At 41.7% G+C, this 144,179-nt stretch overlaps 1 protein-coding gene across 1 annotated transcript; it reads left to right on the top strand.

Moving 5' to 3' along the window:
* Positions 1 to 90,784: 90,784 nt before the first annotated feature.
* NOX3 (NADPH oxidase 3) lies at positions 90,785 to 139,363 on the top strand. The gene is made up of 13 exons (XM_068406513.1): positions 90,785 to 90,829; positions 91,501 to 91,596; positions 91,802 to 91,912; positions 93,744 to 93,828; positions 108,809 to 108,954; positions 112,859 to 113,040; positions 115,831 to 115,960; positions 119,069 to 119,161; positions 120,316 to 120,569; positions 125,954 to 126,116; positions 133,411 to 133,557; positions 137,516 to 137,640; positions 139,237 to 139,363. Exons 1-13 carry the CDS (start codon positions 90,785 to 90,787, stop codon positions 139,361 to 139,363), a joined length of 1,704 nt encoding a protein of 567 aa, XP_068262614.1.
* Positions 139,364 to 144,179: the final 4,816 nt, after the last annotated feature.

The following is a 144,179-nucleotide window of genomic DNA, read 5'->3' as shown; positions in this document are numbered from 1 at the left end:
TTCTGATGTGCCAAAGAGGACAGGCAAGGCTGAGTTATGATATTGTGTAGCCCTTTCTCACCTAGTCTCCTTTCTTGAATCTTCATTCTGCTTCCCCTTTTATGATTACCCTACCACACCCCCCTTTTTCTCATCGAGGGATGAAGTGAGATATCTACTCTACAATCGATGCAGCAAAATAAAAAGGGAACTGCTGCAGTTATAGAAGAAACAGATACTTTATTTTCAAGTACATGAAGCAAGAATATTGCCTTAAGACAGGAGATGTTATCAAAGCATAGTACACACCTGTTGTTATCTGTCTTTGAGCATACAAGGTGCTGGCTGTAAAGTACATCACTGCAATGCCAGAGAAGTCAAGGGGTGAAATTCTCTTCTAGCTTTAAACTAGATTCGAAGGGGGATGGGGTGGTAGCTGGGCTTGCACCACTGGGGCAATGCTCTAGTGTTGAGGTAGACCAGGAGGCCCCCCATCCCCCTGGGGTGAAATCAGGGGGTGAATCTGGGATGAAATCGGTGTGCCCAGCTCGCTCCCTGAAATGCCTGTACACCAATGCACGCAGCATGGGGAATAAGCAGGAGGAGTTAGAAATCCGTGTTCGGTTGGGGGGCTATGATCTAGTGGCAATTACAGAGACTTGGTGGGACGCCTTGCATGACTGGAATGTGGTCATGGATGGCTATGTCTTGTTCAGGAAAGACAGGCCGCTAAGGAGAGGTGGTGGAGTTGCTCTTTATGTGAGTGAGCAGCTAGAATGTATTGAGTTCTGTCCAGAGGCAGATCAGGAGCGAGTTGAGAGTTTGTGGGTGCGAATTAAGGGGCAGGCTGGCAGGGGTGATACTGTTGTGGGTGTCTATTACAGGCCACCGGATCAGGATGAGGAGGGTGATGAGGCCTTCTACAGGCAGCTGAGAGCAGTCTCGCAATTACAGGGTCTGGCTGTTGTGGGGGATTTCAACTACCCTGATATTTGCTGGGAGGCCTACTCAGCCAGCCATCCTCAGTCCAGGAGGTTCCTCCAGTGCATTGATGATAACTTTCTGATGCAAATGGTGGATGAGCCAACTAGGAGAGGAGCGCTGCTGGATCTTATCCTCACTAACAAGGAGGGTCTGGTTGAAGAGGTGAAGGTTGAGGGCAGCCTTGGTTGTAGTGACCATGAGATGGTAGAGTTCAGGATCTCATGTGGCAGGAACAGAATAGCTAGCAGAATCACAACCCTGAACTTCAGGAGGGCCAACTTTGGCCTTTTCAAGCAATTGCTAGGGGAAATCCCATGGGACAGGGTACTAGAAGGTAAGGGGGCCCAAGATAGTTGGTTAGCGTTCAAGGACTGCTTCTTCCGAGCTCAAGATCAGAGCATCCCAACAGGTAGGAAGTCAAGGAAGGGTACCAGGAGACCTGCATGGTTGAACAGGGAACTGCTGGGTAAACTCAAGTGGAAGAAGAAGGTGTACAGATCGTGGAAGGAGGGGCTGGCCACTTGGGAGGAATATAAGTCTGTTGTCAGAGGATGTAGGGAGGCAACTAGGAAAGCTAAGGCCTCCTTGGAATTAAACCTTGCAAGAGAGGTCAAGGACAGCAGGAAGGGCTTCTTCAAATACATTGCAGGTAAAGCCAACACTAGAGGCAATGTAAGCCCACTGATGAATGAGGTGGGGGTCCTGGAGACAGAGGATAAAAAGAAGGCGGAGTTACTGAATGCCTTATTTGCCTCTGTCTATACTGTTGGAGGCTGTCCTGAGGAGCCCTGGACCCCTGAGGCCTCAGAAGAAGTCAGGATAGAGGAGGAATCTGTCTTGGTTGATGAGGGCTGGGTCAGGGACCAATTAAGCAACCTGGACGTCCATAAATCCATGGGCCCTGATGGGATGCACCCGCGGGTGCTGAGGGAGCTGGCGGAAGTCATTGCTAGGCCACTCTCCATCATCTTTGCTAAGTCGTGGGCAACAGGAGAGGTGCCTGAGGACTGGAGGAAAGCGAACGTCACTCCAGTCTTCAAAAAGGGCAAGAAGGAGGACCCGGGTAACTATAGACCGGTCAGCCTCACCTCCATCCCCAGAAAGGTGATGGAGCAACTTGTTCTTGGTGCTGTCTCTAGGCACATCAAGGATAGGGGGATCATTAGGGGCACTCAGCATGGCTTCACCAACGGGAAGTCTTGCTCAACCAACTTGATAGCCTTTTATGAGGATGTTACCCGGTGGACAGATGATGGTAAAGCTGTGGATGTGGTCTATCTCGATTTCAGTAAAGCGTTTGACACGGTCTCCCACAGCATGCTCGCAGCTAAACTGGGGAAGTGTGGTCTGGATGATCGGGTAGTGAGGTGGATTGTGAACTGGCTGAAGGAAAGAAGCCAGAGAGTAGTGGTCAGCGGGACAGAGTCCAGTTGGAGGTCTGTGTCTAGCGGAGTTCCGCAAGGGTCGGTTCTGGGACCAGTTCTATTCAATATATTCATTAATGACTTGGATGAGGGATTAGAGTGCACTGTCAGCAAGTCCGCTGATGACACAAAACTGGGAGGAGTGGCTGACACACGGGAAGGCTGCGCAGCCATTCAGAGAGACCTGGACAGGCTGGAGAGTTGGGCGGGGAGAAATTTAATGAAATATAACAAGGGCAAGTGTAGAGTCCTGCATCTGGGCAAGAACAACCCCATGTACCAGTACAAGTTGGGGACAGAGCTGTTGGAGAGCAGTGTAGGGGAAAGGGACCTGGGGGTCCTAGTGGACAACAGGATGACCATGAGCCAGCAGTGTGCCCTTGTGACCAAGAAGGCCAATGGCATCCTGGGGTGTATTAGAAGGGGTGTGGTTAGCAGGTCGAGAGAGGTTCTCCTCCCCCTCTACTCTGCCCTGCTGAGGCCGCATCTGGAGTATTGTGTACAGTTCTGGGCCCCTCAGTTCAAGAAGGACAGGGAACTGCTAGAGAGAGTCCAGCGCAGAGCCACAAAGATGATTAAGGGGGTGGAACATCTCCCTTATGAGGAGAGGCTGAGGGAGCTGGGTCTCTTTAGCTTAGAGAAGAGGAGACTGAGGGGTGACCTCATTAATGTTTCTAAATATGTAAAGGGCAAGTGTCAAGAGGATGGAGCCAGGCTCTTCTCAGTGACATCCCTTGACAGGACAAGGGGCAATGGGTGCAAGCTGGAGCACAGGAGGTTCCACTTAAATTTGAGGAAAAACTTCTTTACTGTAAGGGTGACTGAACACTGGAACAGGCTGCCCAGAGAGGTTGTGGAGTCTCCTTCTCTGGAGACATTCAAAACCCACCTGGACGCGTTCCTGTGTGATATGGTCTAGGCAATCCTGCCCCGGCAGGGGGATTGGACTAGATGATCTTTCGAGGTCCCTTCCAATCCCTAACATTCTGTGTGATTCTGTAACACCTCTGAAATCCAGGAAGTCTTCAGTGCTGCTGCATGTACCTGGGGGGAAAAAGAATGATCCAAAATGTAAAGTATATTCTGGAAGATGGTTTGCATATGTTATGATCTCAATTTCATTTCTTAATTTTAACACAGATGGGAAACAGACATATCACATATATTTTTCTTTTGTTTTACTAAACAAACAATACATTGGAACTTGATCAACTGAACAATAAGATAGAAGGAATAATTAAAATTGAAACTCTAAATAGGAGCCTTTGAGGGCTAAAAGAATTATTGGATTATGCTAATGTTGGCAAGTACTATAGCACCAAAAATTTCCATATATGCAGGGCAGTGGTTAGGGTCTTTCAAATTACCTGTGTCAAAAAGATCATTTCTGAAACAAAAAAAATCTGTACATTCACAAAAACTCAATAACCTGATCAACCTTCTCAGGCAAGGCAGACAATCAGGAACCAATTCTCTTCCTTTACTTGGCAAACTATTTTAATTATGCTACCTGCAATATACATGTACTGCAAAAGCAAAATAAATACACTGAAGTTTTCTGTTACCTCCAGACATTTCTTTGCCATCTTGTCTTTTGTTATAGCAAATCGGAGAGCAAAATTAAACACCTAAAGATGGCAGCAATCTCTACTAAACAGGAGCTTTAAAAAAAAAAAAAGTTAAAGTTATCTGCTGCCTCATTTGTATCGCCTGGCTTCTTTATTTGCATTCCAGAAAGGCTGTGCCAAAGAGGTCCCAAAATTTGTCAGAGTTAACTATTTCACTAAACTTAAAGCTGCCACCTCTGGTGATTAATCAAATTTTGCTCTAAATAGGATTAATTCGGGTGTATCTGTGAAGAAGATTGTCAGAGTGCACGTCCCTCTTCTCATCTGTCCTCGGGTCTTTTTTTCTTGCTGAATTTAAAATGAAGCTTGAGCTATAATCTTGCATGGCAGATACGGGATCGTTCCTTTGATAAACATCTAAAATGCTAATGAATGTGGGCTGCAGTTCTGAAACAGCAAAGCAAATGATTTGACAAGAATCTGGAGGGTAAAAAAAATAGAAACTTTCTGACTTAAAAGAAAAAATCTTTTTGTTCACATAGAGTATTGTTTCCCCAAGAAAAATTTTTCTGCTCTGCAGAAAACAGAAAAAAATCCTACTACATCAAAATGCGGAAGCATGAAAAACTGATGAGCTTTCAGATTGTCCTCTTTTGCATGCAAATCATATCAGAAGTTCTCATTAGCATAAATGCATGAGCAACTCTAAATGCTTTTAATTTCCAATCTCAGCCAGCAGAGGAGTAATTTGTCACTGTCAGGGTGAAAATCTAAAAAGAAAAAAAAAGAGAGAAGGACTCCATGCTAAATTGGAATCATATAAATTTTTGATTTGCTAATTGACTGATGCTGCAGTTCAATCAGCTGCCTTGAAGGTGTAAATAATTCAGTGTACAGTCAGAAATAAAAGCATAATGTGCTTCTACTGAAGGCATATTAGCATTCACTGCACCAGGACGCACCTGACCATGTCTTTTTCATAGATACCCTTTAGTCATGTTCTGACTCTATGCTGTCAAGTGCACCACACTAACAAATAAAAATACCTCTGGAAATATTTAGGCTTTCATATTAAGAAACATGCTTCAAGAGACGATAGCTTAAAATATTTTCATTCCAAATGATCTAGTAAGTCAGTCTTAATACTTGCAGGAATGGTGGAATATATTTGTGTAACACTAAAGTAATTATAAAACATAGAAAGTGCATAAATGGAAATCCAACACTTCTATCAACTTTTAATTATCTCTTTCCCTTAATCAACTGCTTTAAATGTCATATGCAAAGTGTATTTATTGCAAAAACACTTCTCATCACTGTCCATACACTAAGGGTGTGTTAGAATCTGTATAGGTAGTTGCAATAGTTTGTGATTTACAACAGAAGAATGACATTCAGATGTTTTGTACCATTTGTGTTAATCAAAAAATTACTTCTTTCAGAGCCGTTCCTTAAGTAAAACATATTTTCAACTGACTAGCTATTTCCTCCTCACCTAAATGAAATAAGATTTATAGCCATCTTATATTTTTGTAATGTAATTATACTTCCAACAACATAAATGAATAATTAACAAAAAGTACCATGAATATACAAAAACTCTCCTATGGAACATGTACGAGTAAAAGATTCAGTTTACAGTTTACCAGATGCATTAAGTTAATTGTTAATATCTCATGGACTAGTGGATGTGGAAAACAAATATGGCTACACTGACCCATAAAATGAGTAGTTGCCTTAACTGTGAAAAATATTTTGCACAAATTCTGATTGTACTATTTTGTTGACATAGCACAAAAATGTAACAGATAGATCACAGAATCACAGAATCACAGAATGAATCAGGTTGGAAGAGACCTCAGGGATCATCGAGTCCAACCGTTGCCCTTACACCACCCTGTCAACTAGACCATGGCACTAAGTGCCATGTCCAGTCTTTTCTTAAACACATCCAGAGATGGTAACTCCACCATCTCCCTGGGCAGCTCATTCCAATGTCTAATAACCCTTTCTGAAAAGAAATTCTTCCTGATGTCCAACCTGAACCTCCCCTGGCGAAGCTTGAGTCTGTGTCCTCTTGTCCTATCGCTAGTTGCCCGGGAGAAGAGGCCAACTCCCATTTCACTACAACCTCCCTTCAGGTAGTTGTAGACTGCAAGAAGGTCACCTCTGAGCCTCCTCTTCTCCAGGCTAAACAACCCCAGCTCCCTCAGCCGTTCCTCGTAGGTCACACCCTCCAGACCCTTCACCAGCTTGGTCGCCCTCCTCTGGACTCGCTCCAACACCTCAACATCTTTCTTGAAGTGCGAGGCCCAAAACTGGACACAGTACTCAAGATGCGGCCTCACCAGTGCCGAGTACAGAGGGACGATCACTTCCCTAGACCAGCTGGCTACACTATTCCTAATAGAGGCCAGGATGCCATTGGCCTTCTTAGCCACCTGGGCACACTGCTGGCTCATGTTTAGCCGGCTGTCGATCAGCACCCCCAGGTCTCTTTCCACCAGGCCGCTTTCTAACCACTCTTCCCCCAGCCTGTAGAGCTGTATGGGGTTGTTGTGGCCGAAGTGTAAGACCCGGCACTTGTTCTTGTTGAACCTCATGCCGTTGGTCTCGGCCCATCTATCTAACCTGTCCAGATCCCTCTGAAGGGCCTTCCTACCCTCCAGCAGATCGACACTGCCACCCAGCTTGGTGTCATCTGCAAATTTACTGAGGGTGCACTCAATCCCTACATCTAGCTCATCTATAAAGATATTGAACAGCACCGGCCCCAGAACTGAGCCCTGGGGAACACCGCTAGTGACCGGCCACCAGCTGGACTTTGCCCCATTCACCACCACTCTCTGGGCTCGGCCATCCAGCCAGTTTTTAACCCATTGAAGAGTCCACCCATCCAAGCCCCGGGCAGCCAGTTTGTCGAGGAGGAGGATGCTGTGGGAGACAGTGTCGAATGCCTTACTGAAGTCTAGATAGACTACATCCACAGCCCTGCCCTCATCTACTAAGTGGGTCACTTGGTCATAGAAGGAGACCAGGTTGGTCGAGCAGGACCTGCCTTTCATGAATCCATGTTGGCTGGCCCCGATGCCCTGATTGTCCTGCATGTGCTGTGTAATGGCACTCAGGATGATCTGTTCCATCACCTTGCCTGGCACCGAGGTCAGGCTGACAGGCTTATAGTTCCCTGGATCGTCCTTCCAACCCTTCTTGTAGATGGGCGTTACGTTTGCTAATTTCCGGTCAGCTGGAACTTCTCCAGTTAACCAGGACTGCCGGTAGATAATCGAGAGTGGTTTGGCAAGTTCATTTGCCAGTTCTTTCATTACTCTGGGGTGAATCCCATCCGGGCCCATAGCCTTGTGGGTGTCCAATTGGCACAGCAGGTCACTAACCGTCTCCTCCTGGATTACGGGAGGTTCACACAGCCCCCCGTCCCTAACTTCAGGCTCTGGGGGCCGAGTCTCCTGAGGACAACTGGTCTTGACATTAAAGACCGAGGCAAAGAAGGCATTGAGCACCTCTGCCTTTTCCTCATCCCCTGACACTACACTACCCTCCTCATTCAGCAAGTGGTGGAGGCTCTCCTTGACCCTCCTTTTGCTGTTGATGTATTTGTAAAAGCTTTTTTTGTTGTCTTTGACTGTAGCAGCCAAATCGAGCTCTAATTGAGCTTTGGCCCTTCTAATCTTCTCCCTACACGACCTGGCCATGTCCCTATAGACCTCCCAAGTTACCCAACTCTTCTTCCAGAGCAAGCAGGCTCTCTTTTTTTCCTTAAGTTCTAGTCTAAGTTCCCTGTTTAACCAGGCCGGTCTTTTTCCCCGACGACTTGCCTTCCTGCAGACTGGGATAGCCTGTTCCTGAATATTTAGCAATTCCCTTTTGAAGCATGTCCAGCCTTCCTGGACTCCTTTGCCCTCCAGGACCGATTCCCAAGGGACTCGGTCCACCAGCCTCTTAAACAGGCTAAAGTCAGCCCGCCGGAAATCTAAGGCAGAAGTTCTACTCTTGCCCCTCCTTACTTCCCCCACTATCGAAAACTCTAACATTTCATGGTCGCTACTCCCAAGACGGCCACCAACCCTCACATCTCCCACTAGTCCTTCTCTGTTCACAAACAACAGGTCAAGCAGGGCCCCTCCTCTAGTGGGCTCATTTACCACTTGCATGAGGAAGTTGTCCTCCACACATTCTAGGAACCTCCTAGATTGCTTCGTCTCTGCCATGTTGTATTTCCAGCAGACATCCAGCAAGTTGAAGTCGCCCACGAGTACACGGGCCGGCGACCGGGCGGCTTCTGACAGCCGCTTGTAAAACGCCTCATCCGCCTGCTCATCCTGGTTGGGTGGTCTATAACAGACTCCCACCGTAATGTCCGCCCTGCCGACCTTCCCCCTGATCTTCACCCATAAACATTCAACCTTGTCATCCTCACCATCTTCCTCAATTTCAACACAGTCCAAGCACAAGATACTTCCTATCCGTTCTTTAGATGCATCATCAAACCTCTTTTCCCTGTCTTCATCCCTCCAAACACATATTTAAAACAGGTTCGGTTTAAACAATTTGTATTAAGACTTTATCCCAGGAAAAGAGCAGATTTAATTGCCAGTAGCAGTCTTGCAATGCTTTTTGCAATGAAAATCTAGGTTTCTGATAATGAAAGGCTTATGCCAAATTCCCCAGCGTTTTCAATGGGGATTTAATCTGAATAAAGTCTGCAGGATTAGGTTCCAAGGTGTTCCGTTTGATTGAGCATTTGATTCTGCTTTCAGTGAAATCAATGACAGCATTGATTCAATCATTCACACCTTTTACTTGTCATAAATGGCACATTTCCTTTTAAATTAGTGTTAAAATATGAACAAGAGCCAAGAAGTGGGAATACATGAAATGCAATGGGTTGAATACAAGCTGTAAGGATTCCGTTTTTAAACAACCGGTTCCTGCTTACTCTGATAGTTGACTAAGGAAGAAGAAGTAGTCCATTCAGTCTATACCAATTTAGAAAAAAAAAAAAGAAAATCTGTTTTATGAGTATATTTGTTTATATCCAGCATTGTGGAAAACCCAACTGGAAGGCAAATCTCCAAATTCCTTACTAGAGCAAGAGGAAAGCTAGGGTGAGAAAAACCTTGTGATAGCAGCCCAAGTATCCCCACCATGCTGAGTGTAGCCCAAACATCTGCAGATCACGCCCTGGCCCAGACACCTTGCAGTGCAAGCAGAAAAGTCAGATGAGAGCAGGCAGAGCAGGTACCCATAGAAGTAACTTCAGATTAAAAAAGGCAGATGGCAGAACTGGCAGTAAATCTGAAGACAGCCCATTCAGTCTCCACATCAGCTCATGCGGGGCTGCTGTGCTTGCCCTGGGCTCATGGTGGTCTGAGGCAGCGGTGAGGAGACTCACAGGTCCTCAGGAGCCAAGGGTCCCAGGAGGAGCTCGTAAGGCTGCTCTGCCCTCTCCTCCACGTCGATAAACCCAGGAAAAGCACACGAAGGTGTTTTGCTCAGACAAGAAATTATTTCTGCAGGTACTGCTTTTCTTTTCTACAGGCTCTTTCACGCTCTGGGATCCCAATAAAATGGGAACTTTGCGGGGAAAGCCTTACTAAAATATGGCCATCTCACCACTGCTTCGTTCACCATTCGGAAGACAAGCTGCTTTGTTCTGCTGGTCAGAGTGAGTTACAGCCCTAGTACCCAGTGGAAAGAGAAAGGGATCAGCAAGGGGAAAATGAGCTGGATCACGGGATTAAAGAGTGGGGAAATATCCTGGAGTCTCATTCAGACTGTAAGTAGGCAATTAAAATTTTGCTCTAAATGATGAAAGCACAAAGTATAGAAATTTCAAGGATTTTTTTTTAATAGCTTTTCAAATTCCCTTTAAATATTCGTGTTTTGGTCTTTTTAATCTCTTCTTATGTAGCTGCTTCTAGTTCTCTTGTGACTTGTGCATCATTCTGGCAATAATTGTGGCAGCCTTTTAGATGTAGCGGAAGGGAAGATTAATGAAATGAGTGAAATTCAGTCTTGCTCTACCTAATTGTTCATATCTATATTTTAGACATTCATATGGAGTACAACTATCATGTCTGAAAAAAAAATTGCAAATAATCATGATTATGGTATTACAATAGTTTAAGACCCATATTAATACATCCACTTATCTTTTTCACATAAACATAGTGAGGAATAGAAGAAAGAAGGGCAAATTTGGAAACACATTTTGTGAGCAGGATCTCTTTACTGTTTCAAGAGAAGGGAGGGTGCTCAGACTCTTCAGCCATAAAACTCTGGCCAAGTTACTGCTTGGCCAGTGGTATGGGCCCAAGGATTAAGCAGATTTTCAGCCCCAAAGCTCCTGTGCCAGGCACCCCTGGATGGGGATAGATGTGTGCTGGAGCAGACTGTGATGGCTGGTGGGTTCACCAATGTGCTTCACAAACCTCTACCTGGGCACTGACCAATACCAATAGAAAGACATACTGCATTTGCTCCTGTTTAAAAAAAAAAAAAAAAACAACGAAAGAAAAATGGATTTGCCTTCCCCTTTCTCCATTTCTCAAATGAGCAGACCAAAGTGGGTATCTTCATTTGCTTTTTAAAATGTGCTGCTACTGATAGATGTGAAATATTGTAACCTTCCTAAGGCTGCCAAGCCCATTGTTGTCCCTCCCTCCCTCTTTCCAGTGATTTTTACTCCGACTCATTGCACTAATCTTTAGATTAAAAATAAGTAAATAAATAGATAGATAAATAAATAAATAAATAGCAATCCTTTTGAGTCCAGGTTGTATCGTTCTGAATGTCCAGAAACAAAGGTATTGCTCTGACCCTGGTAGGAAATGGAGAGTACGGTGATCATGCTCACAGCTCACTGTTGTAATCCAGTCAGTACAGCATCAGAAGGGATCGCTGCTGCTGCTGCTGCCTCCCAAGGTTTGTGTGGTTTGGCTGCCAATGATGGGGTCTCATTAAGGTGCTGAACTCCAGGGCAAGGAGAGTGGCTGCTCCCAGCCCAGAGCTTGAAGACAGGGATATTTTCAGAAGAGAGGGATCTAAGTACTCTTCAATATTCACTGTTACATTGTTTATCTGGCCTCAGTAAATCCCAGAGTTAGGGTGTGCTGGACATGGAGCTTGGGGACCACGCTGGGGACACCACCAGCTGTGGGGAGCATGTGTTCAGAGCTCAGTACTGATCCTAGCTCACATATGTGGGTTTAGCCCCTAGACGACATAGTGATGACCAGACACACAAACCAGGACCGTGATTTACCATCAGAGGAATGAAAGACTCTTTTCAGCATGAAGGCTTGGGCCTGAAATGTGTTATATGATTTTATTTCACCTTTTCTTTCCTTTTTTTAACTTATGGTAAATTCTCTCTGTTTCAGATGATTCTTAGAGCTTTTTTCCCCCTAGTAGCATGGTTCACTCTTGCAGAAATGTATGCAAATTAACTTTTCATGAAAAATGGGGGCAGAAATAAAATATTATGCTGCTCTTGCAAAATAAAAAATCATTAGTGATTGCCAAAAGCAACAAAGTTGATCTCTTGGCAGCATATTGTATATAATCACAAATTTTCTATTCTATTTCAGTCCCATGAACAGTAGAATAGCCCTATCACAGGACACAAAGTAATTCTGACACCATGGTAACTCACTCGTCTACCTCATTCTGACCAACTTCACATGAGCATTGTTTCAGACAAGACACATTTTCAGTGGAGCCTTGAGAAGGAGGGAGAGAGCAAACACTTTTTCATTACTTGAAAAGCACCAAGGATGCTGTAAGCATACCTCAGGCAGATTTAATTGTATTATTAATTAACTGCTTCACTTACTCACTAATTAATCTACTGCCCCCTCCTTTTTAACAGTAATGTATTTCAGAAGCAGAATCAGAAGAAATGTTAGAAAAGTTTATTTTGACAATCTCTGAACTAAAATTTGCAGAAGTATGTGTACAAAAATTGCATTAGGATCAGAGTGTCAATGTTTAATCTGCTACCTTCATTTGATCTAGTCATTTAAAAGTGGGAAGAGGCAGCTACTTATTGACTGGATAGCATGACTAAAAGACAATCAAAACATATCTTAAGAAACAAATCCTTAGAATTGCTATGCAGTAATAAATACATATACTATTCATATCCATGTAACCAGTAATGCAGCCGTGTCTTCAACTACAAGCATTTCTCAACCACAGAGAAATAGACAACAGATATTAATATCCAATTAGTATTATAAAATACACAGAAAACTCCACATAGGCTGTATCCTGCACACTCTGCCTCATTATTCGTCTCCTCTTCAATTTTTTTCGGCTACTCCATGCAAATAACTGCTCCATGTCTATGAGAACCCCTGCAAGAAAAGCATTCCCCCATTAGTGGCATTCCCGTCTTGTTGATTTGGAAATAAGACATTTCTGTTATCAGAAAGAGGAGACAGCCTGCTGATGGGATGCATAGCACTGTTACTTGTTCAGTAAAGGCTGGTATCACTGGAGTTTAATCTAAGGTACTCGTATGCATAAGCCAGGATTAGAAGCATTTTCAGTATATTGGTTACAATTTCTCTTCCCTTTTGACAGAAAAGCTTTCCCAAGAGAGATTCAATTTATAAGCAAATGGACCAAAAAAATTATCTTTCTTGCTGCTTTGCTAGTGCAAAGATGGAGTTTCTAAATGCAGAGCATGTAGAGAAGAGCATATTTAAATCTCCTGCTTTAGGCTATGGTAAGTATACAACTCCAGTGCTAGCTAAAGGGCCAAGACAAGGTTTACACATGCCACAGCATGACAAAGGTGTCACGGATTGTGATTCTAAGCACTAAGTGTAAACATCTTTTATCACCTCTTGGGACTTAAGACCTGTTAAAAAGGAAGACCAAACCACAGAGCCTAAATGACTTTCCCAAGGTCAGACAGCAAACCTGGGCCAAAATAGGAAGCAAGTCAATGTCTTCAAGCACAGGGAGACACTTAGCACTGAGACACATTTTCTGCCTTTAAAATGATTTTAGAGGTAGGTAGAATAAGTAGCATACATAGAAGAAATGATGGCACAACATAACTTAATGGTTTATTGGCAATGTCTTGGGACAGGCTGCAGAGTTTTCTCACGGCTTCAGCACACTAAGGGTAAATTATTTCCCAAGCCATGATGTATTTCTTCCTCACTAGCATTACTTAGATAAAGAGACAAAATGCATCCTGCTAATAAGCATTGTTAAACTCTTTCACATGGATAGTCTGGTGTTTTCACTCAGCTCTTACTCTAAGGGTTCATTCAAGCTTACACCTCCAACAGTGGTGATGAAATCAGTATTCATTCTTCAAGTGAACTGCCTCTGAGACTGCAATAAAGTTAAAGCACTTAACACTATCTTTTTGTTGGAAAATTTTTCCCTATCAAAATTGAAGAAAGTTTATTTGTTTTACAGCTAAAGATGTTAACTTTATTAAACTTAGGGTACTAAGCATCTTTCAGTGGGCAATATGAAACAGCCAATGGTCTAATTTATACTTGTAAATATGAGAAATTACCAGAAAACAATACTTAAAACAGAATGAGTTCAAAATGGTCTAAAATACGTCAATGAATTAATGTTCAACACTTTTTGGCTGGATGACGACCTGATCCCACCGTATTCATACATTTTCACAAAAGTTGTGGCTGAGCAAGACAAGCAGTCACTATCACACATATCCTTACAACCACATGTTGATAAAAAGGAAAGTAATTCTTAAATCTAACAAATTATTGAACCAAAGAGACATAGGAAAAGCATTGCAACAGTAAGTTGCTCATAAGTTACATTTTCCCCAATTCTTTCTTTGTATACTGACTCAGAATTCTTGGTGCCATCAGCCTGCCAAAACTTATATACTTCCTCCAAATCTTGGCCAAGTAGAACATTTCACTTTCCAGCAAAATTCTGCCTGGGAACATTACGTATTTGCTATAAGAATTGCTAATATGCATTGCAAGTAAATGGTCCAGTTGTCAGAGCAGTAAAACAATGTACATTTTAAGGTAAAAACCTGTTTTTGAAAAAGGTACAAGTTGATAGTTGAAGCTTCATTTAAAATTAAATGCATTTACACCAGTTATTTTTGGAAGTCTTGTCCCCAAATTGTGGCTTAGTTTTTTGCAGACATTAACAAAGTAGCGGGAGGAGACTCTGCATCCTTTGTAGCAGCCTTTCAGGAAGGTCTGCAACAGTAAATGATGGTGGCAATTTGGTGTTCTGCTTTGTCTCAGCAGCTGAACCCTTTCTATAAAGCACATTTTTCATTGACTATAAAGTGACTTTTTTTCTAAGCAAAGTAGTAGGTTTCTATTTGTATCACTTTTGATCCCAGACCTTATTTACAGAAGGACAATTTTGTGTCAGTTTCTAAATCTAACAGACTGAGATTTTTCAGTAATTTGTGTAGACCTGGGCAATATTCAGCATCCTGCAATGACTTGTGTTCACTAGGAAAAACAAACAAGAAGGAAGTTAATCCACAGAACTGAGAATTAAAATAGTGTGCACCAGCATATCACTCTCTCTTTAGGATGTAGTCCTCAGTATAAAAAGAAATTTTTCAGAGCACACAAGCCTGAGAAAATATGATTATTTGAAAATGGCTGGAAATCTTCCTTGCTTTCTGGATTAAGAATTCACTCTGCATTTTTCCACTTAATAACTGCCTCATTTTAAAGACAGAAACACAGAATCTCAGAATCACAGAATGTTAGGGATTGGAAGGGACCTCGAAAGATCATCTAGTCCAGTCCCCCTGCCGGAGCAGGATTGCCTAGACCATATCACACAGGGACGCATCCAGGCAGGTTTTGAATGTCTCCAAAGAAGGAGACTCCACAGCCTCTCTGGGCAGCCTGTTCCAGTGTTCAGTTACCCTCACTGTGAAGAAGTTTTTCCTCATATTTATGTGGAACCTCCTGTGTTCCAGCTTGCAACTGTTGCCCCTTGTCCTGTCAAGGGATGTCACTGAGAAGAGCCTGGCTCCATCCTCTTGACACTTGCCCTTTACATATTTAGAAACATTAATGAGGTCACCCCTCAGTCTCCTCTTCTCCAAGCTAAAGACACCCAGCTCCCTCAGCCTCTCCTCATAAGGGAGATGTTCCACCTCCTTAATCATCTTTGTGGCTCTGCGCTGGACCCTCTCTAGCAGTTCCCTGTCCTTCTTGAACTGAGGGGCATAGAACTGTACACAATATTCCAGATGCGGCCTCAGCAGGGCAGAGTAGAGGGGGAGGAGAACCTCTCTTGACCTGCTAACCACACCCCTTCTAATACACCCCAGGATGCCATTGGCCTTCTTGGCCACAAGGGCACACTGCTGTCCACTAGGACCTCCAAGTCCCTTTCCCCTCTGCTGCTCTCCAACAGGTCTGTCCCCAACTTGTACTCATACATGGGGTTGTTCTTGCCCAGATGCAGGACTCTACACTTGCCCTTGTTATATTTCATTAAGTTTCTCCCCGCCCAACTCTCCAGCCTGTCTAGGTCTCTCTGAATGGCTGCGCAGCCTTCCCGTGTGTCAGCCACTCCTCCCAGTTTTGTGTCATTAGCGAACTTGCTGACAGTGCACTCTGTTCCCTCATCCAAGTCATTAATGAATATATTGAATGGTACTGGTCCCAGTACCGACCCTTGAGGGACTCCACTAGGTACAGGCCTCCAACTGGATTCTGTTCCATTGACCACCACTCTCTGGCTTCTTTCCTTCAGCCAGTTCACAATCCACCTCACTACCCAATCATCCAGACCACACTTCCCCAGTTTAGCTGCGAGCATGCTGTGGGAGACCGTGTCAAACGCTTTACTGAAATCGAGATAGACCACATCCACAGCTTTACCATCATCTATCCACCGGGTTACATCCTCATAAAAGGCTATCAAGTTGGTTGAGCATGACTTCCCGTTGGTGAAGCCATGCTGAGTGCCCCTAATGATCCTCCTATCCTTGATGTCCCTAAAGAAAGCACCAAGGACAAGTTGTTCCATCACCTTTCTGGGGATGGAGGTGAGGCTGACCGGTCTATAGTTACCCGGGTCCTCCTTCTTGCCCTTTTTGAAGACTGGAGTGACATTTGCTTTCCTCCAGTCCTCAGGCACCTCTCCCATTGCCCACGACTTAGCAAAGATGATGGAGAGTGGCCTAGCAATGACTTCCGCCAGCTCCCTCAGCACCCGCGGGTGCATCCCATCAGGGCCCATGGATTTATGGATGTCCAGAATGCTTAATTGGTCCCTGACCCAGCCCTCATCAACCAAGACAGATTCCTCCTCTATCCTGACTTCTTCTGAGGCCTCAGGGGTCCGGGACTCCTCAGGGCAGCCTCCAACAGTATAGACGGAGGCAAAGAAGGCATTCAGTAACTCCGCCTTCTTTTCATCCTCTGTCTCCAGGACCCCCACCTCATTCATCAGTGGGCCTACATTGCCTCTAGTGTTGGCTTTACCTGCAATGTATTTGAAGAAGCCCTTTCTGTTGTCCTCGACCTCTCTTGCAAGGCTTAATTCCAAGGAGGCCTTAGCTTTCCTAAGACATTCTGCTCTGTTTTTGCAACTTCAGAAAAGGTAGTGGCAGGTTTTCTTGTGATGCAGTAGCAACTCCCTTTCAAATTGCTAGTGAAAGTCTGCTTTAACTTGGTGAAATAAGGAATACAGTATGTGTGAGAGGCAGTTGTCATAAGAATCGTATCTGGCCAGGTACACGTTTGTATTGCTTTCTGGGTGGGAAAGTCTTGAAATGTTAAAAGAAAGCCCCTTGATTCAATCAGGGCATTTTCATCTCTTTTCAATCATACTATGATCACCTTTTGCTCACTGAAAAATGCATCCCGAGGCTTATGAAACAGATTAGCTATTGAAGTCTGAGTGAAGTGAGGTATTTGCCACCACCTCGTTGTGAACCCTATAGGGAAACTGTCAATGGGTCTCCTTTCTGTTTAAGTGGTAGCCATATTTGCACTGGTGTCCCAATTAGGAAAAAAAAAAGTTATTTAACTGAAGTTCACACATTTCCAAATTTTATGGCAGGCCCAGATGAGACAAAAAATCCAAAACAAAACAAAAACAACAAAAACTCCCTGATTATGTCAAAACTGTTTTTTTTTCAAATTGGCACAGAAGTGACCATATTTTACTCCACAAAATTCTGAACTATCCCGGATGGGATGGAGGGGGGAAGAAAAATATTTAATTATTTTTTGTTATATAAAGAGGGAAGAAAAAGCATGTGGACTCCAAAATGGCACCTTTCCAGGAACCTGATGAAAAATCTGTTATCTTTTGAGGAAGAAATTAAGTTTTGTAGGTTTCTAAAATGCACAATGGAAAGCTTATATACTGCTAGGGTTCTTAAGATTTTTCTTTTCTCTGCACTTTGGAGGAACTCCTGTTGTCCTAGTTTAAAAGACAGTCTATATTTGCTGGGCCTGAATGTATCACCTGCAGCGAAGGCATAACTCCTTCCTAATCTGATTCAGAGATCACTGACTGATTCCTTTCAATTCTTTTGCATATAAATACCTTTCTCTAAAGTAAGTAATGCACAGCTACTTATAACGCTTTCCCCCTGTACAGACCAGATACAATTCCATTTTAAATAACTGTAGTTTTAGACATTTTCCTACAAGAGTGTGCGTTACTGTAATTCTCATGAGCATTTGTTACATGGTTACTTGAAGCCTTAAGACTATAGAAAACTGTTAGGGCAGTATTATGGCTATGGGAATCAGTAATTAATGCATTTGTATAATTTTATTTTTAAAATATTCCATTTGTTTTAAGGTAAACCAAAAAAATAATCCTTATTCCCCAGTAACATTATAACTAGCAAAGGGATTAAAATCACAGAATCACAGAATCACAGAATCACCCAGGTTGGAAGAGACCTCAGGGATCATCGAGTCCAACCATTGCCCTGACACCACCCTGTCAACTAGACCATGGCACTAAGTGCCATGTCCAGTCTTTTCTTAAACACATCCAGAGATGGTGAATCTGAAATGCCATCAGATCTTCAGTTTGAGCTTCATTCCACCAGCACAAGATAATGTCCTTTGAACTCTGAAAATAATAATGAAATTTCAATTAATATATTTCATGTGTGTTGGATTGCCAGTAGCTAGAATGGCCCATTCTGTTTGCCCTCAAAACTGAAGCCACTTTTTTCCCACATATATCGGTGGTGAATCAGTAGCTCCTAAGTGTTAAAAGATGGACTGGCATCACCATATTTTTTGCTATAGATAGATGAGATTATATTGAAAACAACCAAGCATATTTCTGTTCCTCTCACCTGCATATTAATGTGGGAAATAATGGAAGATACTTTACATTCTACAGCAATGAACTATCAGATGCTGAAAAATGGGACCAAACTCCTTATTGCCTTGAATATAGCAAGTTAAGTAGTTGTTTTTCCCAAGGAAACATAAAAAATTTCTGGCACTGGGTTAGTAACAGCATTATATCTAAACCAACAAACGCAGAGCATGACATTGTTCAGCGGAAAAAATGAAACATTAAAGGGAAGTGTAAAGAATGTATTATATATTCTGAAATACTAAGTTACCACATAGATGTGTACGTATTATAGAAACATTCACATAATTTTACGTCTTTCAAGGATCTTTTCCTAGGAAAATGCGCAGCACTTCAGGCAAAAATAAAGCAGAATTCCCAAAGAAGTTGTTTTTTTTTTTGCCTAATGGCTTTATCTAAAGATATGTAGCAAACGCATGTTAAATAAGCATGGGGTGCAAACCCGCAATCAGACTCCTAGGGCTAGATCTATGGCAGTATGTGCCAGAGTCAATATATCTCTAAATGAATGCAAGATAGCAATGGGTGATGTTTTAAAATTTACCAATATTGATGTCATACCCTAGAAATATACCGGCATCCGTCTCCTGCGGCCAGGTGACTCATTACACTGTCATGTTACAGACTGCACCTTCCCAGACTCTGCTTAAACAAAAAGGCCAGAAGGCAAAGAGCCAGTGAAGTGACCAAGGGTTGCTATAAATGCACCCTTGCATTTATATGCCTTGCAATGGTATTACAATATATGAGGGATCCCCTGCAATGGGTAAGAGCTGTGGAATAGCTCTACTTCCCTCTCTGTACACCAGGCAACAGAGCTGAGACTGAAAGGAGATTAAGGAAGAAACTAGAGTGTAAGCATGGCTCTGAATTATAGCCTCTTTTCTGCTCGTGGGATGTTGTAGCTATGTGCTACTTACAAAAATTGGACCAAAAACTGTAGGCTATAGTCTAGATCACACATTTGCAATCTAACAGCCTAGTCCATAACCTCCATTTTTTTCATCCATTTTTGGATTTGTACATGTAGTATCTGTTAGCAATGTGTATTGGAATGTCAGGCGAAATCCATTAAAGTTTTATATCCATAACGTCAGTGTGAATTGCGGTAAACTGTCTCCTGTGCACATGAGCAAATGGCATGTGCAGTATTTGTATTCTTAGTGAGACTGATGAAAATATTTGAAATATCACAATGGGGTTTGGTAAAATTCAACAAGATACATTTTTTAAAGATCTGTATATTTGTTTAGGTAGAGGTGGTCTGTGAAGGAACTAACTGGAAAAGCAAGAAAAAATTGAAGATTCTCCAAACCTGCAATCAGTGTCTGCTTAGTGTTAGAAGTTCTCAATCCCAAGGAAGTAAATTTCTGGTGTTGATCCTCCTCAGTGCACTCAAAGACCAGAAGGTTTGACTGCAGGAGAGTTCTTCAACAAGGGCTGCCTACTTTACCTACTAGAAGGTGTGTGACAGATCAGCCCTTAAATGCAGCAAAGCAGAAGAGAGGAAGCCTGGGATCAGAGTGACCCAGATTTATTTATATCCTTCCCTATGTTGGTTTACAACATCTGCTCATAGGAGCACATTCTGACCACTGGCTTCTGATGTACTACGAAGTGATCACTCTCAAATTTTCTCAGAAAAGTTGTTTTACTGTGTGACACAAACATTTACTACAGCAGGATCTATAACTTGAGTCTCCCAAAAAAGCACACTATGTAGCAACCAAGTTATTTTTCCTTCTCTTTAGACAAAGGAAGAAGTCTTCTTGCAATGAGCCTGAGATGGAAGTAGAAGCTCCTGTTTTCCAGGAGGGCAGCATCCTCCTTCTTGACATTTCCTAGCAGCTGGCTTAGGTGGCCCCCTTATTGAAGGTCTGGCATCTTTGCACCTTGTGTTTAGGTAGACACCAGGGGCAGCAGGTACTGTAATACTAGGTACAGTATTATATTTGGATTTAGAGGGTGATAACAATTCGGTTCAATCCAGACAGTATACTGTTTGTCTGTCATGGCGGCTGCAGCCTCAGTAGACCATTGTAAAACAAAAATGTAACCTATACCCTACAAGTAACCTAAACCTCACCTTCACAGAAAAGTACGCAACTTGTGCCCGTAGCAAGAATGTCTGTAGCATTCACATGTAAACTAATCTCACCATTGTAAATGTTTTCTAAAAGTGAACTGTCTAGGAATATTATACATTTTAGATGCTACACTCTTTTCTTCATTAGGCTTAAATTCACGGATATTATTACTATGTTATGCAATTGCAGTGTTTGTCTCAGAAGAGTAAGGTAAATTCATGGCTCTACATTAAACAAACGGGTGTGGTCTATAGGATTTGGGCTTTGATACATTCTAAGAAATCATACATACAGACACAAGACATATATATATAAAGAGAGAGTTCAGAATGTGCATAAATTTAAATTAACTCTGAATGAGGTTTTGATGTTTTCCCAAACTAAAAGACTGCAGAAATTGAATTACTAAACAGATCAAAGTGTCTCATATTTGAACTTTATAGTTTTGGGTCATTGGTCATCAGTCTTTTGTGTCATATTTAAATTGTTCACATGTTGCTTGTTACAATATTTCTGTTAAAGCTGAGAAGTTTTCCTAAATAAAAATAAAAAAGTTAAGAAAACGGTTAACAAAAAACCTAACCCAAGCTAAAGTTTGCATGGGAAAAAACAGAGAATGTCTTATTGGCAGAAGCTTTTTCTGTCTAGGCTGGGCTTTCTGGTCAAGAGCAGAGAGAGATAAAAATCCCCTAAGAGTGAACAATATAGCAATGAACAATGTTATACTGAATACGGGGGTATGAGAACAGCAATTGAGGACTTATGTCTTGACTGTAAGCATCTCAATTGAGTGCCATAAGCAGAAGGCTACCTGCCACCTTATGGCTGATGTCTCCCCCTAAGTCTGAAAAAACCTTCTGTGTGTCTGAGGTCTGACAAGCACAGAGCAGGGGAAGCCTTGAAAAATCACAGTTCAATGCGACAAAGACATTGTTTCCTGCCCAGTTCTATTCATTAGCTGTTGGTCACTGAATACAGAAAAAGAAAATGAAATCTGATGCTCTGACATAGTTTCCTAAAAGATATTTGGCTAAACAATTTACAGAAATTAAATTAATTGTAAATAAATCATTCACTATTAAGTTTCTAATGAACTTCATGTGTAAAACACACAGACCACTCATCTGATTTAGGACAGCATTCTCTCTTTAATACTCTATATTATTTCTAACAGTGCTCAGAGGACCAGTTGCAGAGGCAGTTATGAAACTGGAAGACAAAGAAACAAAGAATCAAAACATAATTCCTGCAGATATGCGTATACCTGTAGCACTCTGTATCTAATATTATGTAACATAAAACCTATTTTTTAAAGTAGCACATTTTTCCCCATTGGAGTTTAAGCAGTATTTGCTTTAAACTTCACAGGCTCATACCTTATACATGAGTAATTTTTTCTCAAAAAAGAAAGGCGAGTCACGCAAAAGTTTTATTCTTGCAGAATGTGCTTTTATTTCAACACAGCAAAATATGTCTAGTGCTATTTCATTCAATAATGATCTGTACACTCTCAGCTCCCGACAGCTGGCCATGTGATTAGTCCTAGGCAAACAGAATTGTTTCTCCACTCCTGTAATTGATTCTGATGTGCAGGTCTGGACATTGTTTCTGTGTTGTGCCACTTTGATTCGCCTATTTAATTGAAAATGTGTTATGTTTACAGAACATCAGAAGGAGTATATAATCCTTTCATAAAAGTCTGTTGAAGCAACTTTAAGCCACAAGATGGCAATAGTGTTTACACTTTTTATTAGCACTTAGATTATGTTCTATAACCTACAGTTTGGTTTATGTTAAAAAATAATTGAGATTTCACTCCAGAGTGGCATCTTTAAATCTCTAACCATATATCTAAAACTTCAGCCATGGCCTTCACACCACCAGGGAACATGCAGTGAGTCACACTATGGAAGCCGTCCCACTACCTCTGTCGGTCACCTTTCCCGAGCCAAAGGAAAGCATGAGGACGCTGTGGTGCAGAGAGGCATCAGCTGGCTCATTGCAAGACAGCTTGAGTCCAAAGGCCATAATTCATTCACTTTGGACTACATCTGAGCTACCACAGATCTACTGGTCTGCTTGGCACTGTGCTTTCCCATGCAGATAGACTTTGTGTCACAGGTGCACCCACCAACCGTATCTATACCTCACTGCTTTATGTTGGATAGACATACACTGGATGCCTCACAGAAAGCAATGCCAAGAAAACCCTGGTAGAAATCCTGTGATGGTGTATAGCAAGCTTCCATGTGCCCAGAGCTGCTCCCTGGTCCTCTTTGCTGGGTCCATACCCCATTCCACTCCTCCTCCCAAACTTGGGCAAGGCAACACCAACTGCCTCACACACACCTATGGATCATAGTGCAGGCTGCTTCAGATCCAAACATTTTTTTCCCCAGAGATGCCCATTTACTAACATGGATTTAATTTCTTCAGTAGCATCCTAATATCCATACTTAACCACCTCAGAAAGTTTAATCCTCCATGTCCTTTACATTTGCTGGCAAACTGGCTGGCTTTGTTGGTTTGGACTCTCCAGTTGGACTTTCTGTCCCAAGGTGCTTGAATCACTCTCTTGAGACCTGATCTAAAGCCTACTGAAGGGAGCAGAATCACTACCTGATTTCAGCAGGATTTGAAACTCCTGGCATTAGTTTCCTCCCTGTGCCATCACTGCCAACCCATCCTTACTCCACCACGATTTATTTATATATATATATGCGTATTAAAACGCACAACAGAAAAAAAAAATGAAGCAGCAGAGCAAATACAGGATCATCAAAGCAGACTCCTAACCCTGCAATTGTAACTGCATTACATCCCTCAGCATGGAGCTTATGAGTTAGTTTATTTAATGATGTGCTTCAATTTGATGTATAAAATTTTAGGTCAAGGAATATTTGTTCTTTCTTTTTTGCCTTAGACACGTCTACAGTACAGCACTAGACAGAAATGAGTAATACAATACAGAAACACTAGAACATGGTAAACAGCCTTACAATAATCAACACTGATTAACATCATCTTGTCTGTTTTATTATAATCTCAAGTATAGTAAGTAATGATTTCAGTCTAAGAATGTACCCACAGGGTGACTTAGGAACACGAAAACACTTTGCAGAGGAAAGCAAAGGGGACAAAATGAGGTCTTAAGACCTAGTTCAATTTTGGCCATTAGAAGATTAAATCAACAATGGAACAAAGATGTATGAGTGAGTCCATCTCTGACGCTTGCATTGGACAGAGGGAAGCAGGATGGCAGTGGAGAGGGAGATTTCTTAAAGATGAAATAGTGAGAGGCATTGTGCAGAGCAATGGATTATTGATCCCAAAAGCAAGAATGGCAAAGAGGAACATCCAAACAGCTGCTTGGGCTCTGGGTCAGAAAGGCGTCTTTATTCAATACATTATGTAAGCATATGAGCGGATGATTCATTGTTGCCCTGAACAGAAATGCATTTAATCAGTTTTCTGAATAGAGACCTAAATAAATATTGAGAGGTAGGAGATGAGACAGTAGAGGACTGAGATGTGAAAAAAAAAGGGAAGGTAATATTTCAAGGCAGTTACCATAATGTTGAAATCCAAGGGGATGTCAAAGAGGATGAAGGTGGCATTTGACTACAAGGATGGCATTAGTTACTTAAGAATAACCAGTTTTAGCATTATGGAAAAGGTCTCAAGAAGGACTTTGAAGAAGCAAGAGAAGAACAAAGGGCAGCAACAGCTCAGGGAGAGGCGAGTGTTGAATTGGGAGTTGGGAACAACAGTGTCAGGGAATGTAGATGTGCGTTGTGAAGTGGTGGGCTGTGATGGGAACAAGAAGACAAGAAAGAGTGTGAGAGGAGACAGAGGACACTGGAAACGGAGCTGCAGGGGAAGGGGGACAGGGAGGTGGAAGGATACTGTGCAGCTCAGCTGGCAGCCAGTAATGTCAATCTGGCCCATGAAATATTTCAGTCTGGCTCATCAGTTTTCCCCAGAGGAAGAGGAGGAGGAAGGTGCCACCCTGTGCTGATGCTCCCACAAAAGGCAATGCTTTCTCCTGTGCCTGCTGCTGTCAAAAAGGGTGATGTCGAGGGACAGTGATCACAGGTGGAGACTGGGCTTTCAGACAGCTGTTGCCTCCTCTTGCTTCCTGAGGAGCAGCCTCACTCCATATGTGGGGCATCAGCTTCCTTCCCTGCTGCCCTCCTTCCTGCTCTCTAGTATGCTCCTGTGAGGCAAAAGATTCAGTCAGGTTTGGAATAAGTTGACATATAGCTTAAGCATGATTGTGCATTAAGACTATTTATCAGAAACCTTCTTGTGTCATCCAAAGATGGGAAGCGATGGATGTGCTCTACAGTGCCTGTCTGCGTACACTCAGTCACAGGCAGCTGGCATTTTGCCTCAATATAGATTGCAGAATCCATCTACATGAAAGAAAGATTTCAGTATATCACTCTAAGCCTGAAGAATCAAGACTGGATTTTCAATCCTATTTCTCACCCCAGCTAATTCAGTGACCTATGGTAGCACATTTTATACCACAGCTTTCAAAATGACTGGTAATTTTGGTGCCACACAGCCTGATCTTCAGACATGCTCAGCTCCAATTTCCAGCTTAAAAATTAAAGACTATATTTGAAAATGCTGCTATTGCCTCTGGCCCAATATCCCTGTTTGTAATAAGGAGTTAGCTTATTTCCCAAGAATGCTGAGAATTTAATTACATAATGTCTGTAAAGCAATTGGAAGAAAAGCACTATATAAGTGTTAAGCATTATAATTGTATTAAACGTGTATGCCCAGTATTGCAGGGAAGGGATGTGATTATCTAATAAGCAATGACCTCTCATCACCAGCAATAAAAGACTTTGTGAAGACCACAACGTTGTGCTGGCATAGGCTGAATTAAATGTCAAGAATATCAAGCAGTGCTTTTTAAGTTTTCATTGCACAGAAGGTTAAAAGAATTTCTGTTAAAATATGCATGGCCCAATCAGAATATTCTCAGTACTAATGGTCTTACAAATACTGGTACAGATATTAACTGGAAGAGCTAATTTGAGGCTATCTACTGTTATCAGTGCAGCTTTAGATGAATGAATCTTAATCTGACCCTCAAGAGTCAGTCTAGCCAAATAATAACAATGAAAAATGCATGAGAGCAGCAATTTCAACATGGCTATTTCACAGACAAGCTTATTTTATGCATCAATAGCAAAAAAATCAAGAAATTGGATGGACTTTCTGAATGTCTTTCACTGTTCTAACTAAATCCATCTAGCCAGCGTAACCATCAGTTCCATAGATCGGAGAGTAAACAGAGGAGGAATATTGATTGATTGCTTTATTTGGAATGGAATTCCTAACATCACCTTCGCCAGGAACTTAGCTTATAGGGGTGAAACTTACTATCTTGTTGCTATAAGCTGAACTGTAAGATATCCTAATTGCTAGCATTTGGATTTCACCTATTATCTAAACAGAAACTGCATCTTAAAAAAATACCTGTGCAAATTTTACATAAATACCATGGAATAACAACTGTTCGTTAACAACAAGTTGTTATACAGCTTTGGTAGAAAGGGCTAATGAAGTTTGTTTAAAAGACTTCCACAAAATGTACTATAAAGTATGTGTCCTAATTAGTAACAATGGAAATTACACGTTGTCACAGAAAAATAGACAAGTTAGTTCAAATTTAGGTGCCTAAAAAAATAATTAAGCCTATTCTGGCACAATGTTGTGGTCTATCACTTTTTGCTCTAAAACAGTTTCCCAGTGAGTACATAGAGTGTGTCACTATTAGGCAAACAAAAAAAAAAAATACTGATTTTGGTGTGTGTCCAGGTTTTGGCTGTAATAAATTTAATTTTCTTCCTAGTAGCTGGTATAGTGCTGTGTTTTGGATTTAGGATGAGAATAATGTTGATAACACACTGATGTTTTAGTTGTTGCTAAGCAGTGTTTATAACAATTCAATGACTTTTCTGCTTCTCATGCTGCCCTGCCAGCGAAGGCTGGGGCTGCACGAGAAGCTGGGAGGGGACACAGCCGGGACAGCTGACCCCAACTGACCAAAGAGGTATTCCATACCATATGATGTCATGTCCAGCATATAAACTGGGGGGAGTTGGTTGGGGGAGACCACGGCTCGAGGATTGGCTGGGCATCGGTCAGCGGTTGGTGAGCAATTGTATTGTGCATCACTTGTTTTGTATATTCTAGTAGTAGTACTAGTATTTCCCCTTCCTTTTCTGTCCTATTAAACTGTCTTTACCTCAGTCTACAAGTTTTACCTTTTCTTTTTCGATTCTCTCCCCCATCCCATTGGGGGAAGGGGGAGTGAGTGAGTGGCTGTGTTGTGCTTGGTTGCTGGCTGGGGTTAAACCAGAGCAGTGTGTCATTTATCTACTCCTAATATTAAATTGCAGCCCCAATTCCCAGGACATATTTAATTTGATTTGGAAGATGGCCCAGACCTTTGTATTAGCACAAAGCAAAAAAGTTTTTATATTAGTGCTTACCAGTGGATTCAAGTGGAGTTCAGACAGCCAAAGTTTCATTAAAACCATCAAGCCTTGAACAGTAGCTTATAAAAACAATAGATCATACTTTGTTTTTAAAAGGAAATTTCACATATTTTACTTGATGAGAGTTCAGTTTTGCTATATGAGAACCGATGGAGCCTCAGAATAATATTCTTTAATATAAATTGCTGTATATATTTCAGTATCTGAAAATCTATAAAATCAAGATACTGAAACCTTTCAGATTTTTTTAATACGATTTTCACTGAAATCCTCAAGTATGCACATATGCATTCAGCTTTGTGAAGATTCCTATTCTATTGACCAAAACGTTGTAACTGTTCTATTAAACACAGGCGGGTTAGATAATTAATGTATTATTACACATTAACAGATGCACAGGAAATGCCTCTTGGGTGTTACCACTTTGCATGAATGTGCACCTGCAAACATGCAACACTCAATGACTGAGACTGAAGATTGTGTTTGAGAAGTCTTAAACAAAAGGCTTGCTTCATTTACCCTGTCCTGTCCTGTGTGGATCTCTATTTGTGTGGGCAGTTTAAACACGGTATCAGAATTAGAAAGGAAACAATGTACTGCTCGTGGACTTATAGAATCATAGAATGGTTTGGGTTGCAAAGGACTTCAGATTGCATTGCTGAAAAAACTAAGCAAATGTTAATGGAACTGTTATTTTCCAAATCCTCAGCAGAAAGATGATATGAAGCCCTTCTGGGCTTTCATTTCCAATATCTCTCTCTCCTGGCATGATATTTGCAGATTGATATAGACGAGAAAAAAGTCCTCATGGGCTATTTGAGATAACTGAGCCCATTGTTTTCTAAGCAACTTCCTCTGTGAAATTGAAATTGTGCATGATAAACCAAGAATCCACCTGGAGAATGGATCTACCAGGAGAATGGCTGGAAGAAGGACCCAATGAGAGTTGACAGTAACCAAGCGTGATTTCAAAGACAAGAATAACATACATACAGAGAGGTATATCCTTAATGGGATAAAACTAAAACTACATATATAGTGTTTCTATTGCAATACAGACATTCAAGAAAGCCTTACTTCATAGGTTCAGAAGAAAACCAGAATAAATGTCTTGTTCATGCCATTAAGATGCATTTCAGAGAAAAGATATAGTTCTATGCCACATGTTCATACCACATCATTAACATAGCTTTCATCAGAGAGACTAGGAAGCAATATAAGACCTCCACTCCACAGAGTGGAGAAAAGAAACATTACATACGAGTGCAAAAATCCTCTATGAAAATCCCTGTCCCAGTGTATTAAGCAGAAATAATATAATGAATTAAAATAATACAATTTGTAGAAAATCTACTGTCATCTGTGTATGGCTGATACAATTCAGAAGCACACCTGGGTTTTGTCTAGGTTAACATCTCTTTTCAAACATAGTACCATGGCATGTGAGTCAGGATGACTGCCATCAACAGGAAGATAAACAGCATTGGAAAAGAACTTTTGGAAGGTCATGGAGAAGATGAATATAGAGATGCAACAAGGGATTCTGGTCCAATGTAGCCAAAGCTTGAGCCTCCCCACTTTCAGTGGTATCGTTGACAAGATTTTCACAGCAAGTATATTCAGTCCTACATCAGCATTTCAGCTGGAATGATTGCAATGGGTTATGCTTTCAATACTTTCAACGTTTGGAAAAGGTGTGCTGCAAGTATGTAACTATGTAAAAAGCATCTCGCTAAGAAATAGCAAGTTTCAAAACACACAAAAAAAAGTGTTCTCTAAGAGATATTTTCCTGCAAGTTTCATGGGAGGACAAGAGTTTTTGAAAAGTGGAAGAAGACTTTGGGAGGAAGAGGGTCACATGATACTACAAAATATTTGTGTAAATGTACATAAACCAGAAGCATAAATGATGGAATCAGAAAGAAAGAAATAAAATATTGAATCTCTTTGAAGAAAATAAAAAGGCTTGCACAACCATGTTTCTCTGCCGCAAAACAGGTTCTCTTGGCATTTAAAACATGTTCAAATGAAAAACAGATTTACTGTGTAAAAGGGACTATAATTTACGCACGATTAAACAGTGATCCCAAAGGAAATGCCTTTGAATCCCTGTGAATGCTACCAGGTAAGAGATGGACAAGACAAACATCTTACTGGCAGCATGAATGCACAGAAGAACTAGTCATAGACTATTTCATTTGTGCAGAATATCAAGACAAAGCTGCAAGGGACCTTAGTTTGTAATGAATCTAGCAGAGCCTGGCAATAACTGACCATAGATAGACCTATATGAACAAAGAGAAACTACTATTACTGTTAGTTAGTTATTGAAAATTCATTTTTGAAGTAATTCAGCTGTGTTATTCAGCACTGGGATTAATCATACCATGGCGATGTGCATCAGATTTTTCTCTCCATGATGAGCTTGTTTTGGCTAATGGCTCACCATATGTAATCAAGGAACTCTATCACATTGCAAAGAATTGGTATTTCATGCCTATGACTAGCAGTCTGGATTAGTACAAGCCAAACCGAATGACAATAGTTAGGAGGCTTATCTGAGCTTGCTAGCCTACAGAAAGATGTCTACAGAACCACAGGCTTCACCTACACAGACATATAAGCAGAAGACCTAAATCAGCAAACCCCATTAAACAGTGTTGCCTAACGCTCTAAGCTGTGCAAACCATGACAAAACAAATGAACAAAAAAACCTTAAATACATAGAAAAGGATAGAAATGCCACTAAATCATAAAAGCCTAAACACTGAAGTTCTTTACAAGACACTCCAACATGGTAATTAAGACTTGTAGCTTAACAAACTCTTCTATTACTAACAAGGCAGCAGATGACACAAGCTTTGGTTCAAAAATGGCATATGGTAGAACAACCGTGATCTCAACAGCCTTTGACAGCAACTCACCAAGAGCAAAGAGAAAGAGCTCTTTTAAAATCAGTAGAGGCACAACCCTTGATGCCACCAGGACTGTACCCAGGAAAGTGTAAAGAGCCCCAGTAACCCTATGTATGGGGAAAATATAAACGCCAAATGTGGCAGGACAAAGAGATATTCTAATGCTGGGGTAAGAAGAGCATTAGCATCAGCACTGTTCAATCTTAATTATGAGGGAACAGTGACATAAATTTAAGGGATGCCCAGGAAATGACAGCAAGACCCTTCTGCTTCCCTTGTATGTGTGTGCACACATACATATACACAAAGAGATGACCATGGGTCTGCACCACCACACTGTGCTGAGGTGAGAGCAAAAATGCAAATTTGAAAACTTATTAATAGATGGTTTGTTCAGTTTTTTGATGCTGAGTGGATCTTCGTTCCACTGAGTTGCTTAGACCAAGACACTGCAACTGACAAATCATGAAGTCCTCACTTCTTCCAAACTCTGTTTTAAATCAGTGGGATTTTTTACTAAGAAGGACTCAAATATTCAAGCTGGAATCTGTGCAATTCCTGGCAAGATGAACAACAAAAATATCTTGGTATTAAAATCCCCATCTTTCAAAGAATGACACTTTTTATTTTTTTTTTCATGTGCCTCTGACAAAGGTGAACTCTTGAAGAATAAGTAATTTGCTTTGGCTTAGGTTGAATATACTTGGTTTATGACTATCAGTTAAGAAGTTTCTTCTCTAATGCATATCCATCTGGACAGGGAAAAATAAGAATTTAAGGGGGGGGGGGGTAGAGAAAGGAAGGAAATATAAACCTTGATGGAAACAGTATCAACACTTTTCAGAACATTAAACATGTGGAAATGAGATTACAGAATACTTTTTCAAACTGCTCTTTGACTTCCATGACCTAGGGAGAAGATCCTCCTGCTAGCTGGGAAGAGACATAGAGCAGAATTGCTTGTAACTTTCCCTTGGTGAGCAGCTGGGCCCTCTGGCTAACTTTGTCTGAATTCCTGGTGGGACAAGTGCACTGTGCGGTTCATAGAAACACTAGCATGATACTTTGCAGGAATGCAAGGTGCTGCCTACACACATTCACCAGTAGAGTAATTTCTCCCGTTACTTTAGGGCACACAAAAGAAGCTGCCTTATTCAGTGCAGATGGTTTATTATACAGCAACATACTTTGTTAAACTGCAATGGTACTAGGGAAGTAATAAATATGGAACAGTTATTTCCCACTTATTACTGAATCTTTAAATTGAAGGCAAATTTATCTCACCAAATTTACAAGTCTACAGCATCATGAGCTAGTCACTATTCACTCCCTTCATAGCTGATGGAGAGAAAAAATTGTTGTAAAGTACAGTTCATTTGACCTAATTTGGAAGTCCACTTTAGAAGGGTCATATTTTAGAAGTGCCTTTTTGACTATAAAAGGATCTAGATGATCTGCTTAGAAGTAGACTTATCTTGCTGTATGTGTAAGAATTCACTACAGTTTTTAATTTTTTGTGATTATTGATACATGACCTAAACCTTGTTTCTGTCAAGACAGGATTGTGAGGAGAACCTGAGTGATTCATTGTTAGTATCTTGATTTTAGTGATAAAGATTTTTTAACTAATATTTCTATTTTTGCTGTGCAATTTCTGCACTTTACATGCTGTTTAAATGCATCTAAGAAATCTAGGATGGAGGTCAGGTATTAGCTTGCCAGCTTTGGAAATATTTCCAAAGAACTATTATTTTTATCTCCAAAACAGCTAAATGAGCTGTTCAGTAGTTAAATATATACCATATGCATGACTCCATAATAAACTGAGTTACAGTATTGTATTGGTAAAGTACAGCTTCATTTTGCACTTTCAGCACAGAATCATTAAAATCAGTGTTATCTTTACTGAGCATTGTACATATATATGAGACAGATTCAAAAGAATTTACATCATATTTTATCATTGTCAAAACAATATTTCTCTTTACTTAGTCCAAACACATTCCAGTCCTAACAAATCAACACATCATAAGGTGTACTACTCTAATTAACAAGAGAAGGTGGCTTCTATGTCAAGGGTAAATCGTCTGCATTCCATTTTATCCCACAGTCCTTAAAGATTTTAGTTCGGTAAAAAACAATTAAGTCTTTGTCTTCCTGAAGTCCAGTCTTCTCTTACTAACTTTCATAAAACAACTAAAAGCAAAACCTTTACATAGAAATAAATCCCACCCAAGAAGAAAGGCATCCTTCAGAAACAATAGCATGTGTTCATGCATATAAATAAGATAGTAGAGTTAAGACTGTGGAGTACCTTGACTTACATTTTCACACTCTTGATTGCTTTGATCTACTATCTTTTAATGTAGGTGTTTGCTAATATAATTAGGGGAAAGCCATAAACAATTTCCCCAAATATAGAAGCTCAGAGATTTCTATTCGGGATCCTACAACGAGCCTATCACTGTGATAGCTTATACAATGAAACGTGCAACAGAGATTTAACTCAGACATAGAAATTATTTGCTTGTCTGGATCTGATTTATCTTTGCAGTCCTGGGTCATTCTCATATAACTCTCTGCCAGCCCTTTCTCAGCATATGCTGTAGTGGAAATTTAAGAAAGGTCCTCTGAATGAATTAAAACAGGGTAAAGATGTTCAGCTTCAACCACACCAGTTGTAGCTTTGTTGTAAAGGGAAAACCGGGGGAGGCGCGCTCGCAGGTGCTGGGGAACGGTCTGGAGTAAGCTACGCGATCTCAATGTGAGTATGGAAGCTTCTCATTTATTAACAAAGAAAGCAGTGGTTACATAGACTATGCATATGTTAATCGCGCGCCCCAATCGCGCTTGTGATTGGTCCATAGGTTTACATATTCAGAGCCGTGACCGCCCCCTCCCCTCCCGGATGTAGTTTTGCTTCCCGCGAAGCAGGCACCATGGGGTTCTTTGTTCTGCACCGTGCAAGGGGAGTCCAAGGTCGCTAGCTCTGGGCTTAACCCTTGCTCAAAGCCTGGGTTGCTCAGACTGCTCAGTGACTGACACAGGATCGTGCCCCTTCTCACTCAACCAAACCTCTACAATTCCCCCTTCTTGTTTGTGAGCAAGCCAGGCCTGATTCACAAGTTTCATTAACGCTTTCTGCAAACAAGAAAATAAACATGGTAACATTAACAAGATAACTGCAATCACAAGAACTCCTGTAAGAACCATTTTTACCAGTTCCATCACCCATCCGATTTCTCGGGGAGGTGTGGTTTTACTGATCGGCTCGGCACCCAAAGTGGTCCCTGGTCAGTGGCCACGCACATATATCCCCGGCCACTAAGGATCACTGGCACCGGTCCTTTCCACTCCCCTGTAGCAGGTTCCCGATAAATCACCTGTAACTGAGGTATAATGGTGTTGTTATTAAATTTCAACTGCTGGTGATGTACAACAACCGGTGGTTCTTCTCGGTCCCCTGTTAAACACAGAAAATTCAAAGTAAACAACACTTTATGCAACCGCGATGTTGGATCAGTATCTACCTCCTTCTGTCTCTTTAAATATTCCTTTATGGTTCTATGGGTGCGTTCGATGATCCCTTGACCTGTCGGGGAGTGTGGTATACCAGTAACATGTTTCACTCCCCAGCGTGTTAAAAATACACGAAACTTTTGGCTGGTATATGCTGGCCCATTATCTGTTTTGATCTGTTCTGGCACCCCCATAATGGCAAAACACGCCAACAAATGTTTACAAACCTGTTGCACCTTTTCTCCGGACATTGCAGATGCCCAGATTAACCTCGAGAAAGTATCTACTGTGACATGTACATATTTTTGTCTCCCAAACTCTGGAATATGTGTTACATCCATCTGCCATAGCTCAAGTGCTGCCAAGCCCTTCGGGTTTACACCAATACCAATGCCTGGTCCCTGAGCCCCACACCTCGGACATGCTTGAACAATAGATTTTACCTCATTTTCTGTTATTCCAACACCCAAAAAGCTTCATCTTTATTGTGGCATTTGTAGTGGCATTGGTTATAGCCCTGGGGGAGTTCCCCCTTTTTGTTTTGCCACTGACAAATGACACCACAAACCACATTTTCACTGTTAATTACAAGCAGAGACACAGGTAGTTCACGAATGCGTCGCGACGACCATGCAGTTTGTAATTTGGCGATGATTGACCGCAACGCGCTTTGTTGAGTCTCAGACAGCTGTATGGTGTCAGCAGGGTGTGAGCGTCACAGCAGTTCGGTGAGGGGGGCAATCTCGGTGTTCGAGATACCGACACAGTTACGGACCCACTGAATATCTTCGAGAAGTGTTTGTACATCCTTCAGGTTCTTCAAATCTGTATGTAGCTCCACCTTTTGAGGTCGGATTTGAGCATCCGAAATTGTCCATCCTAAGTATTTCCAGGGATCAGTTCGTTGAATCTTTTCTGGTGCAATCACGAGACCTTTCTCCGCCAACGTTGTTGTTAGTTTGTGGAGACTTTCTTCTGAAAAAGGATCGGTCTGACATAACAAAATATCATCCATATAATGATAGATGATAGTCTGTGGCCATAGCTGGCGCAATGGTTTCAGTGCCCATGCCACATAAAGCTGACATAACATAGGTGAATTTTTCATGCCCTGCGGTAGAACTACCCACTCATACCTCTGAGCTGGTTCTGCTTTGTTGATAACAGGAACAGAAAAGGCAAACCTCATGGTGTCCTGAGGATGTAAAGATATGGTGAAAAAACAGTCCTTCAGGTCTACAATCAATATATGCCATCCTGCTGGTAACATGTTAGGTGACGGAATACCTGGTTGCAATGCTCCCATTGCTTGCCACTTTTCTTAGGGATGACAAAAATGGGTGTATTCCAAGGACTAACTGAGGGTTTGATATGTCCTGCTTTTAACTGTTCCTCTACCAGTCCCTTAGTAATCTGCATTCGCTCTTCAGTCATAGGCCACCTCAAAGCAGTTGTAACATTAGGTTGGTAAATTTAAATACTGTGTCTCCCTGTTGGATATACACACAATCTTTACACCCAAACATTAATGCATACAAAGCAACAAGGCATTGTTGAATAAATCAGCAACAAGTTAATTACTGCAACTTAGGCCCTATAACCAATTACACATGACTAAAATTACTTCCCACATTCACATCCACAGTACTCCTCCACCATTTAACATCTCAACCAAAACCTTACACATGTAAAACATTCACTAACAGGCAAAAAAAGTACTAAACCTGTGTATTTGGTATAGCTACAGCGTCTGATTTTACTCCATACTGGGTAACTGCAGCTTTTGTTTGTTAAAGAATTTTCCAATCACGTGATTCCCACACCGGGAATCGAACCTGGGCCGCCGGGGTGAAAACCGAGAAACCTAGCGGATAGACCACTTTCGCAATGGCGCTCGGCGATCTTGATTGACAGGGCCAAGGCGGGACGGGCGGGTACTCCGGCGGCGCGGAGGGGAGGGGCCGGCCCCCCCTCTCCGGACGCGGCTGAGCAGGGTGAGGGGCTGACCACCCCTCCCCCTCCTGTTTCCACTCCCTTTGCCATGCAGTCCTAGGAGCGCCACATGGTTCTTTGTTCTCAACCTCCTCCTCTAAATTCTTGCTGCGCCATTTCTCCCGGGAGTTCGCCGCTTCTACCACCGTACGGATCTCAGCCACGGATGGCTTTATGTTTGCCGACATGCCCTTAACTGCCGGTAACCCGAAGAAACGAGCCAGAACCCCAGGTTTTTCTGTTTTAGCGGGGGGGTTGGGCTCCAGCGGCGCCGGCCGCGTCTCAGCAGCCGCGCGGGCGACCTCTCTTTCTGCCCTCATAGTTTTTAAAGTCTCTATCACTTCTTGCCAGAGTCCACACACCTCCTTAATTTCTTTTTCCTCGGGGTCCCTCTCAACAGTCTTTTCCCACATAATGTCTCCCACTTCTCTCCATTCCTCCACAGAAAATACAAGCGCTGTGTCTTTAAAATGTCCCCAGCGCTGGCCCAACTTTATCAGCTTAACTAGCTGTTTCTCCACTGTCTTGCTCCCTCTCTTAGAGAGAATATCTGCAAGCAGCACGACTGCAGCTTCTATCTCCATGGCTGCCCTTTTTCCAGTGTCTGCTCTGCCCTTTTGACCCGAACAGCACCTGAACTCTGGGAGCTGAGTGGCCAACTCTTCCAGTGTCTGTTCTGCCCTTAATTGAACCTGAACATCACCACTCCCAGCCGTCTTTTTCCCAACACCTCCTTTTCGCTGCTGTCCTGGTTTGGCCCAAACCAGGCCAATTAGTCTTAGAGAAACCAAGGTCACTGCTAAATTCCTCACTGCTTACGAGTGAAGAGCCAAAGGGGGTCGCACCTGCAGGGAGGAGCAGACAGGGCAGGTGGCCCAGAATTGACCAACGAGATATTCCATCCCATACATGTCATTCTCACTTTCCTATTTATCACTAACCCACTGCCTCCTGGAGGTGGGGCCCAGGAGGGAGGGGCCCTCCTGTCTCCCACTGATTGGTACCAGCTTTGCCAATTTTCCAGTTAAAAGCCTGCAGGTGTGATGGCAGGGAGAGCTATTGCATTTTGCCCTCTGCCCGTGCTGGGTGGAGCTACTGCATTTTCCCCTCTGCCTGTGCTGGGTGGAGCTACTGCATTTTCCCCTCTGCCTGTGCTGGGAGGGAGCTACTGCATTTTCCCCTCTGCCCGTGCTGGGGGGAGCAACTCTGCCTGAGGAGGATTTCCAAGCTCTCAGTCTTGGTTTTGTATATATTTGTATATATTTGATTATTTCTATTATTATTGTTATTATACTCTTTTTCATTATTATAGTTTATTAAAACTGTTTTAACTTTCCAACCCATAAGTCTCTCTCCCTTTTCCCTTTCCCTTTCCCTTAGCGGGGGGGGAGAGGGTTAACAGAGAGCATCTGCCACCTGGTTAATAGCTGGCCCAGCTTTAAACCGTGACAGATTTATTGGTGCCCAACGTGGGGCACGAGAGAAGCTCCAACAGGTTGCTCTGATAAGTTGAATCCTGGCTCTGGTGGGAGGAGACCCAGAGAGCTCAGCTGAGAGAATATCACATTTCTTCCTTTGAGATTTACGAGGGGTTGGAAAGTTAAAACAGATAGTGAAGATGGTGATGTCATTTTTGAATGCTGTGTTATCTCATCTTTTTATGGAGTTTCTTTCACAGTTGAGTATTGCAATGATGCCTTACCTGCCGTGGGCACTGTGTTATTGCTTGCTTCTTATGAATGTTTACATGCACTTTAGCAGTGGGCGCTGGTCGAAATGTATTGTTTTGGTATGGGGGTTGATACTGATTTATGCTGTGATAAACTGGGCAGTTAATATTCCGATCTCTTATCTCTATGACACAATGATGGGCAGCTTTAATCGCGAATCAGTAGCAGCAACTTCATCTGCACGCTCCAAGCGTCCTTTAGCTGATTCTGTTAATGATTACACTTCCAGTTTTACTTCGGGAAATAGTACCTTCTCCTTTTCTGCCAAGCTGATTCCACTAGATTTTGCGAAATTAGGATGGTGCTGTCTAGGTGGCATGTTTTTATTTTTGGTTGTCCTGAATGTGTTTCTGATGTGGGATAAGATTAAATATCGGTGCAGGGACAGTTGTAGGTGTTATGCAGCCACCTCAGATCCTACAGTGTGTACTGCCGCTACAGCCTCAGATCCTACAGTGTGTACTGCTGCTACAGCCACTAAACCCACTGAAACCTCGGCAGCCTCTACCACAGCTGCTACACCCCCCAAGATGGCCACTGCAGCTACTCAGACTCTCAGCACTCCCACGACAGCCACTGCATCTACTCAGACCCCAGCATCTATCGAATCTGTACCAATTGCTCCTGTAACCAGGAAGAAATACCAAAAGAAATCAGCTCGTGAAGAGAAGGATGATGACTCGGAGCTTTCTAAGGCAGAGCCATCATATGACCCAGGTGAGGGCCCTTCTCAGGCAGAGTTAGGGCCTGACACAGATGGGGGTTTCCTCGATCGTCCTTTTAAAGCAGACCCATCACAGAAGAAAGGTCCTTCTAAAGCAGAACTATCACAAGAGGACTCAGACGTAGAGATAACCTACCACTCCTTATCCCTGAAGGACCTGAGAAATATAAGGAAAGACTTCAGCCGTTATGACGGTGAACCTATTATTACCTGGCTGCTCCGATGCTGGGATAATGGGGCAGACAGCATGCAATTGGATGGCAGAGAAGCCAGACAGTTGGGATCCCTGTCCAGAGATGGTGGTATTGATAAGGCGCTCGCAAGAAAGTCAAACACTATCAGTCTCTGGAGGCGACTCTTGTCAGCTGTAAAGAGCAGGTATCCCTATAAAGATGATGTTATGAGCCACCTAAGCAAATGGACCACTATAGAAAAAGGTATTAACTACCTTAGAGAACTGGCTGTGCAAGAGATTATTTATAGACACCCACGGGACATTGTAGATCCTGATGAAGTGGAATGCAACCGATCCATGTTCCGGAAGGTTGTGAAGAATGCTCCACCGACATATACCCATACATTGTCAATATTAGTATGGGGAGAAGATGATATGGCACGATCTAGTGTGGGCGAAATGGCTAACTGTATGCGACAGTATGAAGATAGTATTTCTTCCCCACTGCAGGCACGCATCTCGGCTGTGGAAAAAATGACTAAGGAAAACAAGGACTCGTTTAAACAACTGTCAGACAAACTGTCCATGATCGAGAATAAACTTGACTCTCTACCTACACAGGCGCGCGTTGCAGCTGTTAAGAGAAAACGTTCTCCTACAGGACCAGCTCAAAGGAAACGGAACACATCACGAGGTATCCTGTGGTTTGCCCTGCGTGGTTATGGGGAGGACATGAGCAGATGGCATGGACAACCTACCAGTACCCTACAGGCACGAGTACGTGAGTTGCAAGCTAAAAGAAATAGCAGAGAGAATTTTTCTAGGAGGATGGCTGCTCCAGTTACCAGTGAGCAGGACCCCAGTCAGGGGAGATGGGCCTCAAATCACTTTTTCCCAAGTGTGAATAGGAGAAATGAAGGTCCAGTCCCTGTGAGCAGCATGAATCCATTTCTTAATTAGGGGGGCCCTGCCTCCAGCCAGGTGGAGGAGAGGGACAACCGGATTTATTGGACTGTGTGGATTCGATGGCCTGGCACATTAAAACCACAAAGGTATCGAGCCCTGGTAGACACTGGTGCACAGTGCACCCTAATGCCATCAGATCATAAAGGGGCAGAACCTATCAGTATTTCAGGAGTAACAGGAGGATCTCAAGTGTTATCTGTATTGGAGGCCGAAGTGAGCCTAACTAAAAATGAATGGAAAAAGCACCCCATTGTGACTGGCCCAGATGCTCCGTGCATCCTTGGCATAGACTACCTCAAGAGAGGGTATTTTAAGGATCCAAAAGGGTATAGATGGGCCTTTGGTATAGCAGCTGTAGAGACTGAGGACATTAAACAACTGTCTACCTTGCCTGGCCTCTCAGAAGACCCTTCTGTTGTGGGGTTGCTGAAGGTTGAAGAACAACAGGTGCCAATTGCTACAACGACAGTGCACCGACGACAATATCGCACCAATCGAGACTCCCTGATCCCCATTCATAAACTGATTAGACAATTAGAAAATCAAGGAGTGATTGGCAAGACTCGCTCACCCTTTAATAGTCCTATATGGCCAGTGCGAAAGTCTGATGGAGAATGGAGATTAACTGTGGACTATCGTGGCCTAAATGAAGTTACGCCACCGCTGAGTGCTGCTGTGCCAGACATGCTAGAACTTCAATACGAACTGGAGTCAAAGGCAGCCAAGTGGTATGCCACCATAGACATTGCTAATGCATTTTTCTCTATTCCCTTGGCACCAAAGTGCAGGCCACAGTTTGCTTTTACCTGGAGAGGTATCCAGTACACCTGGAATCGACTGCCCCAGGGGTGGAAACACAGTCCTACGATTTGCCACGGACTGATCCAGACTGCACTAGAAGAGGGTGGAGCTCCAGAACATTTGCAATACATTGATGACATCATTGTGTGGGGAGATACAGCAGCAGAAGTTTTTGACAAAGGGGAGAAAATAATCCAAATTCTTCTGAAAGCTGGTTTTGCCATAAAAAGGGGCAAGGTCAAGGGACCTGCCCGGGAGATCCAGTTTTTAGGGATTAAATGGCAAGATGGACGTCGCCAGATCCCAATAGAGGTGATCAACAAAATAACAGCCATGTCCCCACCAACTAACAAAAAGGAAACACAAGCCTTCTTAGGCGTTGTGGGTTTCTGGAGAATGCATATTCCAGATTACAGCCAGATTGTACGCTCTCTTTATCAAGTGACCAGAAAGAAGAATGATTTTCAGTGGGGCCCTGAACAACGACAGGCTTTTGAACAGATTAAACAAGAGATTGTGCATGCAGTAGCCCTTGGACCAGTCCGTACGGGACAAGATGTTAAAAATGTGCTCTACACTGCAGCTGGGGACAATGGTCCTACCTGGAGCCTCTGGCAGAAAGTACCAGGGGAGACTCGAGGTCGACCCCTAGGATTTTGGAGTCGAGGATACAAGGGCTCCGAGGCCAATTACACCCCAACTGAAAAAGAGATACTGGCAGCATATGAAGGAGTTAGAGCTGCTTCAGAGGTAATTGGTACTGAAGCACAACTTCTCCTGGCACCTCGATTACCAGTACTAGGCTGGATGTTCAAGGGTAAGGTTCCTACTACCCATCATGCAACTGATGCGACGTGGAGTAAATGGATTGCATTAATTACACAGAGGGCTCGAATAGGAAACCCTAATCTCCCAGGAATCTTAGAAGTGATCATGGACTGGCCAGAAGGCAAAGACTTCGGAATGCCACCAGAAAAGGAGGTGACACGTGCTGAAGAAGCCCCACCATATAATGAACTACCAGAGGATGAGAAGCAGTATGCCCTGTTCACCGATGGATCCTGCCGTCTTGTAGGAAAGCATCGGAAGTGGAAAGCTGCTGTATGGAGTCCTATACGACGAGTCACAGAAGCCACAGAAGGACAAGGTGAATCAAGTCAATTTGCAGAGGTAAAAGCCATCCAGCTGGCTCTAGACATTGCTAAACGAGAAAAGTGGCCAAGGCTGTATCTTTATACTGACTCATGGATGGTAGCAAATGCCTTGTGGGGGTGGTTAAAGCAGTGGAAGCGAAGCAACTGGCAGCGCAAAGGTAAACCTATTTGGGCTGTTGAATTGTGGCAAGATATTGCTACTCGGCTAGAGAAACTAGTCGTGAAGGCACATCATGTAGATGCTCACGTACCTAAAAGTCGGGCAACTGAGGAACATCGAAACAACCAACAAGCGGATCAAGCTGCTAAAGTGTTCCAAATAGATTTGGACTGGGAACACAAAGGTGAACTATTTTTAGCTCGGTGGGCTCATGACACTTCAGGTCATCAAGGAAGAGATGCAACATACAGATGGGCTCGTGACCGAGGGGTGGACTTAACCATGGACTCTATTGCACAGGTTATCCATGATTGTGAAACATGCGCCGCAATTAAGCAAGCTAAACGGTTAAAACCTTTGTGGTATGGGGGGCGGTGGTTGAAATATAAATATGGGGAGGCCTGGCAAATTGACTATATCACACTCCCTCAAACCCGCCAGGGTAAACGCTATGTGCTTACCATGGTGGAGGCGACCACCGGATGGTTGGAAACATACTCTGTGCCCCATGCCACTGCCCGGAACACTATTCTGGGCCTCGAAAAGCAAATCTTGTGGCGACATGGCACACCAGAGAGAATTGAGTCGGACAATGGGACTCATTTCAAAAACAGTCTCATAGACAACTGGGCCAAAGAGCATGGCATCAAATGGGTATATCACATCCCCTATCATGCACCAGCCTCTGGGAAAATTGAACGGTATAATGGGCTGTTAAAAACTACCCTGAAAGCAATGGGGGGTGGAACCTTTAAAAACTGGGATAAACATCTGGCACAAGCTACCTGGTTAGTTAACACCAGGGGATCTATCAATCGAGCTGGCCCTGCTCAGTCAGACCTTCTACATACAGTAGAAGGAGATAAAGTCCCTGTGGTGCATGAAAGGAATCTATTGGGAAAAACTGTCTGGATTCTTCCTGTAACGGGCAAAGGTAAACCCATTCGTGGGATTGCTTTTGCTCAGGGACCTGGATGTACTTGGTGGGTGATGTTGCAAGATGGTGAAGTCCGATGTGTCCCTGAAGGTGATCTGATTCTGGGTGAGACTACTTAAGTCTGAACTGTATGTTGTTGCTGCATAAGTGTCTTTTAGGTTAAGACAGTGTTGATGAGACCGGAACTAGCTTCATCAAGTGGCGTCCAGTAACCTCCTCGAGTCTGACATCTTTAACCTGCAACCCGTGGGCACGAACCATGACGAAAGAGAGACTGCTAGCCAGAGAGACTGCTGAGAGACTGCTAGCCAGATGGAAACCCACAATCCTGAACCAAATGAACTTAATGAACTTTTTGTATAGAGAAGAATCATAAACTAGTGATACGTATATATATATTTGAAAATGAAAAGGTAGTGGTGATCTGAGTATGACGTGAATGGTATGGAATAAGGGGTGGAATGTCCTGGTTTGGCCCAAACCAGGCCAATTAGTCTTAGAGAAACCAAGGTCACTGCTAAATTCCTCACTGCTTACGAGTGAAGAGCCAAAGGGGGTCGCACCTGCAGGGAGGAGCAGACAGGGCAGGTGGCCCAGAATTGACCAACGAGATATTCCATCCCATACATGTCATTCTCACTTTCCTATTTATCACTAACCCACTGCCTCCTGGAGGTGGGGCCCAGGAGGGAGGGGCCCTCCTGTCTCCCACTGATTGGTACCAGCTTTGCCAATTTTCCAGTTAAAAGCCTGCAGGTGTGATGGCAGGGAGAGCTATTGCATTTTGCCCTCTGCCCGTGCTGGGTGGAGCTACTGCATTTTCCCCTCTGCCTGTGCTGGGAGGGAGCTACTGCATTTTCCCCTCTGCCCGTGCTGGGGGGAGCAACTCTGCCTGAGGAGGATTTCCAAGCTCTCAGTCTTGGTTTTGTATATATTTGTATATATTTGTATATATTTGATTATTTCTATTATTATTGTTATTATACTCTTTTTCATTATTATAGTTTATTAAAACTGTTTTAACTTTCCAACCCATAAGTCTCTCTCCCTTTTCCCTTTCCCTTTCCCTTAGCGGGGGGGGAGAGGGTTAACAGAGAGCATCTGCCACCTGGTTAATAGCCGGCCCAGCTTTAAACCGTGACAGCTGCTTACCGCAGTCTCGGAGAGAGCATGCCGAAGGGAACCATCCTCTGCTACCAGTTGTAGTAAGGGGAAAACCGGGGGAGGCGCGCTCGCAGGTGCTGGGGAACGGTCTGGAGTAAGCTACGCGATCTCAATGTGATTATGGAAGCTTCTCGTTTATTAACAAAGAAAGCAGTGGTTATACAGACTATGCATATGTTAATCGCGCGCCCCGATCGCACTTGTGATTGGTCCATAGGTTTACATATTCAGAGCCGTGACCGCCCCCTCCCCTCCCGGATGTAGTTTTGCTTCCCACGAAGCAGGCACCACGGGGTTCTTTGTTCTGCACCGTGCAAGGGGAGTCCAAGGTCGCTAGCTCTGGGCTTAACCCTTGCTCAAAGCCTGGGTTGCTCAGACTGCTCAGTGACTGACACAGGATCGTGCCCCTTCTCACTCAACCAAACCTCTACATAGCTTGACTTTTCCAACACTGTCCTGACTTGAGCTATGAGAGTGCATTTTTTAGGTAGTGGAAGAAACTCATTGGAAAAGGGGTCTGATTACCTACAGCCTATCACATTGTGTGTCTACTTATATAGGGCAAAGAAGGAATAAATCAAAAGTCTCCACTGAATCTGCAAACAATGCTGTAAAATATAAAACTATAACAGAAGACAAAACCCAGAAGAGAAGTGGGCTTATACTGTTTAGTAATGGAGAAGTAGAGAAGGCATTCAACAAAAGAAAAGAGTGGACATACAGCCTGCATGTATTGTAGCAAACTGAAGTGTAGGACCAAGGCTTGTGCACTGCTGTGCAATTGCTCAGTGCTTAATTTTTAGCAGACTCTGTATCATGGTTGTGGCTGAGCCAGCAACCATTTTCCCAGGCTGTGCCCTAACATGAACTGCCGGATAGCTTGGACTAGGAAGTGATTCCAGTAAGCAGTATGGATGGGGACCTCTGGTTTGGAAAAAGGAGAAGGGAGTTTAGCTGGACAGATGTAAGCCAGCACATGCACTTGCCCTGAGGGACAGAGAAGAGAGTCTCATCACTGTTGGTTATTAGTATAGATATGGCCACAAGCGTACACAGTGGAATAGTCCTTTTGCTCTCTTGTAGAAATATGCTTTCATACCCTCCTAATCATAGGTGCCCTGTGCCAAAGGGCTTGGTTGTTGGGGCCGGGAGGGGAGAGGATGGAAAGTTTATCACCTTTTATGGAAAGGTTCATACCCATTAAAATTATTATTGTAATCTCACCAAATAAACTAGATCTTTAAGTTCATCTACCAGAAAAGAGGGCAAAAAAAGGAAACCATCCTCCTTGTTATCAGAATTGTTCTGTGGCCAATACAGAGTAATTTTTATTGTGTTTCCATATATGAATAAAGATTCTCTGTGGTCTAAGCAGTGAAGATCTGATTAGCAAACCTCATGAAGATGTTCACAGTTTAATACAAGTGACACTTATTTGCCTACAGCCATCATTCTAGTAAATGAATGAATAATTGAAACGTTGCTATTTGATACCTGCTCAATTATTCAATGGTAAAAGAGAGAATATAAATTTTTAGGTAAACATTGCTATCCTGAATTTGTTTAGCTGTGGTGCTAAGATCACAGTGGCAGCTTTACCCGCCGTGACAGTGAAGAAGTCAAGACCATTTTCTGATGGTTATTCTATGTTCTAACAGACTAGAAGCATTCTTTTCAGAGACGTTAACACTGAGGTCTCTCACAATGTTAGTGGATCTGAGGTGTGTTCAAGAAGGCAGAAAGGAGGTCAGAGATTTATGCATTGTGCAGCAAAATTTATTTTCCTTTTGGCTTTGCCTATCGTATCTTACAGAAAATTCCTAATTCATCACAGACGTTACTTCTACACCTCTTTTCATGGAGTTTCCAGTTCTGACTTGACCAAGTGCTCCCCTCCGAGCAATGTTTTCTGCTAATATTTGCTCTGGAATAGGTGGATGTGTAGGTTATTAGACATACATAGCTTACATGTGCTTAATAGACATGAAATTTTGATGTCATTAACTTCTATTCCTATAGGTGTAACTTTTGGGTTACCTCCAAGAACATGGAGTTCTAGCAAAAATTTGTTCACAGTTCAATAGCAGATACAGTTTGAATTTCTAAATTTCTTGCAAAGGGTGCTGACTAGTCCTTTCATTGCTTATTCTAAAAAAGGAGAAAATATTGCAAGGAGGAGAATAATGGCATGATTTCTTAAGTAATTTAATTGTCCCTGATGCTTTCCCAAGTTTGACAGCAGTATCAGAAGAAACAAGGTACTGCTTCCACAACTTAATGATAATGCCTTCATCCAGGACAGCAATAATTGAGTTTTAATGTCCTGCATTGTTGCTTGTCATAAATCCTCTCTTTGTGAAACTCTAACCTCTGCTAGGCAAGATTAATGGTTAACAGTGTATATAATATTTATTAAACTTCTTTTTATATTGCTTGGCAATCTGTGCTGCCATCAAACAACTTCAAATAATTGACATTTAGCACATCAACGTTCTTTTGACTAAGAAGCATGACATTCATGTAGGTAGTAAACATTTGACAATTGCTGTAAATGTCTCCAAATTTAACGCCATGACCTTTTCTCAGGTAAATGTTTGGGGATAAAATGTAAATAGTGATTTGCTGTATGTCAAATATCATGCAACGTCAAGTTTACTGTCTTATTATTCTTGAGAGGTTTGCAACTTGATTTTGACCTGTTGCTTCATCTTTTAAACTTTTGTACAAATTACATACGTGCATTTTTTTCAGTCTGTTTTTATGACTTGAAGACTGAGAGAAGTTCATTGGATTTTTTTTTTTGTAGTTTTACAGTTCTGTTGGCAAGAACCCAGTAAAATTACCACTGAAATAAATAAGGTGAGACACAAATTTTAGCAAGGTGACTTTAGTAATGTTATATATGTCAGAGTGTTTTTACAAAATGTTTTTTCTTTTTGTTCTTTGCTTGTCCTGTCATGTACTCTGAAGACAGGGCTCCAGAAACAAAAAAACCAACCAAATTTACACTACACAAAGCAGTTGAAGAAAAAATGACTACAAAAGCAATAAATGTTGGATTCATTCAGGTCAAAAAGGCATTACTATGTTGTGATTGAATTTGGTCCAGAATTAACACAGCAGATGTCTGACTGCATGTGAGGTCAGCAGGTAATTATTTATATTTAACCACTTTGGAGTACAGTTAATTTGGAAATAAAGCCTGGAACATTTCCCTGTATATGCCTGTGATTTAGAAATTGAGGTATTTGGTTACTAACATGGTTCCTACCAGTGAAAATACATGTGAGTGAGAAAACACGTTCCTGGAGTGAGAGGAACATAGGGAGTTACTAAGAGATCTGTTTTGGTCAACGGAGAGCTGAGGCAGTGTGTTATGAGAGCTAAAACACACAACAAGCATGTGTCAGTCCCCTGATTTGTCTTCTTGTTATCCTACTCCATTGCCATTTGGCTCAGCTTCACACACTCCTACCAACCCTTGATTGTGGAGGGGTTTCTGGAAGAGAATGGTCACCTCCTGAGCCAGATGTAAAAGGCTGCAGGAAATGAGGACCTGGCTGCATGACAAGAATCATGTAGCAAGAGCCTATGGACTGACCTTGAAGAAGGAACGTGAAGGTTGTTTGCAGTTGAGTCGACTGGAAAGAACTGGTATAAGAGGAAGAAAAAACTGTGTACATGACTTGGAGCAGAACACAAAAGAGGATGTATGAGGAGATGTCAAGGAGCGTGGACAAAGGGCTTTAACAAATCATAAGCAAGCTAAGGGAGCGTGATAGCTACTAATTACCAATCATATACGAGTAGGAGCGTGATAAGGGATAGAATTGCTATATTAATCTATGCATAACGGCTAATAAACGGCATTTGCTTGATCACATTGGTTGTGTAGCAGTGTCCTGCAACCTCCGCGTCAACAAGTGGCGCCCGAACAGGGACCCTCAGATCGGCGTTGAGAAGATCAACAAGACCGACAAAATTGAAGGGGACGGAGAAGCTGACCGATGGTGAGTGCACTGAGCACCTAAATAGCTGAATTTGTGGAAACTCGCCCTGGCCAGGCGAGCGGTCAGGAAGGAATGGGAAATACGCTGTCTAAAGAAGAAGAGGAAGTCGTGAAACTCCTCCAACATATTCTCTCCATGAGAAGCTTGAAATATGACCTGGCTACCTTGAAGGCTCTATTGCTATGGGCAAAAGAAAGAGCATTAATGCCCACAGTCAGTGTGGCTTTCGATGCTGCCACCTGGGAAAATATGGGTGCAAAGCTGTGGGATGAAATTACGTTGGGTTCCAAGGATGCAGGCAAAATCCCCACTGTGTGGAGACTAGTTACCGAAACTTTAAAGAGTACGAAAGCCGAGCGTTTGGCTGCTTCGTCAGCTTTTACAGCCCTAACGCCCAAGAATCAAACTGAATCAAAATTAAAGGACGCTACTTCGGCAACAGCGCTCCTTCTTTCGGGGCCCACTTTTCCATCTGCCCCAACAAAGGTAGTAGCAGGGGGACGAGCTCTGCCGCAGGATCATCAGGAGAAGCCTGGTTCCTCTCAACCTACGGGGCCCCCGTTACCTCCACAAAAAGAAGAAGAGGAAGACTTCCCACCACCGCCACCAGAACTAGAGAAGGTGCCGTCTCGCTTGGCGTCGCCGACACCACGGCCGTACCCACCTCTGCCTCCATCAACTCCCCCAACACCCTGCGCCAAGCCTGGTGTGAGCGGCTTGGGAGACGCCCAGCTACAAGAGCTCCTGCATAAATTGGAATTGCTCGGGGCGAAGATTGAGGCTCCGAGACCGCTGGACATCGGATCACAAAATCCTTTTCTTCCGGACTCCTCGCAGCCGGAGCAACAACTGCGACCACCCATGGCTGTGGTACAGGGGATGGGGGCAGTGGGAGGAGGAGAGGCGGACAGAGGGTCGTGCGGCTCTAGTTCTCCCGTAGACCCGAGGCATAGGCGGTGGGGCGTAATTCGGGATGCTATAATAGAAGGGCAGTTTCAAACGATTAATCCAATGGCATTCCCCATTGTCATAGATCAAAACGGTGATAATATGTGGGAGGCCTTAGATTGGAAAATGATAAAAGAGGTGAAAACTGCGCTAACGCAATATGGGTTAAAATCTCCTTATGCTCAATCAATTCTACAACATATTTTTTCTGCTCACTTGTTAACCCCTTATGATACAAAGATGCTAATTACTGCACTGTTAACACCTTCCCAACAAATACAGTTTTTTCAGCGCTGGCATTCTGCTTGTGAGGCCGCTGCAGTAATTCCCCGTCAACACAACGACCCATTATTTGGGATTCGGGCAGAAGTACTGATAGGGACGGGCGATTACGCAAGCACAGTTGTACAGCTGCAGCTTCCTGCAGCTGCGTTACAACTCAGTCATGATTTGGCTTTTAGGGCGCTTTCTAGCATACACGATGAGAAAGCGGCACCAGCTTTTACCAATGTAAAACAAGGGCCAACAGAGCCTTATGGAAAGTTCATTGATAGGCTGCATGATGCCATCCAATCGCATCCGGATTTGAGTGATGACATGAAAATTCTATTTTTGGATCTTTTAGCGTTTGATAATGCCAATGAAAAAGCAAAAAAGGCCCTTAGTTTGCTGCCGCGAGGGTCGAGTACTGCTACTCTAATAGAGGCAGCCGAACGGATGCTGGCCCAAGATAATGCTACAGTTATGGCAGCTGCGGTTGGAGCTGCAGTGAGATCGTCACTCCAACAGCAACAGAAAAGAGATAGAAAGCGGTCTCTGATTCGTTGTATGTCGTAGGTACCATCTTGCGCCTTGAACGCGCCATGGTTAAGTCTGTGAAAAATCAAACCTTATATATGTTGTTAATGCAATTGTTATTTTTATTGGATCAGCGCCAAACACCCTATTTCATTACCCACGTTCGCAGTCATCAGTTTCAATTTGGTCTTTCAATTGGTAACAATGCAGCTGACAATTTGGTAGCTACCGCTTGGCAAAACCCTGCGGTCAACCTGTTTGAGCAAGCCCGCCTTTCTCATAATGTCTTTCACCAATCTGCAAAGATGTTAGCCCGACAGTTTAACCTGAAAATTCCTGATGCGCATGGCATTGTTCAGTCGTGCCCCGCTTGCCAGAAAACTGTATTCGGCCTTGGCCTTGGAGTGAATCCTCGAGGCTTGCATGCATTGCAATTGTGGCAAATGGACGTTACTCACATACCAGAATTTGGTCGCTTCAAATATGTCCACGTCAGTATTGACACGTTCTCACACACCATATGGGTTACTGCACAAACAGGTGAAACTGCGAAACATGTTATGCGACATGTGCACGCTTTCATTGCTGTTTTGGGTGTCCCTCTTGAGATCAAGACGGACAATGGAACGGCATATGTTTCACAAACGTTTGCTCGGTTTGATCAACTGTGGGGCATCCGCTGCCTTACCGGCATTCCACATTCCCCCACAGGGCAGGCCATTGTTGAGCGTGCACATGCTACCCTCAAATCACTTTTGCAAAAACAGACAGGGGGAGAATTAGTACCCTCTGACAGGCTTGCAAAAGCGCTTTATGTGTTAAATTATCTAAGAATCACTGGGGACAGAGAGTCGCCCCCGATTGTTGTGCATCACATGTCATTGCAATCCGGCCTACAAAAATGTGAACAGGTAAAGGTACAGTATCGGGATTTGCGAATGGGAGAATGGAAAGGTCCCGTTGAGGTAAAAATGACTGGCCAAGGATATGCTTGTGTTTTAACAGAGGAACGACCGCGGTGGGTTCCTAGCCGATGGGTGAAGCCATGGAGAAAACACGATGGACAACAGGATGCATCATCATCATCCTCCTGATGGTAACACGTTTAGGACATCCACCGATAGTCCTTCCCCCAACACCGTGGGAGGGGAGTCACAACATTTGGGTGACTCTGATGCGGAGCCTAAACCAGACGCATTTTTGTGCCTCCCTGGCTCAGCCTGAACAACCCTTTCACGCTTGTTTAGTGGGGGTTCCCCTAAACAGATCTGAAAGTAAAGAGATAGCAGCAGGGTTGAGTAGGCTGAAACAGAACCTCTGCGAGAATGCAGTAAAATGTGGTGAGCATTGGGATTCGTGGGATGATAACTTACCTGTCAGTCCTCTAGAACCTCAGGAACTTGACATACTGGGAACTCTAGGAGCAGAATCTTGTGTATTTTTTGGGTACGGGAACCCACATGCAGATATTTACCAGAGTAAAGAGTTAGGATTGCAAGATGTTACACCCAGTAATCCGTTGTGGAAAAATGAATCGATCTGGTGCGCACATCTAGGACGCAGTCGAGCGCGGCCTGTACCAGATCTGGCCATGCCCAGAAAATTACCGAAAGGATTGTTTCTAATCTGTGGAGATAGGGCTTGGCCTGGGCTACCCAGCAGAAAAGTGGGAGGCCCGTGTACCATAGGCAAGTTAAGCTTACTAATGCCTTCGCAAAAGCTTATACTAAATCACACTCACCTACATAAGATTAAGCAGAAAAGAAGCGTCACTACCTTGGAGAGCGATTGTAAAGATGAGGTTGACCTATGGTCTAGAACTGAGGTAGTTCTCTTTTCCTTTTTCACCCCGGGTGTCGCTGCGGCTCGATGATTAACACAGCTGCGAAACTTAGCTTGCTGGGTTGCAAAAAGAGCTAACCAAACCTCTAGAATTTTAGAAGCATTAGCCAATGATGTAGATAGTATCAGACATGCTACCTTACAAAATAGAGCTGCTATAGATTTTTTGTTGTTAGCACATGGTCATGGATGTCAGGATTTCGATGGGATGTGTTTTATGGATCTGAACGATCGATCAAAATCAATTCATAAACAGATCAAAGAGCTCATGGACGCAACACAAAATATACGGGAATGACATGGGTTTTTGGATGACTGGCTTGAGAAATTGGGAATTGGAGGGTGGCTGGATGGATTGATTAAAATGTTGTTAATGGGATTGTTTGTGATTTGTATTATCTTGCTGGTATTGCCGTGTCTGTTCTCCTGCTTGCAAAAGGCCCTGCAGCGGATGATAAACACAGACTTTCTGGCTCAAGAAAAGAAAGGGGGAATTGTGGAGGGGTTTCTGGAAGAAAATGGTCACCTCCTGAGCCAGATGTAAAAGGCTGCAGGAAATGAGGACCTGGCTGCATGACAAGAATCATGTAGCAAGAGCCTATGGACTGACCTTGAAGAAGGAACGTGAAGGTTGTTTGCAGTTGAGTCGACTGGAAAGAACTGGTATAAGAGGAAGAAAAAACTGTGTACATGACTTGGAGCAGAACACAAAAGAGGATGTATGAGGAGATGTCAAGGAGCGTGGACAAAGGGCTTTAACAAATCATAAGCAAGCTAAGGGAGCGTGATAGCTACTAATTACCAATCATATACGAGTAGGAGCGTGATAAGGAGATAGAATTGCTATATTAATCTGTGCGTAACGGCTAATAAACGGCATTTGCTTGATCACATTGGTTGTGTAGCAGTGTCCTGTAACCTCCGCGTCAACACTTGATCACTTTGTGAGGCTCATAGAGGTAGGAGTAGCAATTCCTGTGCCAGGAGGAGCCTCAGGTGTTGTCTGAAGGCAAACCCAAATCCTTCTGATACTGCTGTTAACTGCCATTTTAGCCATGAATCTGGAAACAGTCTCTTAAGGATAGCCATAGAGCTACTTGCTATGATCTGGCGATTATTGCCTATCACTATTGTCAGTGGTCTGCTGTCATTACCTTTCTTTTCCACAGGATGGTCCTGTTCCTCTGACTCATTTAATATGCTACTTTCAGAATATTAGTTTACACAGGAAATTCCAAATAAGGCAGATAAAGCCTCAGCAAGAACTGCTCATGTAAAACTTTCTCAGCATTGCCTATAAGATCCTTTTTGGTTTCTTCCGCCCATACCTCCACAAAGAGTTGTAGGATACATGAGGATCTTGGGTTATCCTTTAACAGCAAACCTTTCTCCAGAAAATTCCAAGCAAGGCCAGATACAGATATTTTCTGCTCACCCCAGCTTTGGGCTGCTAACATTGTGTCTCTTATATTTACTGTCAAAATACAACCAGCAGTCTCTGTTCCTAATCCTTCACCCTACTGAACATCATATGTGCCAGGAACAGACTCTTCCCCAACTAACATATTTCCTTACCAGTAGTCAGTAAAGCTTCCTACTCTGTCTCTATAACCCAGCAAAATCAACTGTGTGGGTAGTCAGAACTAGCCTTCCTTGTTTCCAGATGTGTTTGTTGTGATAATTAAGCTTTCAGTCATCTATTCACCTTTCTATGCCAATGTGGCATTAATGGACCTTCTTACAAATGAATTTACTGTACAAAATAATAATAATAATAATAGTAAAAACAGCTGAAATGAATAGCTGAAATAAAATGCAGAGAATGGACTATCAAGACTCACTTAGCTGAGAATATATTTGGATTTGTGTTGATGAAAAAAGGGTATGAAATAAATGCCATCAGAGAGGGAGGAGCACACAGCAGAAGCCATTCAAACTAGATGTCACAACATACATTTCAAACATTTGGCAAAGGGGTGGATGTGTGACAGAAGTTAGAGAAAGCCATTAATGTGGTCATGAATCCCAGAATAACCTGAGAACAATAACAGTCATCCATAAAAAAGTTAAACATATCTGCAAAGTAACAAGGAGCAAAAGCCCCATCCTAAGACAGCCACAACTCGAAAGGCAGAGTGCAGGATGCTGTATTATTGCTTGGCTTACATGACTGCTGATGGGGCAATAAGGATGAAATACATTCTGCCAGTCTGTCACTATCTGCAGACTACCAAATAATAAGTGTGGATATATTTTTTAAACAGCAAGAAATTAGCTTTGTATTCACAGTGACATATTCAGTGACTGAAGATGTCTATCCGTTAACTACATATTTGCAGCACAGGCAGTATAAAACTCATTATCTCTTGACTCAAACAACAATCAAAGACACTGATGAGCAAAAGAGCTAACTCCATCAAGTCATCAGTAGCTATAATCAATAAGCAGAGTCATAGGTTTGACCATCAAACTGTAAGTGGCAAGAGAAGATAAAGGCAGCCATTTCTTACAGTAATAATTATAGTCAATAATAATGTCTCAAACATATAAAAGTTTAGTTGGATTTCACCAGCCTCTAACTTCCTTAGATACTGGATCTGGATCACATTTAGAAATTTTGACCTTCCCTATTGATTAAATGGCAATTTCATATAGCCAATGATTAGATAATCCAATCTTATCTGCCAGAAGTGATCAACCGTATATGAAATAAAGGGCAGAAGTTGTGTAATTTACAATACAAATGAGCTGGTTCCTGTGGCTCTGATTAAATAAAACAAAAAATCAAATTAAACAGTGATCAAATTATAGGGGTGGCACTGTAACAATTTTAATTTTTCATGATTCATTTAATTTAAGACAGCACTTAGCTAAAAAAAAATAAAGAAAACCCTTTTTAGTCCTTCCTTCTTTGAAGTTAATTAGCCTTACTTAAAACTATTTCTTGAAATGCCATGGTGCAAAACATTGAGAGCTATTTTCAAAGTCATCCAAGTATTATTTCTACACCACACAAAACTGCTGACAGCATTCTCAGTGATAAATTTAACTTGGGAATAATGCTTCCACTTTTTAAAAAGATTTTTCCTAAGCTGTTTCATTCCATTCCAGAGAAGTTGCTTCCATTACAATACTGAAAAGACATCTTCAAAGCATCAACCTAATTTATTTTGTCCTAAAATTCACCAGGCAAGTCAGCCTGGAGAACTTAGGTAACTTTTCCTGTACATCCACCTGACCTCCATGCCCACATGTGGGAAGATGAAGCAGGGCAGGTGGCTGCCCCAGGACACCCTTATCCTGGAGGGAGGAGAAGGAAAGGTGTCTGTGGTGCCTGATCACACAGAATCACACAGAATCAATCAGGTTGGAAGAGACCTCAGGGATCATCAAGTCCAACCGTTGCCCTTACACCACCCTGTCAACTAGACCATGGCACTAAGTGCCATGTCCAGTCTTTTCTTAAACACATCCAGAGATGGTGACTCCACCATCTCCCTGGGCAGCTCATTCCAATGTCTAATAACCCTTTCTGAAAAGAAATTCTTCCTGATGTCCAACCTGAACCTCCCCTGGTGAAGCTTGAGGCTGTGTCCTCTTGTCCTATCGCTAGTTGCCTGGGAGAAGAGGCCAACTCCCACTTCACTACAACCTCCCTTCAGGTAGTTGTAGACTGCAAGAAGGTCACCTCTGAGCCTCCTCTTCTCCAGGTGAAACAACCCCAGCTCCCTCAGCCGTTCCTCGTAGGTCAGACCCTCCAGACCCTTCACCAGCTTGGTCGCCCTCCTCTGGACTCTCTCCAACACCTCAACATCTTTCTTGAAGTGCGGGGCCCAGAACTGGACACAGTACTCAAGATGCGGCCTCACCAGTGCCGAGTACAGAGGGACGATCACTTCCCTAGACCGGCTGGCTACACTATTCCTAATAGAGGCCAGGATGCCATTGGCCTTCTTGGCTACCTGGGCACACTGCTGGCTCATGTTTAGCCAGCTGTCGATCAGCACCCCCAGGTCTCTTTCCACCGGGCCGCTTTCTAACCACTCTTCCACCACCCTGTAGAGCTGCATGGGGTTGTTGTGGCCGAGGTGTAAGACCCGGCACTTGTTCTTGTTGAACCTCATGCCGTTGGTCTCGGCCCATCTACCTAACCTGTCCAAATCCCTCTGTAGGGCCTTCCTACCCTCCAGCAGATCGACACTCCCACACAGCTTGGTGTCATCTGCAAATTTACTGAGGGTGCACTCAATCCCTACGTCTAGATCATCTGCATCAGGCAATAGAGGCAGGAGAAACAGGTACAGGTCATGATGTCAAGCATCATGAAGGTTATGCTTGCACAGGCAGAGCTATTTCTGGAGATAGACAAACATCTGTGCCTGTCAAAACATGGGAGGGAAATACCACGGAGCTACCTCTGAAGAGCATGCATCATTAGACAGCTTTGTGCGATATAGCTGTTTCCCAATAATATGGGAATTAAGGTCTTCGACTAGAGAATTTGTATTAAGCTCCTGCCCAAAATGACATGTGGAGTACACTGTCCATTTTTAATAGAGAACTCAATGCCAAAAAAGTAATAAGATTGTCACTGTGCCTCTGACATCCGGATCAATAGGTCATATGTACACAAGAATGCAATGGTGGTTATTTTTTGACAATACAGATTCAAAAATAAAACAATTACTCTAAGTATGACATCAAAGCTATATTGTGGACAAACTGAAAGACAGGTTCCTTCTGGAAATAATGTAAGTGAAAGTTTGAAAGTGGAAGATGGGATAACATAAAATGAGAGTTATTGAGGTATATTTGGTGCATTGTTTAGCAATATTATTTTAGAGGTGAAAACTATGTAGGGCTAAACTGGTTTAAAAGCAGCTCATTTCAAAAGAAAAGAGCTAAACGGAGGTGGTAAAAGTATGACATCCTGTTTTAATAACTGGTTTCCATTAATAAAAAACATACTTATTAGATATAAGGAATGCAAGGTTTTGCGAGGTTGCTTTGGAGCTTTGTTGGTTTACTAACACTGTTCTGTGTACCTCCATGTGCAGTACTTCATTCAACTGTTTGGGATCCAAATAATTCACTATTCTAAATTCTAACTTATTGCTAGAAGTCTTTCTGATCCCTGGGCTCAGGATTTTCTCCCCTCTTAATCCTGAAACTGGTTTTTAGTTGGCTGGGAAAATTACTTCTTGAAGACTTACGACTGGAGTGAAGTGGAAGAGACCTCATTGTCATTTCTTGTTCTGCATGTATTTGTTTTGGCAATGAAAGAAGAAATAATGATTTATATGAGAACAATGTAGAATCACTTCGACCTATTAAACAAATTCTCCTTTCCTCCTCCTTCATTCCCCTACACCCTTTTTGTGAGTTAATTTTTTTAAAGTAGTAACTATAAATAATTTTGAAAAGCAATCCTTACGCATGATGGTCACACAGAATCACACAGAATCAATCAGGTTGGAAGAGACCTCTGGGATCATCGAGTCCAACCGTTGCCCTGACACCACCATGTCAACTAGACCATGGCACTAAGTGCCATGTCCAGTCTTTTCTTAAACACATCCAGAGATGGTGACTCCACCGCCTCCTTGGGCAGCCCATTCCAATGTCTAATAACCCTTTCTGAAAAGAAATTCTACCTAATGTCCAATCTGAACCTCCCCTGGTGAAGCTTGAGGCTGTGTCCTCTTGTCCTATCGCTAGCTGCCCGGGAGAAGAGGCTGACTCCCACTTCACTACAACCTCCCTTCAGGTAGTTGTAGACTGCAAGAAGGTCACCTCGGAGCCTCCTCTTCTCCAGGCTAAACAACCCCAGCTCCCTCAGCCGTTCCTCATAGGTCCTACCCTCCAGACCCTTCACCAGCTTGGTCACCCTCCTCTGGACTCTCTCCAACACCTCAACATCTTTCTTGAAGTGCGGGGCCCAGAACTGGACACAGTATTCAAGGTGCAGCCTCACCAGTGCTGAGTACAGAGGGACGATCACTTCCTTAGACTGGCTGGCTACACTATTCTTAATAGAGAACAGGATGCCATTGGCCTTCTTGGTCAAGGTTCAACACAAGATTAGCAGACATAACTTTAAGCTGTTTTTCTCTGCAGGTTAAAGTAGGATGGACTTGCCCCCCATGCCTCTGTGTGTGTGCCCTTTCAGCATCAAAATAGTCCCCTGACTATCTACACACTATCTTCAAGGCAATTTTTGGAGAAGGACCTCCCCATAGGAAAGTATGCTTATACCAGTGCCAAAATCCATCCATCATTCTAATCAAGCTTCTTTTCCCATGAAGGCTACTAAGGTACTGATGCTGTTGACTCAGACATTACAGGCAATTCAGTAATGTGTTGGTGCCATTGTTTATCTTGGCTTACTACCTCAGAAATAATTATATTTAAAAAAGGCCAACACCAAGCTATCAAAAATGTACTGCAGGTAAATCTAGACAGATGGTCATCCTATGTGTGTGCATGTACAGTGGAAATTTCAAGACCTGTTTTCTTCCTCAATTCTCCCTCTCTATTAATGCATTGGCCTCCAAATAAATTTGGGTTTTTCAATATTTTTAGTACTTTGTCATGTTCTCATTTATGGGATTGTCTCCATTTAGTCCACACCCAGGGCTAAGTTTTTCTATCACCCAAGACACCTCCACACCAAGAAACGGAATTAGGAAAAGAAGGGAGACTTGTGGGATAAAATTTAAACAGATTTAATAAAATAAGAATACCAATATCAATACTAATACAAACAACACAAAATTATACTTAGTTCATAGAGTGGTGGCAAGCCCCTCCAGGGATCACAACTGTTAAGAATAGTGGAGAATGGGAGAGGGGAGAGGGGAGAGGGGAGAGGGGAGAGGGGAGAGGGGAGAGGGGAGAGGGGAGAGGGGAGAGGGGGCAAAGCAAAGAGCCCCCCTCATCCTACCAAGCTTTCCCATTTATAGTGAACGTGACGTTAATGCTATAGAACACACCTGTGGGCCAGCCTGGGTCAGCTGCCCTGGCTTTCACTGCTGATGGCCTTGATCACCATACCACAGCTGGCCACAAACTGAAACAAAATGTAACAGAAAATTGATTTTATAAATTTTCATCCCTGCAAATCCAGGACAGCGATGCTGCCTCCCTGGCACTAGGAGAGAGGCAGCAAGGTGAATACAGATCAATGATTAAAATAATTACTTAACACTAAAGAGCAAAGTGTAACTTTGCCTTATTTTTAACTATTATTTACTTGATGAGCGATAAAATTTCTGGGATTTTTATCACACAGTTGAAATTCAGTAAAGGGATACTACTCAGGTGACAGGATAAATTTTTTGGGTGATACCTATAAGAGACTATGTAGACATAATCAATTTAGAAACCTATGAAATTCCAAAGGCTCTGAAGAGCCATGAAAGTAGATGGCCTGAGTAAATCAGGTCGTGATCTATGTGGTTTCAATATAGTTGCATATAACAGAATTTGTTTTTATAATCACTGTAAATAACATACAAAAAAAAGAAAATTACAGTTGCAAATTTGAGCACGTCAAAGGTGACGCACTCTTAAATCAGCTCCCATTTATTATATATCATGATACAGTCTTTAATGACATGATAACATACCCCTACCTCATTAACTGTGCAGAATGTACTGTGATTAAAGGAAGAATGTTTTACAGTAGGGAAAAAAGCACCTTCTGTTACAGCACAGGATGAAAGCCCAGGGAAGCTGGATGTACCCATGGTTCTATCACAGGCTGCATATGTGGTGGCTATCAGAAGGCAGATAAAAAAGGATTTGCAATATGACTGCATGGCCAAACTTGTACTTGCTAATTTCTGAATGCTTTCTATTTTCAGAGGTATCTTTTTCTTAGCACCATTCTCTGTATGAAATATGAGTTACATGCAAGCAAACTACAGCAAAGTTATGAGATGTTCAAGTAGTCTTCTACTGGTGATAAATGTGTCAATGACATTAAAATACGTAACAGTTCTTAGGAGCAGTATGTTAGGAAGAGTCATTTTCACCACAATGCAAATTAAATTCTAATAAAGGAGTGCAAACCGGTGAGGAAATTAAAACCTTCTTGCCATTTTAGGTCTTCTGATAGAGATTTATACATTGAGTCATGAAATAATGGAAGCTTACAGTATTCAAAATACAAATGCACTTAAACATTTGATCTGTCCTGTTAATGCTTTTCTGTACAAAGCATTTTGTTGGCAGACAGTCCCACTCTACCAAATAAATTCTAATTCTAGACTTAAAAACACCCTGGTACAAAGTAAGCAGTGCTTTCCATAGCTAAGCCGTTGTAGATATTCTCCAGCCAATTTTTCATTAAAACACTTCCTTTCAGGTTTGTTTTCAAACTATTGCAGAAACTGTTTCCAAAAGTCAAGCAGGAGAAGGCACTGTTTCAGTTGTAAAAGATACTTCTTATACATAAGAGGCAAGATAAAGAAGATGTTAAAGAGTAATTGGTATACTGAATAATTCACTGTCATATGTTAAAATGTATAGAAACTTACAGATTTATATTCTCTGATTCACTACTATCTCATTTTATACAGGAACATTTTATACATTTTTCAAAATGTTATCTGAATTGTAATTGGCACTTGAAACAAAAGCTTAGTGATAACAAAAATTTTCATCAACTGCCAGTGCAGCTTAAATGAGAGCTAATATAATAAAAATTTTAAAACAATACAAGGTTACAAATTGAGAAATTATAAACCAGAAAAATCTGATTTGATAAGAATTAAGTTTCTCAAAAAAACTCTTGTTGCTTCCTGAAACTTAATGCTAGTTCTTGGAGTCACCTCTATTTTTTCTGCAAGTCAAAATGTACATAAGTACACACAAACACTGTTTATAAATCTGAAAAATAGATGTTTTCAAAACTGTAATACTAAGGTTTTGAATGCTGAAGAAATCTTTTTAGTAATATCCTTAAAATATCCTGGCTTTTCTGGAGTTCATTATCAGGTTTTAAAATTCATTTTAGAACACTGCTGTATATTTAAGTTATTTCAGACTTATATCCCTAAATACCTCTGATTTTCTTATGATTGTAATTCTATATAAATTAATAATTTCAGTCAACAGAAAGGAGTGACTGTGCTTTGAAATGTGGAAAAGAATATAAAGGTAGTACTCAGCAAATACATTAACTGTGCACTGTCAATCTTCGTTAATGTGGACTTAACAGGGTTAGCAACTGCAACTTAAATGTTGAGTTTTTGGTGTTGCTGCAAAGTGCAAAAAGGGGTTAGCACATCTTGAATACAGACTTTAATACAATAGGTGCAGGGAGCTATTCACTAACAATTTATGGAAGATCTTAAGGGAAAAAAAAAGGGCTAATCTAGGTTATTATTTCCACAGAACTTTGTTGTTTCCATGTTATAAAATGCACAGCCCAGATTCTCTGTTGTTGCACTAACAGTACACTGATTTAACCCATACTTTTCTTGGTTTATAGCAAGTTCAAATTAGACTTCATCAGTTATACCACCCTAAGATGAATCAAGCTCCTTGATTTTACATTTCCTGGGCAATCTGTATTCAGGACACTTTCAGAGTTGAAGGCTGCCTATTAGAGACAAAAGCTTTTCATTTTTCTGAGGATGGCTGAAAGCAGACCAGAGATTCTGCAAACAATTTGTAATGTATACCTGAGGGGACCAGTTCATACTAAGTGGTTTTAATTTATGGATCAGAAATTGTGCTTCACGGAACCATTTCTGGCACTTGTTCTAGCTGCCTGCCCTGCTCGTACAGAAAGCATAAAGCAGCCAGCTGTAGCTAGTGACTGCAAGGGCTCCTTCTGCAGCCCCCTGCAGTGGATGTTTCCCGGAGAAAGCTCCGCAGCCAGATGAAGCAATGCAGTGATGGCTTGTTTCAGGGTTGTGGGCACAGCAAGAAAGGAATATTTGTATCCTCCACCCTCCACTGTGCACTGAATGCAGCTGAACCAAGTCGGAGAATACAAATCTACGCTGTGCCTGCGTGCATCCTGGACATCAGCAATGTTGAAACATAAGGTGCAAAAATAGCACAGATAAATACTGCAGATTTAAATGTAATAAAATGAGACTTTGGGAACTCTGTTAGCATTAAAAATGCTTTCAATAAGGGGTTGTTAGCAGCACGTATTTTTTACTTAGAGAACCCAAACTGCTTAAACAATGGAGCGGGGGAGGACATTGTTCATATCCCAACCTCTGGGGGACTTTCTCTGCCTCAAGGAGCTTGTAGCCTGAGCAAGTTATACAGTAAAAACTACACAGTATTAGATAGGTGAGTGGGATCTTGGTATTTTTTTCCTTCTCAAGCTTCCTCTGGTACTGAACTGAATGTCTGCCAGCCTTTGGATGAGCACCTGCATGACAGAATGTTTCTATCCAAGTGCTGAAACTATTCTTAGACAATGTTTAAATCTTCCCATTTTAGTAGATTTGCTGATTGCTTTAGGTTGCTAACTTCTAACTCTTAATATTTGACCTGTATGACTTTGGGGATAGATCATGATTTTTTTACCAAACTTGTTTAATTTCAATTCCAGTAAAAATCAAAAAGTTGAAACACTCTCCTTCAGTTCATGCATCTGTTCAACTTAAACTGAAGAGCTACAGCAGTCTTGATATCCAGAAGCTAATCCATTTTATTTCCTGGACATATGTAAAAAAAACCAGCAATGTCCTTCATTAAACAAGGTGGAGTCAGGGTGATTTTCATATCACTTTTCCTTTAAAGTCACAAAAGTTTTTTGCTCATATCTTCAGTCTCTGTAAATGCTGGAATACATATAGAAATTTGTACTCAAAGGCTATCCAGGTATAAATGAATCCCTATATCTTCAAAGATATCAAGCTCCTGAACTTCCATGGACTCCCAAAGGCATTAGTGACTTAAATAGCTTTGAAGATACAGTTAGAGAGACTTTTTTTTTCCCCTTCACCGCAGTCCTCACAAGAAAGTGACTATTCAAATGTACCTGTCCACCATTGAGTATTACTGCTCAATGCAAAGAAAGGGAGACTCTTGGGTGTAAAATTTCATCTTTTAGGGAAGCAATGAAAGAAGAACCCTGCAGGGTGGGTGTCCCAAGCCCAAACTTGTCACTGAGCTCTCACAGTGAGCACTGGAGAGAGGGTGCAGGGAAGCCAATGCTAGATCTTTCCTGCACAACTGAATCTAGAGTCATTCTGCCTCTCCTTGTGCAAGTAACACAAGGAGGCTTTTAGTGTATACAGTAGATTTAAAGTTATTGAAGTCTCAGTGTTTCCTCATTAAAGTAAAAAAATTCATTATAGGGAATGGACATGGTTGCTTGATAGACAGCCATATGTAATCAAATAAAACTACTTTTTACTAGTGTTCTGTTCTAACAGAAATTCTCTGTGTAACAGAGAAAATTAGAGGAATTAATCCATTTTTATACAAAGGGCAGAAATAATTTTCCAGCACATCTTGCATGTTCTGTGTAGAGATGCTATGATAAATCTTTAACATAAAATAAATAGGAAAAGGAATCAATAGACCTATAGACACATTTTAGATAGGTAGACTAAAAAAACTAGTTATCACCAGCTCACTAGCAAAGGTAAAAGATCACTTTTATATTTTCCCATGTAGTGTAGCTACATGCATGGAACTCCCTCTCTCTGAGATACCAGGAACTTCTTGGGACTGATTAGCACCAGAACAAACACAGTGTCCCTAACTGAACACTCACACAAGATGTCTTATTTCAGAAACTACTAGGAAAAATATTTAGCGAATAAACAAAAAAGTTATGAAGCTGCAACTATAAATAGAGCTTAGAACATTTTACTTTTAGCTCCTTTTAAATGCTCAAGCAAAGCAGCTATTAAGTGCAAAGAAATTACCAGTTTTCAAATGTGGTTATTTTGAGTACACTTACCCAGTAATAGCTGTACTATTTAAGTTAAAATGCATGCTAGTAAAATGACTATGAATTGCTAATAATTAACAGGAAAAATGTAAAAGTAATCTTTACCTTTGTTAGTGAGTTGATAACTAGTTTTCATGACATTCCAAATACATGTATTTAGAAACAATTGTGAAGAAAATGTTAGATAAATAAGATTATAGAAAAAGGTAAAAAATCAGAAACATGTACCAGTTTAATCCTTTACTTTTTCATTGGACCAACACAGGAATTTGTTTTCACATTAAACATTTTACAGTGTACTGCACACAAGTATATATAAAATTAAATGCCGAAAGATGATGGCTAATGATTTAACTTCTAGGATGTGATCTGCATTTGATAAAATTGACAGCATCACTAGCAGCTTTAGAAGAAGGAAGATCAGACTGCTAGCTATCAGAATCAGATTTCTTCCAGCTGCCAGGAAAATTAAGGTGTTAGAAACCCGCATTCAAGTTGCCTGAAATTTGCATAGTGCAAGTCCTAACCACATAGTGTCTCTATAGACAGGTGCGCAAGTCTTGGTTGCAAGCATAGAAATATCTCCCATATCTCCAAGATTTCTTCTTTTTGTTGCAGTAGAATTGGGACTGGACAAATATGGGAACTCTGAAAATCTAAACCGATGAGGCAATTTTGGAGCAGAAGGGTTCTCTACCATATCTCACCTTCCATGAAACACAACGGAAGTGGAAACAATGGGAAAGATGCATTTCCTCTTCCTCAACAAAAGTAACATGCAAGGCATTTAGCAGTAGGTTTCAGTGAAATCTGAACAGCTCTCCACTGTAAGAAAATACATTTTGTCATTTCAACAACATCTCAAGAATGCTTCTCTCCGTAAAGACTCTAACAGAGACCCTAGTAGCTTTTCTGCCAATGGAAAGAATTTCTTCTTCTTACTAATCCCCCAGCAGACTGGTTTAGTAAAGCAAAAGATTTCAGCCTTCTTTGTGTATTACTACATTATTTGAGTACTAGAATTATTTTCCCAATTGGAGCAACAAAATGGAGTTAAATTAGTACTCCTCAACTACTTCAGCAGTCTGTTTCCCAGGGTCTGTGGCCTCTTTGTGCAATCCTTATTTAGAAGCACCAAGATTTTTGATAGAACAGATTTGTCTTTTTTTTTCACATCTTTCCACACAGAATATTTACAGAAATGTAGGATTCCAGCTTGCAATTTTTGCACCTAAATGTCTTGCTGTGAATGCATGGTCAGTAGATGAATTTGACCTATGACTGAAAGCATCTGAAATGATGGCATTACAATGTTGTTATGGAAATGCCTAACATACAAAGCCATATGACACAGTAATTTTAAACATACCTTGTCTGAGAACTAAGGACTAATTCTCAGTTGCATCACCAACAGACATATGGTCTGAAATCTGTTCCGTGAATGTGAAAATTTTGCCAATGGAGCTTATAATTATTTTACAGATTGGATTAGTTGATAAGGCATTATATGTGATTTGTTCATATTGACTTTAAATCCTAGCAAAGAAAAAGGCACCATTTAGACTATAAAGAAATGGTGACATTTTCACAAGTCAGCCAAAGTGTGAGTTAAAGGTACACCGTAACTCCAGTTTAAGCAAATGAGTTGTTATTAACAAGAGACTGTGAATGCAGTCGCTGGTATCAATGGATCTATGGGATATATGGTCATTACTGATGCAGAAGTCACCATGTGGAAGCCAAGATGAGTTATTTAAATAGTGAAATATATGTAGGTCATCAGTGAGACATACATGTTTTCAGTTCACCTTTTTTTTTTTTGAAGTAGAGAGGAGGATGGCTGAGAAGGAGGAAGCATGGCAACCCTTTCTGAGCTGTTAATAGAAATAACAAATCTATTCCTACATGGGGGAGGTTCATATGCATGTTCTGTAACGGGGATGAAGTTAGAGGGAGAGAAGACAGAGGCTGCGACTCAATTTACAAGTATTATGGATTATTTTTAATACTCATCTATTGTAAATCCTGTCCAGAAGTGCTTGAAAAAAGAAAGTAAGAAGCCAGAATAAAGCTCTCCATAAATCTCTGCAAGATTCTCAGTAATAACCTGATGTGAGAGGACCTACTTTTGAAGTGGAAGAAGCAGATGAAGTAATTTCTCTCATCTGAAACCCTCTACATTGAGCTTATGTTCCTGATCTTTTGTTCTGAAGACACTTAAGAGGTAAAATATTTTTTTCTAAATGACCGCATGTATAAAGATGGAGCCCTAAAGACAGATTTTTTTTCAGGCAGCAAGAAGTCTCAAGCTTATTCACAAAAGTGCTCTTTGCCACCAAAGTTAAACTGCATATACCACAGTCTCTTTTTTTCTAGGTATCAGTGATACAGAAATTCAAAATCACTTCTCATTATATTTGGCACTGATCTTACTCTTAATTTGAAGCATGTGGTGCAAGCCAGAGACGTGCTTCTGTGATCAGTTGCCCTTTAAATAAATAGACTTAAAGTTTATAGCAGACACATTATCAGTAGAATTAACCGTTTAAGTCCACTTCACATAGACTTACTCCTAGGGGCAGCTTATCTCAGCAAATACTAACTTTCCCAGTTAGTGGATCTTACAACAACAGTGATACATGCCCCGGATTCCTTCTCCTTTGGGAACGCTGTAACAGGCTGCTGCCTCCGTCACAGGCTATACACTATAACTCAGAGGAAGCACAAGCTTGGCAGAGAGGTGCTGGATAGATCTTTATTCTCCTGATCTGCACCTGTAATGGGTGCACCTGTAATGGGTGTAATTGGGGCATCTGTAATGGTTCTTAGTAATTTCTGAGAAACTCTGAGTAGTTTTACCTGTCAATGAGGCTGTCTGCAGTGTTGTATGTTTGTACTCCTTTTCTTACATCACATTGATGACAATGAACGGAGTCTGGCATTGTTAATAACTTCTCAAAAGCACTGACGTCACTTAGAGTGAATAGCTAAAGGCAGTGAGGCTGATGAAAAGCAAAAGGAGATACTTCTCTCAGTGTTTTGTATCTTCTTCCATGAGTATCTGGTTTTCCTTTTTAATGGGTTCACTTTCATGAGGGAAAATATCTTGGAGGCTCCCACATAAAGTATTTATTTCTAGATCTCAAATATATCACGGCATCTGACTCAAAACCTAAGGCTGAGGAGCCCAGTTTAACACCTACTTTACAACAAAGCCTCAGTATGAAAATATTTCCTTCTCAAATTGGTGAACACTGTTCTGCTAGCAACAGTCCTAACTTCCTCTCCTTCCTACTCTTTTCCCTCCACAAGATGGGAAATCTCTCTGAACTTCATTTTAGCATCCCCAAACCTTTATAGACAACACAATCATCTCTGGGAGCATTTCTCAAGCACCACTCAACCTAACTATTTCCCAGACAGAGCAGGGTCTCCCTGGAAATTCCCAAAGTGCTTCTGCTACTAGAAAGCATTTGCAATTACCACATTTCTACACAATGGGGGAAAAAAAGCCTGCCTGGACAAATTCTATCAAGTTCCCACTGCTCAGTTCTGGTAAGCTGACATCAAGATAGCAAGTATGTACATTTAGCCAAATAGCATGGATAGAATTAATTTCAAACTAAATATCTGAATATTATCCTAACTGATTTACATCTAGTTAGATGTTTATACAGATTAACATTAACATAATATTAATATTAAACAAAAAAAAGCATACAAAAGTATTCAGGAATTAACTCAGTAGTGGTACAATCAAAGTCTCTGAACTGCACTAAAGGCAGTGTTATAGCTAGATATGTATGTTTTATTGTTTGGGGTTACTTAACTATTTTTTTTTTAATCTCAGGGGGACATCATCTAATCTAAAGATATATTACCTTTTGTGGTACTAGAAATGCCAGAGCCAAAGCATAACATGTGACACATAGTATGAAGCAGAAAGAACACAGGCATAGCCTTATCCACCAGATTTATTCTGTGAAACTGAATGCAATTCAATTACTTAAGTATCAGATTTTAAGAAATGCTCTCAAGTACCTTTTAATCTTACTAAGGTTGCCTATCTTTTGAAAGAATTTACAATACAGCAATTAAGAGTCTTAAAAATGTTGCTTCTTACATTTTGTCTTTTCTTTATTGCCAGTTTTTATAATGGATAGTGAAGTAGTTGCTGTTTTGTATGCAATTTCTTCACCAGCTTTATGTAATTCTCTTAAAGCACAGATACCTTCATGGCAAGTTGAAAGCCACTGGTTGATAACTTTGCTCTGCTTAAGCCAAGTTACCAGAACTTCAATCACTATGTGTAGGGGCATGCTTTCAAATTCAACATTTACACTGAGTAGCTAGCAGAACTGCTAGCTAGGTATATAAATCATGGTGATAGTGATATAATACTATACATGTCAATGCAGAGTGTGTCTTGAAGGCCCACCTACACAACTAAATTGTTGAAAGGTTGTGAGACAAGTTTATGATCTTTTATACCGATAACAGAAATAACTTCCTAACTCCAGCTTTAAGTACCTTTCTCTTTCTCTATGTGAAAACTGGTGACTGGTGGAGCCAGGCTCTGCCCTCCCTGCAACAAAAATGGGAGCACCTGCCAGAGAGCTCCCAGGATGGAGGGACCCCTGTACTCTGCCCCTCTCAGGTGGAAAACAATAACCTAGAGGAGAGGAGTGAGTGGAGGCAAGTCTATGGCTGTGGCAAAAGGCGAGTGCCCTCCTTGCCTACCTTGCCTCCACAGGTGCCTCTGAGCAATAGATATGAAGCCCTAGTGGAATACAGCCGGTCCAATGGGGATGTGGTGGAGAGGCAACCTATATCAGAGGTCCCACCACAGTCAGAAAAACCTGACAGGTGTATAGCTACCTCCTCCACAAGGAAGAAGAGAAGAGTTTTAGTGGTTGGAGACTCCTTCCTAAAGGGATCTGAAGGCCCAATATGCAGAGCTGACCCCCATCACAGGGAGGTCTGCAGCCTGCCTGGAGCCCAAATCAGGGATATCACCAGGCAACTCCCCAACCTGGTGAAGGCCACAGACTACTACCCCCTGCTGATCTTCCAGACAGGTGGGGAAGAAGCTGCATCCCGTAGTCTGAGGGGGATGAAGAAAGACTACAAGGCCCTAGGGCGGTTGGTGAAAGAGTCTGGAGCACAAGTTGTTTTCTCCTCCCTCCTTCCATTTTCAGGGGATGACGTGGGATGGAATAGTAGGATTCTCTCTATTAACGCCTGGCTACGAGACTGGTGCTACAGGCAGGGCTTTGGGTTCTTTGATAATGGCTGGTTTTATAAGACAACAGGCGTGACAGTGATACATGGGAAAGGTTTATGTCGTAGGGGCAAAAGGGTTCTGGGACAGGAATTAGCAGGGCTCATTCGGAGAGCTTTAAACTAGATTCGAAGGGGGATGGGGTGGTAGCTGGGCTTGCACCACTGGGGCAACGCTCTAGTGTTGAGGTAGACCAGGAGGCCTCCCATCCCCCTGGGGTGAAATCAGGGGGTGAATCTGGGATGAAATCGGTGTGCCCAGCTCGCTCCCTGAAATGCCTGTACACCAATGCACGCAGCATGGGGAATAAGCAGGAGGAGTTAGAAATCCGTGTTCGGTCGGGGGGCTATGATCTAGTGGCAATTACAGAGACTTGGTGGGACGCCTTGCATGACTGGAATGTGGTCATGGATGGCTATGTCCTGTTCAGGAAAGACAGGCCGCTAAGGAGAGGTGGTGGAGTTGCTCTTTATGTGAGTGAGCAGCTAGAATGTATTGAGTTCTGTCCAGGGGCGGACCAGGAGCGAGTTGAGAGTTTGTGGGTGCGAATTAAGGGGCAGGCTGGCAGGGGTGATACTGTTGTGGGTGTCTATTACAGGCCACCGGATCAGGATGAGGAGGGTGATGAGGCCTTCTACAGGCAGCTGAGAGCAGTCTCGCAATTACAGGGCCTGGTTGTTGTGGGGGATTTCAACTACCCTGATATTTGCTGGGAGGCCTACTCAGCCAGCCATCCCCAGTCCAGGAGGTTCCTCCAGTGCATTGATGATAACTTTCTGATGCAAATGGTGGATGAGCCAACTAGGAGAGGAGCGCTGCTGGATCTGATCCTCACTAACAAGGAGGGTCTGGTTGAAGAGGTGAAGGTTGAGGGCAGCCTTGGTTGTAGTGACCATGAGATGGTAGAGTTCAGGATCTCATGTGGCAGGAACAGAATAGCTAGCAGAATCACAACCCTGAACTTCAGGAGGGCCAACTTGGCCTTTTCAAGCAATTGCTAGGGGAAATCCCATGGGACAGGGTACTAGAAGGTAAGGGGGCCCAAGATAGTTGGTTAACATTCAAGGACTGCTTCTTCCGAGCTCAAGATCAGAGCATCCCAACAGGTAGGAAGTCAAGGAAGGGTACCAGGAGACCTGCATGGTTGAACAGGGAACTGCTGGGCAAACTCAAGTGGAAGAAGAAGGTGTACAGATCGTGGAAGGAGGGGCTGGCCACTTGGGAGGAATATAAGTCTGTTGTCAGAAGATGTAGGGAGGCAACTAGGAAAGCTAAGGCCTCCTTGGAATTAAACCTTGCAAGAGAGGTCGAGGACAACAGAAAGGGCTTCTTCAAATACATTGCAGGTAAAGCCAACACTAGAGGCAATGTAGGCCCACTGATGAATGAGGTGGGGGCCCTGGAGACAGAGGATAAAAAGAAGGCGGAGTTACTGAATGCCTTCTTTGCCTCTGTCTATACTGTTGGAGGCTGTCCTGAGGAGCCCCGGACCCCTGAGGCCTCAGAAGAAGTCAGGATAGAGGAGGAATCTGTCTTGGTTGATGAGGGCTGGGTCAGGGACCAATTAAGCAATCTGGACGTCCATAAATCCATGGGCCCTGATGGGATGCACCCGCGGGTGCTGAGGGAGCTGGCGGAAGTCATTGCTAGGCCACTCTCCATCATCTTTGCTAAGTCGTGGGCAACAGGACAGGTGCCTGAGGACTGGAGGAAAGTGAATGTCACTCCAGTCTTCAAAAAGTGCAGGAAGGAGGACCCGGGTAACTATAGACCGGTCAGCCTCACCTCCATCCCCGGAAAGGTGATGGAGCAACTTGTCCTTGGTGCTGTCTCTAGACACATCAAGGATAGGGAGATCATTAGGGGCACTCAGCATGGCTTCACCAACGGGAAGTCTTGCTCAACCAACTTGATAGCCTTTTATGAGGATGTTACCCGGTGGATAGATGATGGTAAAGCTGTGGATGTGGTCTATCTCAATTTCAGTAAAGCGTTTGACACGGTCTCCCACAGCATGCTCGCAGCTAAACTGGGGAAGTGTGGTCTGGATGATCGGGTAGTGAAGTGGATTGTGAACTGGCTGAAGGAAAGAAGCCAGAGAGTAGTGGTCAGCGGGACAGAGTCCAGTTGGAGGTCTGTGTCTAGCGGAGTTCCGCAAGGATCGGTTCTGGGACCTGTTCTATTCAATATATTCATTAATGACTTGGATGAGGGATTAGAGTGCACTGTCAGCAAGTCCGCTGATGACACAAAACTGGGAGGAGTGGCTGATGCGCCGGAAGGCAGCGCAGCCATTCAGAGAGACCTGGACAGGCTGGAGAGTTGGGCGGGGAGAAATTTAATGAAATATAACAAGGGCAAGTGTAGAGTCCTGCATCTGGGCAAGAACAACCCCATGTATGAGTACAAGTTGGGGACAGAGCTGTTGGAGACCAGCGTAGGGGAAAGGGACCTGGGGGTCCTAGTGGACAACAGGATGACCATGAGCCAGCAGTGTGCCCTTGTGGCCAAGAAGGCCAATGGCATCCTGGGGTGTATTAGAAGGGGTGTGGTTAGCAGGTCGAGAGAGGTTCTCCTCCCCCTCTACTCTGCCCTGCTGAGGCCGCATCTGGAATATTGTGTCCAGTTCTGGGCCCCTCAGTTCAAGAAGGACAGGGAACTGCTAGAGAGAGTCCAGCGCAGAGCCACAAAGATGATTAAGGAGGTGGAACATCTCCCTTATGAGGAGAGGCTGAGGGAGCTGGGTGTCTTTAGCTTGGAGAAGAGGAGACTGAGGGGTGACCTCATTAATGTTTCTAAATATGTAAAGGGCAAGTGTCAAGAGGATGGAGCCAGGCTCTTCTCAGTGACATCCCTTGACAGGACAAGGGGCAATGGGTGCAAGCTGGAACACAGGAGGTTCCACATAAATATGAGGAAAAACTTCTTTACGGTGAGGGTGACTGAACACTGGAACAGGCTGCCCAGAGAGGTTGTGGAGTCTCCTTCTCTGGAGACATTCAAAACCCGCCTGGACGCGTTCCTGTGTGATATGGTCTAGGCAATCCTGCTCCGGCAGGGGGATTGGACTAGATGATCTTTCGAGGTCCCTTCCAATCCCTAACATTCTGTGATCCTGTGATTCTGTGATTCTGTGATTCTGTGATTCTGTGAAAACTCATTAACTAGAGTTGTAGTTTTAAGTGAATAATTTAAGTCCTGTATTTGGACCATCACTAATTACAGATCTTTCCCTAACCACTTCATAATGAAGTTAAATTGTGAATTAAGAGGTATGCTTCTGTTCTTTCATTTCAAATGTCCCCAAGTTTGAAGCTATCATAATGAAATAAGTTTTGAGTAACTCAGTACCCAAACTAGATAAAGTACTGTGACTTTTAAGTGGGATGCTTAACTATACAAATGGTACCAGAAATCAACAATGTCAGTAGTGCGTATTTGCAGTTTGACTTTGCACCTCGTATACTGATAATTCATTAGAGAATTTACTATGTGCTTTTTATCACAATGTACAAAGACTGAGAAATCCTTCAATGATTACAAAATCAGATTATACCACTGGGCAAAAACCTCTCAGTTACATGTATAGCGGCAAAAACTATACGTGTGTTCTTTCCCATCTGACTTTAGCCATCAAAGAATTATGTATTAGTTTTGCGAAGAGGGAGAAACTTCTTTGTATTGCTAAACTTTTGAATTTATATTAAGCACTTACTTACAGAGATTAAAGATCACTTTAGACTATTAAACTCAGGCAAAGTGAGTCCTGTGCTAGTGTATGACTGACTCCAGAGCTGTGAAAAAAAAAATCTGGGGGAATAAACTTCTTGTGGACATCTTATTTCCACAGATGTTGTGGACTGTTGTGTGGAGTACCAAGAAATTCCATAAAATGTCTTGCAGAATTCCAACATTCCAGGTTTTATTTGTTTTAACTGCCATAGAGTACAAAAACCACCTCAGGAGTACCAGATATTTGTATCATATCAAGGACTACGTATTCTACTTTCACTTTGTAGAATCTTGGAAAATTGCATGAAATTATTTCTTTTACTAATTCACCAAACATACCATGTTGAGGTTCTGTTCTGATAAAAATAATATATGAGCTCATATATTACCTATAGATACTGTCAACTGGCCTTAAACTAAAGAATGAGATACAGAGATGCCCATTATTACTCACTTGAATAGAAAAAGATTACATATTAGATTCCTTTTAGAGAAATTCACCAAATTAAGATTTTCTTATCACTTTACCTAATTGCAAAACGTAATTGCACTTTGTTTTAGGTAAAATTAATAATCATATAAAAACCTTCTGGATAATTTGACAGTAAGTGGAACTAAAAGAATCAATGTTCCTATTAGAATTCATTGAAAACAAGAGTTCCTGTATTGTTCTCAAGTGTTATGAGTCCTATAATCTTTTCCTCTAAAATAGAAAAGTTCATTTCATAGTCTTAAAACAGTTTTTTTGAAGTTATGCCAGCATACTAATTAGAGAACAACTTTGATACCTTTCCATCTTTCAGTGTACAGGTGCTTCCTTGCAAGGAATTAATTTCAGCCCTAGTTGCTGTTATCAGCTGGGGCGCACGCCAAGAAGTATCCATGGGCTATCATCTCCCTCAGAGAGAGAGACATTTAGGAGTGGGGAAATGAGTGACACAACAGTCATTTTTAGCAGTTCAAGGAGCTGAGTTTGGTTTCATCAGCTCCAGTATAGCTGGGGGGGAAAGAATCATCAGCTCCCATGGTCTGTGTTTCTGGATGAAGTTTGGACAGATTTTCTTTCCTTTTCACTTTCTTTACTTTACTTTTTACCCTGCACATCAAACAATTGGAAGTAGGGTAATGTCGTGATCAGTCCTTCTAAAGCAGAGTTGAGCTGAATATGAATGCCACTGCTCTAGAGCAAACACAAGAAATGGTTCTGGTGCAGGTTCTGTTGGCAGAGATGCACTCCAGAGAGACTGGTCCTTACTAGGACAACATGGCTGGTTTCCTCTCTTTGCCGGAGACTACTTTCAAAGATACTCAGAGGATAAGCCCCCAGCTATGCACCTCTGCCTTAAGCTTGTTGAATTTATGGTGTCATACATCTTCCACCTTTACAAGAACTTCTTGATTAGTCTGTTAATATCCAAATCAAATTAATAAATGTCATACTCTACAAGAAACAAAATAAGAATGTACTCTTTTAAACTTAACAAAATAGACCACAAATCAGTAAATAACATAAAGGCTTTTTAAAGTAAAAATTTTAAACAGAGAAATATGCTGATGTTCCTTATCTGTATCACTCTGCTAAGCTGTTCAAGACGCCACCTGACATTTTGCAGATAAGTGATTTCCAGTTGCTCTTACTTCAGATTTCTGAAGCCTAGAAATAAACTCGAAGAGGGCTCACTTGTCATTACCATTCCTTTTGCTTTTTTTTTTTGTAAAAAGACCTTTCTTAGGATGTGTTATTTGTTTTGTAGTGTGCTCTAGTCTTTAGAATTTCCCAAAGACACATGAAATTTCTGCTAAGATCAAAACTTCACCATGTCGGTGGTAGCTGAATCAGCTTTCATTTCTAATCAGTGTAAGTTCACTGGAGAATTGTGCCAAACCGGTGTTGATTCCTCCATCACACACACTGTCAGAAGGCGACGTTTGCCCCTTGTCCTCTAATTGTGCCTGCTGGCTACCCCTGAAGAAGCCCTGAAGGTGGGCTGGCAGAGAAATCACACAGGAGCTTAGGTGGAGAGAAGAAGGAACAGCTCTTTAAATTGTCATCACTGAATGTGTCAGCAAGCAAAATCCTTGCCAGTGCAAAGTCAGGCAGGTTACAAGAAGGAAGAAGTAGTATATTATCTAGTCCTCTTTTGAAAGTCTTAGATATCCTCAAGATGGAAAGTTTTATGGATTTTTTATTTCCTTGTGTGTCTAGGATTCATGAATAAGAATCATGCTGTTTAGGATAAGAAAAAAAAAAAGCAACACTTGTAATAGGGGACAAGGAAAAAGGATTTGAAAGTACCTTGGCTAGTTAGGAGTCTCCTATTGTGCTAGTCATCATTAAAGAAACAAAAGTAAAATAACTAGAAAGACCTGGGGACACTCAAACAAGAAAATGATTGTATATGGACTTAATTACTTTCCTTTACAGATTACATGAGAATACTAAAGATATATCATGAGAAAATATTCAGAAAACATGGCTCCATTTTTCCACCCAGCATGGGCAGTAGTATATGGACTGTATTGTATATGGATTGTAAATGGACTTAATTACTTTCCTTTACAGATTACATGAGAATACTAAAGATATATCATGAGAAAATATTCAGAAAACATGGCTCCATTTTTCCACCCAGCATGGGCAGTTTTGCAAAATGACTCTATGGACCAGCTTTAGATGCAGGACAAGAGCATCTTGGCAAGTAGAGCAAGATTTCCAGAACAGATCACAACAATACTAATGTGGGACAGGCTATCAATTTTTCCGCATTAAACTATACGAGTTGCAACTAAACTAGGAGAGAGCTTTAAAAGCATGTTTATCGTATTAAGAGCTTTGTGGAAGCCATTAGTAAAAACTATTTTCCAAAAGTAGTAAGTAATATTTTCAGGGGTTTTTTTCTATGCTTTTTTTTATTTAAAAAGAAACACTCATATGAAAATTTCTGTTGCTTAGGAGTACAATTGTTCCACAGGGATTTTGATTTCAAGTCAGGAAAAAGCAGTAGCAGCTGATAAATTCCTATGTGCATATTTTTATGCAAATATCTCTAGTAATCAATAGGCAAAAGTGATAAAAAAACATATATGCTCTAGAAACAGAATTATTTCTATATAAAATGTTTTCAGAATTTCCCATGAGAAGACAGTAGTTTTAAAAAGTAATTTGCAAACTCCATCCTTAATCGAAAAAAAAATATAAATCTATGGTAAGTTTTCCACGATATATTTATGAAAGACATAGAAGTAAAGATTAAAGGGTGCATGCGCTGTCAACCTTGGAAACAGTTCCCATTAATTAAATATGTGCACAATTCTAGCTATTACATTGAAAATATGCATCTGTGAGAGCATCTGGCTTAGCACTCCCTGTCACCTAGTCACCAGGTTACTGTCAGGGAGTGCAGCTACTCCATCACCCGAATATTTTAAGCCTCAAGAACTCCAACAGAGCCCAAATAATCTGTGTTTTACTTCCCCTGCTCACTCAAGGGATGCTGCTGTGCCTGTTATGATTCTCCCTCGAGTTTCCTCTTAAGAGACACTTAGCCTTCCTATCTCATTCCTATCACCCAGTTGTTTTTATTGCTCTTCCACCAATATACAAATTTGTCCTTTCCCATTATTCACATTAAACCTGAGAGCTGCCTGGTTTCCACTTCAGCTCTGTAGAAGGCACACCATAAACATGCAGCGAATAGGGAAACAAAGCTAGAGGTAGACGCAGATGCACCATAGATTGCCAGAATGGATTACATTTGCTTGTGTCATTTCTTTTTACTCAGAAAACTAAAGCCACCAAGCCATTCAAAAACAAACTTCCAGAAAACAGTGCCACTTAGGCTATTTTAGCCTTCTCAACTGAGCCATTCACGTTTAGGAATACATGCAAGAAATTCATGGCTTGTCTGACCTGTCTTTGAAGAGACTTGCAGCTTTACAAACACACATAAAAGAAACATCAAAGTCTTCCTGCATGGCCTGTTCTCCAATTTACTTCCCACAACACACACGCCTCTGTCACCTTGAGACTATTTTTAAAATTATTGCATTTAGTCCTGTTTTTCAATCCAGTCCCTTTGAAGCACCTTTCTTTAGACTAGATGCAAATGCACCTTCTTCCATTGCAGGAAGCCAATGAGATGTACCCAGCTTTGCCTAATGCTTGATGGAGCTTTTCCAGATCATGGTGGACACACAGATAGGGGTATTCATTTGTCCAACAACCGTAAGCCTATCAGCTGCATACTATTTTGCCCAAATACAAGGCAATCTCGATTCTAAGGCAATCTTCTCTGTCTGAAGAGCAAGAGTAAAAAAAAATTATGATAAAAACCGAAACTGCGTGTGCCCCTCCTTTACATACACACCTTTCTTGTGGCACTGCACAGCCCACTTCCCCTGCAGTCTGACTCCATCCCCCATCCTCCTCCAGCAGGTAGGTGTCGGGTAAGTAGGAGGCTACAGAAAATTCATATAACGTGAGTTCCTCCTCTCACAATGACATTTTGGCTCATGGAGGACCTATGCAGACAAATAGCCCTTAGGTTGTGGTCCATAAATACAGGGTGAGCTGTATCTTCCTGATCTTAATTCCTCAGGACAAAAATCTGGCTTTATGTTCAAGTTAATACATTGAAAATTTCTTAGTATCAATCTTAACTTCTAAACTGTGTAGACAGATTTCTTAAATCATTGTCCCAAGCTGGTAATTCAGTGGGTCAGGGTGAGGTCAGATTCACATCCTTCACTGTTACAGAATCACAGAATCAATCAGGTTGGAAGAAACCTCTGGGATCATCGAGTCCAACTGTTGCCCTGACACCACTCTGTCAACTAGACCATGGCACTAAGTGCCATGTCCAGTCTTTTCTTAAACACATCCAGAGATGGTGACTCCACCACCTCCCTGGGCAGCCCATTCCAATGTCTAATAACCCTTTCTGTAAAGAAATGCTTCCTAATGTCCAACCTGAACCTCCCCTGGTGAAGCTTGAGGCTATGTCCTCTTGTCCTATTGCTAGTTGCCTGGGAGAAGAGGCCGACTCCCACTCCACTACAACCTCCCTTCAGGTAGTTGTAGACTGCAATAAAGTCACCTCTGAGCCTCCTCTTCTCCAGGTGAAACAATCCCAGCTCCCTCAGCCGTTCCTCGTAGGTCAGACCCTCCAGACCCTTCACCAGCTTGGTCGCCCTCCTCTGGACTCTCTCCAACACCTCAACATCTTTCTTGAAGTGCGGGGCCCAGAACTGGACACAGTATTCAAGGTGCAGCCTCACTAGTGCCGAGTACAGAGGGACGATCACTTCCCTAGACCGGCTGGCTACACTATTCCTAATAGAGGCCAGGATGCCGTTGGCCTTCTTGGCCACCTGGGCACACTGCTGGCTCATGTTTAGCCGGCTGTCGATCAGCACCCCCAGGTCTCTTTCCACCGGGCCGCTTTCTAAAGAGTAGATAAGGTAAAAAATAGCTCACCCTCGGTCCATCTCCAGTAATAATAAAACACCTTCATTTTGTAGTAATTTCAGTATGTATTCAGCTAAAATATACTTAAATTGAATCGAATAAATACTTGGAAAATTATAGATTCTTTCAAAAGAAAGAGAACTTTAGGCAGAAATTCTAAGACCAGTTCAATATCAATAGGAAAGTAATCAACACTGGGCACAAATAAGCTCCTATCTTGACTTTTTCCATGCACTTTTCACATAAAAAGAAAAAAATCAAAGTATTTGTAAACTTCTTGGACAAAAGCCAAAAGTAATAAGCAAACACATAGTCACAATTATGTAATCTTTATCAGGCATATGACTGTAGGTGCCACACAGTTTTTGTGAGATGTGTCATATTTATCAAACATATCAAATGATCAGTTATTCTTTGGACATAAAGAGCATAAAGAATTTTCTATTAAACAAAAAATTCAGATTGTGAAATGTTTTCTATTTTTTTCTATTCAAAATTGGGTGAGGAAACAGTTTTAACGATACACATCTCCGAAGCTGCTTAGGACAGTTAAACTACTTTAATTATGTAAAATATAAGCAGCTGGGTTTGACTATTTTAATGTAATTCCTTATAATTTTTCTTTTCAAAGAGAAAAATAAAAATTGAAAATTCCAAAAATATAAAATGTTAGTTTAATGTGTTTTGAGTATAAAATACCAGTGTAAACAGATATTGCCAAATTTAACATAATTTTGACCAATAAATATTGGACCAAATAGTATTCTCTGATGAAAAATTGAATATCAACAAATTTTCTAATGGCTTTGAGGATCAGAAATTGGATGAAAGAGAATGGAAGTAGAAAAAACTTGCACAAATTGGCATTCAGTGGATGTTCAGACAGTGTAATTTACATGTATAGGAGACAGAGGGAAGTCATTAAAGGAAAAGCAAATTATGGGATACTGTAAGTCAAAATCTGTTCCCTTAGAACCTTAATTAGCCACCCTCATCATTGCTTTTCTCTTGTAGGCACTTTGGCTCCATCTCATTCAACCTACACCAGTTTAGAGCAGCACCTAAATTCAGGGATAAATTACACGTTTTAATAAATACACCCATTTTCTGACAGGCTCAGTATATAGCTTGTCACTCTTTGTGATGTCGCTAAAGTTATGCCAGCTTTGATAGAAGATTCACTCACTTACCGCAGCCCTGATTTATCTGTCTTGGAAGCACAATCTGAGGCTGGCACCTTATGTTTTGTGGAACTGCAGTGAAAATTTTATGGCAGCAAATATTTATTTTTAAGGATTATTTTATTTTATTAAATACAACAGTGCACACTGCTGTGCACAGCACGATTTATATGGTGTGTCTGATATTACATTTATTTCATACTGTCTGTGCCATTTCAGCTTTCAATGTACCACAGGCTGTCATTTGTAGGTTTGAGTTAATAGTTCATTCATATGTGTAGGACTCATGTGTAGGACACTTCATGTTCCTCAGCAATCATCCTGTGATGTCTTTAAGGTCTGGAAAGCATCACTAGATCAGTTTACACTTGATTTATATTTTCAAGGCTGTCACCACAACAAATAGGTCTAGGATGTTGTTTATTTATTTGTCAACTGAAAGCTAAGATTTTTGAACACTGTTGCCAGGCAAGGGGTGAAAAATATTTGGGACTGACTGTGTGCAAAAAGTTTTCCAAAGGACGGCATTATCTTCAGCCCTGATCTTTGTGGCCATCTTCTGTATCGTTACCAATTTTTCTACATCATTTTTGACTACCAGCTCTGGATGTATTTTCTTATATTGATTTTACCAATGCTATAAAGCATGTCAAATTCCTACTCCTACTCAGGACTCCCACAGCCACATAGCCATTGTCTTTCTCAGCCAACTCACTGTAATAGGAATTCAGAATGAGTCAGTTTTCTGCTCAAAACCATGAACCTTTCTGAAGTCACTGCTTGCCAGGAAACAAAGCTTCATCCTGTGTGTACAATTTTATTATTAAATATACAGATCGACATTCAAAGTCCATTTTGTTTGAAATGGCCAAGGCTGCAGGATGAATCAGCGTGCAAGTGTGGCTGGTGCATTCCTCCCCAGGCTGGGCAGGGGAAGGAGATGCTCCCTACAAAGCAGACCCTGCCCCAGGGGCAGGTCCCAGTTGCCAAAGCCAGCATCAGCCATAATGTCAGGACAGAGAAGCTGGAGCAGGTCTCACAATGTATGGCAGCAGTTTCCCATTTAGCAAGTATTAATAATATGTGGGGGGAAAAGACTTTAGTAGACAAATAATGAATTAAGCAACAAATCTCTTGTCATCTTCCTTTTTGTTTCTCACTGCCATTCTCTCAAGTAATCTATCAAATCACAGTAAAAACATTTGGGTCTAGTGATCACACGTTATCATTTTCTCCACTATAATAACAATTAACAGTGCAGTTTTAATGTTCTCATATATGAAGAATGTTTGAGCTTTTTTCAAAACAACAGAAAAAATAGGAAACGTCTTGAGAACTGCTTATGATACACAACCTGTTAACAGTTGCTGTGACTCTTTGGCAAGTCACTTAATCTCCCCTTCTGATTTTTCTTTTTATAATTACTTATCTTCATCTTACAGAATTTGATGTAAAGACTAAATAGAAATGTTCGAACAGTACTTTAGGTATGGCAAGAGCTACCGAAAAAATTAGTGTATTTTTTGAATAAAAAATACATTATTATATAATAAAATTTTATTATTATAAAATTACATAATAAAATACATATAATACAAATATTATCAATTGAGTATTGAAGTAAATTAAACAGAACATTTTAACTGAATTTCTGTTAAAACAATTTAAAAATTAGCATGATTTGTAAACGGGCTTCCCTCAAGGTTTTATTTCTAAAAAATAATTTTTAAAAATGTTGCTCAACTTTTAAATTAATAGTAGTTTACTGATAGTCCTTTAAGTGCCTTCTAATTTCTTTATATTCGAACCATAGGCAGTTGTTAGAACTTTTATGAGACCTGAAATGAGCACTATTTGGACATAAACCAAATTTAATCTCTTCTGTTTTAAAGCACTGTATTGGGAAAACCTTTAACAAAATTGAATTCATTAGCTTAAGTTGTAACTACAGTATAAACAGTCATACATTAAATACTATAATCACCACGACCTTGCAGTTACCTTTATGTTCATACTTACAGTAAGGTAAATTTACAGCTCCACAGAAATTGCAGGCAGCTCAAAGTCTTGAAACACTCGCAATGTTAACCTAAATTTAGAGCAAACTGATGTAAGAGCTGACTTCCCGGAGCCCTGGTGAGGTGTGATGCCCGTGGAGAACAGGCATGGCTGGGATAAGGCCACGTGGCCAGGGCAATGCTTGTGGTGCTTGTGGTGCTTGTGATGGTAAAGGGTCAGCAGGGACATTGCTGGTCACTGCCTGGCTGCTGGAGATGGGAGCTGCTTGTGCTGCTTCTGTTGCTTACTCAGTAAAGCACTGTGGCAGAAGACCAGCCTGCATATGGTGGGGAGAGGAAAAAGTCCCCGTGCCTTGCCCAAAGGAGAGGAGAGGTGAGAAAGGAGCGTGAGCTCGTCTGCTGCTTTCTTCTCCATGCTCAGACTCAGACCCCCATCGATCAGGAATTATTCCACTACAGGTGAGAATGAATGAACTTGGCTCTTATTAGAAAGGAATCGCATAAAATTTAATTTCAATTTTGAGGACCAAATCATGAGATGTGTTAAACATGTGCAACCACTTGGCCCTTTGGGATGGATCTGACATCCTAAAAATTCATTGCTTTGTCCACAGCATGTTAAATCAAATGTGTCACAAATTGTAAGTAAGAGACTTCGTACCTATGCACGCCACTGCCAAGAGATATTGGAGAAGTCTGACACAGGACTAATTATTTTTAGTTGCTAAAACTTACAGAGCTTTTAGAAAAAGTTTAGGGAATGGGATAAAGATGTGTGGGGAAAATATTGAAATGAGAAATAGAATCAGGCATCACTTGGAAACCTTTGCTCACAAGGGTACTATTGCTTAGACTATGAAAATACTGTTCAAAGGTCTGTCATCCTCCCACTTTGTCTTTATTCATTGTTTCTTCACCACTTTTTGGTGTTTTCAATCTTTATTCTCCCCCCGGCCTATGCCTCTTCATGGCTTCTTCTCACAACAGATACTTTATAGACAGTGCCACCGGCTTATTTGAATTTAAGGTAATGGAAGCAAATAACATTTTAGTGGCAGAGAAATGAGTCCAGAACACCTACAGCTTATGCTTTTATATATTGCTATACTGCAGTGTTAAAAATGATGGCCCGTAATTACTTTAAAATACAGTTTCCTCTTTGAACATGCTAGAAAATGCCTTCTACTAGGTGAACTCTTAGCTCTTGACCTCTGTTCTTATGCACTGTTGTGAACTGCCATCTGGAAAGGCTGTACGTATTGCTACTCCTCCTGCATGTGCATATGACTACTGACACCAAGGACTACATAGGAGTGACCCTTTAATGCTACTATGCTGGGCAAACCGTATTGCATTTTTAATTTAAGATGGAATAGGATTTGATAATAATCTCAGAATGAATTTAGAAAGGAATATAAAGTCTAAATGAGGAGAAATCATTCACTGAAAACCATTCAGATAACATACAGTTTTATCAACTCTAGTAATTTTCCTCTATGCAAATGAGGAATTTGCATGGTGATGTGTATTTTGGAAAAATGATTTGCAGCGCACAGTCTTAAAAACATACCTATGTACAAGTCCTTATATTAATTTAATAAAGTCTTTATTCATGTCATTGCTACTCATTTTAAGGGTATATGAAGTAACTTAAATACCTATGTTTCCTTCTTATCATTGTTTTTGGTGTATCCAGTGAAACAATTTAAGACTGCATGAACCAAAATCGCTACAAAATATTCCACAGAAAATATTCAATCTAGCACTCAGAAACATCTCATCCTTATAAAAACGGACTGCTAATGAGATCACAAAGTTCTGAACAAGAGCCAAAAATAAAATCAGACTAATCTAATAACTTCTTCATGAAAATTTTAACAAAAGACAAATTAATTTAGTTAAATTAAGTATGCTCATAGTCTAGGATAAGAAACTTCAGAATGGTCCATTCACTTTACTCTAGTAAACTACGTGGAAATCACAGATATCACAAAATGGCTGAGGTTGGAAAGCACCTCTGGAGATTGCCCAGTTCAACCTCCCTGCTCAGATCTGAGTCACCTACACCAGGCTGCTCAGGACTGTATCCAGATGGGCTTTGAATATCAGCAAGAAGGGAGACTCCATACCCTCTTTGGGCAACCTGTGCCAGTGCTTGGTCACTCTCACACTAAGAAAGTGTTTCCTGATGTTCAGACAGAACCTCCTGTGTTTCAGGTTTTGCCCATTGCCTCTGGTCCTGTCACTGGGCACCACTGGGAAGAGTCTGGATCCATCTTCTTTGGACCCTCTCTTCAGGTATTTATACACATTTATAAGATCCCCGAGTCTGCTCTTCTCCAGTCTGAACAGTTCCAACTTTCTCAGCTTGTTCTCTCATGAAAGGTGCTCCAGTCCCCTAATCATCTTTGTGGCCCTGACTGGACTCATTCCAGTATGCATGTATCTTTCGTATACTGGTCCCAGGACTCCAGACGTGTCTCACCAGCACTGAGAAGAGGTGAAGGATCACCTCTCTCGACCTGATGGCAACATGCTTTCCTAATGCAGCGCAGGAGGCTGTTGGCCTTCTTTGCCATGAGGGTGCATTGCTGGCTCATGGTTAGCTTGTTGTCCATCATGACCCCCAGGGTATTTTCTGTAGAGCTGTTTTCCAGCAGTCAGCCCCCAGCTTGTACTGGTATCTGGGGTTATTCCTTCCCAAGTACAGGACTTGGCGTTTCACCTTGTTGAACTTACTGTATTTCTGTTGGCTCGTTTTTCCCACCTGCTCGACACTAAACCCATCATCTCATCATAGAAGGCTATCAGGTTGGTTAATCACAATTTCCTCTTCATAAAGCCATGCTGACTGCTCCTGATCACCTTCTTGTCCTTCAGGTGTCTGGAAATGATTTCTAGGAAAATTTGGTCCATCACCTTCCCAGGGACTAGCTGAGGCTGGCCACATCAGGTTCCCCAGACCCTCCTTCTTGCCCTTCCTGAAGACAGCAGTGACACTTGCTTTCTTCCAGTCCTCAGGAGGATCCCCTAATTACCATGAACTTTCAAAGATGATTGAGAGTGGCCTCGCAGTGACACCAGACAGTTCAGCTTGTTGAGTGTCCCCCACTAGGTTCCAGGGATTTGTGTATGTCCAGTTTGTTTAAATGTTCCCTAACCCAATCCTCTGCCACCAAGGGTATGTCTTCCTTGTTCCAGACTTTCCCACTTGCCTCAGGGGCCTGGGATAACTGGAAGTCAGTCTTACCAGTAAAGACCGAGGTGAAAAAGAGATTGAGTACCTCAGCTTTGCCATGTCCTTTGTCACCAGGTCCTGTCCCTGATCTGGTCAGCCCTGGAGAGCATGGAGAGGATTATTTATGTGCAGTAGTGTAGGAGAATTGGTTGTATGCTGATGTGGAACCTGAACAACATTTTTATACCCATATTGAGTGTCTCTCAATACTTTCTCCATTGTGTCAGCGGTGCCCCAGCTCTGGGGGAGGTGAAAAGCCAGCTGGCAGCCATCTTCCCTGTCCATCACCTCACCTGCCAGAGCATAGCCCACGCTTCCCCCTTATCATGGGTTATACTGAGCCTGGCAAGAGCCTGCTCCCATAAGGGGCATCCCTTGAGCACAGTCCTGCAAAAAAATGTCACAGATTGCAGGACAGTGGACTTAGTAGTGGCACCTGGTACAGGAGATGAAGAGCTGGAGGGAGGCCAGCTGATGCACAACTTGCTTGTGCCGTATTAGGAACATATGAGACAGGGCCAGATGAAAAATATCTCATCTACTATGTGATTTTTCAGGTCTGGCGACACAGAGAAAACATCATGGATGCTACTGTCATCCCTTTTTCCTTCTGCTCCTTGTTTTTCCCATTTTTCAGCTCATCTTTAACCTGTGTTCCATGGCGTGCTACCCACAAAACAACTGAAAGGAAAATCCATCTGAGTAACCTGTGGAAACATCTATTTGTACAAGATTTGAGCTGCTTTGAGGGGTTGTTTTGTTTTATTAAGCTGCAAAACAGCTCGTGTGGGAAAACCAGCATTTTGTACTTATAATTAGGAAGGATATTTTGTTTCTGGAGATGCACGCGGTCAAGAGCTAGGACATTTTGGCACTTACTGAAACAAATAGCTTTTGAAGGTCTGAAATTGCTCCTGAATATATTTTGATTACAGTCTAAGCATGGTAATAAAGGAGTCCCTTGAGAGAGAAAAGATTTGGATTCAAATATTAATATTTTTTGGCTGGGAACTGATTATCCCCCAAGCTAGAGCTGTTAGGTTTCTCATTGATAAATGGCTCATGGAAAGAGTCAGAGTTGGGGTTGCCCTCTGCAAACAGGGTGCTGAGCCCTGCTTCAGGCAGAAACAGTAGTTGTTCCCACGCTGGTCAGTAACAATCTCCCTTTTAGCCTCCAACGTGACTTTTTATTTTGATCACAGACCCTTTTCATTTCGCTGTTCTTTTGACTCTTTTTCTTGACTCGTGTAGGTATTGCTGGCATACGCTGCGATTCCAGATCCTAGCACCGCCCATCAGTTGAGATATCCCTGACAGCAGTATCAGGTCTGCTAACACAGTGAAAGGAACTGGTTTATTGCACTGTGTCTTTTATTGCACTGGCTTGCAGAGTTCAAGAGGAGCTGGACCTACAATCAAAAGACTTTTCTTCTTTTTAAAGGGGTACTGAAACTTTATTCTGCTTTTCTGGATAGAGACAGAAGTCTTTCTCTCCATTTTGTCCCTTGTGATCAATGACTGGGTTTGTGGACGTAGTATTTGTATAAAAATGTGAATATCTTTCATTTGTTGTCCAAAAAAATCAGGTTTCAGAAATTAAGAAGGTCTTGGAGCCCTGCTGCAGGCAACTGACAATAAACAGAGGAGAACAAGTCAAGACTTGCTATACCATTGCTAATTCTGCCAGCTGCATCACAAGTGTTTTGATAACTGCATGATTTTTTTTGTTGCTTAAGCCCAGTTCTGGAGCCAAGATTTTTAATATTTTATTAAAAAAACCCATGTTGTTACTGAAAAAAAGCTGTAAATAAAAGGCCAGATGCCCTTGAAGTCTCAGTACTCAGTCAGCACTCTCCCCCAAACTGCATACTCTTTTTTTTAATTTCATAAATTTTAGAACAATATCTGATGATTTTTGAATCTTTGGCACTGACAAGGCTGATATTACATTGGTCTTCTAGAGTTTTAGGGATTTTTTGAATGTTCTGAAACCGCAAAACAGTTCCCCCATCCGTAATGTGAGTACAGTTCATAAAAAAAAAATCCATTCACATTAATGAGGTAGTTAAATAAAAAAACCCACACTATAAGAAAATCTCTAAAAATTATACAGCTGTTTTTCTGCTACTAGTCACTCAGCCACTGTTTATAGAAATTCAATAAGTTTCTTTTACAAATCTAGAATCAGAGCATTGAACAACCAAAGCTGAATCTTGGGCCTCTGTTCCTTCAGAATTGTCTTTAAAAGAAAAAAAAAAGAGAAAAAAAGGAAAAGATTTGCACTCTAATCAGCTTCAGCAGCTTCTCTCTCCACAAAAGTTTAATGGTTTATCAAATATATTGTGCAGCTTCTTCATCCATTCAACAGAGACAAATCTGCCACTCATTTCTTAAACATTATTGGGAAACGTTATGTAGAAATAATGTAAAAATCAGAGAAGACAGCGGTGCCACTATTTTGTACGGTCTAATACAGAGTGTACACTCTGATATAGTCAGCAATTAAACAGCTGTCAGATGGTCAGCAAGATTAAAGCACCCCGATCCTCTGGATCACTTGTTTACCTACATTCATCTCTATATGTAGCATAGTGAAGCTTATAGAGTTCATGCAGGTTACTAACAGACAGAATCACAGAATCACACAGAATCGTTTTGGTTGGAAAGGACCTTTAAGATCATCGACTCCAACCAGCAACCCAACACTACCAAGCCAATCACTAATCAATATCCCTAAACAATATCCGTAAGCACCACATCTACTCGTCTTTTAAATACCTCCAGGGATGATGACTCCACCACTTCCCCGGGCAGCCTGTTCCAATGCTTGATAACCATTTCCATGAAGAAATTTTTCCTAATATCCAGTCTAAACCTCCCCTGGCACAACTTGAGGATGTTTCCTCTCGTCCTATCACTTGTTACCTGGGAGAAGAGACTAACACCCACCTCGCTACAACCTCCTTTCAGGTACTTGTATACAGCAATAAGGTCTCCCCTGAGCCTCCTTTTCTCCAGACTAAACAACTAAACAACCCCAGTTCCCTCAGCTGCTCCTCATAAGACTTGTTCTTCAGACCCTTCACCAGCTTCATTGCCCTTCTTTGGACTCATTCCAGCACCTCAATGTCTTTCTTGTAGTGAGGGGAGGGGCCCAAAACTGAACACAGTATTCGAGGTGCAGCCTCACCAGTGCCGGGTGCAGGGGGACGATCACTTCCCTAGTCCTGCTGGCCACACCATTTCTGATACAAGCCAGGATGCTGTTGGCCTTCTTGGCCACCTGGGCACACTGCTGGCTCATATTCAGCTGGCCATCGATCAACACCCCCAGGTCCTTTTCCACCAGGCAGCTTTCTAGCCACTCTTCCCCCAGCCTGTAGCATTGCATGGGGTTGTTGTGCCCCAAGTGCAGGACCCGACACTTGGCCTTGTTGAATCTCATACAGTTGGCCTCGGCCCATCGATCCAGCCTGTCCAGATCCCTCTGCAGAGCCTTCCTACCCTCAGGCAGATCAACACTCCCACCCAACTTAGTGTCATCTGCAAACTTACTGAGGCTGCACTCGATCCCCTTGTCCAGATCATTGATAAAGATGTTGAAGAGAACTGGCCCCAATACTGAGCCCCGGGGAACATCGCTTGTGACTGGCTGCCAACTGGATTTAACACCACAACTCCTTGGGCCTGGCCATCCAGCCAGTTTTTTACTCACCGAAGTGTACGCCCATCCAAGCCATGAGCAGCCAGTTTCTCCAGGAGAATGCTGTGGGAAACGGTGTCAAAGGCTTTACTAAAGTCCAGGTACACAACATCCACAGCTTTTCCCTCATCCAGTAAGCAGGTCATCTTGTCATAGAATGAGATCAGGTTAGTCAAGCAGGATCTGCCTTTCAAAAACCCATGTTGACTGGGCCTGATCGCCTGGTTGTCCTGTATGTGCCCCATGATAGCGCTCAAGATGATCTGCGTGTTTGACATAAAGCATGATTTCTGTGTGCTTGACATAAAGTCAAGCACACAGAAAAACTACAAAAGGGCTAGGGCAGAGTTCAGAGTCAACTGAAATGATTTTGCGTTTGAGAAACAAGGCATACATACCTAATAGTAAAGTTAGGATAGCCGAGCAAAATGAAATATATGTAGGTATATGTATACAGTCTCATGTTAATGATTAATTTGTCTTGTAAAGGGTAAGCACTGTTGAAAGTACTTTAAAAAAATTACTAACAACCTCAGATAGAGGTTGCTGTCAAATAGAATAGAACTAACTGCAATTGAGATCTGTAGCAGTAATTGATATAAACATTGACATTAATGCTGAGATACTTATATGGAAGAATTCAGCACCTCATAAACCTCTTTCCATGCAAGAACTGACCTTTAAAGCTAATGACAGAGTTGCCTGTCTCTTGCATGGGAACTCAGCATACACATCACTGCTTTTTCCCCAGCTGCCAGAACAAATCCCTTTTCATCCTTATTCTGTATCCTTTTTAGGACAGTTGCAGCTCATGATAATGATAAAACAATAACAAAATGAAACATAGTTAGTTCTTTAATCAATAAAATGTCCTTTCCTGAGTCTTGTCTGAATAGCTTGTGCTAGAAATTGGCTGAGATCACTGCAAATCAGTACAATAAAATAATGATGACCAGTTCCTTTGTAGAAAATGAAGCCATAAAGAGCTTTTGTGTTAGCTTTATGTTTTTATTGATAGATACCATACTGGAGACCACACGCATTACCGTTATATATGAGAAAAAACATAGCTGTTTCAACAGACAAATAATAAATTGCAGTTGATGCATTGGCTCCTTTAAGAGGACTGGCATCTGGACCACATGCACTTCAAAGTCAAATGTTGTACTGAGATGTGCCGCTTTGAAGTATAGCTGCTGATCCAGACAAATTTTGGAGCCTAAACCAGCATATGAATCTGCTGTACTCTGAAAAAAAAAATCTATTTCAGATGCCAGTTTTGACTCATTTTAGAAAATTGCTGTCTGGATCGGCTGAACTTCAAAGCAGAACATCGCAGTGCAGCATTTCCCTTTGAAGTGCAGCTAATCCTAATAGTGAGATTTCTCCCCCCACCCCTTTTTTAAGTAGTTAAAATTGGCATCTGACCTTACCAGTATTTCTCCTCACCCTCTGCACATTCTTCTTCCCTTCTCCCTTATTTCCTCTTCTTGCAAAATACAGCAATACTCACTATCTTGTTAGCTCCTGCATTACCAAAGCTACTATAAAGAGGGTGGTTGTGGGAATAACCTATATCAAGTCACATAATGGACAGTGGCCAACTACTGAACATGGCTTGTCATAAAGTTTGTTAATAAACAATGCTTAATTTTACCACCCAAGAAAAATAAAGCTCCAAATAAATACCTTGTAATTGCTTGTATTCAGAGTATTCATAACCACATTTCCATGGTTCTGCTAACTGATATTAATGGTCATTAGCATGGGTTTAAAAAGTAGCTGAGCTTGATAGTATTTCAACTTTAAGAAATTTTAAGCTATTTTGTCACTGAAAGGTCTCCTTCGCAGCCAAGTCTAGAAGGCCTTAAGAAAATGGTTTCACTGGGGAAGGAATGAGATTACTATAGGCAGAGCTTGCACAGCTTCTGGCAAGGAGAGCCAAGGGTAAATGCAGAGCAGTCACCAGGACAGGACAAAAGAGGAGCTAAGACCTGGTTGACCAGGAGGACATTCCTGCAGTGGAGTTGACCATGTTTCAAAGCAATCTCTTCCTTACCCCAATTCTTGCCAGTTCCACAAGGTAAGGGAGGCCAAGGGGAAGGGGCTTCCCTCTGGAGAAGTGCAGAAAAGTCAAGGAATTATTCTTCTCTCTTAGTAAAGGCAAATCAGAAAATGTGTTCTTCCCATTGAATATAATGATGGTGCTGGCTGCTCAAATAATCACCTACTAAAGAAAAGTCTTGAACAGACTAACAGCATTCTCTGTTACACTGACCTGTCAAAAGGTTTTGATCTTGCTCAAAGCTACTGAATCTTGCTGACTCATTTTTGCAGGTGGCTCATTAGATCCTGGCAGGAGTAAACCTCGGAAGACAAGGAAGTAGGCTGAACAGTCCTCAGGACAAACCTGGAGGAACAGGAATGTCTGGTTTTATAAATAAAAACAAATCCTGAAAAAAAATGGGTAAGCTCTAGCCCTGGACAGGTTTGTGGATTGTATTTGGAAGAAGTTTATATTTCCTGAGTACCTTAAGTCCTGCCAAAGCAACGCCACATTGCAGACAAAACGTGGGAGCAAGGTCCGGAGCACATGGAGAGCCACAGCACCTGCCAGGCTGCTCAAGCCACATGCACAAGTAAGGGACATGGTTTTTCCTAACCCCTCTGTGCTCAGACCTCTGAAATAGGCATCCTCTCCTCACCTCACAGGTCATGGGTGAAGGCAGCTGGTGTTTGTGAGGCTTGACAGAGAAGCCCAGGAGGGCGTTAGTTGTTACTTCTCTCCTCCTAGCAGGGAGGGAAGGAAGTAGGATTCATGTCCTTACACCAAACAATGTAAACAGGAAGAAGAGAAAGTAAATGCTTATTTTATGACTGCAGCCAAATGAATGAAAAACTATAATGCATTTAACATTGCCATAATCTGCATTCGCAAGAAATCCAGATTAATGTTACAGGGACACCCTTTATTCTGACAGTTCCCAACTTCTGAATGAGTGACTTTGCCATTCCCAAGATCTTTTAGCAACGCTCCAGTCTTATACACACATAAGGGATGCTCCCATTTGCTACTAAATTAAAAGACAAATAATGAAGCAATGTTGCACTCTGTTCAAACTGCAAAGACAAAGCAAAAAAACCCACCCAAATACATGCTAGTACAAGAGGACAATTTAATGACAGCATCTCTCATTTGCTGAGAAATAACTCTGGAGAGAGAAAGGACTGGACAATGACCAACATTTTATTTACACAGGTCATGAGACAAGTCACCTGGGTGATCTGTTCTTGTCAGGGAGTCCTTAATTAGAAAATTCCTAGAGAGAGCTCCTGCTCCCACTAGGTGCTTACTAAAATCTAAGGACAAAAGGAGTTAGTAGAAAAGCCCGAGGAATGGACAGAGAACTCAGGTTACACTGGAAGGCAGGAGTCAGCTGGTGATAGCATAGGGAGAGGCACTCAGGATGGGATGCTGGATTTTGAATGAAAAACTCTCAGTGCTGTTATTAGTGAGTATTTTTAGCATTAAAAAAATCTAATTGGATATATATAAATATTTTAATCTTGTTTAAAAGACATTTTATGGTTTGCTTACAGTAATACTACTAAGCTTAATGTAAAACTTGCTATAAAATATTCAGCAGCCTTTTTATAACTAGTCTTAAAAACAATTTAAAGTCTTACTGTTTTATTTTTAATTATTTTTAAGTCCACGTACTTTAGTCCTCAGATAAAAGGAACAGGGATTTGCAATTGTAATTGAAATTATATTCTGAATTATTTTCAGAGGCTTTGGTGAATTGAGTATGGGTGGGCAGAGAAAGGAATTTCCTCAGATTCTAACTCCCTCCATTTCTGGGATTCTTTAATTTTAGCTTTTATTGCCTTTTTTAGAGACCAGGCTAAGCCCTATGATTAAGATCAAGTTTACCATCACACAGTAAATGTCATCTATATCCTCTATTGGGGTTGTGAGGAAAGGACTCTAATCCTATGTTTGCTAAAAGATAGCCTCATTCCAGCAGGCATGTGTGATTTCTGTCATCTGTGATCAAGAACTGCATTGCACATTGATTTTGAAGTCTCTCTCAGATACTTTTAAAACTGTAACCATAACCAGTTTTATATGCATTAAAAAATACCGTAAGTATCACTAATCTGTAGTCTGTCTGCTTTGTAGCTTGTGTGGTTGGGACTGAATTTCTATTTGTTTATTGATACCTTCCACTGGTATGAAGACGAAGATGCTTACATTTATACACGGATTATGCTGGGAGTAAGTACGAGTTTGATTGTTAAAGGGCTCCACGAGAAGAATGTATGCATAGTCTGATTTTATTTACATCCTTCATAATAATATTTTTGATGCTTCAACAGTAATTTTCACATATAAGAGTATTATGTTAGTATAGTATTTTCTTTCTTTTGCTCTTTCTATGCTAAGCTTGTAATTCAATTTCTTTATACTGTTGTATGTACAGTCAACCCTGGCTTGGGCAAGAGCTTCTGCAACGTGCCTTAATTTTAACTGCATGCTAATCCTGTTACCAGTCAGTAGAAACCTTATTTCATTCTTAAGAGGAGCAAGCATTGTAAGTACCATTTCTCAAATAGCCACATTATCCTCCCTTTTTTATTTCCATAGTTCAGCAGTATTATCCATATCAAATATTTTCCAAGGAATTTTAATTTTTGTTAGAAAAGTCTGTACACTATTGCTTAGTTATTACCATTTAAATTGTCAGTATTCATGATTGAAGAGAAACAAATGGCTTGTTTAACACAGTGCTCTAAATGCAACACTGATTTTGGCAGCCGCTGCACAGCATGGTGTCGTGAAGTGAAAAGTGAGGAGCTACAAAAAGCGGATGTAATAATGCAACTTGGCCAAATGGAGAAAATACGCATCCATCATGTGTATCCTGTGTAGCTGCAAAGCGAAAATTGGAGAGAGAAAATGTACAGATAGATAGATAGATAAAAGTGTCATAAGGATAATAAGGAACACACTTAAACCCTTCTGTCTGAGTGGTCACCATTCAGGTCTTCCTTTCTTGTAAACATGTGGTTTTGTAATAGAGTGGTCATCTGCTCAGAGGCATTTACATTAACCTCAGTATCACGCATAGGAAGTACCTAAGGCTTTAGCTCTACTAGCTATAGCTTCAACTTGTAGTGAACTATTATAGTCAGAGCAATTCCAATACCATGTGTTTGGGTAAAAAATCACTGATCACTTCATGACTCCAAGAACAACAGGAATTTAGAAATCGTAACATTAATTTGTTTTATTGTAAGCTGGTTCTGATTTCAGTTCTGCCATTTTTTTTCTTCAGAGTTACGAGTTACATTTCCAGCAGCCTTTAGGCTGGGAATCAACATTGTTTTATAACTGTTTGAGTCCAGGAGCATTTAAGAAAAGTCCTGTTGGACTTCTGAAACAGTTTTTGAATTAACATAAAATATTTGCATACCCACTTAGATGCTAAGGACTCACAGAACTGGAACTCTTCTTACAGATAATCAATATTTTGCTGTTCTGGACAATATTTTGCTCTTGAGGAGCATGGTACAGAGTAACTTGACTGGCTCCAGCATGGTCAGCACAGGGCTGGATCCAGTGACTCTCCAAGGAGGCGCTGTGTCTTGGCATTGCACCCTGTGGTGCTCCAGATTTTTGGAAGATGTATTAGCTGTGAAACACACGGATAAATGCCAGGATCTTTGGCATGGCACTGTGCCAGGTCAAGCGAGCAATCCAGACACCCAGAACACTGTTCAGAGACTGAACAATGTCAGCAAGGGCTGCCTAGGTTCCAGCAGAGAGTGTTAGTTTTGGCTGATGTTAGTTTTTAGCTCGGCCTCAGGCTAGCTCTGTGCAGAGGCACCCAGCTGGCCATGAGCACGCCACCGTCCAGCACTTCCAATAATAGGAAGACGGCTCAGTAACACAGAAGCATGCAGCCACCTGATGTCTAGAAAGCCTCACCCTCCTAGGGTGTGCATTTCATGAAAGCAGCAAAAACGTTTTCCTTGCAAGTTGGCTTTGCCAGCAGTTCAGCTGTGTTTGTGCAGCTAAACCTAACCTTGCAAAGCAGTGGTGGCCCAGCCTGGTGTCCTTATATAAGCAAATTAGTTAATCACCAGCCCAGACAAACCACTCACAAATCACAGCTAAATGTAGCAGAGTTTTATCAGACCTAGTTTTGAGCCCCTACACAACCCGAATAGCTTAAGAAGTCCTGGAGTGTCACTATGCTGAAAACAGTTACCTGAGCCCCAAAGTTAAGGCTAACCCAAAACTTCCGCTGAATTCCTTCAAGATTCCATTTTTAAATGTACTGGACTGTTCTCTTCTCTCCAAAATGCGAACTGTAAATAATAATAGGAATGATATAAAACAAGGTCTGCTTTTTCACCAAGTGCTGTGGGGGAGCGCTGAGGAGACAGCTTGACAAAAACATCGCATTTCACAAGATGGTTGCCTATGGAATAGCTGTCAATGCAAGTAAGCTTTAGTTTGTTTTTTTCTTTTCTGCATTTGAACTGTTTTGAATGTCACAGTGATTCTGTCTAATGCTGTGATTCCCATTGGCTCTGAGACGTGCTATTTTAGCACAATCATTTGGTGACTGCAGATTTAAATAGGTGCAGGAGTCCCATCTGATTAACCATTTGTAACCTTTTCTGCCTGAGAAAAGTCTGACTCTTAAATCAATACACTTTCAACCTGGATAGTAAGTACTAGTTGCCGTTTAGTTAATGTGACCAACTTGCATGCTCTTAACATTTCATGTAAATAACTTCCATTAAATTCCTGACAGTAAATGTCTGGGGAGATGTCACGGTTTAAAGCTGGGCTAGCTATTAACCAGGTGGCAGATGCTCTCTGTTAACCCTCTCCCCTGCCCCCCAAGGGAAAGGGAAAGGGAAAAGGGAGAGAGACTTACGGGTTGAAAAGTTAAAACAGTTTTAATAAACTATAATAATGAAAAAGAGTATAATAACAATAATAATAGAAATAACCAAATATATACAAATATGTACAAAACCAAGATCAAGAGCTTGGAAATCCTCCTCAGGCAGAGTTGCTCCCCCAGCACAGGCAGAGGGGAAAATGCAGTACCTCCACCCAGCACGGGCAGAGGGCAAAATGCAATAGCTCCACCCAGCACGGGCAGAGGGAAAAATGCAATAGCTCCCCCCAGCACGGGCAGAGGGAAAAATGCAATAGCTCTCACTGCCATCACACCTGCAGGCTTTTAACTGCAGAATTGGCAAAGCTGGTACCAATCAGTGGGAGACAGGAGGGCCCCTCCCTCCTGGGCCCCACCTCCAGGAGGCAGTGGGTTAGTGATAAACAGGAAAGTGAGAATGACGTGTATGGGATGGAATACCTCGTTGGTCAATCTTGGGTCACCTGCCCTGTCTGCTCTCCCCTGCAGCTGCGACCCCCCTTTGGCTCTTCACTCGTAAGCAGTGAGGAATTTAGCAGTGACCTTGGTTTCTCTAAGACTAATTGGCCTGGTTTGGGCCAAACCAGAACATTCCACCCCTTATTCCATACCATTCATGTCATACTCAGATCACCAGTACCTTTTCATTTTCAAATATATATATACATATCACTAGTCTATGATTCATCTTTATGCAAAAAGTCCATCAAGTTCATTTGGTTCAGGATTGTGGGTTTCCATCTGGCTAGCAGTCTCTCAGCAGTCTTTCTGGCTAGCAGTCTCTCTTTTGTCATGGTTCGTGCCCACGGGTTGCAGGTTAAAGATGTCAGACTCGAGGAGGTTACTGGACGCCACTTGATGAAGCTAGCTCTGGTCTCATCACCACTGTCTTAACCTAAAAGACACTTATGCAGCAACAACATACAGTTCAGACTTAAGTAGTCTCACCCAGAATCAGATCACCTTCAGGGACACATCGGACTTCACCATCTTGCAACATCACCCACCAAGTACATCCAGGTCCCTGAGCAAAAGCAATCCCACGAATGGGTTTACCTTTGCCCGTTACAGGAAGAATCCAGACAGTTTTTCCCAATAGATTCCTTTCATGCACCACCGGGACTTTATCTCCTTCTACTGTACGTAGAAGGTCTGACTGAGCAGGGCCAGCTCGATTGATAGATGCCCTGGTGTTAACTAACCAGGTAGCTTGTGCCAGATGTTTATCCCAGTTTTTAAAGGTTCCACCCCCCATTGCTTTCAGGGTAGTTTTTAACAGCCCATTATACCGTTCAATTTTCCCAGATGCTGGTGCATGATAGGGGATGTGATATACCCATTCAATGCCATGCTCTTTGGCCCAGTTGTCTATGAGACTGTTTTTAAAATGAGTCCCATTGTCCGACTCAATTCTCTCTGGCGTGCCATGTCGCCACAAGATTTGCTTTTCGAGGCCCAGAATAGTGTTCCGGGCAGTGGCATGGGGCACAGAGTATGTTTCCAACCATCCGGTGGTCGCCTCCACCATGGTAAGCACATAGCGTTTACCCTGGCGGGTTTGAGGGAGTGTGATATAGTCAATTTGCCAGGCCTCCCCATATTTATATTTCAACCACCGCCCCCCATACCACAAAGGTTTTAACCGTTTAGCTTGCTTAATTGCGGCGCATGTTTCACAATCATGGATAACCTGTGCAATAGAGTCCATGGTTAAGTCCACCCCTCGGTCACGAGCCCATCTGTATGTTGCATCTCTTCCTTGATGACCTGAAGTGTCATGAGCCCACCGAGCTAAAAATAGTTCACCTTTGTGTTCCCAGTCCAAATCTATTTGGAACACTTTAGCAGCTTGATCCGCTTGTTGGTTGTTTCGATGTTCCTCAGTTGCCCGACTTTTAGGTACGTGAGCATCTACATGACGTGCCTTCACGACTAGTTTCTCTAGCCGAGCAGCAATATCTTGCCACAATTTAGCAGCCCAAATAGGTTTCCCTTTGCGCTGCCAGTTGCTTTGCTTCCACTGCTTTAACCACCCCCACAAGGCATTTGCCACCATCCATGAGTCAGTATAAAGATACAGCCTTGGCCACTTTTCTCGTTTAGCAATGTCTAAAGCCAGCTGGATGGCTTTTACTTCTGCAAATTGACTTGATTCACCTTGTCCTTCTGTGGCTTCTGTGACTCGTCGTATAGGACTCCATACAGCAGCTTTCCACTTCCGATGCTTTCCTACAAGACGGCAGGATGCATCGGTGAACAGGGCATACTGCTTCTCATCCTCTGGTAGTTCATTATATGGTGGGGCTTCTTCAGCACGTGTCACCTCCTTTTCTGGTGGCATTCCGAAGTCTTTGCCTTCTGGCCAGTCCATGATCACTTCTAAGATTCCTGGGCGATTAGGGTTTCCTATTCGAGCCCTCTGCGTAATTAATGCAATCCATTTACTCCACGTCGCATCAGTTGCATGATGGGTAGTGGGAACCTTACCCTTGAACATCCAGCCTAGTACCGGTAATCGAGGTGCTAGGAGAAGTTGTGCTTCAGTACCAATTACCTCTGAAGCAGCTCTGACTCCTTCATACGCTGCCAGTATCTCTTTTTCAGTTGGGGTGTAATTGGCCTCGGAGCCCTTGTATCCTCGACTCCAAAATCCTAGGGGTCGACCTCGAGTCTCCCCTGGCACTTTCTGCCAGAGGCTCCAGGTAGGACCATTGTCCCCAGCTGAGGTGTAGAGCACATTTTTAACATCTTGTCCCGTACGGACTGGTCCAAGGGCTACTGCATGCACAATCTCTTGTTTAATCTGTTCAAAAGCCTGTCGTTGTTCAGGGCCCCACTGAAAATCATTCTTCTTTCTGGTCACTTGATAAAGAGGGCGTACAATCTGGCTGTAATCTGGAATATGCATTCTCCAGAAACCCACAACGCCTAAGAAGGCTTGTGTTTCCTTTTTGTTAGTTGGTGCGGACATAGCTGTTATTTTGTTGATCACCTCTATCGGGATCTGGCGACGTCCATCTTGCCATTTAATCCCTAAAAACTGGATCTCCCAGGCAGGTCCCTTGACCTTGCTTCTTTTTATGGCAAAACCAGCTTTCAGAAGAATTTGGATTATTTTCTCCCCTTTGTCAAAAACTTCTGCTGCTGTATCTCCCCACACAATGATGTCATCAATGTATTGCAAATGTTCTGGAGCTCCACCCTCTTCTAGTGCAGTCTGGATCAGTCCGTGGCAAATCGTAGGACTGTGTTTCCACCCCTGGGGCAGTCGATTCCAGGTGTACTGGATACCTCTCCAGGTAAAAGCAAACTGTGGCCTGCACTTTGGTGCCAAGGGAATAGAGAAAAATGCATTAGCAATGTCTATGGTGGCATACCACTTGGCTGCCTTTGACTCCAGTTCGTATTGAAGTTCTAGCATGTCTGGCACAGCAGCACTCAGCGGTGGCGTAACTTCATTTAGGCCACGATAGTCCACAGTTAATCTCCATTCTCCATCAGACTTTCGCACTGGCCATATAGGACTATTAAAGGGTGAGCGAGTCTTGCCAATCACTCCTTGATTTTCTAATTGTCTAATCAGTTTATGAATGGGGATCAGGGAGTCTCGATTGGTGCGATATTGTCGTCGGTGCACCGTGGCAGTAGCAAATGGCACCTGTTGTTCTTCAACCTTCAGCAACCCCACAACAGAAGGGTCTTCTGAGAGGCCAGGCAAGGTAGACAGCTGTTTAATGTCCTCAGTCTCTACAGCTGCTATACCAAAGGCCCATCTATACCCTTTAGGGTCCTTGAAATACCCTCTCTTAAGGTAGTCTATGCCAAGGATGCATGGAGCATCTGGGCCAGTCACAATGGGGTGCTTTTTCCATTCATTTTTAGTTAGGCTCACTTCGGCCTCCAATACAGATAACACTTGAGATCCTCCTGTTACTCCTGAAATACTGATAGGTTCTGCCCCTTTATGATCCGATGGCATTAGGGTGCACTGTGCACCAGTGTCTACCAGGGCTCGATACCTTTGTGGTTTTAATGTGCCAGGCCATCGAATCCACACAGTCCAATAAACTCGGTTGTCCCTCTCCTCCACCTGGCTGGAGGCAGGGCCCCCCTAATTAAGAAATGGATTCGTGCTGCTCACAGGGACTGGACCTTCATTTCTCCTATTCACACTTGGGAAAAAGTGATTTGAGGCCCATCTCCCCTGACTGGGGTCCTGCTCACTGGTAACTGGAGCAGCCATCCTCCTAGAAAAATTCTCTCTGCTATTTCTTTTAGCTTGCAACTCACGTATTCGTGCCTGTAGGGTACTGGTAGGTTGTCCATGCCATCTGCTCATGTCCTCCCCATAACCACGCAGGGCAAACCACAGGATACCTCGTGATGTGTTCCGTTTCCTTTGAGCTGGTCCTGTAGGAGAACGTTTTCTCCTAACGGCTGCAACGCGCGCCTGCGTAGGTAGAGAGTCAAGTTTATTCTCGATCATGGACAGTTTGTCTGACAGTTGTTTAAATGAGTCCTTGTTCTCCTTAGTCAGTTTTTCCACAGCCGAGATGCGTGCCTGCAGTGGGGAAGAAATACTATCTTCATACTGTCGCATACAGTTAGCCATTTCGCCCACACTAGATCGTGCCATATCATCTTCTCCCCATACTAATATTGACAATGTATGGGTATATGTCGGTGGAGCATTCTTCACAACCTTCCGGAACATGGATCGGTTGCATTCCACTTCATCAGGATCTACAGGATCTACAATGTCCCGTGGGTGTCTATAAATGATCTCTTGCACAGCCAGTTCTCTAAGGTAGTTAATACCTTTTTCTATAGTGGTCCATTTGCTTAGGTGATTCATAACATCATCTTTATAGGGATACCTGCTCTTTACAGCTGACAAGAGTCGCCTCCAGAGACTGATAGTGTTTGACTTTCTTGCGAGCGCCTTATCAATACCACCATCTCTGGACAGGGATCCCAACTGTCTGGCTTCTCTGCCATCCAATTGCATGCTGTCTGCCCCATTATCCCAGCATCTGAGCAACCAGGTAATAATAGGTTCACCGTCATAACGGCTGAAGTCTTTCCTTATATTTCTCAGGTCCTTCAGGGATAAGGAGTGGTAGGTTATCTCTACGTCCGAGTCCTCCTCCTGTGATAGTTCTGCTTTAGAAGGACCTTTCTTCTGTGATGGGTCTGCTTTAAAAGGACGATCGAGGAAACCCCCATCTGTGTCGGGCCCTATCTCTGCCTGAGAAGGGCCCTCACCTGGGTCATATGATGGCTCTGCCTTAGAAGGCTCCGAGTCATCATCCTTCACTTCACGAGCTGATTTCTTTTGGTATTTCTTCCTGGTTACAGGAGCAATTGGTACAGATTCAATAGATGCTGGAGTCTGAGTAGATGCAGTGGCTGTCGGGGGAGTGCTGAGAGTCTGAGTAGCTGCAGTGGCCATCTTGGGGGGTGTAGCAGCTGTGGTAGAGGCTGCCGAGGCTTCAGTGGGTTTAGTGGCTGTAGCGGTAGTACACACTGTAGGATCTGAGGTGGCTGCATAACACCTACAACTGTCCCTGCACCGATATTTAATCTTATCCCACATCAGAAACACATTCAGGACAACCGAAAATAAAAACATGCCACCTAGACAGCACCATCCTAATTTCGCAAAATCTAGTGGAATCAGCTTGGCAGAAAAGGAGAAGGTGCTATTTCCCGAAGTAAAACTGGAAGTGTAATCATTAACAGAATCAGCTAAAGGATGCCTGGAGCGTGCAGATGAAGTCGCTGCTACTGATTCGCGATTAAAGCTGCCCATCATTGTGTCATAGAGATAAGAGATCGGAATAGGAACTGCCCAGTTTATCACAGCATAAATCAGTATCAACCCCCATACCAAAACAATACATTTCGACCAGCGCCCACTGCTAAAGTGCATGTAAACATTCATAAGAAGCAAGCAATAACACAGTGCCCACGGCAGGTAAGGCATCATTGCAATACTCAATTGTGAAAGAAACTCCATAAAAAGATGAGATAACACAGCATTCAAAAATGACATCACCATCTTCACTATCTGTTTTAACTTTCCAACCCCTCGTAAATCTCAAAGGAAGAAATCTGATATTCTCTCAGCCGAGCTCTCCAGGTCTCCTCCCACCAGAGCCAGGATTCAACTTATCAGAGTAACCTGTTGGAGCTTCTCTCGAGCCCCACGTTGGGCGCCAATTAAATCTGTCACAGTTTAAAGCTGGGCTAGCTATTAACCAGGTGGCAGATGCTCTCTGTTAACCCTCTCCCCTGCCCCCCAAGGGAAAGGGAAAGGGAAAAGGGAGAGAGACTTACGGGTTGAAAAGTTAAAACAGTTTTAATAAACTATAATAATGAAAAAGAGTATAATAACAATAATAATAGAAATAACCAAATATATACAAATATGTACAAAACCAAGATCAAGAGCTTGGAAATCCTCCTCAGGCAGAGTTGCTCCCCCAGCACAGGCAGAGGGGAAAATGCAGTACCTCCACCCAGCACGGGCAGAGGGCAAAATGCAATAGCTCCACCCAGCACGGGCAGAGGGAAAAATGCAATAGCTCCCCCAGCACGGACAGAGGGAAAAATGCAATAGCTCTCACTGCCATCACACCTGCAGGCTTTTAACTGCAGAATTGGCAAAGCTGGTACCAATCAGTGGGAGACAGGAGGGCCCCTCCCTCCTGGGCCCCACCTCCAGGAGGCAGTGGGTTAGTGATAAACAGGAAAGTGAGAATGACGTGTATGGGATGGAATACCTCGTTGGTCAATCTTGGGTCACCTGCCCTGTCTGCTCTCCCCTGCAGCTGCGACCCCCCTTTGGCTCTTCACTCGTAAGCAGTGAGGAATTTAGCAGTGACCTTGGTTTCTCTAAGACTAATTGGCCTGGTTTGGGCCAAACCAGAACACGAGATGACATAGCATTACAGTCTGATTTTCTAAGGAAATGGTACTTTTGAGTCACACCGCTCCTCTGTCCACCGCTACATCTTCTTCAATGTTTTTTCAACCAGGTAATAAATTTAATCTGAGTTTGAGACAAGCAGCTGTCTCAAAAACATTAAATTCCTAAATATTTTTTTTAAGTGGGTGGTGGGTACAGGGAACTAATGGTTCCCTTGAGGGAAAAACTGCATCTTGAGATTAAAAGTTATCTGTTCTTCTGGTCCTAGTGACTTACTGAGCTGAGGTGTCCGTTCACGTGGCTGGGAAGAAGACATGGCACCTTCCTGTTCTTCAAGTCATTAAAGGACCTGGACAAGACTGAAGCTTGTAGGAATTCAGAGGACATGAGGGGAATGGGAGATAGTGTGGGGAAGAGGGATGTGCAAAGAAGGAAGAACGAAAGGCAATATGAGGAAGGACATAAGCACATAGAGACGGAGGGGTATCTGGGGCAGATGATAGTTCTCTTAGAAAACATGAAGGAGACATAGGAGTTAACCAGGGTTATTTGACAGCATAAGATGTTGCAGGGTAACAGTTCTACCCCCAGGCTGTCAGGGTGGATTCTGGTCCCAGTATTTTTTCCAGTCTACATGAGGGAGCTGCTTTTGCGTGTATAGGCTGTTAATGTCCCCATGCAGTAAGACAAGAATATGAAGTCAGGATTGCCATTAGGAATCAATAGCTGAAATTTGTCCTTTGTACGTAACGCTAAAGAACTCAGAGGGGAAGGCTGGGGGATGAGAACGTGCATCTTATAGTGTATTATGATGATTTACTTAGCTGTCATGTCCATTCATTTATCAGAGTTCAGTTTCAGTATAAAGCAGATTCTACAGAATGCAACATTGCTCCTTTAATTAACAAATCAACCCAGGAATGTAAACTAACCAACTTCTACTTGGTGTATAATTTGTCATGCTCCAAAAAGAAAGCAAAACTGCACAGTCAAACCTTTTATGTTGTTGGTTTTTACATTCATATAAAAATGTTTGCTAGTGCATTAAGGTGGACAGTTTGGGAACTGCAAGTCTATCAAAAAAGTGATTACTTTATGGCTTCAGTAATTCCAAGGACAAAGACACAGGAGCTGATGTGAAATAACAGAAAACACCATTATTTAATTCTGTCACTCTCTAGGGAGAAGATGAGCGTTCATTGCTGGGTTGTTTTTTTTTCACAGAATATAAAACGGACAAATAGTTGATGAGGTATTTGAGGAAGGAAAGAAAATACAGGGAAGTCTAATGAACAAAACATGACAACTTATGAACTCACGCTTCCCTAACAGACAAGTGAGAAACAACTATCATATTTGGGAAAACACTGTATCACTGTATAGTCAGACTTGGGTAAAGAATGGCCAGAAACTCAGTAGCCTGAAATTAAATTTCAAATTAATTAAAAAAATACAATCTACAGCACATATTGTGACAGAAAAGCAATGTTTCAGAGTACCCACGAGTATATTGAGTCCCTTTTTATAAAATCTAACAGTGTTAAAATGATGTGTAAATAGATGCCATTTGCCTCTCAACTGACACATTATTTATCCAAGTACTACTTATATTGCCTTTTGTTACACAAAAGCGTAGTCAGCTCCTATTAGTCCATTGCAATTTAGTAATTCTTAGTTAAATGAATGTTCTCCGCTGTATGATCAATAGCCTAACTGTGGCAGGAAGAAGTTAAACCAATTTGCAGATCAGATCAGTAAGCTTAGCCTCACAATATAAAATTGTAGATTCCTTTATTATTAAAGTAACATGTATTCATCTCAGCTTGCCAGGTGGTGTTATTCCAGCATATTTATTTAACAGTGTGCTAAAAATAGTCAGTGCAACATTAGTATTGTCTGGCTTCTAACAGGCAGCCAGCTCAGCTGAGGTGCGCGTGGCCTTGGAAAAAGCATATCTGTACCTTTAATTTTTCATCAGCTCTAATACAAATTCAAGAGCAGGCTTTAATTGGTCAAGTCATAAAGGCATATAATTAGAGACTAGTGGAAGAGGGAAGTTGGAGGAAAGAGAGAGAGTAAACAATGGTATCTATAATCAAGGGTATCATTGAAAATTCAGTAAAGGGAATTCTGCTTAGTTTGGCTTCCTGTGTTCTGCATGCCTATCTGTGATAAGAGCTGTCTGGGAGTTATTCACCCACTAATAAATCTTTCTTATAGCCTTGTAACTCTGCTAGAATAAAATCATGGTTTCATGCACTCTCTCTCAGTTTGATCAGTGCAGACCACTCTACGCTTTCTAATGCAAAAGAGACTTTTCAGTTGAGAGGCAGTTGTCTGAAACCTACAGATATCTACAAGAGACTGTAAATAATGTTTTGTACAACTCCTCTCTCTTACTGCATTGTTTTTACCCTCGTGAGAAAGTACATTCATACATTTTCTGAAGTGGGGAGTGTTGGGAGTATAGTCCAAGTCATGTTCTCCTTTGATGTTTATAACAATTCTAAAAAAAAAAAAATCCAATGCAAGTATGTGTGTGGTCACTATTGTTGTAATTTTTACATAACCTGCACTTTTTTAGTCCTCAAAGACAGCATGAAGCTGAATTAAGGGTTCTGTGTAACTAGAAATGGCACAAGGCAGTGGATGGCAAAGGAACCCGGGCTTGGTCGGGGGCAGAATTCCCTGTCTCTGGGTTAGCTGCTTGCAAAGCTGTTCTCTTCACTGTGGACAGAAAGGCCAGGATTTGACCCTTTGATTTTATCATGATGGGTTGGTTAACCAGAACATTTAAGTGCTAGCAGTAAGTTCCAATTTGATTATTATCCTGTACAGGCATGCAGAAAAAGAGAGAGAGAAATCTTGTCCTCAGATAAACACATGCAATTTCTGTTTTGTTCAATGAGAGTTGTGCATGCTTCACTGAAGGCACAATTGGCTGAATAACTAGCTAAATTGACCAGACTTTCAAGATAATTTAATTACATCTCTTTGTATTTAAGAATATGTACAGTAAACGCCATGCTCTAATAGCAACCTTTTTCCTCCCTCTCTCCTTCCAATAAAACCTTTTATTTGATCTCAGAGATGGACTAGATAGAACATCTCAGGGCCAAATACAAATTAATGCATGTTAAGTGCTTCTGAGGTTCCATATGTTGTTAAAAACAACAGTCAAAATCCTTCAGTCTTCATGCACAGTTATAAAAAAAGAACTTTGTTTGAAAGACTGCAAGATTTATTCTGTATTTTATATTTGGACATGCAGAATGAGGAAAAAAATGAACTGAAAACCCTGAGATGTACTACCTTAAACTTTACACTCACAGTTAACTTATCTAAGTGGTGCAGGGAAAAAAAAACCCGACTGTTGTAAACTCAGATTTCAGAAATCTGCATATTAATTTTGGAATTGCTTAGTAAATTCTATACACTGCAGATGCAAAGGACCTTCAGAAAATGCACTTTAAGGATGTAAAATATTTTAGCTAATGGCAATGCATCCAGTGCCAGACTTTTTAGTGTGCTACAACTATTGTACATGGAATGAACCACACTGAAAATGGAATTAGATCTTTGCATTACACTTACTATCCAACTATAATTCACTTTTAGATTGCATCATATTTCCTAGCAGCCCACAAAAAAAAACATCAGAAGTATTAATCTAATAACACTCTAGGCAGTATTTAAGATCATGGGAGACTCAGGTAAACTAACATATTCAGTACGTCGTTAGTTCAAACGTTAGTATTTTCCAGTGTGTCATTATACTCTGTAGGTTAATAGGTACCACAGAATAGCTTGCAGAAAAAAAACCTCTCCTGTTCATTCTGGAAGTCTTCTGCACTTGTAATATCCTCTACCTGTTAGATGAAAGCTGGAGGGAATGTCATCCAGAAGGGAAGATGTGGTAAATCCCAAAGAAGAGGGTATGATGATGTTTCAATTGACAGTAACACAGTAAAGAAGAACAATATGCAGATGGACAGAACACTGTCCTTTAATAGCCTGCAGAAGGTTAAGTTGCAGAAAGTGGATCTCTTCTTCCAGGGAAAAGTTGCAATATGATTACCCTTTATTAAACCTTAGGTTTGAGACCTTCCTGGGAAGCTGTATCTATTCAATCCACAGTTTTTTTCTATTCAAGATTGCAAATATGCTGTTAGGAAATGTGGAACTCTGTCTGGAAGAAACTACCACCTCATTTCCTTCTCAACACTCGGCATATACCAGATAGCACTAGGTTTCCTGTCACCACTGACATGACTGGAATTTGTACAAATCATGTACAATGCTGCACTTTGAGCAAAGTGCAAGATTTCATAGCCTTCTAAACAACAGAAATGTCATCATTTCACATGAAGGTTTCACAATCTGCAGCATCACTTACAAAAAATCTATGTGTTTTGAAGGTGAAAAAGTGTGTTATGCTTTGAACACAGATTCAAACCTCCACTTCTAGTCAATGTTGCTATTTTAAGTGAGCAAGAATACTCCAAAACCTGCAGTTTATATGCTGCAGGGAACCCTTGGTAAAGCAACACTATGAATCACAATGGTGTGAAACTCACATGGTCCCAAGGCTATGGTGACTATTACATCATATCAGAGTTACACAGAGCATCCTGCAGGTATAGAGGACAAGAGGCCCAAATACCATTACTGGTTGCACCAGTAATCATTAGCAGATGCCAAGATATAACTGCTCAGTAGAAGTCCACTCAGAGATTCATTGTCAGGGCTTTCAATCCTTTGAAAGTTTTCTCTCATCTTTCCCTTAGTCTGGTACCACATTACATGCAGCATGTAACTCCACAACCTACCGCAGACAGCGGTCCCTTACCCCACACTCCCATCCTCTGAGTGAGCTCTTTCAGATGTCAGAGAAATCAGGTTCTCATCAAGCAATGACTTGGTTCCCTTCCAGCTGGATCTGATAACATCTTTACCAGCCCAAAACATCTGTTCTGAAAGGAGCCTCTTGTAGGAACAGTTCCCTCCCTTCTCACTCCGCACTTAAAAGTGCTGTTACACCTAAATATATAAACAGTGTTTATATACTGCTTATACATCAGTTGTACGCTGGGGAACAGATTGCCACAGCCCCCACACAGCTGCCACCTAAACCCTGCAGCTGAGAGCCTCTCAGGCTTTTGGGTTTTGACAGTCTGAATCCACACATGTCACTTGCTGCTTGTGGTCTTGTGCAACCTTCCTTCCAGCGTCCCAGTGCTGCCGAGGTGCTGGGAGCACCTTCTCACAGCCAGGCTCCAGGGAGCGTCTCCCCCCTGATGCTTGCCAGGTTGTTTCACATGCAGCACCTAATCCATAGCAATGTATGCAGGACATGCCGGGTCACCGAGTCCAATACCTAAAGCTTGCAGTCACGTCATATACGCTATTTCATAAAATGACCCACCTTCAGCCAAAAGCTGCTTAGATTGCTTGATCCCATTATCCCATTTATTGAAAGGTTATTTTAGAGTCTCATTCCTTTGATGGCTTGAATCTGTCTTCTAATTTCCAGGCTCATTTTATCTCTATGCCGTTCATACCCATTTGGATTCAGTCTCTGTCCTGCTGAAGCTATTCCAGCTTGTATAAATAATTTATTATTCATTGGGCCAAAGATTCAGAAAAAATGGGAACTTGATTTTGCAGTTTGAGTGCTCAAGATATTCACTTGGGATGCCTCTGTCAATAAATATTTGATTATTTTTATTAAGGGTTTCATCAGGAGACAGCTCACAAGAGAATAACCAGTCAGCCCAGTGACTAGGACGTGATTTGGTTTAAAGCCCTACTTTAAATTTAATGTAACAAGATATTAAAATAGGTCTTTCATTTCCCAGTAAGTATCTAAGCATGGGGTAATGAGGTGAAGCAACTGTTAGGGAGTGGCAGGGAGGAGTCCCTAAACTAACATTATATTTTGAATGAAGTGCAACCTGACAGTCAACCACAGCACATCTACTGCTCTAGAAAGATCACATCAGAAGAACAGAGTGAAAATAACCTCCCTCCAGCCTGGACACACAGGCTAACCTACTGTTGAGGGGAAGAGTGCAATCTTCTCAATCTTCTACCTTTTTGCACTGGCTGCTTTAAGCACTTCCATGGCCAGCATCCTACCTTAACTCATATTCCCATGCCCACAGCTCTCCCCAGGCACTGCAGAGGAGCTGGACTCCTGCATGGGGAGTGAGGGAGCTCGCTAAGTGGATAGGCACCTAAAAGACTTTGCAATACCAAAGTCCTTATGCATTTAATCCTGTGTTTTCATCTATGATTAGCACAGTAAGACATTGCTTTCATGCAAATAGTTACAATTTAAAAAAGGGAAAAAAGAAAGAAGAAGAAAGAGGAAAGAAGAAAGAAGGAAGAAGAAAGAAGTAAGAAAGAAGAAGGAAGAGAGAGAAGACAGAAGAGACAACAGAGAAAGAAAAAAGAAAAATAAGAAAAAATGAAAAAAAAAGAATCTTCTTTTGAGATAATATTGTTTAGGGAAGAAGATCATAATTGTTTTACTACAAATACTGCCTTTTAGAAAGGTTTTTTAAATGGTCAGGGACAGGAACACATAAACACTGAAGAAGAGATGATAATGGGAAGCTAATTATAAAACTAGAAATATCATATCCTAATAGCTCTACTGTAAACACATAATTGTTTTTCACTGTCATTTTTTCATTTTTGGCATTTAATATTTTGCATTAATTACAACTTTCCTGTAATGGATTTGAGAATCTCTCATATTGAAAACTGAAACTCTGCACCTAGCATGATTATGACTTTATGTATGTTAGCCAATAATAAAACAAAGTCCTTCCTTTTTCCCTCTTTTGAAATTATCATCTTTTCACTCAGGAAAAGCATTACAGGGGAGTTCTTACTTCACTCTAAGGCATTTTTCTCAACTGACTATTTTTTATACCTTTTGGGAGCAGGCCAGAAGTAGAGGTGATATATGATGCTCAGGGCAAATCAGATCTAACACTGTGATTCAGACTTCTCCCTTAAAATCATAGTTCCTGTGGCTTCCTCAGGCTCCACCTGCATAAAGTGATGCTATAGCTGTTTGTTAATAGGGGACAGATTTTGGATACATCTCTTAAATATCCCTGGTGCAAGTTGCAAACTGGTCTATGCCTAAAATGGACAAGTGTCCTGCATAGCAATATTAGATCATGGCGCATCTAGTATATTAATAAAAAAATAAGGATTTTAATCACTTTCCCTCATTTTGAACTATTTAAAATCAGAAGCAAACACCTTTATATCATCTCTTAAGAGGTCCTCCTTTGATGACACCTTTGATGACACCTTTGATGACACCGAAGACTGCAGGGCACTTGACTGTAAACATGGAGGTGACCCTGGAGCTATTGCTCTCCTCTCCAATGTAAAACTGTTGCTTCATATCAGACACATATTTGATAAAATTTTCCTTTTATTGTCAGCTTAACCCATACAAAGCTCTCAATTTACACCCAAACTTTTCAAATAGTTTATAGTGTGCTTAATGATGTTCCTTCTGCCACTGTGGATATGTACAAGTGTGTCTGTAATTTCACACCACTCTTTCTCTCATGCAGCCATCCATATTGTTGCCCACTTGATCAACATCGAGCGGTATCATACCAGCCAGTCAAAGGAAGCCGGGGAGTTACGGAATAAACTTTCTGGCCTTGGCAAGAGCCCAAATGAAAGCTACTTGAACCCAATCAGGACCTATGAAACGGTAAGCTGTCACTTTTTGGTTTTTCTCGTCTAAAAAGTTTTCCTCTGTGGATTCTATTGTCAGTAAAACAGTATTTCAAAGCCTTTTAACCAGAGCGAGAAGGTGCTGCCAAAGGTTAACCTCAATTTCAGCTGAAAACACTTACTCAGAGCTGCAATTTTCAGGTTACTAAGCTCAAAGAAATGTGTACAGTATTTTAATTAGTTTGTCAGGAGACAGCAGGGGGGAGGGAGGATAAGGAGTGTTGTGAATAGTAGACAATTAATGAACCTGTAAAGAATTTTAAAAAACCAAAACTAAACTATCAATATATGGAACAAACACAACTTCTTTCCAGAAAGAAAAAAAAAACAAAACAGCAATATCACATAACACCACTTCTTTCACAGTTGCTGTTTGTCTCTCCCCATGGTTGCATAGTATCTTCCCAATCCAAGGGTTGGTTCTGCCCTGCTACATGTTGAGTGTGGCTGCTGAGGGAAGAACACATGCAAAACCACCCGGAGGTTTCCTGCATATAGGAGGGAGTGCACTGGGAAGGTGCTGGTGTGTGCTCTTCAGAGCCAAGCAGGACTATGGGCACCTCAGCCCTGCAAATAAATGGTTCCGCTTGCTTTGGGGAAAAAAATGACTGTCTCCTGTCCGTTTCCTTGGCTATCTCACAACAGCATTATAAGCTCTTCCTTATGATACCCATAACATAAAAAAAATAGACTCTTTCGGCAATGCATGCATGCAAAACAAGTTAATTAGTTTTTTTCCTTATTCCATTATACTATACATCACATAGTTGTTATCTGTTTGCTTATGTATACTGTTGTATACTCTTGCATACTCCAGGGTTGAAATGGCCCTGGTGAGACACCCACACATATGGTTTCTGCTCTTCAGAAAATTCCCACATGCAATAAAGGCTGTTTGAACACCATGAAGTGGGGCTCTTTCGATCTGTGGTGTGCTCCACTGAGACAAGAAAGAAAGTGAGACGATGGCTGGACAACCATCAGTAGGATTTGATAGTACTTTTCAGTTACAAGGCATTTTGTCCTGTTTTTTTCTCAGTTCCTTTCCAGTTTAGATAATGTGATTTTTGCATCTTTCAAAACAAACAAGTAAACAATCACAGAATCACCGAATCGTCTTGGTTGGAAAGGACCTTTAAGATCATCGACTCCAACCATTAACCTAACACTACCAAGTCAAACACTAAACAATATCCCTAAGCACCACATCTACACATCTTTTAAATACGTCCAGGGATGATGACTCCACCACTTCCCCGGGCAGCCTGTTCCAATGCTTGACAACCCTTTCCATGAAGAACTTTTTCCTAATATCCAGTCTAAACCTCCCCTGGCACAACTTGAGGACGTTTCTGCTCGTTCTATCGCTTGTTACCTGGGAGAAGAGACTAACACCCACCTCGCTACAACCTCCTTTCAGGTACTTGTATACAGCAATAAGGTCTCCCCTGAGCCTCCTTTTCTCCAGACTAAACAACTAAACAACCCCAGTTCCCTCAGCTGCTCCTCATAAGACTTGTTCTCCAGACCCTTCACCAGCTTCATTGCCCTTCTTTGGACTCATTCCAGCACCTCAATGTCTTTCTTGTAGTGAGGGGAGGGGCCCAAAACTGAACACAGTATTCGAGGTGCAGCCTCACCAGTGCCAAGTACAGGGGGACGATCACTTGCGTAGTCCTGCTGGCCACACTATTTCTCATACAAGCCAGGATGCTGTCGGCCTTCTTGGCCACCTGGGCACACTGCTGGCTCATATTCAGCTGGCCATCGATCAACACTCCCAGGTCCTTTTCCACCAGGCAGCTTTCCAGCCACTCTTCCCCCAGCCTGTAGCGGTGCATGGGGTTGTTGTGCCCCAAGTGCAGGACCCGACACTTGGCCTTGTTGAATCTCATACAGTTGGCCTCGGCCCATCGATCTAATTCGATTCTCAAGTTTGGAGAAAATAAAGCAAATTAATGGTCTCAATGGTATGAATACAAAAGTCTTGATGTTAGTGTTGACAAAGTAGTCAGGTTTATCAGAACAGGACAGTGAGCCAAGGGCTCAGCTGCACAATCTTTCAGTACACACGGTGCCCACTCTCACCGCATGCACATGAGATGTTCGCCAGGTACAGAACAAAGCTCACAGCTCTGAATGGGATCCTACCATCTTTCAGCATGCAGTTTTTTCTCCACTAAGCCTTCCCCTGGTGATATAACTGTGAGGTAGGCCTCTAATTAGCATTAAGATCCTAAATACCCTTGAGGAGGAAGGCTAGCATTTTTTGAGATCCTTTCCCAGATTTCTCACAGTAATATGCCCCACAATTACCTTCCGATTTGCAGCCTAGATTTTTCTTTAACCTCTAATATTTATATTTCTTTTATCACCCACTTTTGCCTCAGTAGCTACACTCAGAATTAATAAATTATGAAGGAAAGCAAATAAAAGATTGCTTCTAACTTCAGAGAAGAAAGTTCTGTGAGCAACAATTCAGGCTTTCTTCTCAGTTTCATCCTACCCCTGTAGTAGCAATGTACTAAGTGTCTTTGACATTTTTCCTTGTTTCATCTCAACATTCAAACTAGCCACTGTAGTGGAAATGTTAAAAATATCACCTAGATCAATCCTGTTAATATCTAAGAGGATCTGAACACACTCTTCACAGGCACCAAATTGGAAATGTATGGTGTGCTGTCAAGTGTGAACATCTGAAAGAATGATTTTGCTGTAAAATTGACTGTAAAAATGGTATTGTGGAATTTTATCACCTCTAGGATTTCCATATCAAATGAGTGCACTTTACAAGTACAATATAGGATTTTTTTTTTCTCCTAGTGTATTAAACCGTATAACCAACTCAGGATCCAGAAGGCATGCTGAGCTCCTTCATTCCTGCACATCAGCACCAGGAAAACAGATACATATGCTTTGCAGGCCAAATGGGGACATCATTTACACTCTGCTGGCATATTTAGCTTGAGTCTCATCTTGTGTGTGAGATTTTTACTGCTGTTCTTCATGATTTGCACTTTATAACTGAGATCAGCATCTGACTGTTGTTGTTGTGTTCAAAATACATCTTCATTCTCACTTCAGTTTATTTTGGTGGGTTTAGACAGATGTAACAGACCTGTGCTGATGTCTGTGAGTCATGAACAAGAAGGAACATGTTCTAGCCCAGCATATTAATGTTTTATCACTGACAAGCATGAAAATGTAAATATAAATATATCTTTTAAAATATAAACCCAAGTATTATCCAAAATATCTGCAGGAAAATGTAAGGAACAGGTAAATGAGACATGATGTTTAGGGAAACGAGAGCATGCCATTTTTATACACCATTTCAGGGCTGGTAAAACCCCACAAACTTTGAAGTAAAATAAGCACGAAAGAGCCCCGTAAGGCTGTAAGTGTCTTAGTACCTCACTTTATCACCCTCACATGAACAGGCTGGTTTCTAGTGTTGTTTTGCCTATTATATCTCTAGGTTTAATCTTCTGATTTCTCTAATGATTTTCCTTCTTTTCTTAGACACTTTTACATAAGCAAAACAGATAAAAGTACTAACAAAAACTGTATAGTTTTCTCCTTTCAATTCCGGAAACAAATAAGTGGCAGCAAACATTTACACATCTGTCTGGAATAAGCCTGAGTGGAAACAGAGCAGAAGGATGCTTTTCCATGCTCTTCTGTGGTAAAACGGAGGTTTGCCTTGCCTCCATGTCTTGTTCTGGTTTTGTTCCTATGCTGAAAATATATCTTAGATTTTGGCTTCATATGCAATAGCAGCAGCTGTAACAATAGTAACAGTAACAGAAGTAGTAATAAAAATAACAATTATAACAACAATAACTACTAATACTAATACTAATAATGTATTCTTGTTCTAGAACACAGCAGGAGAGGTACTAACCACCATAGCTGGAATAACTGGAGTTGTGATAACTGTGGCTTTAATTCTGATTATGACTTCATCCACTGAACTCATCAGAAGGTCATGCTATGAGGTGTTCTGGTATACTCATCACCTCTTTGTGGTTTTCTTCATTGGTTTAATAATCCATGGTATGGGGTAAGTGTCTGCATAAACTACATGGGGTATATGTACACAGTTTGAGATAAAACATGACTCAAATCTATAATCCTGTGCCTTTCTATTAACAAACTGCTGGGATCTTTGCTTGGAGACAGATTTCAAAATGAAAGCATTTTGAAATTAAAACACACCACTTTTCTGAGGAATAAAAGTATGTTTTAGCTCTTTCAACCACTCTTCTACCATCTTACAACCTGCATCTTATCAATGCATCAGTCTGAATGAACTTTCATCCCTGGCAACTGGGGGCATTACAGATTAGGAATCAAACCTCTGTGGGTTCAAATTAATAAGGGATAGATCTTATGCTCATAGCTCTTGTAAGGCATTTTGCGAGAGAGCTTATACAAGCTTGACAAGCTTTCAGGATGTCAGCTACCTGATGGTGGATGTCCCTGTGCCCATTCACCTGTGCTTCCATAAATGTAAAGTGGTTTTGGCCTTCTTTCTCTGTGGGGAAAAGAACTCCAAATTTCCTCACCACAGAGAAATACTGTGCAGTAGCAGTAGGCACTATATTACAAACCAGGTTTAAATGAGTACAGTAACAAACTCAAGTTTATGACTAGCCCAGTCAGGTGGCTTTTATGGAGAGGGACGACTGCCAGGTCGCTGATTGTCTCCACGTTCCTCAGCACAAGAGGAAGGTCCATCCTCTTGGTACAGGGCTCTAGTTCTTACATTGACGGACAGCAGAGTCAGGGGAGCCTCCCTGAGAAGCTCAGGGGCTGATAAATCCCCTGTCGATGCAGAGTGAGAGCAAGAAGGTGCCTAGTGCTGAAAACATTTCCATTTTCCGTTTCCAGCTCCACTGACATCTTCTGCTCCTTCTCCCTTGTGTGCTTTCCCCTATTTCCTTTTCTCATTTCTTTGCAATAGTGTTAATGTGAATCTACAGTGGTGCATCAACATTCACATTTTAATCCAGATAGACAGGGAGTGCAGTTTAGAGGTAAATCTCATGGTCCTTCTCACCTCCAAGGTTTGGCTCATGCCATGGTGCAATCCCTGGACTGCATAACACAGAGTGTTTTGGGATGAAACTACACTGACAGGAACACATCTCTGTGTGCCAAGCACTAACAAGTGATCCGTCCACAGGACCAAACCAGACCTAGTCCTAAGCCCTAGGTAGCCCTCAAATATGTTCAGTGCAAGGCCTTCAACAAAGACTGCTTTACTCCACAGATCTCCTGCTGACTATCTAGCATACACATGGCCTCAAGCTGTAGTAAAGCTCTTCAGACCTAAGGACACAGTCACTTGGTGTTACCACAATACACTTTTTATGTCTGTTTTGTAAAACATTCAGATGGTATAGTCCACCACTATAGTACATATAAACCACTACTCTTTGACACAGAGGAACTTCCTAGCCCATGGCAGTGTGTGCGTGTGCCTGTTTTCTGGAGATACATGGCGTCACCATGGGGCAGGGAACAGGCTAGTACAATGTTTTGTGGTGTGTTACTTTTCTCACCTCTTTACTTGCAATTTGAGAGCTGCCACATTCAGTTTGGCTTTGTGTGTTCCTGAAATTGGCCTAATTAATTAGTCCCAATTTTCAGAGGCACAGGCGCAAACAAAAGCTGTAAACTGTATCCTGGTCTTATTAAAATGGCCCCCTCCCCTCTCTCTCTGGCAAATCTTTTAGAATCCAATTTCAAACAACTATAATGAACCCTTTAAACCTTCAGCTTTGTAAGCTCCCTCTGCCTCGCCAGCTGATCGACACTCCTCAGCAAGAGACTTCCCTGAAAAGGAGGCACTTATTTAACAGCCCTTTCGATAGCATTCAATGAGCACGCTGCTTGCTCCAGGCTGGGAGTGCACTGCAACAGAGCAGCTCCCTGCTGCCCCAGCACATCCCTACCACTACCCCATTGATGAAAAGGAGTCAAACCCAAGGTTTCATTCACTTCCCATCCCTTCCTCCTTCCCAGGTGACTGAACAAAACTCACTCAAGCCTGTCTCCTTTTCTGTCTTTTTGTCTGAACTGGTGGCAGTCGATGACATTGCGATGTAAAAGAAGGCAGCACTTATCTCCTTGTCTCTTGTTAGACTAGTGGGCAGGACAGGCTAATGCTGTAGAGCCAAAGTAAGTATGGAAGGGAAAATTCAGAGAAACAATATGAAAAAAAAAGAGGGTTTCCCCATAAAGAGCTTCCTTCTCTACCCATAATCAACACCAGCTGAAAACCATTTAAACTGAACAGTCAGGATTGATATGTTTGGGAAAATTCATATCATTAACATTCTCAGATGTAAAAAAGCTAGAATTTAATATGTTTAGAGAGTGTACATCTAATTACAGTCCTCCAAGTTTATCTGCAGCTTTTAAAAATGCATTTAGAAAGCAGCAAAGGAAAGAGAAAGTCTGTCACTACTAAATTTTACTATTTTTCTAAACTATAACAGATGCTCATATACAGAGGAGGTCAAAGTGTCTCCTACAAAGAACTTGGAAATCATTCCAATTTTGCCACAAAGAGCAAAATGTACATTTTGTACACAAGGACTCTCCACACTTCAGCTGCATTGACGTACACCAATGCTATAACACACTTCTTGCATTTGGTCAAGAAGTCATGGCAAAGCTAAAGGAAAGGTAATTTGAACAATAGATCAGAACAGGGTTGAAATGGCCAGTTCTTGAACTTTCAGTTATCTCTGAATCTGCATTCATCTACTAGTGCAAAACCTACACATGCACAGAAACCTTGCAAAAAGAAGTATGCATCACTGATGAACATTTTTGTTTTAAGTCAGCTTGTCCGAGGTCAGACGCCTCAGAGTCTTCTGCTTCACAATGTCACTTACTGTAAAGATCACTACCTGGAATGGGAGAACGCAACTCAGTGCCCTTTGCCGCAGTTTTCCGGCAACAAACCTGTGGTAAGAGTGATGTTTGTCTTCTCTTTTTAACTTAATGTCCTTCGTTGGGAGGCCAAATGTCTTAGGGAGCAGGGGGCTGGAGTATATGCTAGTGATTGGCACTCAGTGTCATGTTTAGAGAGTAGTTTCACATTTCTGTTCCACGACCTCTCCCTGTGCATTAAGATATTGATCCCAACCTCCTCTATAATCACTATAGATGGGTACAGACCAATAGTGATTTATAAAATTTTGGTGTCATTAATAATAATTTTTATTTCTGGAAGATCCTTTCATTAGGCAACACCCCCATAGGCATACCGCCATAGGGTATGGATTTCAGAATTGTACTCTATTTAAATCTGTTGTGTACATTTATTTTTAATTATTCAGTATCACCAATATCCTTGATGTGTTCATTGCAAAAACATAGCCTCCAAGTGAAAACCTTATGAGGGGAGAGATACAGAAAATACAATGGAATAGTAAAGCTAGGGATGCAAATTAATATTATTATTTTAACTAATAGTACTTTAATGTGGGTAGTCTAAATACCAAGGGAGATTAAGTTGGAGATAAAATTATGTCCTTGCTTTGGGGCACATGCTTCATATTGTCCAGCCTTGATGTCTTAAGTTAGGTAAAAAGGAGAGAATTTGAAACAATGAATTATGAAAGAGAAAGGCGAAAAGCAAGAAAAATGTCCCACGGAAGGGTGGTTTTGCTGCAACAAGATTGCAAATCCACAGGGGGTAATTAAGCAGCAGACTTGTACAGTATGTCAGATGTCTAGCATCCAAACAAAATCATTTAACATTTACAGCTCAAGATCTAGCTTGCTCATATGCAAGTTTTTGTTGTTTCTTCCAAAAAGAGAAAACATACCAAAGGAAATCCTAAAGTAAAGGAAAAAAATTAGCATTCAGTGTCTTGTAGCTCTTTTAATGGCTGACATAGATTTTTCTTAAACTAAACTATTGTTAGCCACTATCCAACCTGCATATTAATGAGAAAACGAATGCCTCTCTAAAAATTTCAGCTACAATGTCGCCATAAAAATCAATACATGGCTATGCACCATGAATACTGACACAAGCTTGCTCCCAACAGCATGTCTTTACATTCATTATCATAAAGCTAACTGGAAAGAACTTCCACTTCTCCATGTTAAAACTATTTTGCCACACTTTCCTGCATACCCAAGGCCATAGTTGCAAAGTCACATTACTTCAAATGAATTGTGATAATACCATATGGCATATAGATCATTTATAAGAACAGTGCTTTGCTGGGTGGGTAATGTGCTATGGTGTGATACCTGCTAGACACCACAGACAGAGAGCACAAATTCATTCAGAGGCTAAAAAGCCATGGCGAGGCTTGCACAGCCCTGTGCACAGCTGGGATTGCGTGAGGTGATACCGGAGTGCACGCCCCGCTGGCCATGGCTCCCGGAGGAGGCTACCATGGTGGGCTCCCCCTCAGTCATGCCACATCTGCTCCCCTGCTCCATATTTCAGCAGGTAGGAGCCCAATCTGGCTCCCCCTGAGGATGAAGAAGCACTTCTGTTGCACCCAGCATGTCTGAACTTTTATCCTCGCAGCCTCTCCTGAGCCATCACTGCCCCATCTCAGTTCATTCTCATTACAGGAGGAAACACCACTTGGGCAAGAATACTGACACCCTGATTATCTGGCCAGGAGCCATGTGGCCTAGCAGCCCATCCCTCCTGGTGGATGCCCTGTTGTCCCAACCCAGCCAAAAGATATTTTGGATTGAATGCTCCGTTGCACTGGAGCAATGGCACATTTGAAATCTCAGCTGAGCTCTCACACAGGGTAGCCTGCAACCTTAACATTCCTGTCACATGCTTTTATTTACAGGTAGCACAAATAGAAGAGAGGAAAAACAGCTCTCATCATTATTGTGGATTGATATATGCAAATATATTCAAGATGTGAGATTACCCACTGTGCAGAGACACCTGTAGTATTTAGGGACAACGGATGTGTTGAGTTTCTGCTTTAACAAAGAATCTTCTGGCTTATGCTGGTTTCTTCCCACTATTAAATCGTGTATTTTTTTAATTTAATTTTCAAGACTTAACCTTGGGAAATTGCCACTCCACCCTCTTAGCACTTTCCAGGGAAGCCACATAATTTTATGGCTTGCTTCTCATAAAAGATACTTTATAACCCCTGTTACCCAGCTTGTGGAGCAGAGTCAATGTTTCACCAAGTAAAGTTAGTCTTTGGAGATTTTAAAAAACACATGATTGTGGAGACTTCAGTTTGCTAGAATGAGCTGTGTAATTAACAAAACTGGAAATAAAACAGTATGTCTTCTAGAAAAAAAAAAATTTCAAATCATGAAGATTCAATTACATATAATTATCTTAGCTATCATCAGTGCAACTCAGTGAAATCATCAGCTAGTATACTTGAATAGCCAAGTATCTTTGATTGTTATAGTGATCAGTACATACGATTAGCAAGTACAAGCACAGCAATCATCTACAATACTTAAAGTATGATCAGCTTAGCATCTTAGATAAAAAAAAAAAATACATTTATTGATACAGAGTTGACTAATGGATTAAATGGAAATGTATCCCATTCCTCTAATTGAATATTTGGGACTTAATGTTTTCTCATGCAGCATCAGAAAACTCACAGCTGACAACAAAAGCTACTCCTATCTGACCCTTCTGAAATATTTTAGACTTTGAAGAGCAAAAAAATAGTAAGGCTATGGGTAATATTGTATAAATGTATGCATCTCTACATCTTCAGGTCCAATGACATCTATATGTAACACATAAATAGATTAATCCTTTTGCCTTTTAGTAGAAAAAGATTTTAAAGGACTCTTCTTGGCCAGAATACAGATAGATATTAGCACCGCTTTTGGAGTGCGTCTGTGAAGGAGTCCCATATGTCTGTTCCACGAGAAAGCCAGAACTGCTACAATAGCAACAGAAATACTCTTCTGAGAAAGGCAAAGCAAAAATCACAGAATAGAAATCAAATAATTTCATTTTAGGCTACCTGCTGATTTAAACCAGAAATGCAAAATATTTTTGTAGACATTCAAATAAATGTTGTTTTTAAATACGCAACTTTCTACAGGCTTGGAAGTGGGTTTTAAGTCCTATCATGTTGTACACCTGTGAAAGAATTGTTAGATTTTGGAGATTTCAACAGGAGGTGGTCATTACTAAGGTATGTAAAGTAGCTTGCATGTCTGCGTAAAAAAAAAAAATTTGTAAATTTTTTATTTATCTATCTTTTATAGGTAACTTCTCTATATTATGACCTCATTTTTCACTCCTAGCTTCAGCAGCTCTCCCATCATTACCATGGTTTCAGCCAAGTATTGATTTTAGGTTTTGCATTTATTTCAATAGCAAGCCCATAAGAATATTCCATATGGGACCAAACTTGATTAATGAAGTACCAGACTTTACATCGCCCTAACACAAATGTCTGCGCAGAGAGTCTCTCTCTTTTTTCACAAACTGAAACTGTGTTCCACTGCAGTAAATGCCAGAGACGCCCTCAACTTCAGTAGGACATGGTTTTAATTTCAAATCTGGAGGCTTCCAAGGAGATTAAGGGTTATATTATCAGTTAGCATAAATAGTCAAAGCTTCATTACTACCACTGCAACAATTTACCCCAGTTGTAAATATCTCTGTGTGCTAAGGGCCTATTTAAGTCACAGCAGAATGGATGGGGAATGCCGCTATCAAAACAGCCCAGTCCACACGTATCAAGCCGGTGATCAGAAATAGGTTTATCTTGTGTGAGGAGAAAAGCATGTTGGATAAGTCTTCCTGCTGATTTCACACAGTGATTGTGATCTGAGAATCTCCTCAGTATACTATGCGTGACGTATAAAACTGGCCGCTTAACTGGGATTACCTCTTAAAAAAGTATATTAGAATTGAGCTCGCTGGGCTTTTTTCTTCTTGCCAAACTAAAACCAATCCCATACACGTTAATTGTGTTACATGAGAGTAAAACTGGGAAATTATTCCAGTCTATTAAGGAATACTTTTGCATAGGCTCTACCAAGATAGAAAGCTGACAAACTGTTGACTTGTTACAGCCTTTCCTCTGCCTCTTAAACTCACAAAGCAAGCTGCCCCACAATACACACTGTACATGCTCTCAAGCTATTGGCAGCAACAGCACTGCAACATGCAGTTTAGGACATAATCTATAAGACATTTAAAAATTACTGTGCATCTCAATTTGCATTAACTCATGGTTGAACTCAAGCAGAAATGATTGTAAAGTCACCTATAACCTAATGGAAACAAACAGCTACTCCTCTGAAGGAAGATAAAACAGGTCCTTTTATTATTGTTTAGGTGGTGAAGCATTCCTCTGGAGTTCTTGAGCTCCACATGAAGAAACGTGGCTTTAAAATGGGACCTGGCCAATATATCTTTCTACAGTGCCCATCTGTCTCACAGCTGGAGTGGCACCCTTTCACCCTCACCTCAGCTCCCGAGGAGGACTTCTTCAGTGTTCACATACGGGTCGTCGGGGATTGGACTGCAGCCCTCTTCAAGGCCTTCGGAGCAGAGGAAAAAGCTTTCAAGGAATTGTGGATGCTACCAAGGTTTGAATGACAAAAAAAAACATTTTAAAATGTTAATTCTACATTTTAAAACAAATGTTAGCATTTTAATTAATTTTGTGTGTGTTCTTCATGACACAATATTAGTTCAGAGTTCTGGATCCATAAATATGCCATTACAGAAAAACCCAGAAATAAACACAGTCATGAACCTAGGCCAACATTTACCAAGATGACGTGATGACTAATCCAAGATTTAAAGTCACAGAATCACACAGAATCACAGAATCACAGAATGTTAGGGATTGGAAGGGACCTCGAAAGATCATCTAGTCCAATCCCCCTGCCGGGGCAGGATTGCCTAGACCATATCACACAGGAACGCGTCCAGGCGGGTTTTGAATGTCTCCAGAGAAGGAGACTCCACAACCTCTCTGGGCAGCCTGTTCCAGTGTTCAGTCACCCTTACAGTAAAGAAGTTTTTCCTCAAATTTAAGTGGAACCTCCTGTGCTCCAGCTTGCACCCATTGCCCCTTGTCCTGTCAAGGGATGTCACTGAGAAGAGCCTGGCTCCATCCTCTTGACACTTGCCCTTTACATATTTATAAACATTAATGAGGTCACCCCTCAGTCTCCTCTTCTCTAAGCTAAAGAGACCCAGCTCCCTCAGCCTCTCCTCATAAGGGAGATGTTCCACCCCCTTAATCATCTTTGTGGCTCTGCGCTGGACTCTCTCTAGCAGTTCCCTGTCCTTCTTGAACTGAGGGGCCCAGAACTGGACACAATACTCCAGATGCGGCCTCAGCAGGGCAGAGTAGAGGGGGAGGAGAACCTCTCTCGACCTGCTAACCACACCCCTTCTAATACACCCCAGGATGCCATTGGCCTTCTTGGTCACAAGGGCACACTGCTGGCTCATGGTCATCCTGTTGTCCACTAGGACCCCCAGGTCCCTTTCCCCTACACTGCTCTCCAACAGCTCTGTCCCCAACTTGTACTGGTACATGGGGTTGTTCTTGCCCAGATGCAGGACTCTACACTTGCCCTTGTTATATTTCATTAAATTTCTCCCCGCCCAACTCTCCAGCCTGTCCAGGTCTCTCTGAATGGCTGCGCAGCCTTCCGGCATCTCAGCCACTCCTCCCAGTTTTGTGTCATCAGCGAACTTGCTGACAGCGCACTCTAATCCCTCATCCAAGTCATTAATGAATATATTGAATAGAACTGGTCCCAGAACCGACCCTTGCGGAACTCCGCTAGACACAGACCTCCAACTGGACTCTGTCCCGCTGACCACTACTCTCTGGCTTCTTTCCTTCAGCCAGTTCACAATCCACCTCACTACCCGATCATCCAGACCACACTTCCTCAGTTTAGCTGCGAGGATGCTGTGGGAGACCGTGTCAAACGCTTTACTGAAATCGAGATAGACCACATCCACAGCTTTACCATCATCTATCCACCGGGTAACATCCTCATAAAAGGCTATCAAGTTGGTTGAGCAAGACTTCCCGTTGGTGAAGCCATGTTGACTGCCCCTAATGATCCCCCTATCCTTGATGTGCCTAGAGACAGCACCAAGAACAAGTTGCTCCATCACCTTTCCGGGGATGGAGGTGAGGCTGACCGGTCTATAGTTACCCAGGTCCTCCTTCCTGCCCTTTTTGAAGACTGGAGTGACATTCGCTTTCCTCCAGTCCTCAGGCACCTCTCCTGTTGCCCATGACTTAGCAAAGATGATGGAGAGTGGCCTAGCAATGACTTCCGCCAGCTCCCTCAGCACCCGTGGGTGCATCCCATCAGGGCCCATGGATTTATGGACGTCCAGGTTGCTTAATTGGTCCCTGACCCAGCCCTCATCAACCAAGACAGATTCCTCCTCTATCCTGACTTCTTCTGAGGCCGCAGGGGTCCAGGGATCCTCAGGACAGCCTCCAACAGTATAGACAGAGGCAAAGAAGGCATTCAGTAACTCCGCCTTCTTTTTATTCTCTGTCTCCAGGACCCCCACCTCATTCATCAGTGGGCCTACATTGCCTCTAGTGTTGGCTTTACCTGCAATGTATTTGAAGAAGCCCTTTCTGTTGTCCTTGACCTCTCTTGCAAGGTTTAATTCCAAGGAGGCCTTAGCTTTCCTAGTTGCCTCCCTACATCCTCTGACAACAGACTTATATTCCTCCCAAGTGGCCAGCCCCTCCTTCCACGATCTGTACACCTTCTTCTTCCACTTGAGTTTGCCCAGCAGTTCCCTGTTCAACCATGCAGGTCTCCTGGTACCCTTCCTTGACTTCCTACCTGTTGGGATGCTCTGATCTTGAGCTCGGAAGAAGCAGTCCTTGAACGCTAACCAACTATCTTGGGCCCCCTTACCTTCTAGTACCCTGTCCCATGGGATTTCCCCTAGCAATTGCCTGAAAAGGCCAAAGTTGGCCCTCCTGAAGTTCAGGGTTGCGATTCTGTCCATATCAATATCATCTGTCGCTATCATATAAATCTCTACATCTATATCTACACCTAGAGATACCGATTTTGACACATAGGTGCTTAAGAACTGAATTAAAATGACACTGGAAGCTATCTGCAAGCTTTGTGCCTGTATGTTTATGCTCTGATGGCACCCATCACCTGCTACCCAAAATTCCAGCTTTTCCCTTTCAGTTACTTAGGTATTTTGTGGCCCCAGAAACTTCTGCCTGAACCTGACTTCTTTCCAGCAGTCTCTCTCAACTCTCTCTCTGGTTTCCAAACCCTGCTCCACTTTTATACAGGTTATTGGTGTTCACATTCTGTATCTGTGGCATCTCAATCCAAGCAAAAGGTTGATGCTTCATTGTTGCAAGTCAGCAAGGCTCCACTGAAGTTAATGGAGCCTTCTTGACTTACACCAGCTAAGCACCTGGCTCTATATGTAATGGATTCAAACCACGCAGCTCCTTTCAGGTGTAGTGGAGATTTTCAGTAAAGAGCTCAGCACAGGATCATTTCAATTCTGGTGGAGTGTGTAGGGTCTGGGACCAAAGGGACTATGCTCCCCCTAGCAAATTGCTTTTTATGAGGGAGTTCTAGTACAACCGAACAGCAAAATGCACTTGTTTAACTACATTTTTATAATTTAATGGGACTTCAATGCTAAAGAACATTCCCCTAAAAAGCTTATAAACACCACTGAGCTACAGAAAAATAATAGAAGGTGAGGGCAGAGAAGAAAGTCTGGTTCAGTTCTTGCATTACATCAGTTAATAAGAATTAGAAATGAAAGCTGTGCCTTTGTTAAAGGCAACTGGAATGAGAAGTATGCCATTTCAGCAGAACCAGAGCAAAAATGGTCCAAAGTGATTGACAGCCAGTGTAAAGAATGAGAAAGAGAAAAATGTTATCAAACGTTGCTGGCCACAATGCAGGGCTGAAATTAACAGCACTGTCACATATAAAGACTTCTTTTTAATCTTGTTAGGGTGCCTAACGCCATCATTCAGTTGATTTCTTGTAATATATTAAAAAGAATATTTCAATAGTTAAGCTATCAATAAAGAAAAAAACAAGCCTTTTTCATAGGTTTCAATATCTAAACACCAAATCGGTGAATATATTAAAAAATAACACATAGCAGAAACTGAGCAGAAGACAGAAGACGTGTAGCAACTGAATTATAAGGTAAGTTTCTAAGAATAAAATATGTATATTGTAATTAATAAAAGAAGACTAAAATAAAATGTACATGCATTTATACAAGTAGCATAGACAGTGAGTCATGATTTCTGGCCAATTTGAGAGATAAGACCATAGAACAGACTAGTCCTGTGAAAATAATCAAGTTCCATACTATGTCTCTTTAGGATTTTGGCTCACTCAATTGCTGTTGTAGCACACTGTCCCAAAATCTAACTTCTCTTACAGTCAGGAGCACTACACAATCATGTTGATCAGCCAATGTTTAGAATTTAAACATAATACAAGAATCCATTACTGTTACTTTTCCAAAACAAAATACTTTCCCTGCCTTCCCCAAAAGTATAATGCTTCTTTCTAGTGAAATTGTGTAGATGGACACAAAGAATACAGACAATCCAAACCATAGCTAGAAACAGTCTATAGCCCTGTTTTCTACTCCTCCCTTGGCAAATGCAAATGTATTATTTTTTGTCACTTTGTTTACTACCTTCCTAACTTTCTCCACCCTTTCTAGATCAAATGAGTGGGTTGTATATCTCAGTTTCTCTTTCTCGCTTTCTCCTTCCTATTTCTCTAACTCTTTGTATTTGGCTAAGCTCTCTAGCTATGGCTGAGCAAGGCGTTCAAACCAGTGATGGGATCCCTGTCATCTGACAATTTAGGAGCAGACTGATGAGACAAATCTCTGTAAGGAATGATTCAGAAATATCGATCCTGTCTTGTAGCACAGAGACAGGTTAAAGAATCTCTTGAAATTCCTTCCAGATCATTTTTTTCTCAATCTATTAACAATAATGAGAATTGCTCCCAAGCCCACAGTGAACTACACAGAAAGCTTACCTGAAAGCAGTTCTTAGGCACTTCACATATATTCCCTAAATTAACCGTATTTTACAGGAAGTTTTGAGTGCTCAAAAAGTACAGGGCTGGGCAACAATCTGAATAACAATAAATATTAACAAAAAAAGATAATTTTATTTAAATCTGAATACACTCCAAAGTACTGTGTATATTTACATTCCATGTTGCTAGAGGAATGAATCTGATTATTTAACGATCTTTTTCATCTCTAATTTTGACCAAAATGAATGCCTCAGCATCAGCAACATTAATTATAGGAGGTAGTAACACAAACAAGCGTTTCTCCGTACACATTTTGCCTTTATGTCAGATACTAAGTACAGTATTATTGCCAAAAATGTATTGCTGAAATATTGGTTTTTCAGAAAGAGCTGAGAAAATAGTAGTTTCCTTGCTTACGATGACCTCTTCCTTGCTTTCCTTTTTATTACTTTAACACATACAGAGAACTTTTCAAAATTATTAATATAATCTGTTCCTCTTTACTTTGGTATATACAATATAGAAAATAAAGCTCTAAAACAGGATGCTTTTCAGTAATTCGTAATTAAATATGCAAATTCCACAGCTAAATTTGGACATGCAATTATATGACTAATCACATTTCAGAAAGCCAGAAAATTGCAATTGCATGCTTAAATAGATGGCCAGGCCCCAAACCCACATGGGTGCTCTTGTTCTCTCACTTCAGAAAAAACAGTTGCTTTGCTATTAAATGACACCCACTGAAGATTAAATGTGTTTGTACGGATAATTTGTGTGCCATCTTAGATATGTCTTTTCTCTTTTATTTTAACAGAGGTTCAGTTTTGAAAATATGTAACCCAACAAATTTTAACCTTTCTGTCATTTTGTATGTTGCTGACCCTTGACTAAATGTCTTGTTGCTGTAGACTGGCTGTGGATGGACCATATGGATCTGCAACCACAGATGTCTTTCACTACCGAGTGAGTGTGTGCATTGCAGCAGGAATTGGAGTCACGCCATTTGCCTCTATTTTAAAATCCATTTGGTACAAATGCTGCAACCCTAATACAGTACTGGCACTGCAGAAGGTAGGTAGGAAAGTTTATCACTCCATCAAAAAGTTCCACAAATGAGCCTATTTTGCCAGGTGAGAGGCAATTCATAGCTAGAGAGTCACTTGGGTGCTTTAACTCGCTCTCAGAAGCAGTCACTCCCTTTCCAGCTGCCTCAGCAGCTGTTGTGGGATAGGGTCTCCTGAATTCACTGTCATTCTCTGGGAAAGAAGGTAGCCCTAGCCGCAGTGTTTTTAGTAAAAGCTGAAGAACAAGTCTTCAATAGCAACAGGAGATAAACATGGAATGTCTTTCTTAGCTAGACAGATAGTTAGAGAGCTAGAAGAGAAATATGTCCTCTTTCCTACCAAAAATAAATCCTGCAAGGTCATCTCAGACAGAAGTGAAGGGCAGCACTTGCTCCCCATCCAGCTGCAGGTTTCGTGAGGGTCCTTTGGCTGCACGTCCCAGTCCAGAATGCTGCATTCAGCAACATCAGCTGCTTTTCTCACCTTGCAAAGTCAGGATATTAGCCAGCATAGAAGGAACAAAAAAAGGCCTTTAAGCTCTGGATGAGATGCATATATCAAGATGCATATTACTGCCTCAAATCACTTGAATTATTTTGTTGAAAAAATATATTGGGGTCTGTAAGGCATGGATGGCACCAATTAAGTTAACATACTCTTGATCCACTAACCTGTTATGCATGTTCTGGGGGAGGATAGGGGATGAAGAGATAATGGGTGAAGTAGGGTGAGGGATAAGAAGGTAACAGAGAAAAAAATCAGCATTAAACATTCTCTTCCCTATCCATCATGGCAAGTGGTAGCTTGTGGACCTTACAGCTTCTTTTAGATCATTTTCCAATGTAAAAGCTGAATCGGGAACTGTTCAACATTTCACATTTAAGGACAAATGTTGAAATTGCATTGGAGTGGACAGATCTCTGAGAGGGTCAGTACATATGGAGTTGATTGCAGGACCAAGGGGCTGATCTTTTCAAGTGAGAGACTGTTAAAACTGGCATCTTAATGACAAGCTGCCACTGAAAAAGCATCTGGGATTTTAGTAACTGAGGAGTTGAGGACGGGATCAAATTGCCAGGGGGGATCTTTGAGGCAGAAAAAGCACTGAGAAGGGAGGGAAATAGAAATGAAAATATGTGCTACATGTGAAAAGCAGTGTATTTGCAAACACTATGATTGTACCAGAATGATCTTTTCCACTGGAAGGAGAGCTATATATAAATGTATACATGTTATATATGTATATTATGTATATTCTATATGTATACAAGTAAAACTATTATTATTGTCATTGCTGTTGTTATCTTAAGGGGAAAAGAACAGAATTTAACTATGCATCAGGAGTGTAGTATACCTTAAGGTGTTCATCCATGGCTTAGGGAGAATCTTGGGTAAGTGTGCCTGCAAAGATAAATGCATGGTGCATTCTGCCATGGTTTTCTGATATAGAGTTCATTTTTTCTGAATTCCTACGAAATACAAAAGTAACATGATTTCTGTATGTCCTTTCTCTATATCTTGGTTTCCTTATTGGTACAGTGGTAATAGTGATGCTTATTTTTCACAGGTATTATGAGGCTAAACTTCATCGGTGCTTGTTAAATATTTTGAAAGCCTGCATGAAAGGTCCTGGGGAAGTTCACAGCACTACCTAAAAAATTTAGCAGTCATCTTGGTGAGAACAATTAATCTTAGGGTAGCTCCACATTTTTTTTCCATTGGTTAAAAGCTTCCACTTGTGGTATAATTACAAATAATTTAATCTTCCTCAAAGTATTCAGCACTCTCTTTCTGCCATGATGAGTACCATAGAAATGTCTATTAAGGAAATAAATAAGAGGTTTTTCTTTTTTTTAACAGCTTCATTTTGATTTGAGTACAGCTATCATTACACTTATTGAACTAATATTTCTTAGTGTTGCCCACATACGGTTGAGATATAAATAATCATAGCTTCTATAATGTCTGCAGCTGTATAATTTAAAAAACGCAGCAAATCAAAGGAGTATACATTTATCTAATTGATTCTTCACAATTAAATAGCCTTAGAGCCTTCATTTCCCTATAATTTTTTGTGATGAGGAAGGGCACTACTACTAGTCATGGCTGGAAAGTTTCTACTGGTTTTAGTTATGCATAAAATGAGCTTTTTTCCCCATTGGTGGTCTCATTTTTCAGATGAACTGCTGCTGAAATTGATAAAATTGTACTGATCCATCAGATGCTAATATTAGCAAACATCCACTTTCTCTTTTACCCTATATAAGGACATAATAAAGGTCCTACTAAGTGTCACCAAAGATCCATCTAGGCCAATATCCTGCCTCCAACAGTGGCTCTTCATGAACGCCTAAGGAAAAGTATAAAGACCAGAAAATCACATGGTGATAAGTCTTCAGTGGACACTTTCTCGCCTTTGAGCACCTTGCAGTTCAGTAATGTCTTGACACAAGATCTGCATCTCTGTGTTTAATATCCCTTAGTAGATTTTTCTTCCATGACTTTGCCTAGTTGCTTTTTGAACCCATGTAGGTCTTAGACAGCCACAGCATGTTGTGGCAGTGAGTTCAGCTACATATTGTGAGGAAACCAAAAACAATCTCTTCTATTTGCTTTGAGACCGACTGTCCCTGCCTAAGATAACCTTCTGCTTCAAGCTCTACCTCAGCCCACAGCCTTCTCCACTAAATATCTTCTTCTGAAGACTTAAAAACCTGGGCTCTTTTTGCTGTCAAACGTAACCATCTTTCTGAGCTGTGTTTGAGAACAGTTTAGGCCTCTTGCTTCAAATTTAGGGGTATGAATTCAAGTCTAGTCCTGCATTTATATGAAACGCTGCTTGCTGCCAACCTAGCTCTAAGTCAGTGCCTCATGGAGGCTGCCAAACCCCCATTCCCGGGCTGCAGGCACTGCTGTGCCTTCGCTGTAGTGGCCCACTGGATTAATTAATTAGGCAGAGGAAGATCTCTGATCTTTTTTGGTACACTACAGCCCACGGGTGGTGTGGTGTAGTATACTCAGGATCAGGAAGGACTGTGGTTTTGCAGGGAAGTGCCCAGCTGTAAGTGTAAGAGGGTTTTGCAGGGGCTGGTCATGTCTAAGAGGAAGCAGCAAGAGTCAGGGATGAAAGTGCCTCCTCAGACATCTCTTGCTTCATCACCTTTTATACCCCTTTGGCGAAAAGCTGGCTTTGCCCAGAGCTGCAGCTCTACCTCAGGGAGTAGGGAGAATCAGACAGACGGTCATCAACAGATAATTATTAACGACGTTCCACATGATGGAAGCTGATTTACAAAGTATGCTCTTACAAAGTATGCTCTTTCACCTTACAGGAAAGAGGTATCGGAGCTCTTGCTCTTGTCTGTTGTACAAAATTCAGGATGTGGGAATCTGAATGATAAATATGCATTCATTGCAAGGGAGCAGAGTATTACAGAAATAAGCAACTACTCAAAACCCTGCATTACAGGTCTGATTAATAGCAATACTGCATCTAACTTAATTTGCAAAAAGAGCACTTGGAAAATATAAGACAGTTTACCTGGGCAAGCCATCAAGCTGATGAATATAGTTGATGGGGGTAGGGTGGGTGGAGACTAATGAAACAAATCTAAAACAGATTTTTAAGGGTCCTAAATAATTGCAGTCAGCTAATAGTATGAGTCTTACAAGAAAAAAATACAGGATTCAGAATAATTGTTTAATTGTAGAAATGCACTGATGCTGGCTTTATTCTACAGTTTTAATAAGGATTAATTTTATTGTGCGTTTATTGTCTTTTAATTATACATGTAATATGTTGTGCTATGTTATGGGCAGTCAGTGTAAAGAAAGGAACACTTCTTCGTAAACACTATTTATTTCAACATATTATACTAAAGTCTTCTTTGATCTAAGGGAAAAGAAGACCTTTTGCCCATAGGCCATCCTTCTTCACTATCTCTTTTCTTTCTAAGATTATAATCATGGCCAAAAATACTTCTTATAATGACAGTCTTTCTTCATTACCAAATGCTTTTCACCTCTAACGAGAAAATTAGAGGCAGTGCAACGGGTACCACTGCAGCGAAATCGCACCAGAGATTAGTTTAAGGAATTTCTGCAGCTTCAGAAAGCCACATTCTTTCTCAAGAGGACTGTGCCAGAGGCGGCTTGACCCAATTCGGTTGGACTGGCTGTTACTCTGACAGACAGGTCTGCAACCAGCTGAAAGCACTCCTTCAAGATCCATAGCCTGATATTCTGGAAACCAGTCTCCTGTTTCAAAGACCACATCATCTCAACCCATCAGCTAGCTTTTCTTCCTCCTTCCTTGAATGTGCTTGTGTCCCAGTCCTACCCACATGCTCCCAGTTGCTACCCCATGCACAATTCATTATTCATTTGGAAGCATATGCCTCCTCTCCACACACACATACTGAATATACATTTCCATAAAATGAACTGCTGAAAAGACTTGAGAAATAAGATGATCAAGTAGAGGTTGGGGGAAGAAATTTCTCACTACAAATCAACAGCCACGGTGTGACACAGACTGACAGCACTCAGTGGGCTGATTTTTGAGGTGCTGAGGATGTGGAACAAGCAAGGACTTCAGGATTCAGACACAAGAAACTACATAAAGGTTAAGGCTATAAATCATCTCTAGTTCCAGTAATTTAAAATAACACTGTTGTTGGTCACAAAAATGAAATGCTATAAAGTCAACGGGCTTGCTTTTTCCTCATAACCTATACCAGTGTAAATCATCAGCAACCCCCCCTGCAAAGCAATTAGGCTATATTTAAGGCAAAAGATTGAAACAGAAGGGGAAAAAGCAAACAGCCAAGATGGTTGGTACTAAAGTTCTGCAGACAGTCCTGTTTCTGGGATGTAAAAATACCCTACTTAACCCCGAATGCTTTATCTCTGTTTCCTGGGATCATACTTCATTTATATTTCTTATACAAACCACAGATGGTCCCTTACAGTACACACAGATCTAGGAAACATCTCAAATTACTGTTAGTCTCTTTCACCAAATCTCCAGTGAAGCATGGTGTTACCATATTTTTCTCCCACCACCTTGCCAGAAGTCTGACAACCTAATACACTAAATCTTTAGGAAATCTCTTTATAGCTTTCTGGTTTCTTCTCTGATTTTTCACTTCAGAAGTGTCTAATATGTGTCTTTATCTCATTGATCTGTGGAAAAGGCCTACAATTTCCAAATCACCAGAGGTCCCACAATTATTGCCTTGGGGACAGACCTTCCAGGTTACCTTTGATATTGAGTTATAATAACAGACAGAGGGGCTGGTAAGCACAAAGAGAGATGCGTTAGAGGAAATTAAGGGATTTTGCAACAAAATAAAAATTACAGTCACAATAAAACAAGTTTCAACCATCCCCTTGTTATAAGCTTATACATTGTCCTCCATGCCATTCCTTTTTCATCTGAAATTGTGTATTTTCAGGCTTCCTTCATGTTTGTGAATTATTTCTTTGGAGGCACTATAAAAATAATTACACTCAAAATTACATTGCCCACAGAGGCCCACTTGAGGTCTGGTGCCCTCTATTCAAAAGTAATAATGGATTGTGTGGCAAGAGCCATGGAATGCAAGTTATAAGAATTGCAGTCAGGTTTGTCTTATAATTGTGGTTCAGCCGGCCATCAAGGTAGTGTCTGGGCAGACACCCAGGGAACTTCAGACATTCATCCCCTGGGTGGTGCAGGAACTCCCAGTCTAGTCATCTACACAGCTGGACCAACTCAGGACAAGGGACTGAGCTGAAACCAGGGGATGGGCTGTACTCCCAATCCCCTTCACAGCACAGCATTGGTGGAGGAGATTTCCAGGTGGGAAATTTTGCCTGTCTTGAAGACTCCCTAAGGTAGCTCCTGCTCGGCCTAGGACAACTGTATCTCTCAGTGTGTTGACTAAGATCCTGAGAGGAATCTCACCAGTCCTGAGACTTTGCAGGCAGCTCCTGCTGCAAAATTAATTAAGTTGTACACAGATAAGACATTTGCAAATGGTCAGCAGAAACTGTTCCTGCAGAAGTGGTCACACAGGACAGTCTTTTATACATAGTTAATGAGTTAGAAGATGCTTTGTATGTAGTTAAGACAATAGATCACAATAGATCATGCACATGCTGGAGTGGTCACAACAGGCCCTGGGCCAGCTGGCTATAGGAACTGAGCAAAAAAATGGTTTTGGGAAGTCACACCTGATCCAGCTGAAGATGCCACAGCAAAGACTCTTGAAATAGAAACTCTCATCATCATATGGACAGTGACTAACCATCTTGTTTGAAATATTTTATTCCCTATGCAAGCATTAGCCTATGTCAAGATCCCATTAAATTAGCTGGTGTTTTTTTTTTTTAAACAAACTCTCTGCTCTGTTCATGACTGACTGCAGTGGAGGAGGAGTAGACAGAAATAAGCCATAGGAATGATTAAAGGATGGAAACTTAGCTTCTCAGTGACAGATCCCAGGAATGTTTGGTCTACCACAGAGAGGATTATAGGATGACTTGAACCCAGCCTCTAATTTCTACCTGGGGAACAAAACTTTAATAAAAGGCTCTCCAATCCAATAGACAACTAAAACAAGATCCAGCATATAGAAGATGAAGCTAGAGAAATCTGGATGAGAAAAAATGTAAATTTTTCATAGCGAGGTTTTCTACCAATAGAAAACTAATCATGGGATGGTGGTTCATTTTACCACTTTGGCAAGTTTAAAATTACAGTTTCATGTTTCTCTTGAAATTATATGCTCCAATTTAAACAAAAAATACATTAAAAAAGAAGTAGGGGTAATCTGTAGCCTGTTTTATACAGGGTATCTGACTTGAAGAACGTAACTGTATCTTTTGACCACATCAACTGTTAACCTATGGCATAAGGCTTTGAGAAACAGGAATTCCTTGCTTCAGTACTGAATGAAACTGAAATTCCATTTTAAACACAACTGAAAATAAATTCAGAATTTCAAAGAATAATCAAGTTATTTGCAAGAAATGCAGGGTTAGGTATAGTAAGTCAAAGTTGAGATGCACTGGCAGGGGGAGATGGGAAACTTGTACATTGCCTGTCTTCACTAGTACATTAATATATTCACTCAATGTTTAAGATGAAAATGAAATTTTTAAAAGATAGAATCTACATCATCAAAATTATGTGTAGTTATGTTTAAATCTACAGTGGATAAGAGTGACACACTATGTGGTTAATGAGTTGAGCTAATCATTAGGCAGTTTTATTGAAAATTTGCTTCTTGTTAAATCTCTCTACTTTTATCTGACAGGTTTATTTTTACTGGATTTGTCGAGACCCATCAGCATTTGAGTGGTTTGCTGATCTTCTGTCCCATTTGGAAACAAAAATGGCTGAAAAAGGGAAAAATTATTTTCTAAGTTATCATATATTTCTTACTGGCTGGGATGAAAGTCAGGTAATAATGAAACTCTTACGAGTCTGAGTTAATGTACCTTGCTTTTCCAGTATGGTAACATATGGAACAGGAACAGCTGAATAAATGATGGATGAAGCAGAGAGACAAAGAACTGTAAATATAAACACATCAAGCCGTCTGTTTCCATTTCACATTTAGGAAAACAGGAATGTAGAAATCAAGCCAGTGATCCTTCCAGTCCTGTATCTTGTCTTGGGCAGCGCTGATTACCAGGGGTCTCACAGAAAAGTGCAGAGAACCTTTCAGGAGCTTGTGAAGGGACACTTTGTCCACATCTTTGGAACAGTCTTTAAATAGATTCTGGCATTTTTGTACTGAAACATGGAAGGTTGTATAAAATGTGTGGGTTATGTTTACTCTTATTATCTACTATAATTTCTGTTGTTCACGTATATGTCCAGTGCACTTTTGAAATCTGCTGCACTTGGAACATCTTGGCAACAAATTCTATGGTCTAATTCACGTTGTTTGAAAAGACATTTTCTCTGATTGACTTTAAATTTGCCACCTCATAATTTCATTGGATCATCCCACCTCGAGGTACTTAATCCTTAGACTGGGTCCATTTTATTCAACTTTAGTCTTTACCTAGACCCACGAGTTGATTTTCTCTCTCTTTTTTTAAATGGATCACTCAGATCACACTGTGATCAGAGTTAGGCAGCTGCCAGAAAAACTCTCAGAGGAAAGTCTTTGCTCTACTGTTTTATTTCCTGCTGTCTCTGTTGAATGAAGGACTGTCTAGTAGAGATTGAAAAAAACAGATTTCATAGAGATTTTCCCTTCCTGCCTCTGCTGCCACAAAAAAAACCCATTGTTTCTTTCTGCTTTCCTTAGGGTTTCTGTCAAGTAATGAGCTATATGCATAAAGCTGTATTCAGAAAAATCTATTCCCATCGTGAAGTATATGGCAGTTATAGAAACTACCACTCTGCATTAGCAATATCACAGGGTACTGCCTAAAACCGGCTTTGAAAGAAGCTGTCGAGGAACCTAAAAAACCACATTTGCCCTCATCTCTCACCTGTCATCATCCCACTTCCCTCTTTGGCAAACATCAGGCCAGAAATCAGGTAGGGAGACAACTATTCTTGCTGGGATGTCTGACTCTCTTCACATGTGTGCCCTGCACTTTTCTGAAGTGCCTCCTTCTTCTCTTCAAACCCCATCATCCAGTCTCCTGTCAGCACTGCCTCGTTATCCTGTGCTGCTGGTTAGGTGACACAGGAGCATCCCTGAAGCTGTGCTGCCTCCCCACCTGCACTGGTACTGCTCTTGCTCCTGGAGCCCTCCAGCATCCCACCTCTAAACGGCTGTGGGGGAAGAGGAATGCTTTTCAGTGGCTGCTTCTCCTACTCCGATCAAGCTACTACTACTCTTTCAGGGAAGAGTGGCTAGAAAGCGGCCCGGCGGAAAGAGACCTGGGGGTGCTGATTGACAGCCAGCTAAACATGAGCCAGCAGTGTGCCCAGGTGGCCAAGAAGGCCAATGGCATCCTGGCCTCTATTAGGAATAGTGCAGCCAGCCGGTCTAGGGAAGTGATCGTCCCTCTGTACTCGGCACTGGTGAGGCCGCACCTTGAATACTGTGTCCAGTTCTGGGCCCCGCACTTCAAGAAAGATGTTGAGGTGTTGGAGAGAGTCCAGAGGAGGGCGACCAAGCTGGTGAAGGGTCTGGAGGGTCTGACCTACGAGGAATGGCTGAGGGAGCTGGCGTTGTTTAGCCTGGAGAAGAGGAGGCTCAGAGGTGACCTTATTGCAGTCTACAACTACCTGAAGGGAGGTTGTAGTGAAGTGGGAGTCAGCCTCTTCTCCTGGGCAACTAGCGATAGGACAAGAGGACATAGCCTCAAGCTTTGCCAGGGGAGGTTCAGGTTGGACATTAGGAAGAACTTCTTTTCAGAAAGGGTTATTAGACATTGGAATGGGCTGCCCAGGGAGGTGGTGGAGTCACCATCTCTGGATGTGTTTAAGAAAAGACTGGACACGGCACTTAGTGCTATGGTCTAGTTGACATGATGGTGTCAGGGCAATGGTTGGACTCGATGATCCCAGAGGTCTCTTCCAACCTGGTTGATTATGTGATTCTGTGATTCTGTGAAGCCCAGGGTACTGTGCTGGGTAACAGCTCCACCTTATTCAGACATCCACAAAGCTACCTCATCTTATAGGTCTTACTTTTCTTTAGTAAATTCCAGTTAATTACTCCTCAAAATTTGAGCTTCAGCACCAGTAATATTTGGATGATGCTTTACTTCACTTCTCCCTTAGCAAACAAGAAAACCAACATTCTCCCCATTCTCTCCCTGTCTCTCCATATAGATGACCAGTAGTTGGGTGAAGCTGAACCCAAGTAGGACGGGCAATTTACACCTTCTAGTGCACTTTCCACTACTGGCAGTTGTTAACTCCTCAGACATAATATTTGTTCAATGCTTCAAACTCTTTGTAGATTCCATGTTGGCAACAGATGGTCAAACAGATACGGCACATGTCTGCCTCTGCTTGGACAAGAAATCATGTTTCAGCCTATTGCTCCTTACAATGCCCCTGAGATTCCTAGGCAACTTTAACACTGTGAGCTATAGCAAGAGCTAACACCAAAAATCCTGGAAAAGTTCCACTTAATGTGAGCAGAAATTGCCCATCTGCTCAGTGGTACAATTTTGCTGCAAACAATTAAAAAAATCCTGCAGTTCCCTACCTCCCACTCCCACCAAACACTTAAAGTTCTCTCTTAGACTCTTCCAAGTCCTCCATGACTCTGGCCCAAACTAACAAGAAGAACCTTTTAGAAACATGATCTCTTGTGACAACTGTGCTTGACTAGAATAATTGAATTGTTAAGCGACACGGAAGACTCATTAGCATGAGAAACACACAATATTCCCAGGAAGTGGATCTAAATTTCAGCAACCAGTTCTGCAAGAGATGATAATGATGCCTAGCTCATGCTAGGGCCTGAACTAAATGCAAAGCCCATTTTTTAACTTAGGTCTCCTCTGGTAATCTCTTGACAGTGATAGTAATGATGATAGTCTGTAGTGAAAACATACGTATTACTCCTACATAATAGCAGCGCAATTAGGAGAGATGGTGGCTTTGTTTTTAAATGCACCTGGGAAGTACTCAGATAGCATGGTAATGCATGTAGCATAGGAGCTCAGAGACAGTAAATGACCATGAAAATCAGGATTTGTTTTCTTGGCACCAGGAGCTGTGCAGCTTGCTTAGTTCAGTGCTTCACCTGAGCTGATCTACTTTCTGCACCTGCCTCCACCTGAGCAGAAGAGTCAGAACACTCAGGGTTTTACCCCTACTGAGCTGGTACATCCACTGTCTTTTCCATCAGCAGCAGAAATTTCTGGACTTACTTAAGGTGCATGTAATTGCTAATATTTATTGTCAAACTCTGTTATAGTACACTGTCACTTCAGGATCTGCAATGATGGAAGTGTAGGGCAAGATATCCAAAGGCTGAGAAGAGGTTTAGGTAACTAAAAATCTAAAATCTGCTTGTAAAAGTGACTGAGGCACTTAGGCCCAGGCCAGTAAAGACAGGTATTTAATCCCAACTCCTTTCAAACATTCCATCTCAAGAAACTGAACTCCTTTGAGGTCTTGGACACTTTTGGAAGGGCTTTTTACAGTTCTAGTAATATTGTGAACTCTTGAGTGCTCCTCATCTCCCTCTCCTCTCCTCTCCTCTCCTCTCCTCTCCTCTCCTCTCCTCTCCTCTCCTCTCCTCTCCTCTCCTCTCCTCTCCTCTCCTCTCCTCTCCTCTCCTCTCCCTTCTTCTCCCATTTGATAATTATGCAGCTTTCTTTCCCTCATTAATACTTCCATCTTCCACAGCGAAGCATCATTATTGCTTTCTCCTCTTATTTGCGCTATATGTCGTTGACTCTAAAATTATTAGCTTGTAAATTTGCCTTTAGGCTACTCACATAGCTCTACATCATGATGACAAGATGGATGTAATTACTGGTTTGAGACAGAAGACCTGCTATGGAAGGCCAAACTGGGACAATGAGTTCAAGCAACTAGCCGAAAACCATCCTAGGTAAGGCAGGTTGGCTTCTAACCTTGTTAGGTAACTCTTCTCTCAGCATAAACAGCGGGAGAAGGCGAGGGCAAACCTTTCTAAATGACCCTTTTAAAATAATTTTATTTTTTTGCTGCGTGGAAAGAAGATTTATGCTTAATGAAGCTTTTAATGAAGAAATCTCGGAAAGAGAATGCCAATAAAATCTAATTTTTGGACAAGAAAATCTAATATTTAGAAGTATTTCAATATCCTGGCCTTTGTCCAGATATAATTGAAACACACAATCCAATTACTGTTCTGCACAAAGGACAAAGTAGCATTAATTTCCCTTGAAGATGGTTATTAAAGAGATAAACTGTGATTTTTTTCTTATGATGTCAAGGATATGTTTGTTCCCCTAACATATTTGGCTACTCTTGCAAGACTATGCTGTTCTGTTATTAGTTCATCTCTGCTGGCAAAGACAGTTCATTTGAACTTGGTGGATTCGCTAGTGGTCTGAGAAAAGCTTCTTTGTTCCTGAAAGCCTTTGAAGCAAGAATTTGAAACATTTTGTGTTCAGCAGTAGAAAATTCCAGAATCTTTGTGACTCTATGATTTCCAAACGTTTACCTGCTAACGCAAAATAAAGGCTTGCACTTGGGAGACAGAGATACAAAAAAGAAAAAGAAGAGAACTTTTTTTAAAGATGAAAAAGACCCAAGAAAAAGCTGAAAGGGAGGAGATCAAAGAGAGTACAGTAAGCTACAAGAATACCATAAAATTGCAAAAATAACAGTAATAGAGAAACCACTCGATGGAGGTCAAAATAAATACAATCAGGAAATACGAAGATTAAAACCAGAAAAAGGTCAAGAGTAGAAAATATGATTTTTGAAAGACCTTTTATAGGGATTATACTGCATAAACAAAGCTTTTAAACTTATAGTTGAAACATTACTTTTTGTTACTTTTGTTAAGTACAACTGAGAAAAATCTGGTTTTCTGGTGCTCAGGGAGGAAGATGGGCATTAGCTTTCTATACTGGATCTTTAAGGCACTTTGCAGCAAGTAACCAGGTTTCCAGCTCCCTGTAACTGACTTATGCGCTTATGAACACAATTGTTTGTTACATTGGTCACATTCTTATTTTATAAGAACTACCTATTTACAAATTTTGTTATTAAATCAGCCATTTAAAAATTGTCCATAGGCAGAAAAGTGTTAAGGGGGGGCGGGGGGGAAGAAAACTCAGAAGTAACTGAGAATTTTTTGTATTTTTTAGAAAAAAAAATTAACTCAGCTGGGGAAAAAGCACTGAAAATTTCCACCCAAGCAGAGTGTTTGCTTCTCTGATTAAAAAGAGCTATGAAGATCAAAATCAAAGAGCTACCATTTAAAACAGTTTGTGACCTCTAATATAGCAATCCAAATAAATAATGTAGTAAGACATAGCAAACACTAAAGTATTAAAATAATTATACTGTAATACTTTGTGACAGTAACACAAATTTTTTCAAATGTATTTCTCAAAAAGCCATTTCAAAAGATGGAAAGCTGGAGGCAGCCAAAAGGTACAGTTTATCCATTGACTCCGCTACTCTCATGTTTTTGTTGTTATTGTGATTACAGCAACAGTATTGGAGTATTCTTCTGTGGACCCAAGACTCTCTCTAAGATCCTTCAAAAGACAAGCAGCTCATATTCATCAGTTGACCCAAGAGGAGTTCAGTTTCACTATAACGAAGAAAGTTTCTAGGTTGTACTTCTTAATGATATAATAGGTATTACCAAATTGTGTATTTTTTCCTCACCTTCTCCTGTCCTGTACTCATTCTGCAGCATTCAGGCCAGATATTAGGAGCTGTAAATTGAAGTAGGTGCATTGACTTGAGTAGAAAAATGCCTTCCTATGCTAACTAAAATTTTGACCCCATCCTTAGCTTTTCCTTCAAAGAACTGAAGGGCTGATTCTCCATTGCTTACTTAATGATGCTGTGAATACATCGACATCTGTGTGAAAACAAGCACAAACCACTAACCTTTGAAGAAAAAGCATGAGTAAAACGGACATTTAGAACTGTACCTCACTGTTGTGTATGATCAAACTACTGTTGCAGGCAATACTCACATTCCTGCTGTTTAAATCCTGCCCAGACATTCAAAGCATTTTCCTTCCTGAAGTTCTGATTTTGCACTTATCGCCTCCCACTGCGCACACATCCTCATCCACATTGCCTTTTGTGCTGTAGCAATACTGTTTATATGCACACTGTCCAACAAATTCCTTTTGCCCTGCCAAACTATGCACCATTTAAACCTGCCATTTCCTCAGCCATGGTGGCTGTGCATGCCATAAGCTAATATGTTCTGAGGGTTAATATGTTAAGGAGACTCCAGAAATTTTTGCACTCAGCAAATGGATCTCCTGAGACAGGCAACTGAAATTGTGGAAAAACGTTTCAGGTGTCTTCTAAATGTCACATGGCTTCATGGGCACTGAAAAATGGGCCTTAAAAGATACAGAATCACAGATGTACGACAGAGTGGCTGAGGTGAGAAGGCACCCCTGGAGATCATCTACTTCGAACCTCTTGATCAGAGCTGATTCTGTGAAGACAGGAGCAACATTTGCATTCTTCCAGTCCTCAGGAACCTCCTCCCATCTCTATGACTGTTCAAAGATAATGAAGAATGGCCAGCTCCCTCAGCACTTGTGGGTGTATCCCATCAGTTCCCATGGACTTGTTTAAAAGGTCCCTAACCTGATCCTGCTTCACTGAGGGTAAGTCTGAATTGCTTCAGATTTTCCCACTTGCTTCAGAAGCCTGGGATCTCTGAAGGTCAGCCTTGCCTGTAAAGACTGAGGTGAAAAGGGTATTGAGTACCTCTACCTTCTCCATGGCCTTGGGCACCAGGTCCCCCACCTGGCAGCGGACCAGCATTTCCCTAGTCTTCCTTTTGCTATTCATGGATGCATAGCAGCCCTTCTTCTTGCCCTTCACTCCTCTCACCAGATTCAACTCCCAATGGGCTTTGGCTTTCCTGACCCCACCCTTGCACACTCAGTGTCTCTATATTCCTCCTGCATCACCTGTCCCTTCTTCCACCTCTTGTACACCTCCTTTTTTGCTTGAGTTTTGTTAGGAGGGATTTGTTCATCCATGCAGGCCTCCTACCACCTTTGCTTGACTTACTCCACAGCAAAAGTGGAGTCAAGGGAAGTTATCCTCCCCCTCTACACTGCCCTGGTGAGGCCACACTTGGAGTACTGTGTGCAGTTCTGGACCCCCCCACCCCCCCTGTCCAAGAAAGACAAGGAACTACTGAAGAGAGTCCAGTGGAGGGCTACAAAGATGATCAGAGGACTGGAGCATCTCTCTTATGAGGAGAGGCTGAGAGAGCTGGGTCTGTTTAGCCTGGAGAAGAGAAGTCTGAGGGGGGATCTTATCAATGCTTTCAAATACCTTAGGGGCGGGTGTCACGATGATGGGGCCAGACTCTTCTCAGTGGTACCCAGTGACAGGACAAGGGGCAATGGGCACAAACTGAAACATGGGAAGTTACATCTGAAAATGAGGAAAAACTTTACTTTGAGGGTGGTAGAGTGCTGGAACAGGCTGCCCAGGGAGGTTGTGGAGTCTCCTTCTCCGGAGATATTCAAAACGTGCCTGGACATGACCCTGTGCTTTGGCAGGGGGTTGGACTAGATGATCTCCAGAGGTCCCTTCCAATCCTAACCATTCCGCGATTCTGTGAAGAGGGAACATTTTTGAACTTGGAGGAGATGATTCTTGAAAATCATCCAGTTCTCCTGGACCCCTCTTCTCTCTAGGACCCTATTGAATGGGATCCTTCCAAGCATGGAACTCCTCCTGTGTCCTCCCCATGCCAGGTGTGTTAGCGTATAGGCACTTTGGAGAGGCATCCAGTCATGTGGGTTTTCCAGGAGAGGTGTTAGAGCTGTCCTATAGGTACTTGCTTCTTTGTGCAATTACCCTTGGAATGGGCTCTCTTCTGCCCTGTTTTGTTGATTGTGTTGTCTCTCCTGTTCACATCATCCCACACACTTTGCTTGTCGCCCCTGTCCACCACTTCCTCACTTGATTGTTAGTCATCCACTCCCTCCCCACCATTCTTAATTCAAAGCTCTTGTCACAGGCTGGCCAGCCTTTGCCTCACTGCAGTGGACCCCTTCTCTTTCTAACAATCCTCAACCCTTAGAGTGCGTCTCATGGTTGTAAAAGCCAGATCCCTGTTGTCAACACCAGCTGCAACCAGTTCTTGACTTACAGGATCCAGGCCCACCAAGTTCCCCATCATACCGAAAAGCCTTTTTTTTTTGGTTGGTTGGTCAATAATCTCTGCCAATGTTGTAGGAACTGTGTTTGCTTGCCATTTTGTCATATGTCAAGCTGACAGCCTCGAGAATGGTGTATGGGTGTAAAATACGCCCATACATACATCGGTGCTTAGCATTTTTAACAAAGTCTAATTCGTATCTGCATTTCTTGGTTTTAAATCTGCCTTGTAACTGATCCAGCCTTTCCTCATAGGTCACAGACTATATTACTTAGGCTAGTTATCTGTTCTCTGCTATACTCACATAGCACTAAGAGGTAGGTACAAAACAGTAAGTAATCTTTTCACCTCTGCAAACCTTCTCAGGCAGCTGCTGGGAGTCCTGAAACACAACTAAGACCAGCTACAGAGCTGCTGGAAACGCTGTTGTCTGACAGCTGTGTTTCAAGCAACCCATCCAGGGCCCACAGAGTGTTCCCTGGAGCCACATCTTCTAACATGCTGGGACTAATGTAAAGCTATGAATGCCATCTGTACAACCACTACGTTTTCTCCAAGAGAAGACTGTCTCCAACTGGCTAGGTCAGCCAGTCTTGCAGCACCTTGTATATCAAAGCAATGAAACAATGGCCTTCATGTAACCCAAATCATTACTCATCTTCTCATAGCTCTCAGTGGCACTAGAACTGCCATGGCTATAGGTCCTATTCCCTAAAGCAGTCCTTCCGTCACAGCTTTGTATTGCTCATCTTTGATATCTGAGTATATCATTGCCACCTTCCTAGACCTGATGTTGTCTTCCACCTTCAAGTATTATTTGTACTTAGCTTTGTGACTTTAGCACTGTTAAGAACGTGGAGCACAGGATAATTCCAGAATGAGGGAGAAACAAAATTTAATATATGGAAATGCTGTAACATTCACATAAGCTAGAAAAGTGAGAAAAATATTTCCCTATTCCCCAGCACAGCAAGTTAAAGAAAAACTATATTCAAGTTGGACTGAGGTGTAACAGAGTTCACTAGGATCACATAACACATTTACCCAGCCACACAATAAAAATGGGAGGTTGAAAACATACTGTGTATGTCAGTCTCAAATAAGACAAATGACAACATTATATATGTATACTTATACACACACACAAAAGTGCCCACTAGAGGGGACATAACTGTATAGACAAAAGAAACAGAATAATAAAAATTATGTCACAGAAGACTCCAATATTATTTTATACCTCTTCTATTAGGGGATACAGTGTGTGTGAACTGAGATTTTTCTACAAGATACAGCTGTATTATTATTAAGTTTAGGGCAATGTATCTTTGTTTTAAAAATGCTGAAGTTTTTTTAAATGCTTGCCTATGTGAAATGATTAATGCGGTGCATACTGTGTAGCAGTAGAGTGAGTAGAGAATTAGAGCCTCTGCCAGTTCACCTAGAGGCATTTATCTTTTTTTTTTTTCCCTGGTGCCCATGCTGAGCCTCAGGGTAAGCTGACACATTTTTTAATATAAATTAAGCTTCTTTTTTTTTATGTGTGTTGAAAATCTTGAAGGAAATGAGAAATGTGTGTAGGCACCAATACCAGCTGTCATTGCGTGAAAGAAAGAGGTGACAATTTCCTGCAGATTCTGAATGATTGTTTTAATGGGGTTGGATCGGAGGTAACAAGCACAAAGATATTGTGCTGCCAGAAAAACAGGATCTGTTCTCCCCCTAGCCTCATGCAACAAGATGTAACATTTAGCTTCTGGCTCAACATGGCATCTCTTCACTGCTTTGATTTATTCCCACTTTTGCAAATCACTGTGGTATGCTACAGGAGATGCATTTAGAGCCCTTGTTATAGTTCATTGAGTAGCACTGCTGTTATCACCACCAGAGGAGAATTTCACTTGTATCAAGACTGAGTGACCTAGAATAAAGGAAAAATAATAATAATAAAAAAAAAAGAAGTGGGGAGGTTTGTTGGACTAGGATGAAACTGCATTTAGGTTGAATGAAAATCCCTTTATTACAAATACAATTTAAATCAAAATGGGAACGAGGAAGATTTGGCTTCCTGCCTTGTTTTGAATAACACTGAGCACACAGCAGCTATGATAATGTGAGTGCATATGTAATGACTCTATTATTATGTTTATATATGGAAACATCATTCACTGTCAGGAAAAATGAAAGATATCTTCATGGATTTGTCTATTCAGCTTCTTCAGCAGGAAGTGTTCAGCACTGTGTAGGAAAATATTATTAAATAAACTATAGTCATA

This window comes from Nyctibius grandis, chromosome 1 (assembly GCF_013368605.1).
Source record: "Nyctibius grandis isolate bNycGra1 chromosome 1, bNycGra1.pri, whole genome shotgun sequence".
NCBI classification, from domain to species: domain Eukaryota; kingdom Metazoa; phylum Chordata; class Aves; order Nyctibiiformes; family Nyctibiidae; genus Nyctibius; species Nyctibius grandis.
This window is presented reverse-complemented; position numbering and strand designations above follow the sequence as displayed.

Excerpts from the sequence above, each read along its gene's own strand:
- NOX3 (XM_068406513.1), top strand. The coding sequence starts at position 90,785 with ATGGGATGCTGGATTTTGAATGAAAAACTCTCAGTGCTGTTATTA. Across the intron at positions 91,597-91,801 it reads ATACACGGATTATGCTGGGA|TCAACCCTGGCTTGGGCAAG; the intron begins GTAAGTACGAGT and ends TTGTATGTACAG. Across the intron at positions 108,955-112,858 it reads CAATCAGGACCTATGAAACG|AACACAGCAGGAGAGGTACT; the intron begins GTAAGCTGTCAC and ends TTCTTGTTCTAG.